The 144179-nt window shown below is 37.9% G+C and overlaps 1 protein-coding gene across 3 annotated transcripts; it reads right to left on the minus strand.

The window, feature by feature from the left end:
• Positions 1-19616: 19616 nt before the first annotated feature.
• On the minus strand, positions 19617-99693 carry IL15 (interleukin 15). 3 transcript variants are annotated; one of them, XM_015073623.3, is made up of 7 exons: positions 99333-99693; positions 33373-33471; positions 32324-32421; positions 30337-30421; positions 25037-25081; positions 22954-23091; positions 19617-20019 (listed from the first exon to the last, which is right to left on the minus strand). In XM_015073623.3, exons 2-7 carry the CDS (start codon positions 33382-33384, stop codon positions 19909-19911), a joined length of 489 nt encoding a protein of 162 aa, XP_014929109.1. In that variant the 5' UTR covers positions 33385-33471; positions 99333-99693; the 3' UTR covers positions 19617-19908. The 3 variants fall into 3 exon arrangements, with proteins under 3 accessions (XP_014929109.1, XP_014929110.1, XP_053072902.1); XM_015073624.3 differs by lacking the exon at positions 99333-99693 and adding an exon at positions 98799-98934; XM_053216927.1 differs by lacking the exon at positions 99333-99693 and adding an exon at positions 69348-71958.
• Between the last annotated feature and the right edge of the window lie 44486 nt (positions 99694-144179).

Genomic DNA, 144179 nt, shown 5'->3' on the forward strand with positions numbered 1-144179 from the left:
TGTGAGATCACCTTTTTTTCTCCCTAATGGCCTCAAAATATTACCACTGTGTGACAAATATCATATGAATCAATATGACTTATGAGTTGTACTGATATCCCTGTTAATGGTGCTATTTGAGCTAATTCTCCTTAAAACAAACAACAAAAACATGCTCTTTAGCAAGATAGATTGCACTATTGACTCACCAGTGAATAGTGTCTCCATAGTCATAAGAGTTAAACCCTTGGTATTAATTTAACCAAAGATTTTGGAATTGCTGTATTGGTACGAGGGGAAGTGTATGGTGGGAAAATGAAACTGAAAAATCATACCTGCCAGAGAAAGGAATTAATAGATGATATCTAGAGTTAAAAATTCTATTCTATTTATATATACCACATTTTCTTTATCCATTCATCAAAGGATGGACGTTTGGGCTCTTTCCATAATTAGGCTACTGTTGATAATGCTGCTATAAACATTGGGGTGCATGTATATACAATGGGATATTACTCAGCCATAAACAAGAGTGAAATTTTGCCATTTGCAACAAAATGGATGGAGCTAGAGTATATTATGCTAAAAGCTAAGTAAGTCAATCAGAGAAAGAAAAATACCACGTGATTTCACTCATATTTGGAATTTAAGAAACAAAACAGAGGAACAAAGGGGAAAGAAAAAAGAGAAAGAATGCGAGGCAAACCATAAAACACAATTGTAACTATGGAAAGAAACTGAGGATTGCTGGAGGGGAGGTGGGTGGGGGATGGGCTAAATGGGTGTTGGGTATTTGGAAGGGCACTTGTGGTGAGCACTGGATATTGCATGTAAGTGATGAATCACTAGATTCTACTCCTGAAACTAATATTACACCTCATGTTGACTAACTGGAACCTAAATAAAATTTTGTACATTAAAGAAAAAATCTATTCTCCTTAGAAATAAAGTATAAACTTAGCATTTAGAAATATGAGAAGAAACATGGAAGTGTTAAAATTATTGACAGCGGATGTGACCTGGGAGCAGGACTCAGGCATGGGGCATGGGACAGCTTTTGTTTCCATCATAACACTTTTCGTGGTATTTGGCTTGTGAAAAAACCATGTCCATGAATTATTTTTATTAAAGAAAGAGAGAGACACACACACATTTAATAGAGTAAAACCTTCAGACATGGTCTTATAGACAAATCTGTATAAAGTTAATTTTTTCTCCCTGATACATTTTTGTGCCACATTATCAAATTTATCAAATTCTAATATTAATGAAATTTTAGTTCTTTCATTTGAAACAAAAACCTGTTCTGTAGGAAAAAAAATGCATCAACAGGCTGAAATGTACTTAATTTTGTAATACCAACTCCCAAGCTTAGATAACCACAAATAACATATCACTCCAGATAAATGGTTTCCTCTTTTGAATACTTTTGAACAGGTGAAAACACAGTAAGGGTAACACTGGAGGAGAGACGAGTCATGACAGTAGCTGGAAAGGCACTCAAGGTAGGAGGGGGTAGTCCAGTCCTCTTTGACTTAATGAGAAAGGAAATTAAACAGTTTGGACAGAATGAGAAAAGAAAGAAGGGATAGTTTGTTAGCTGCTGAGAGACTTTTGCGTGTCTTCTGGAGCTAACTTGTTATAAAGCACCATCCCCTCCCTCCTCAAAGTTTAAGGCCAAGAGAAATACACCATATTTCTTTACCCTCATGACAAATCTTTAAAAATGATTTCTACTTTTATTGGATCACACAGAAAAGAATTTGAGAGAACACAATTACTTTTAGAGCCATCATTTCAAATAGTTTGTCTCAGGAAGAAAAGAAACAGATTTGCAATGAAATTTCGTTTTTTCTTCTCATCTCTTCCTACCTGATGGATGGAAAATTGCTAACCAATTGGATCCACTCATTTGTTTTTCAGATCAAATCCCGAAAAACAAATTGAATAGGATTCTTCTACATATTGTCTCCAACTTTTTTCTTTTGAGTGGTTCACCAATGTTTACTTAAACTTAAGGACTTCTTGAAGTTGATGCAATGCAAGTGGCCATAACCACATATGATTTCTTTGTTTTTTTCCAAAAGGAGTTAACACATTTTTAACTTGAGGATACTTTCTTGGCAGTAAATAATTAATATCTGCGTTTTCTTATTTTAAATCTTTCTTAAAATCTTTTGGGCACCAAAGACCCTGCTCTCTTGCCATTTAAAATGCAAAGATGTGGGAATGAACTGTAATTGATGAACATAAAGAAAGTGTGTTATTAGGTATCTAGATTGTTTGGTTCAGTTAAGACCAGGATTGAGTATTTGATTAGTATTATATAAGTCCTATTAGCTCTGCTTATACAAAATTACTTAGTCGTTATGCTACTTGTATATGTGCAGACCCAAATGTCAATGATGCTAACACAAACAAGCTCACAAGAGGACAACAGTGAAAAAAATTTAGCACAAGATGTATAATTAGCAAAGGACCAGATGCATGCCATCTTTAGGCTAGTACCTCCTCTCTCTGTAGGCAAACCAACAGAAATCCAGCTTTTATTCAGAGATTTGTTCATTGAACAGGACATCAGAGCAAGAGAATAAGGGAAATTCAAATACTTACTGAAGTTCAGGTTCTGAGAGCCTGGTACATGTGTCACTATGAGAGGAGTATAGTTATCTCTGGCAATGATAAGTCAAGTCTTAAACCACAAAACCCTTTTTCCAGGGAATAAAAACATGACCGTTCCCTGCATTTGCTTGTCTCTGTAGCTCTCCTTTATCTTGGTTCCATTTATGGCCAAAACTCCTTATCATGGACACAACCCTCTTCAGTCATATTAACTTTATCCATAAAGTTATATTCCACTCATTACCTCCTTTAAACAAAACTTTGCAAAGCTCTGAATTCACCACTTTGTGCAGAGTAAAACTTGTGTTTGAATTGTCTTAGAAATCTAATCTTTAACGTTATTTTTTCATGTGTTTACTTGTTAATATCGCTAAGACCAGCAGAATGTTACATGGTCAGCTCAAGTAACAAGACTAACAGACAGAGAGGGAAAAAAAGATAGAATCTGGAAAGGGATCTAAGTATACATGTAAAAGAATAATCATATAATAAAATGTGGTAGGTTAACCTTTGGGGGAAATAATGAACTGAGACACCACCCCCCACCCCAGCCTCGCTTCATACGTTATATCAAAATAAAGGGTCAAATTTTTCCAAAACCAAAATGAAACCAAAAACCTACCTGGAGGAAAGATTCATGGACTTTCATTTGGGCTAAAGAAAGACTTTCCAAACAGGGTACCAAGGGCTGAAACCATAAAGAAAGTATTTGATTGATTTGACCATGAGTACATGGACATAAAAACTTTTGTCAAAAACATGACCAGTGTACTTGATAATATGCTCTGAGTCTTTCTCATGGCCACAGCACTTTCTTAAGGAAATAAGCATAGATTTTTTTTATTTCACTACTCACCTATCCTCTGTTTTGGGTTTTACTAATGAGAGAGGATGCACAAAAGAAATGATGGAGAAGTAAAGTACTCTTCCATTTAATATTGGCCAGTGCTTAATACTACCCCTGCCTCGATCCCCTTCACATACACACTGACACATTGGACCAAGCTAGAAACATGGCCAGGAGTCTTAAGACCTCTTATTTCTTAATCCTTAACCTTTGAACCTAACTAACTCTACTTATGCTCCCAACCAAAAGAACCTGGAATCAAGAGAGAGAATTATGGTATCAATTTACCCACCCACTCAGTCACAGAACAAAGTATGGTTGGGCCAGAGAGAGGTAGATAGATGGTCAGGCCCAGACCACAGAACAAGATGCTGGAAGTAGGAGACAAGGCAAGAGGCAAGATGCACTCAAATCTGACTTTTGATTTAAAAATGCTGGGGCGCCTGGGTGGCGCAGTCGGCTAAGCGTCCGACTTCAACCAGGTCACGATCTCGCGGTCCGTGAGTTCGAGCCCCGTGTCAGGCTCTGGGCTGATGGCTCAGAGCCTGGAGCCTGTTTCCGATTCTGTGTCTCCCTCTCTCTCTGCCCCTCCCCCGTTCATGCTCTGTCTCTCTCTGTCCCAAAAATAAATGAACGTTGAAAAAAAAATTAAAAAAAAAAAATGCTAACTGCTAGTGGAAAGAGCCCTTTGATCAATTAGATTAGCCACCCCTCCTCCTGGGAGAGGGTGGAGAATGAGAGGCTGAAATGTCAAATGTATCCTCTATCACACTTTCCTAAATGAATAAGCTGGGGCATGTTAAATCTTTTTTTCTGAGCAGGAGCAGAAATGTGAGAGGGGGAGAAGGGCCCCATTCAACCACATTGCATCCTTAAATTTATCCAGATCCTTTGACAGAGAGGCATATATCCTAAAAGAATAATTTGAAGTATGCAAAAATATTGTCTCAAAGATATTCACTGAAGAGGTGGTTTATAACAATAAGAGTGTAAAGTAACTAATGTCCAACAATAAAAAAAAGGCTTTGAATAAGAAAATATTTTATATTAATACAATAGACTGCTATATAGCCATTAAAATCAGGTTAACAATAAATTTGCTGAAAATTGCTCATAAGAAATTATATATAATATAATCTTATTTTTATATTTAAGAAATATACACACACAAGAATGGCAAGTTAGAAAAATAATTGCTCGTAGTGATTGTCTCTAAGTGGTAGAACCAGGTGTGATTTTAATTATTTCTTTATTAGAACCTGAATTGTCTGATCTTCCCATAGCAAATATGTAATATGAAAATTAATAATGAAGAGTGGATTGGGTCTATCACTATGAAAGACACAGCTGTGTCAGGAATTGGCAAAGAGTATTAACATCTGATTTATGCAAGAACCACTTCTCAACAACTCAATAATTGATCGAAACACTCCATTTTGGGTCTCTTATTAGAAATTGCTATGTGTCTCTTACATGGGTTTCTTCTAAAGTAAATGTCACCTGGTTTTGTCTTGCCTGTTTGACCTTACATTATTCACTCTCACCTGCAGATGAACTAATTTAGAGATCTGCAGGTTCATTCATCTATCTAGTCACACACATTTGCAAGTGGAATGAATGCATGATTTACTAGTGCCCTGGAGATGCAAAAAAGATAATAGTTCCTCCTGAGAGAAACTTTCTGCAAACTTGATGCCTATTCTGGGAAACATATCATACCTGCTTGAAATAACTTGATTACACTCACAAGATAATATGATAACACTGCATGACGCAGAAATTTTCACCGAGGACTGTGAAGAGTTGGACAGATCCAGATGTCCTAGCGCGCCATGGTTAAGGATTCTTGGCGAAGAATCAACTTACCTTGAACCTTAGAGAGTAAATGGGATTTGAATTTGCAGGAGGGAATATTTCATTATTTTAGGGCATCAGAAATGATGAGGTTAGGGGAAGAGGAAGTTTTAGGGAACTAGAGAGATGGGGTTGGAAAACTAAAGTGGACCCATTTGATGGAAAATTCCAAAATCCGGATTAAGGAATTTTTTTAACTCAAAAATTAGATTAAAAAAAAAAAAACTGACCTCCATAATTAAAGTCACTATAATTATTCCCAAATCTGTCTATGGTGCCCATTGTTTGGCCACTTCCAGGCAATAGCATCCCCAACCAACAAGATCCTGTTCAGGATCACTGAAGAATGCTAAGTACCTTTCTCCAGCCACATTGCAACACCTTGTAAACCCTAAGACATAGCAGGATTAGACTTAAAGATGTTATGTTAGACCATTGTGCTAAATAGGACTAGTTACAGGGGAGGGATTAAAGATTTTAGTCTTTTTGTTGGGGTGGGTGTGGAGGGGGTCTTTTTTGGCTTTCCTTTTTCACTAGAGACTCTCCACTTCTTATGGAACCAATAATGTTAACAAGAATTCTATGACTAAGGGTAGCCAGGCTGACTCTCCTCTAAGAATTAAGGAAATGTCCCATTCTTTGTTTTTCCTGATAGTTTATTTTTACTGTCTCAGCCTTGGTGCTGAGCTTTGAGATTCAGGGGATGAGCTTACAGTGTCAAAGGCAAGAGCAACCACCAGGGCCATCACATAGCATAGCTCAAAAAGATTCCATACTGGGACTTGGAATTGCCAAAACAAGATACAAATTGTGTCTATCTTCTCCTTTTGTACATACATCTGTCTCAGAAATCTCTCTGGAAAAGGTGGCACTGGCAGCCAGGATTTGTGTTCTGACACCATGGATTTTAAGATGACCCCATGATATAAAATATAAGTGTCAGGATCTTCCAGTGGTTGTATAATCAAATGGCAGCAGAGATCAGGGAGTTAGTTACACAGATGTAAAAGCCAGGCAGGTATGTGGAGACTGTGTCGAAATAGAGCCTACCCCATTGATAAAAGAAATGTTGGACTAAGCTGAGTATTTTATAAAACTATCAAATGACTTCAAATTGTCACCCAACTCTCTCAGAAATGTCTGAAATGTCAAGGAAAGACACAAAAGAATCTAAGCCAATCTCAAAGATGACTAGAAAAGCCAGAAGTCATGCATTCTTGATAATTCTTTCTAAAATATTACAGCCCCTGTGTTGGGTGAACCACCAGAATTCCCTGGCAATTGTTTAGGACCAGTATCTCTGTAGACCCTGCCTTCTTTCTCAAACACCAATCCTCATTTCAGTTGGATTAATTTTCCTTATGTGATTGCTAGGACATTAAAGCAAGATCATCCCAAGTAACAATTTTGTTCTTAAGTTTTTGGGGAAACAGCTGTACAGAAAAGGTTAAATTATTAGTGTTTGGAGAAAATGATGTGGGGAGAAAATGAAAAATAATTTTGTCTTGTTCTAACAAAGAACAATCTGTGCAGCACTTAAGAACAAAAGATCACAAAAACTTTGCTCTAGTGCATGCTTTCTTCCACTCTTCTGTAAGAGGGAGGAAGACTGAGATGGTCACAGGGGTGGGGAGAAAATATCCAAGAGGTGAAAGTGATGAGAGCACAGTGGTGACAGCAAAAATTCTGAGGTCAAGGTAATGGTATTGGGATGCCCTTGTCCATCCACCTCTTTTGGTCAACTTCTACTCATCTTTTAAATTTTTGATATTACCTCTTTCAAGAGATATGCTTTAACCCCTGTCAGGCTCCTTTCAAGACTCTTGAGTTCCTATAACACTCCCAAGAATATATCTAACGATGCACTTCCATTTAGTACTCTTTTGAGGTACAGATAGAAGTGTGACTCTGCCTCCTTTTGCCTCACCTCATCCTCCTTGAGGTCTGGGCAATTTGCTGTGAAAGGTAGAAAACAGAGTTATGACACCCAAAATTCTGTAGGACATATGATAAAGACAAAGGTAAAATGCTGTGTGGTTTTGCCTTTGCAAAGTATGTCCAATGATAAGTTACCTATTTGTTGGCCGTGCAATAAATTCTAGTAGACAATGATGGTTTCCATAAACTTTATTTACTTCTAGAATAAAGGAATATTCCACTGCCCCAATTCATGGCTAAGAGCAATCATCAGGTTCCTTCTTGTCATCACATGGCATAGTCAACAATTTGTATCCTTGCCTTATCAATGTGATAACTGACTTACTGAAAAATTATATGGTATGTCCATAAGAGTTTTTATTCCTAGCAATTTGTTCTTAAAATTGTTTTTTTTTTTTTTTTGAGGTTCCATCAATAAATTCTACTCTGTTGTTGTTTTTTTTTTTCTAGCTACCAATGGCCAGCCACATACCTGACCTCCAAATATACATTGGGACCAAAACAGAGTTAAAGATATTGGTGCAGAGGGGTGCCTACATGGCTCAGTTGGTTAAGCATCCTACTCTTGGTTTAGGCTCTGGTCATAATCTCACAGTTCATGGGTTCAAGCCCCGAGTTTGGCTCTGCACTGACAATGTGGAGCCTGCTCAGGATTTTTTCTCTCTACCTCTTTTGCTGCCCCTCCCCTGCTCTCTCTTTCTCTCTCAAAATAAATAAATAAACTTAAAAAAAAAAGATATTAATGCAGATCTCTTCAATATATCTGATAGCCAAAGTCACTTGGGAATATCAAAACACTCTGGAAAGGAGAAACAACACCCAGGAATTGGGTAGATAAGTCAAATCCTTTCTTTTTAGACAGAAATGCTAAAATTAAAAAAAAAAAAAGTACTAGAAACAACAAATCCCCCTCCCTCAGGTAAGCACCCAGAACCTCCTTTAGGAAAAGGGAGGAGAACACTCAGACCTATGTCCCAGAAAAAAAGGAAATAAGGAAATTACTTTTTTTTTTTTTAGATGGTATCAATCAACTTAATGGCTACAGCTTCCAGAAAGATCTCAGAGGCAACATGCATCATCACTGATGTGCTTGCTAGCTGAAGAGTCCCCATGGGAAGGGTGTTCATTTTGTAGCTAATGTAAATTACAGTGCCTGTCTTTGTATTTCAGTGATTTGAAGTGACATTCTATTAAAGGTGTTCCTGATATAAACAGGATTAGGTGGTAATGGGAGAATTAAACAAGAATTACGCTTGGCTGGTAACCTTGAGACTAATGGTCTTCAAGAATAACACAAAAGTCTTCCTTTCTCTCTATTTTTTTACACTGTGATTTCTCTTTGTAAGTGGCAACTTCAAGAATTGAAAACTTGTAGATTAAGACCTGTTTTCTACCACATTTGTTGACTACCATCTGCTTAGAGACTTTATCAATAATGAAATTTTGATAGTAGGTCAACCTAATGTAAGTTCCATGTTAATCACGACCTTGATGCTTTGGTAAAAAAAAAAAAAAAAAAAAGTACTGACCAAATTGCCCTGCCTTTGCAGCTTAATGAGAGCATGAAATCATTCATTAGCAAGGCAGCAAACTAAACTACAAGAAAGAGTGACCGTGACCTATTCGAAAGCATTTCAGCCTCAGCTTCACCTGGCACTTGGGAGTTGTGATGCAATGCAACCTAGACATATTTGCTTATTGACAATCTGAGGACAAAAAATAAGAAGATGAGTAACTAAGGTAATATATCAGATAAAAAAATTATACAAATAATGTAAGCAATTACATTCAGCAGCAGTAATAGGGTCAACATTGCAGGTCTTATGTTTGTAAGATAGGTGAAAGCTAGCAGATGAAACAGCTTGAAAATGAGCTGGAAGAGAAGATAAGAATTTTGGAATATCACAATATTCCCTGTAACAGGTGACAATTAACCAATACAATTCAGATAAGTAAGTGTTAAAGTTGAAATAGAGATGGGAGAGGCAATGGTCAAATTAGCTTAAAGGCAGCATTTCCCAGGGCAACCCGTTGCTAAGCCAAAAAGCCTAGCAAATGGACAATTTGTTTTGAGACTTTACTGATGAAATCTGATAGGTAGACAAGACCGGAACTCTAAAAATTCTGCTCAAGTCCAAGAGGTATTAAAATAGAACTCTTTCAAGGAAATTCTGGACATATTTAATACTGTACTTTTTTTATCCTGAGGCTATTCTGTTTTGCTGATTATAACTCCTGAGTAATCGCCTCACTAGAGTAACAGGAAACCACAAAATGCTCAGGGGAGGAGATAGGGAACGCAGTTATCTAGTATTTACTCTGTACGAAGAACTGTAGTCAGCATCTAACTTAATTCACAACAATCCTGTCAGATAATATTGTTACTGCTTTTTTAGAGACAAGAAAATAGGCTCAGAGTGGTTAGGCAACTTGCCCAGCATCAGGTGACGATGAATACTACATCGCGTTCCTTGACTCTGTAGGTGGTGTCAACTCAGTAATGGCTCCTGGAATTGTGGCCCCCTGGAAGACCTCAGAGGCAAAAGCTCTCCTATGTCACATTTTATGAGTATTATACCTTTGTTATTCAAAATGTGGTCCTTGGACCACAACATCGCACTTCCTGGGAGCTAATGAGTCATAATCTGCATTGAAACAAGATCCTGAGATGGCATTAAAGTAGGGTGCAAGTTTTACAAGACCTAGCACTGCCTGACCCTTTGACTTAGTAAGGAGGAAAAAAAGATTCCTAGAGAGGCAATCTTAGCATCTTCTGATTCATGGAACACTCTAAGAGCCTGATGCAAACTTTAGACCTTCTCCTAAAAAACAATATATGCACACTGATAGACACACTTATACTTACTTCTTGAGAGTTAATGACTCCCTGAAACCCATGCAGTACAACCTAGGTATCTAGATGCTAGGTTAAAAATTCCTTTGAGAGGTGATTAAGGTGACAGAGAAATCTACACAGTATACAAAGTTTGGATAGTGAAAAACCATGGCCAAAAGAGAAAAATTTACTCTTTCAATCATCAGCAGTATGATCATATAAGTTGAACCACATACATATTCTTAGAAATTGGCAGAAATTATCAACTTTAACTCATTTACATGGACACAATTGATTTTCCTAGAAGAAAATCAATTTTTGCCTCTATTTCTTTATTTATTCATTCCTTCTCCATGGACTTGATCAGTAGTTATTTGGAGTTTCACTCCCAATGCTAAGATCTTCCATATTGATAAAATGTGTTTTTCAAAGATGATGTTTGAATGTTACATTATTCTGGGGACTTTTGGATATAGCTTCAACCATGATTTCAAAACCTAACTTCAATAATTTTATAATTATGTACTTAGTTATAAACCTGGATATTTCAGCTTTTGTATTATTAACTATAAGTCTGCAGAAAAAAAAAAAACCACAACCAAATATGTATTTTTTATTTTGAATAGACTCTCCAAGTTCTCAACTTTTTCACCATTTTATAAATACTCTTAAAGCTATAAAGTCATCAAATATGGACTTCCTTCTTTACCCTTTTCTCCCTTTCCTTTGGACTTCAGAGAATGGATATTTTTATCCTGAAGAGTTCAGTTCCTTCCTTGCCAGACTTTCACATCATCTGGAACTGGTTCTGGACAAATAGTAATATAGAAATAGATTATCATCCATCCTGTCCTCTTGCATAATGTTTTGGTCTTGTCCAAGCCTTTACTAGTGTCTTGGTCTAGTCTTACTTGGCTTTTGCTAGTGCCTTTCTCTCTTCCATTAAAAAAAAAAAAAAGAAAAAGAAAAAGAAAAGAAAACTCTTGGTTTTGAATTTTGCTAACATTTCTTCTCTTGTCCTCACTGTCCATGCCCCTAGAAGAGAATTCACTGTCAGTGTAATTTCCTGTTGGAATAATTTCCTCACACATATTTCTTTACAAAATCAGAATAATTAGAATTCGTTGTTAACTTTCACAAAAATGCTACAAAAATTTTAAGTTCCTTTAAGTTTATGAAGAAAAAAAACACAACTACTTAATTTTTTAAAATAAATATAAGAGTTCAGACTTTGATTCTGTAGTGACAGTCTGATAAAGTAACATTTTGTATAAATAACTGACCGAGCATCTTTTCACAAGGGGGAAGAGAAGGGGGGAAAATAGTTACAAACAGAGAGGGAGAGAGACAAACCACAATAGACTATTAAATACAGAGAACAAACTAAGGGTGGATGGGGGGGCAGGGGAGAGGGAAAGTGGGTGATGGGCATTGAAGAGGGCACTTGGGATGAGCACTGGGTGTTGTATGTAAGCCAACTTGACAATAAATTATATTCATTAAAATAAATAAGTAAATAAATAAATAAATAAATAAATAACTGACCATAAACTAATCAGTAAATTTTAATGAAATTGAAACATCTGCAAAAGGCACAATTTTGACATTGTCTAAATAAATCATACCACCAATGACACTTTTTGTTTTCTTCCTTTTTGCTTTAGTTTTAAAACAAACACTTAACACCATAACAAGATCAAATTTCAAAGTTAAATATAATTAGTCACATGCAGAAAACTATTTAATGAGTGAATTAAAATCTGAATTTACTAAACTATTACACCTTATGGTTTGGTCGCTTTCTCAGATTGTTAAACACAAATCAAAATTGAAGTAATATTTGATTTCTTAATCTCCACAATCACTATATTATCCTTGTTTATTTCAATCTAAAGAATGTGCAAGACCAGAGCAGTGAGAATACCAACTGTGCTCAAAGCCAGTGTGAACAAGCCTGAACACCTCAGAAGTGGCTGACAATCGAATCCACTAGAGTTGATGGCCAGCCATGTAACTGAGGTCTCCAAGTTAGCTTCCATGTAGAATACAATGTTTATTAAAGGATGAGTAATAAATATGTGCCAATTTGCAGATCACATATATATTATTAAAAACAATGTAACCTGAACAATTGCTTAACACTTGGGACTTCCAAAAATATTTTTCAGGGAAGGGTAGTTTACCATTGACATTGCTTAGAATCACTGGTGATTATAAATATATGTGATCATAAAACCAGACAGACTTTCAGTTTTATTATTGTTTTTAAATTCTCTACAGACAATGCACCCACTTGAAGCCTACACCTGGGCTTCCATGGTCAGCCCTAGGTATACCTCTGCTTGCAAATATTTATTCCTCTGAGCATATTTTATGTTTATTGTTTGAAATAAAATAAAGATGACTAAGAAATGAAATAAATCTTTAGGGACAAGTCAGCTTGCCAGGAAAACACTATGGCCTCGTGGGAAACCAAGTTCCTTAAAACAGGAAAAGTCTGAAGCCCAGATGCCTTGCAGAGTTAGGATCTCATCGTGTTGACAGGAGGTTATACTTCCTCTTATCTCTTCTGGTTCAGGGTTCAAAAGACCTCTCTGTGAGGAGAAAGGGTTCCTCTGCTTTGCAGACCTACCCTGTCTTACCAAAGGAAAAAAAAATCCCTTCTATATTAGCCATATCACCCATCAAAAAAGCCATTCAACTGAAAAGCAGGGAGTAGCATCATGGTGGCCATTTAGATGAAGTCTGTGGCTGCCTGTTAACTTTCTGTTTCCAGGGAGAGTGGCTTTGCTGATTTCCAGATGCTTAACCTGTGAAACACTGAAGAATCAGGGCCAAATGACCAACACAAACAATAACCATTTTAAAAAAGTACTGCCTAACATCTGCAATTTGAATTAAATCCTTCTTCTACAGAAAGTATGATATTTTCTTATGCTGCAGTGAAGAAAGATAACAGGTCTGTGGTTTTCATAAACTCTGGGACACCAAGAGCTTACATTATATTGAAAATAGTGGATTTCTTTTCACATGAGATGTTTAAAGCAATGCTATTAATAATGCTGTGTATAACAGCTGCCTTTATTTATTCATAAATACAGCACAAACATCTTACTTGTCACAAGGAGAGGATTTTCTTTTACTATAAAAAGATAATTAATTCAGGCTGAATAAACTTAATGGTGCATTTGCCATCTGGGCAAAGCAAACAAAACACCAGAATAGAATTGTGTGAAGAAAAAATAATCAAAATATGGAATTAAAATACATGCTTAAGCTCTGTTTTGATTTCTTTAACAACAAATAATTTTCCACCCCAAGTATTATGCTCCTGCTTATTTGAAAGGAAATATAAAAGGCAATAGGGCATTTAAAAATGCAGAACTGAACACGGACAAAAATTTCAGGTGATTTCTTTCTTCCTTTGTTTTTTACACATCAGCAACATAAGCAAAATGTTACACATAAGCGACAAAGCATCTCTTCTCATCTCTACCCATGAGGGACAGAAACTCTTATCGAATACAATCATATAGATACAAGTGTTTTGTGGACTTTAAAAAGCCATAAAAGTAAGGGGATTCATATTATTTCCATCAGCCTGGTGTGCCCTTAGCAGAACTCAGACACACCGAGGGCTTGGACTTTATTAAATCAACTCTCGAAAGTGAACTCCACTGACAGCCATGATCTTTAAAAACTCTGGAGAAGATGGTACCTGTCATGTGGAGCCATCACTGCCCTGACATTCTAGTCTCACCTGTAGGCTTTTAGCTGCTTATTCAGAAATTTGGCTTCTTTCTTATCCTCTCCTTAAACATCTCGGATTCATCTCTTCTCAATCCTTCTGCAGCCTAACCCCCTGATTATATGTGTGTAATTGTGCTTTCAAAGCTTCCCCCCCACCTCCCCCCACCCCCCCAGTCACACCTATCTTGCACCTTTCCATTCCCTGTTTTAACTGTGCCTTGCCACCAGACAGCAGAGCACCATTATTACCTCCTGGTGCCTTCCTCTATCCCAGTTTTCTTGCAGAAGATGGTTGGTTTCCCTTATATCAAATAGTTCTCATTAAAAAGTGATTTTAAAAAGTCCTTTTTTTCCAGAAAGGCTTCCAGGTGTGAAGATTCGGACCACAGATCAATTCTGACTGGCCTCAGAACCCAGCACTGGATTTACGTGTTAATCCTGAGACCTTGGTCTCTCAAGTCATATATACGGCAAACAGGTTGGTTGCACTTGACAGTGAATGAATAATTACTTGCTGAAGTTGGTCTCCATTAAGTGTTGCAAGGAGTCCATTAATGATGACAATAATAAGGCCCGTAGAAGATGATGCTATTAGAAATAATTTTTTATCCTGGGATTTAGCAGTAAGGAGATTTTGACTTCAACTCTTTTCTCAACAGCAGAAACAAAACCTGCTGTATTTTTATACATATCAGAGTAAGAGTCCCTTTCTTTTGGAGTGTAACGCGAAATTTTTACCACCAATATCCTTACTTGGCCTATGAGACCAGTTGATATTTATCTTACCAGCTTCTTTCATTGTTTTCTTTGACCCTAGCCACTCTGGCCTTTCTTCTGCTATTTGAACGTGCTGTAATCCTTCCATACTCAAGGTTTCGGCAGGCTGTTTCCCGGACTGATCCCCCTGCAGCAAGACTTTATAATTCATAGCAGAACTCAGATACCACTGTTTCAAAGAACCTCTGACAGCTGGAATGAATCTGCCCCTTCCTTTATATGCTCACCTCGTGCCCTTCATAGAGCCGATAATAACTGAATCAGCACACGATTAATTTGATAACACGACCCTCCTCCTAGAATGTAAACTCTGTGAGAGCTGAACCTATGGCTGCCTTCTTCAGAGTTGTAACCGCAGCACCTGGCAGAATGCTTGCACACAGTGGGTTTTCAATAAATGGAGTTACAATATGGCCAGAGAAGTGAATTCTTTCATGATAGTGAGGATGATGAAGACAAATCACCTTTAGGCCTTTAGGGTGACACTGGAGTCCCTGATAATGTTCTCAAAGTGTTGACACAGTTTGTAAAAACTAAATGTACGATTTTCAATTTGGCTTCTATGTAACAATTTCCTCTTCAATTCCTCTCGTAGATAACTTCTTTTCAAATCCAGGATTAAAGAGCTAAAATATAGGACTGTCAAAAGTTCAGAAATAACAGAAATAAAACCAGCGAATCACTGAAGTAGTAATTAGTAAAAGCTTATTGTGCACACACCAAAAAGTCTACAAACCAGAAGCGCTCAGACCAAAACATGGAAGGCAGCTCAAGGGGTATATTGTGATAAAGTAGTTCCTGTAGCGAGAAGGCAGACTATTCTTTACAGTGATTGGTTATAATACTAAAATTTTCTTAAATGATAGGGAATTGGTCAATGGTTACCTCATATCCATCTCGAGAAATAGTTTAGATTTTGTTTATGGTTTTCAGAGGCATAAGCAAGAAATGACCCAGTCAGGTCAGCCTTGCAAAATAAGCTAAATTAGGGTTTGTTTGTATGACTAAACTGATTTTGTCTGCTTAGGGGATTTTCAAGGCTGGTCTCCATTTGTTTTTTAACAAGGACAAAATCACAACTCTTTATTAATGATTCATTAGTTTTTTTTTTTCTACGTCGCATCCGATGGATTGTACAATTAGGGGACTTTTCAATGAAGCTAAAGTTTGCCTTGCATAATAAATTCCTTAGCGAAGATAAAATTCAATCATCAGATACATTCAGAAGCATTGAACTAAATCTCTATGGAAATGGGATTTCCTCTGGGCAAAATATTTATACATGACATGCATATGTTAACTGTGACTCATATATGAATGCAGAGAACTTACACTAAGCCTGATCTAACACAGACAGAGGAACAAAAATGCATTTTCTAGTATTTCTGCGTGTGGGTAAAGGGATCAACCACATACTTACTTGGTTTTCATGTTGTGTGTGTTGGTTTGACCTTATGAGCCTTTGAATTTGATGGACAGAAGAAGTAACACATCAAAACACATAATAAGGCTCTCTCACAACAGTAACAGCAGCAAAAGAAATAAGTCCATCGATTCTCTGTTCTGAGGTGAAAAATGAGAGTATGTAAAACTAGGTTTGTGCTTGGGTTTCAAAAATCTCTGGGCTCACAAATTATGTATTGGTTCAGTTTGCATTTCCATGTCCTCTGACTTCTAACCCATTTTTGCTTATTGCAAGAGAGTGTAGAAATGATATTCTCTCATATCTTTTCTTCATCTGAAATTTTTAAAAGATAAGGATATAATCCACAAAAATGATATTGGACTGTAAACCTAATTTTTATTAGGCTTGCCTTTTCTATTTGGAGTTTTAAGTCTATGGATTTGTGCTTGATTAGATGTAGTGTGAGGCCAATGCTTTCAGCATATAGGACAGCAGGTGAGACACAAACACTGTATTCTAGTCTACACAAATAACATTAAGCTGGTTTACTACAGAGGACAGTTTAAGACGGCAAAATTTTGAAACATAAATGAAAAACTGATTTTGTTAAGAATTCAGGCATGAAAAAAAAACACTTAGGGTGTTTTACATGATTAGCTCTTTTCTTAAGTTAGCTAAGAATGTTTTAAGAAGCTTCACATCTATGCCTTGAGTTCCTTAAGATTAACTGAAGTGACTCATACTAAGTAAATAATGTGTGAGGAATTCTGAGTGCTGGAAAATGCCAAATTAAAAAAAATTAATGTTTATTCATTTGTGAGAGACAGAGCATGAGCATGAGCAGGGGGTGGGGCAGAGAGAGAGGGAGACACAGAATCCGAAGCAGGTTCCAGGCTCTGCTCTGTCAGCACAGAGCCCAACGTGGGGCTCAAACTCACCAATGACGAGATCATGACTTGAGCCAAAGTCAGATGCTTAACCAACTGAGCCACCCAGGTGCCCCTGGAAAATGCCAAATTGGACTTGTGTGCTTATATAACAAGAACAGATCATTGGCCACTATAAAATATTGGTGACATGACATTATGATTTTCCTTCCCCATCCCAACAAACACTGTAAGGAGGCTAACTTTTGTCTAAAGGTTGGAATAGCAACTTGCAGTTAAAAATGGTGCACTTTTCTTATTCTCCATCAATAGAAAAGCCAGGAAAAAATAAATAAAATGTAGATTTTAAAAACCCATTTCAGATGAAATTAAAACAAATAAACAAAAAAACTTGCCACAATCTCAATCCCTAAACTTTAAAGTGTGGCTGTAAAATACTATTTGATATCAGGGAACAAACTGATAGCCAACACACGACTCTTTGAAAGTCAAATAGGATATAGATTTCTCCAAAACTATCTTGAAAGAAATGCTTAAGCATACATTGACTAGAGCAATGAAGATACACGAGCATGGGTGGGGTACTGGGGATAAAAGAATGTTTTGACAGATAACTGGTTTGTATTGTGAGATGGAGAGAAAATGAATTTGTAGGAGATCAGTTCCTACCCTGGAGTCTCTCAGTGAAGAACGGACCCACAAATACATGGTCAACTAATCTTCAACAAAGCACGGAAGAGTATACAATAGAAAAAAAGACAGTCTCTTTAGCAAATGGTGCTAGGAGAACCAGACCACAGCATGCAGAAGAATGGAACTGGACCACATTCTTACACCATACACAAAAATAAACTCAAAATGGATGAAACACCTAAATGTGAGACAGGAAACCATCAAAATCTGACAGGAGAAAACAGGCAGCAACCTCTTTGACCTTGGTCACAGCAACTTCTTACTAGACATGTCTCCGGAGGCAAGGGAAATAAAAGCAAAAATGAACTATTGGGACCTCATCAAGATAAAAAGCTTCCGCACAGTGAAGTAAACAATAAACAAAACTAAAAGGCAACCGACAGAATGGGAGAAGATACTTGCAAATGACATATCAGGTAAGGGGTTGGTATCCAAAATCTACAAAGAACTTACCGAACTCCCAAAACACAAATAATCCAGTGAAGAAATGGGCAGAGGACATGAATAGACATTTTTTCCAAAGAAGACATCCAGATGGCAAACAGACATGAGAAGATGCTCAACATTGCTCATCATCAGGGAAATACAAATCAAAACCACACTGAGATACCACCTCACACGTGTCAGAATGGCTGATTTCACAACTCAGGAAACAACAAATGTTGGTGAGGATGTGGAGAAAGGGATGTGCACTGTTGGTGGGAGTGTAGCCACTCTGGAAAACAGTGTGGAGGTTCCTCAAAAAATTAAAAATAGAACTACCCTATGACCCAGCAATTGCACTACTAGGGATTTATCCAAAGGATACAAAAATGCTAATTTGAAGGGGCACATGCACCCCAATGTTTATAGCAGTGCTATCCACAATAGTCAAAGTATGGAAAGAGCCCAAATGTCCATCAACTGATGGGGGAATGGATTAAGAGGATGTGGTATATACTCACAATGGAATACTGCTCAGCGACAAAAAAGAATGAAATCTTGCCATTTGCAACAGTATGGATGGAACCGGAGGGTATTATGCTTAGCGAAATAAGTCAGTCAGAGAAAGACAGAGATCATATGATTTCACTCATATGTGGAATTTGAGAAACTTAACAGATGACCATAGGGGAAGGGAAGGAAAAAGAAGATAAAAACAGAGGAGGCAAACGATAAGAGACTCTTAAATACAGAGAACAAAATGAGGGTTGATAGGGGGTGGGGGAGTGGGTTAAAGGGGTGATGGGCATTAAGGAAGGTACTTGTTGGGATGAGCACTGGGTGTCATATATAAAAGATAAATCACTGGGTTCTATTCCTGAAGCCAAGACTATACCATAAGCTAACTAACTTGAGGAAAAACAAAACAAAAGAAAAAAATGAAAAACAAACAAAAACCCCATAAGTGAACTAGGTGAAAGAAATGGTGATAAGACAAAAATATTTCATTTTAGTCATAGTTTTATTAAAAAAGACTTGCAAATTTCAGACAGCATACTGCAAAAATATACAAACAATTACTTTATGTCAGATAATGCTGGCTCTAATGAACCAGCAAATTTTTTATTATACATGCATGGCAAAAAAAAAAAAAAAAATAAAGTGAAAATAAAATACCTGCACTTGGGAAAGCATGGAATACAAATATCATTACAACCATTAGTTTCCTATACACGATTCTACCTATCTACCTCAGTGGAGCTTTATTATTGTCACTCCCACCTAAGATTTACTGATGCATATTACCTGCCAGGTACATGCACTTTTTGTCTTTTATAACAGGTGCTTTATATATCAATTACAGAGTAAAACACCGGTTTCACACCTATTTCTTCCTTTCTCATTGGTAGTTAATTCTTCCTCCTTGTGCTACACCTAATAGAGAAGTGAAGGCTGGTGGTCAGTGGTCCTATGCTGGCTGGAACATACGGTTTCCCTGCCCCAGGGGTGCTCAGCCCCACAGCTTGTGCAATTTGACTATCGCCCTTGAACGAATGTCCCCTATTTTCTTACAGGAGGTAAACATCAATGCCATTTCGAAGGATAAAGTATATACACAATTTTATTCAATACTTTATATTATGCTACAAATATGTACAATTTCAATAATAAATTAAGAATAAATGAACGAAATAAGTACGAAGACAGTTCATAGACACCACGTTGCTCAATGACATTTTTCTGCCTTCATTTCTAAGAGGTCGTGTGATCCAAGATTCCAGATTGTCCTCTTGTTAAAAAAATTGGGGCAGCATGCATGAAATGAGGAGTTTCACAGCCTCTAAGCCGCAGGAAGATGTTTGCTAACAGTAGAAATGCTGAAGGGGATCAATCACAATCAAGAAGAGTTGATAAACATTTGTACAATATGTACAAAACTCTGCAGAAATTCTTTAATGTTCTTTTCCTCCAGTTCCTCACATTCTTTGCATCCTGTTTCAGTTATATTCTAGTGAATAAGAAGAAAGGATTAGATTGCAAAGACTACTATATCCCTTTCCTGGGAATATCACATCATTTGAACCATACAGTGAGGTCTTGAGACATAAAAACTTTGGCACATTAATGTCATATTTGGAAAAACCACTGGAAAAAACTGGGAGATCTGGTTTAGGCTTATTTTTCCTATAATGGGCTAAGGACATTGGAGAAGTAAGCCATGTCTATCAGACCATGGACTTCCTGCTTAGAGCCCTTCAGTAGTTTCTGATCATCTACCCCATAAAGACTATGCCTCCCTTGCATGGGACACAGGCCCTCCTTAAGGGGTTCCTCACCTGTTTCTTTCACCTGTCCCCACCACCTCCAATGACATACCCTAAGTACAATGAGCTCATGCCTTTACCCCCACGTACACATCATGCTATTAGATGCCCCACTGCCTTTGTTCTTCTCTCTGCATATTCCACACTTGCTATTTTAGCTACCACTACTCAGGCTGAGATTACTCAGGTCCTATCTCCATTAGGAAGGCATTCCTAAACCTAGGAGTTCCCCAGGTTGGGCTAAATGTTCCATCTTTACATTCTCAGAACTCTCCCTCATATATCAATCATATCATATCATATCATATCATACCATATATTGATATTAGGGAGTTTTTTGATTTTTATACCACTAGTCTCTAGGCTTTTCTAAGAGCACAAGGCCATATATTTTTGTTTCCCTAGCCTTTAGCATAAGGCCTAGCACATAGTATTCCCCCAGTCATTGCTGGTTGAACTAAACTATTTAGGTGAATACCACAAATTGTAATTCAAACACCGTTTCATGGATAACTAGAATATTCCAAATGTAGTAATCACAAATAAACTACTTAGAGATCATCCAAACCAGGAAAGCTGTACCAGCAGAAATCAAAATTAGACTTTATGTCCATTAAGCACTTGAAATTCAGATTCACCAACATTTATCAAGCACATACTCTATGCCAGGGACTGTCATATTCTATGTAGCGCTGTCCTATTTGAAAATAATCATGTCAGATAGCAAGGCAGAGATATTACACGATGCATCTCAGTTGACATAACCAGTGAAATGCTCTACATCCAGCTCTTCTGACTGCAATCTTGCCAGCTCCTTCTACTACACGTGCTACACATACCAGGCCATGATGACGGTGACTGTGAACATGCACATTGAATATTCTACCAATAACAGAGAGGTAACCTATCACAAGAGTATTTTAAACATCAGTATAGGCATTTCATAAATATATTAAGTGTCTAGAATATGCCCGGCATTGTTCTGGGAGCCGGGATACAGCTCTAAAACACACACACATATACACAGACACACAGAAATACCTGCCCCTTAAACACTGACATTCTAGTAGGGAAAAGCAGACAAGTAAGTAAAATGTCAGATAGTGAGGCATGCAGAGAAGGGGACAGGGTGTGGGGGTGGATTGCAACTGTGAAGAGGTGACATCACGGAGAAGGAGACATTTAAGCAAAGACCTTAAAGCAACCTGGCATTTTTAGAGCAGTTCAGGGTGTCCAGCCCTACTCGCTCAGAGGGTCTTGGAACATTCAGTTTCCTCTGCCTGTTAAACATACTTCCCCAGATAGGAGGCTCATTCCCTCATGTCTTTCCAAATGTCAGCTTAGCAGGTAAACCTCTAAAATAGAACCCCAGCCCTCTTACCTGCCTTCTTTTTGGCCACTGATTTAATAAATAACTGAGTCATTATTCATTTCCTTTTGCTTGCTTTATTTATGATTTACGTTTTACTTATGTCCCTTAAGAGCAGAGACCATGTGTGTTTTTTCACTTCTGTTATCCTGAAGGCCTACAACACGGCCTCAAAAGTATATGTTAAACTCATGAATTACTGTTATGCCTTCTTTGTTGGTAAAACTTCCTTCTATCCACTCTGGCCACTAGTGTTTTGCCATGAAAACCATCATTCTTTTACTTCAGGGCCTTTGCCCAGCTCACCCTCAGGCCTGCTGTGGGAGTCCCTCGCATTTTCTCTCCTAGAACCATACTTCTCGTGGTGCATGGCAAGGCCCAAATTCTACTTGAATTTTTAATATTTTTATTAGTATCTTCTTGTGGCATTTGTCCTTCCAGTGGATAAGAAGAAGACCTCCCCTGAAGCGAAGCCGCTTGGGTATGAATCCGGCTCCCCATTTTACCAGCTGTGTGGACTGGAGGAAGTGATTCAAGCCCTTGGTGCTCCGATTTCTTCAACCTTAAAACAAAAACAAGGAGGGGCACCTGGGCAGCTCATTTGGTTAAGAGTCTGACTCTTGATCTCGGCTCAGGTCGTGATCTCACAGTTCATGAGTTGGAGCCCCACATCGGGCTCTGTGCTGGCTGTGTGGAGCCTGCTTGGGATTCTGTCTCTCCCTCTTTCTCCCCCTTCCCCTCGTGCATTCTCTCTCTCTCAAAATAAATAAATAAACTTAAAAAAAAAAACAGAAACAAGGGTAACTCACAGATTTATTGTGAGGATGTAATGAATCACCGTTTAAGCCTCAAAGAACAGTGTCTGGCATAGAGTAATTACTGAATAAATGTAAATTGCTATTATTGATGCTAAACACTTAACCATGTAATTAGACCGATGTCTATCCACTGCACCTGGTGATAAACACCTTGGGGCCAACGACCTCACTGGTTCATCACTGTCACTCTAGCACAAAAGGGCCTGCAATCACGCAGTAAATGTTTGTTGAATGAATACACTGATAGACCACTTTAGGATTTTGGACACACGACTGATGGTGCCAGTTCTGAAGGTCACTCCGCTGGCATTAACTCCCTCTCCCGAGTGCCTCTTCGGACAATCTGCTTGTTCATTACATCCAGCTAATGACTTCTCCCAACCAAGACATAAACATCCGATATAGCTCTGTATGACTATTGGGTAACTCACCCTGTTAGAAGATAAACCGCTGTTTGCTAGGATAATAATGTTTTCTACTGTTTGATGAATGGTCTCATTTTTGGACTCAAGCGAAATAACATGTAACTCCAGGAGAAAGCACTTCATCGCTGTTACTTTGCAATTGGGCTAAAAAAAGAGTTACAAAGAATCACTTTGAAAAAAAAATTATCTTTCCATTATGCACTTTTACATAGATGCAATTTTGATTTTTTTAAAAAGTTAATCCAAATATTTTATAAAGAAACACAAAACCCCTAAGAAGTTTTACACAGGAGGCAATTTTTTGCTTTGTTTTGTTTTTAAATCAAAACCAAAACAAACGGACAATAAAACAATCTAAAAAGATGGCAATAGTATACAGAAGAAAGAACACAAAGCTAGAAAACATGGAAATAACAGGCCACTTTTTCTCAATGAGAGCATTTCCTCCTTGTAAAAGGGTAGTAATACCAGCCTGAGACTCTCAAAACATTAGTATAGATAGTCTGCTAAACGAATTTTTAGAATCAGCCTGTACTGTTAATATCTGAAACAGTGACAGCTGCTGGCCATGCTAGTTCCATAAGTCCCAGAGCTCCAGGGGCAGAAGAAATCCGAAGAAATTTATTAGAAAAATCAGGGTAGGGGTACTGCCCATTCACGGGCTGGCCACATCAGAAAGGTACCTTTCAGATACCACAAAAAATATGTTTCCCACAATAGTGACTTTAACAAAATCCCCAACTTAAAAGAAAAGAAGCATTAATGATCATCTGGGGATGTGACCATGGATTGTCTGACTTTAGGTTCTCACTGCCTTGTACAGTGCCTGGGATCCTACAGGCACTTCTAGAATGCTTATGGAATGGATGAAAGGAGGAGGGAACACACCCACATGCCTGGCATTGGCCATATTCCTTATCTCCCACAGCAGCTGCTCAGGATTGCAAGGGTAAATACCATCCCCACAGATAGGTAGGTAGATAAAATAATAAATAAAACTGAGGCTCATAAATGTTCAGTGACTTCTTAGGCAACGCACCTAGGAAGTGGCTGAATCAGAGTTTACATCTAAATTTCAACCTCAGCTTCTTTCTATAAGCCATGAGTTACAAGGTTATCTTCTTGCAAAAAAAAGCAATCTCAGGATGCTGAGTTTGGGTGGTTACCTGACTGCTCTCTACTTTGAAAGAAAAATGGAAAACATACTAAAGCCTAAGGAGGAAGACAATGTCTATGTGTAGCACCACTATCCAAGGGGTTGATGAATATCTGGTTTTTCTAGCTTGTGGTGAAGCCCTCTTCCCAAAGCTGAAAAAGCCTTCACAGGTGCAAATTCTTCCATTTCAGAGAAGTTCTAATTGAGCAATCACAGAGAGTGGACTCACTGTTCTCCTCACACACAACATAGAGTTTGTTTTCCATGAGGTGAAGAAGTTGGGGATTTGTTTCTTGTTTTTTAGTAGCCAACCCAGAGGGAAAGAACAGCAACATAGCTAAAATTATACATACCTTAGGCAATGTCAGTGTATTAATGAAACAAGTTCAAGATCATTTTTTAATTCTGATAGGTTTTATGAGTTGTGTTTATTTCTTTTCTCACATCGAGAGTAACTGGCCAGAATTCTTTTCTGACAATTGTAGAGATTTATGCAAAATGTGGAACATGAGTGCATTTAAGCAATTTGTAGAAAATATAATTAAGCGTGGAAATACACTCCAGGACTGGAAACAAGGGCTATGGCGGACAGCTTTAAATTGAATCCATTAACCTGATTTTTGCACTTAATTGCATCATGATCTAATTGCATCATAAAATATGTAATATATTTTGTTTGACATTGATGGAAAAGGCTGTTTTATATTTTGATTTGGTACCATTATGAAAATAGCATCTATGTAAGCTCTTTGTCCCCGAGTCCCACAACCTCAACAATTACTTACAAAATGCATTGATTGCATGTTGTCAGAACACAACAAAAGTTAGACTTAAAAACTATACATTCTTCAGTAAGTTTATGAAAATATGCTTCTTCAACTTTTGAAAACTGGAAAATATAACAATTTTCAAAAAAAAATAAACTCTACTCACATGAACATCACTTTCAGTATATAAAGTGGCATCGATATGCAAGGACTGAAAGGAAACAAAATTAGATAATATGAAAAATTATGACCTGCTTTAGATATAGTGAAAACAACTTACTGAACATTTTAAACTTTTTAAATTACATTTTTTTTTAATTTTGAGATAATTTCAGTTTCATATGCAATTGTAAGAGAAAGTGTAGAGAGATCCCACAAACCCTTCACCATTCCTCAGTGGGAATATTCTGAATGCCATAGTACAATACCATAACCAGGAAACTGACGCTCATATGATCCACCCACCTTGTTGAGATTTCACCAGTTCCCTGTGTACTGATGTGGCTATGTAGTTCTACTCAGTTTTACCAGATGTGTAAATTCATGTAACCACCTCCACAGTTAAGGCACAGAACAGTTCCATCACCATTAAAATCCTCCTCCCACACTTTCATAGCCCAAACCACCTTTCTCCCTACACATTCCACCCCCCACTTTCTAATCCCTGGCACCCACTTCTCTCTTCTCCATTCCTATATCACTTCAAGAATGTTATGTAAGTGGAATCATATAGTACATAACCTTTTGAGACTGGCTTTTTGAAAAACTTAATAGACTATTCTTTGAGCAGTTGTAGGTTTCTGGAACATGAGAAGAAAGTACAGAAATTTCCCAAACTTCCTTGTCCCCCTGCACAGTTTCTTCTATTATTAGTATCTTGCATTAGCGTGGTACATCTATTACAATTGATGAACCAATACTGATACATCTGTAACAAAAGTTCGTAGATTACATTAGGATTCACTCTTAGTGTTGTATATTCTATGAATTTTAACCATATATAATGACATGTATCCACCATTACAGTATCACACAAAATAGTTTTATTATAAAAATCACCTGTGCTCCATCTATTCATCTCTCCCTTTCCTCTAACACCTGGAAACCACTGATGTTTTTACTATATCCATATGACGTTCTTATCCATTGGATACATTCTGCATCCATTGGATATTCTTATCCATTGGACATTCTTATCAAATGGATACATTCTGTATCCAATCTTGCAGAATGTCATAGAGTTGGAACCACATGTAGCCTTTTTAGATTGGCTTTTTTCACTCAGTGATATATTTTTAAGGTTTCTCCATGTCTTTTCATGTCCAGAAGCTCATTTCTTTTTATTGCTGAATAATATTCTATTGTATGGATGTACCTCTGTTAGCTTATTCAGACTGGCTTTTTTTCACACAGCATAATACTTTAGAGAGCCATCCAACTTGTTGTATCAGTAATTTTTCCTTTTATTTGCTCAGTATTATTCCATGATTAATGTACCACAGTTTATTCATCTGTTCAAGGGCATTTGGGCTGTTTTCAGTTTTTAGCTATTATAGATAAAGGTCTATGAACGTACATGTGCCTGTTTTCCTGTGGAGGTAAGTTTTCATTTCTCTGATATAAATGTTCAAGAGTGCACCTGTTGGATCACATGGCAAATGTGTTTTATATTGGTGGCAAATTTGTTTTATAAAAAACACCCAATCTATTTTAGAGTAGCTATAAAATGTTACATTCTCATCAGACATATGTGTGATCCAGTTTCTCCACATCCTTGCCAGCATTTAGCATTATTACTTTTAATTTAAATATTCTTACAAGAGTATAGTGATATGTCATTGTCGTTTTAATCTGCAACCTCTAAATAATATGCAGCAATTTATGGGCACTTTCTTCCAGAAAAAAGTCTTGGAGTGATTTATAATTTCTTCCTTTCTAATCTGCCCACGTTTAGTTCTTGTTCTTGCCTTGCCAATTTACCTAAAGTTCCAACACTGTTTTGAATAAGAGTAGTGAGAGGTGACATATTTGCCTTGTTTCTAATCTCAGCAGAAAAACATTCAGTCTTTACCCATTATGTATGATGTTAGCTCTAAGTTTTTTGTACATGCTTGGTATCAAGTTGAAAAAGTTACTTCTCTATTTCTGGTTTGCTGAGAAATCTTACTAGGAATAGGTATATTTTAAAATGCTATTTCTCCATCAATTGATCTAATCATATAGTCTACTTTAGCCTGTTGATAACGTGGATTACATTGACTGATTTCCCAATATTAAGCAGGTCTTGCGTATGTGGAAACAATCCCTTTGGTCATGGTGTGTAATTTTTTTTAATACACTGGTGGATTTTATTTGCTAATATTTTATTGAGAATTTTGCATCTAAGTCATTAGAAGTATTTTCTGCTTTCTCTTTTGGTACTGTCTTTGGTTTTAGCATCTGGGTAATACTTGCCTCCTAATATGAGTTAGAAGATGTTCTTCTATTTTTGGAAGTTATTGTAAAATTGGTGTTAATTCTTCTTTAAGTGTTTGGTAGAACACTCCAGTGAAACCAGCTAGGCGTAGGGATTCATTTGGGGGAGTTCTTTTTGGCGAATTCAGTGTCTTTAATACTTATAGTAGTTTGAGGATTGTTTATTTCATCTTTGTTAAATTTTGGTAGTTTGTGTTTTTGAGGAATTGGTCCATTTCTTCCAAATTGTCAAATTTAGAGAATAAAGTTGTTTATAGTTTTTCTTTATTATCCTTTTAATGTCTGCAGATTCTGTAGTGATAGTCTCTAATTTCAGTCCTGATATTAATGGTTTATATCATCTCTCTTTTAATCTTTGTCAGTCCTGCTGGAAGTTTATCAATTTTACTGATTTTTTCCCCTAATAATGAGCATCATGTTTCATCAAGTTTCTCTATTGTTTTCCTGATTTCAATTTCATTATTTTCTGCCCTTATATTTACTTTTTATTTCCTTCTGCTTGTGTTAGGTTTATTTTGCTCTTCTCTCTCCAGTTTTTTGAGGTGGGAACTTGCATAGTTGATCCAAGATCTTTCCTTTTTCCTAATATAATCACTTAGCTTTACAAATTTCCCTCTCAGTAATGCTTTACCTGAATATTACAGATCTTGATATGTTGTATTTTCATTTTCATTCAGTTCTATGTACTTTTTTTATATCCTTTGAGACTTAATCTTTGACCTATGGAATACTTAGAAGTATTATTATTTAATTTTCAAGCGTTTGGAGACTTTCCTGCTATATTTATATAATTGACTTCTACTTTATTCCACTGTGGTCAGAGAACATACTCTGCATGATTGCAATTCTGATGAATTTGTTAAAGTTTGTTTTATGGCCCGTGATATGTTTAGCCTTGGTGAATCGTGCCTGAAAAAAATACTAATTCCCTGTTGGTGGGTGAAAGGTTTCATCTATTGTTGGCTGACTGTGTTGTCCAGTTCTTCTATATCCTTTTTGATTCTCTGTCCAGTGATTCATTTGTTACTTAGGAAGTGGTAAAGTCCTCCACTATAATTGTGAATGTGCTTTTTCTCCTTTCAGTTTGATTCGTTTTTGCTTCTTGCCTTGTCAGGCTCTGTCATTGAGTGTACACATTTAAGATCACATTTTCCTGGTGGATTGATCTCTTACCATTTTGAAATGTACCTCTTGATTCTAGTATTTTTACTTGCTGTGAAGTCTACTTTATCTGATATTAATATAACTACTTCTGATTTTTAAAAATTACTGTGTGCATGTGCATCAGCTTCCTAAAGCTATTGCAATTAAGTATCAAAATGAGAGCTTAAAACAAAAATAATTTATTCTCTTACAGCTTTGGAAGCTAAAGGTCCAAAATCAAGATGTCAGTAGGGCCATGCTCCCTCCAAAGGTTCTAGAACAATCCTTATTTACCTCTCCCAAGTCTCTAGTGGCTCCTGGCAATCTTGGGCCTCCTGTGGCTTATAGCTGCATCATTCTGGCCTTCTTTGGCTTGTAGCTGCCTCCAATTTCACATGGCCTTCTTCCCTGTGAGTCTATGTTCTGACCTCTTCTTGTAAGGACAGCTAGACATTGGAGTTAAGGCCCAACCCACCCCAGTATGACTTCATCTTAACTAATTATATTTGCAAAGACCCTATTTCCAAATAAGTTCACCTTCTGAGTTTTCCAGTAGACATGACTTTTTTATGGGGGGGGAGGGGCACTATTCAAACCATTATAATATGGTATATTTTTTTCTCTTTTCAATTTCAACCTACTTATGCCACTGTGTTTGAAGTAGTATTATTTAATTTCCAGTTGTAGACAGCAAAATAGCAAAATGTGGTTGGTGTTTTGTTATCAATTTGGCCAATCTCCCTCCTTTACTGTATTCTGTTTCTCCTCCCTTTTGAGATGTTAATGATAGGAATGTTGAACCTTTTATTATCCCAAAGATCCCTGAGGCTTTTTTTCCCCCCACAGTCTGTTTTCTATTACTCTATCTTCAAGTTCACTGCCTTTCCTCTGTCACAGTCATCCCGCTCATGAGTTTCTCCAGTTTGTTTTGTATTTCAGTTATTGTATTTTTCAGTTCTGTCATTTTCATTTGGTTCCTTTTACATATTGTATTTCTTTGCTAAGACTTCATTTTATCCAGTTGTTTTCAAGGGTATGTGTAATTGCTTGGTACATTTTTATGATGGCTGCTTTAAAATCCTTGTCAAATAATTCTAACATCTAAACCATCTCCATTTCAAAGTCTATTTCAGAGACTTTTCTCATTCCAGTTGTGTTTTTCCTGCTTCTTGGTACAATGAGCGATTTTCAGCTGTATTCTGATATTTTAGCTTTATGTTAGGAGACCCTGGTTCCATCTAAACCTTCTATTTTAGCATACAGCCACCCTGTTTGGGTTGAGGCTCTGACTTACATATATTTGCTGTGGTTCCCATGACGATTTAGTTTTCAGAATCTTTGCGGTGCTAACTTGAAATGCTCAGTTCACCAGATGCCCCTGGGATGCCCACTGGCCCCTGCTGTGTCACCCAAGGGGTGGAGGACAATTCTCTTGGCCAATTGTCAGTGGGACTCCTGTTTTCCTCCCCCTGCTAGTTCTGCCAGGCCAGCTGGTGTCTCTAGGTGAGAGACGGGGTTCTCTGGCCACAGGACAGAGAGCTCTTCCCTGGGCCAGGCCATCCCCCTTGCAAGTGCCTCCAGGCTGCCAGGTTTCTTTGGTAGGAGAAGGGAGTCTCTGGCCTGTGGTGATAGAGAGCTCTTCATATTGGGCCACTTATAAATTGAGTTTTAAAGATAATTACGATCCGAAAATTGTTAAGTAAAAGCATTGAAGGTTTTACCAGGCTCATGAATTTCTACAAAAATATTGCTTCAAGTGAGATTTCATTAAGACTGACAGCGAAACACAGGGAGAGGCATACTCCACAGCAATCATACCAGATAGCTTATGGAAAAATGAGTACTCACTTGAATAAGCTTGTCAATTATTTTCAAATCACTTATTACATCCTGCCAGTTTGCCTCTGTTTTAGGAAGACCTGCACTGATACAGCTGAAAGCAAAACCAAAGAGCAAAACATTTTGAATAAGCATAATACTGGCTTGATGAATACATAGGCAAAAGAGCAATCAAGATTTTCTTATTCTGATCAGTGAAAAGATAAGTGTTATCCTTGCCTTTGTGCATTCAACAGCTTTGGAGATGAATATAAACGCAGAATATACAGTACAATCCCTTAACACTTTAGATTAATTTAAGGGCTGACCAACTGGGATTGGAGAAAAACCTAATTTGGAAGGATAACTATAAATAACCTGGTGCAATTTATCACAATGGAAAACACACAGCACGTAATGTGTGGTAGTGCTCAGTAAATGTTTTTGAATAAACTGCTGATATTCTTTAAGTAGAAGATCCATCAGACTTTTCATTCTATTAAATTGGTGCAATTCTTTATATATATATATACACACACACATATATATACATATATATTTTTTAATTTTTTTAACATTTATTTATATATATATATACACACACATATATATATACATATATATTTTAATTTTTTTTAACATTTATTTATTTTTGAGGCAGAGAGACAGAGCATGAACAGGGGAGGGTCAGAGAGAGAGGCAGACACAGAATCTGAAACAGGCTCCAGGCTGTGAGCTGTCAGCACAGAGCCCGATGCGGGGCTCGAAATCACAGACCGTGAGATCACGACCTGAGCCGAAGTTGGACGCTTAACTGACTGAGCCACACAGGCGCCCGTACATATTTTTTAATGTTTATTTATTACTGAGAGAGAAAGACACAGGGCACGAGTGTAGGGAGGGGCAGAGAAAGAGAGAGACACAGAATCTGAAGCAGGCTCCAGGCTCTGAACTATCAGCACAGAGCCTGACACTGGGCTTAAACTCACAAACCACCAGATCATGACCTGAGCCCAAGTCAGACGTTTAATGGACTAAGCCACCCAGGTGCCCCAGGTGTGATTCTTAAAATAAGCAATAATCACTTTCATGGAATGACTTTGATAGTAAATATTCTTTACTATAGATTCAACATGCACCTTGCACATTGCTCATGCTACGACTACGCTTGCCCTAGCTTCCTTCATAAATATCACAGACATGAGCCAAATCTAGTCTTGAATGATCATATACTTACTCATTTTGGTAACACTGAAATTTAACATCAGGACAAAAGACTCATCATACATTGACCAAGTGACTGTGGAATGATTCTTCAAACTTCAGGAACCAATAGCTGCTCCCTGATGGATCTTGTACAGAAGCAAGATAGCCAATACTAATTTTTCCTGTGAGCAAAGATGCACTACACACATCCACAGCTCCCCACACCAGGAGGGCATCAGTAAGGGAAAGTGAGCTGGGAGTCATACTACATAACTACAGGTTGGGTACTTTGGGCCAACTGTGTACAGAGTGTTAGCTGCATCTAAGAAAGAAGAAGAAAGTTAATAAAGCACAGAAATGTCTGAATGTTTATGAAGAGGAAAAACAAAAGGCTTAAATAAAGAAATGTTTCCAATTGAGGGAGGATAAGGTTCAAAGGACAGGAGACTTCAGTGCCAGGGATAGATAACAAAGTAACACGAATAAGCCCTCAGTATCTATTTTTTATGTTGTGAAAATCATGTAAGATGTGAATAAGGAATGTACTTCCAAGTTTAGGTAAATATTAAGAGATCCAGTTTATTGGAAGGGTATAACACTTAGCTGGGATATTAGCAGAATGTAGAAATGTTCAAGTGGGTGTTAACCAAACTTCCTCTGAGTGTTCATAATCTGCCCTCTATTGTTCCCATATACTTAGAGCCTAAGGATTTAAGCAAACTGGACATAAACCAATTTAATAGAGAATATGCTGAGTAACAATGATCATGGCCATTAACATGATGATATTTAGGCTGAAAGATAAAATTACCTCAAAATGAAGACAGGAATGCAAGCTTCAGTTAAAAAATGGCTGTTCAGAAGTAAACACAAGTAGCACTGGATGGAAGTACTTCTCAAATATGGTTTCTGAAAAACAGAATCATATGCAAAGCAGTTAAAACATGTTTAGTTAAAAAAATGATATACATTTAAAATGATATTTTATCATGTTGTAGGTTCCAGGAGGTAAATTGATCAAAACTTCAGAATTAATGCTCTCTATTAGAATTAATGAAGCTAGAATTTATCTTTCTTCCTTTCTCCCTCCTGCCACCTCTGTCTCCTATGTCCAAAATTACTTACTATATATTTTTCCAGATGCATTTCAATGACGATAATTTTAAGAAAATTACCATATTACTAATCTATGTATATACTAACATCACTACTTACTTTGTTTCTATTATCCTTATTCTCCTCATATTTTTTTTTCCTTTTTAATAATTCAACATATATTTTTTGTTTGTTTGTTCTTAATTCTCTATGGCATGTTCATTTTTTTTTCTTTGGATGTCATTGAAAATAGTTACAGACCCAACTAAAGATACTCTGTGCCATCCTAACAAGTGATACATAATAATTTTTCTTGGTGATTTAGGGAAATATTCATCTTAGAACTTCTCAGAGTTTTGATATGTTTGCCTGCCTCTTTCACACTGTCAAAGCCTTTACAGTTTCAGAGAGCCCTTGAACCACTAAGAATCTGTTTCATTTAGTCTACATTGAAAGGATGAATAATACCTAGACCTTGGCATCAAAGACTACACTATTCATTGAGTAGATGAAAATTCAAAGAACAAAACAGGGTGAGAAAAGTGAAATGATACATTTACAATGGCATGAAGAGCCCATCAGGGTGTTAGTAGAGTTCAAATACCTATTCCACTTACTTTCAAAATAAGAATAGTCCACACATGAATAGACCCCTGGGACACAACAAGATCTTTGGAGAATTGTCATATAACTTATCATGAAGTATCTGAGACTCAAGTGATCCTTTTGAAAAGTCCATATACTATCTCTACTAATTTTCCTTACCGAAATTCTCATTACTCAATGCCAGAGTAAATCCTTAAGTGTTGAAGAAGAGCTGGCTATGACAGTGGGATTCCAGCAGCCATCCATCCAGAATACTTCCTACAATACAATCGAGGGTAAGGAATTAAAAACATGGTGGACTAGTGAGGAAAAGGACTAGTGAGGAAAAGGAAGGAAGGGAATTAATATTCACTGAGCACTTACTTTTTCATGGGCACTCATCAGTCACTTAATATATACATCACTTTTAAATTATTTTTTAAGTTTATTTATTTATTTTTGAGAAAGGGACAGAAAGAGTGAGCAGCGTGGGGCACAGAGATAGAGAGGGAGACAGAGAATCCCAAGCAGGCTCTGCACTGTCAGCACAGAGCCCAATGTGGGGCTTGAACTCACAAACTGTGAGACCATGACCTAAGCTGAAACCAAGAGTCGGACCTTTACCCCACTGAGCCACCCAAGCGCCTCTATACACATCACCTTTAATCCTCACAACAATCCTACGGGGTGGGGTTACCAGCATTTGGGTAAACTGCCCAGGCCCCAGAGCAAGTCCAAGACCACCAGGATTTGAGACCAGGTCTGTCTGAAGACAAAGCCCAAACACTTTCCACCATAGTATGTTCTTGAATTGGCAAATTCCAAAGTTGCATATTTACTTAGTAACCAGTAGAAGTCACCAAATACCTGGCTTCATATAAACCACTGACTGTTAATTTAATTTACAACAGAAGTATCTACTTCTACAGACATTGAACAGCTGTTTTCAGTCTTTGAAATAAATCACTGTTAATTGAAATGTTATTTGAGAATTTCATAAGTAACAAATTCTATTTTTTCTAATTCAAGGCAATGAAGAATGTGAGGTTTATACAGTCCCATATTCAACTCCATTTTATTAAAGTAAAGATTAAAACTAAGACATATAAAATATAAACAATTATTTTTGCCATCCTTTAAAAATAGTATGTATTTGTTGACCTCTCCACAAAAATCAAAATCTGCTCTGCCCCTGACATAAATATTCATTGCAATTAAGTTTTGTAAACTCAATTAATTAAATTATTTTATTTTTCACATGACTGTTTTATGATATATGATGTATAAATCTTTATTATTTTAATGTTTTATTTATTTTTGACAGAGAGAGTGCACACACACATGCATAAGGGGGGGGTGAAGCAGAGAGAAAGAGAGAGACAGAGGATCCAAAGCAGGCTCCAGGCTCTGTGCTGACAGCAATGAGCCTGACAAGGGGCTTGAACTCATGAACCGTGAGATCATGACCTGAGCCGAAGTCGGACGCTCAACCGACTGAGCCACCCAGGCACCCCCGATGTAAAAAACTTTAAAAGAAAAACTAGTATTTACCTACATGTTAAATAAGACACTATGAGACTACATTCAACAGGAATGCCTCTTTTTCAATAACATATTAAATTGAGTCCTCCTGTTACATATGACCTGAATCGTATGTATGATTTTAATTAAAACAAACTCTCCTTATTCCTCTCAACCAATAATCATTCTCTTTGCCTGTATTATCTCAATGCTTCAAGTTTTTACAAAACTTCACAGTTATCTCATAATTGTCCAAAGCCTCTTAAATTCCTTCCATCTTTTTGAGTTATGGTATCCCAAACTTCACATTGGTCAAATAACAGTATCTATTGACCTGGGACTGAGCGGTACTGAGGGTGACGGAGGTGTGAATAAGGCCTTGGGAAACTACTGCAGTAAGCAATGAGGATTTCACTCCTGGGCTTTTGCGGCAGCTCATCTCCCCACGTGCAGGGTGTCTGACCCTTACCAGTGTGGCAGTGGACTTGCACTGCCCCGCCCAACCACCTCCAACTGGCATAGGTCAAGGAGACTAAGTGCTGTGCTCAGAATGCTCCTACCAAGCATGGTGGAATGCAGCAGAAAACCACATCAAAAGCTTCAAGCAAAATAATGTTAATAGAGACCAATGGAGGGGAAAAGGAAACTTTTACAGCCTTGCCACCAACAAAAGAACTGATGTGGTTTCCTAGGCTAAGAGCAAAAAATCTGGCTTTCAAAGCAGCTTTGGAAGCATTCAACCTGCCACGTACTAGTGCTGTGGACCAGTAATTTTACTAAAATATGTGTGAGTGCAAGCATGCACGTGTGTGGGTCAAAAATCAGTGTGGATCTTAAAAACTGAAAAGGTAGAATACCCTATTCCTTTCTCTTTAGCCAGGACTCAATGTTAACTATTAATATAATTAATATTAATGACGGTAATATTATAATATGTATTGCTTACCTAGTGCTTTCGGTTTATAACATTATTTCCTATACAGTACTACATTCAATCCTGGCAATATCTTATAGCAAAAGACAATTACTCTTATTTTACAGTGACGAAATTGAGGTTCTGAGAGGTTAAATGACTTGCTTCAGGTAAATGTCATGCATGTGGCCATGAAAATCTACCTCACAATCCAAGTTGGGCAGAAGGAGGAGGGATGCAAGAAACTGAGAAGTGTAAGCCCCTTAATATAGGAAGTAGCTGGGGCACCTGGGTGGCTCAGATGGCTGAGCATCTGACTCTTGGTTTTGGCTCAAGTCATGATCTTGGTGGTTTGTGGGTTCAAGCCCCACATCCGGCTCTGCTCTGGCAGCGCAGAGCCTGCTTGGAATTCTCTCTCTCTCTCCTCTCTCTCTGCCCCTTCCCTGCTCTCTCTCTCTATCTCAAAATCAACAAACATTTAAAAATATATACATATGTGAATAATAAAAATATATATGTGAATATATATATATATATATATATATATATATATATATATATAATAAAAAGCCCTGCTCTCTAACAGTTTAAAAACAGGTCTTTAAAATTTCTTGTGTGAAACAGAATTCAAGTTTTTCCACATCCATTATTCCATGTGATTCTCACAAAACACTTGCTAAAAGTGGCTGAAACCAGGTTAATTACTTTCTGAGAAGGCAAATCTAGGTATGAAATAAATTATCCACTTCCCTTTATGTCATATTTTTGGAGAACTGGGAAAGCAGTGTTTAATCCTGGCGTACTAATGGCATATGGTCACGAAATGTCCTCACAATCAGCGTCTTTGGTTTGCCCTTCATTCAACTGGGTGCACGACTCCAGGAAAAAAAGAAGGACTAAATCCCAGCCTACACCCAAGTTGCTCACAAAGTTTGAGCAGGAAATTTTTTTGCGATCTTGTGATTGGGTGTCACTGCAGGGTGGCTGTTGACCTTATGGTGGCACTGCAAAGCTAGCAGGATGTCACTGCCCAGGGGTAAGACATTGGGAAGAGTTGACAAATCAACACAGCTGGGCAGCTCTAAGAGCTCTAATTCCAGAGTGACTTGTGGAAAATAATTGTGCACATCTTGCATTCCATACCAACATTGTAGTCCTTCCCGGTGAGGAAATATAACCTAATGCACTTCCGTTTGGCCTTGTTTTATTCTGTTTCTTTATTTACTCGCCTTGTCACACATTTAAAGTAAATTTAAAAAGGCTTAGCACAAAAGAAGAATTATAAGTATTGGTTAATTTGGTAAACACATTAATCTGTTCACTCAAAAAAAAAAACAAAAAAACTAAAAGTGAGGGCAAACCGACGTTGCGTGCTCCTGGAGAATATAAAGAATGGAAGACAGCATTGCTGCCCCTTATGCATTTAGTAAATATTTACTGAGTACTTACTATGTGCTAGACATTTCTCTATGACCTTGGGATACATCAATCAATGCAGAGGACAGAGAACCTTGATTTTAGGGGGAAAGAGACCATTTGTAACATACATAAACTAGTTAATTATATATTTGATTAGAGAGAGGTAAGTGATATAGGGAAAAGAAAACACAAAGTAAGGCAAGAAGGATGTGGTCGCAATTTTGAATAGGTGACCAGGATAGAGTTCAGCGAGAATAAAATCACATCAGAGATGTAAAGGCAGGAAGGGAATGCACCCTAATACACCCAAGTAAAGAGCATTTGAGGCACCCAGAAGAGCTAGATCAAAGGCACATTGACACCTGCATGTCTGTGAGTCTGAGGATCAGAAAAGAGGCTGAGGGAGCGAACAAGGCAGAGCATAGTCTGAGATGGGGTCAGAAAGGTGGACAGGGAGGGGTGGCTCAGACTGTGCCCTTTCAGCCACTCTACACTCTAAGGATCTGAAGTGAGAAGTCACTGCAGCATTTTGGGCAAATAACTGATACCCTCTGAATGACGTTTTAAGCAATCTGTCTTGGCCCCTGTGTTAAGGACAGGCAAGGATGGAAGCAGAGGTCCTGAGACTACAGGAATGCAGGTGACACACAGTGGTGGCTGCAGTGTGCGGGGTGGCAGTAGAGACAGGGACATGTAGTTGGAGTCAGGAAACATTTATATGACAGAACCAACAGGATTTCCTGACAGACTGGATGTGGGCCATAAGAGAACAAACTACTCCCAAGTCTTTTGCCCTGAGCCCCTGAGATCTGAAGCTGCCGTAAACTGAAACGAGATGGACTGTGGGCCGAACAGATGCTCTGAAAGGAGGGGTCGTATCAGGAGTTTTCATTTTGGACATGTGGAATTTGTGAGAGGCCAAGTGCACAGTCACACAGAAATGTCAAACGGGCCGTTGGATGCAAGAATCTTGAGTTCGGGCAAGTGGTTTGAGCCTGAAATCGATATAGAGCTCATGATGCTGGTGGACTTCACAGAGGGAAAGGTAGAGAAGAGGACCAAACCTGAGCCAAGGTATTTCAATATTAATTAGTTGGCGGGGGGGGGGGGGGCGCAGAGGGGGAGAAGGGCCAGCAAAGAAAATCTCAAAGGGAAGACCAGTGAAAGGGGGGAAAAAGGAGAGAGTGTGATGTTCTAGAAATCAATGAGAATTATATCCCGGACAAGAAATGACAATCACGTCAAAGGTGCTGAGAGTTCAAAGAAGATACAGATTAAGCCCTGACCAGTGAGCTTGTAACCTGGGGGTCATGGGTGACTCCGACAAGAGCACTCTCAGCAGAGTGATGGAGACAGAAGCCTGCCTGAAACGGACTGAGGAGAAAGTAGGAGGAAAGAATTTATGAAATGCTAAGTACAGGCAACGTTTTGCAGAATACTGCTCCAAAAGGGAGAACAAAAGATGGTGGTAATAGGTATTAGAAGGTAGAGATGTGCTGAGGGAAAAATCGAGGATGTTAGTGGGAAAAAGGACCATTGCCAGGACCATTGCCAGATGATGTTCTTGAAAAGTCAGGCAAGGATGAGAAAGGAATTTCATGCACAAGTGGGGCGGTGGCTAGGTCACCTGTTGTCATGGAAGGAAGGCTGAGGGTCAAGGTGGTGCAATAGCTAGGTGGTAGATAACTGTGTTGGTATATGTCCTCCACTACTGCTTCAATATTCTCAATGAATCAGGATAAAAAGTCATTAGCAGCCAGTGAGGACAGGGAAGGTGTTGGGTTGAGGACAGAGGAAAATATATGACAGAGGAGAATGACGAATGTAAGTACGGTATGAGAGCCATGCCTATTGGAAGGAAGTCCATGGCCATGAATGGTCAGAGAGTAAGATTCATCAGCATGTGCGTGTTTTCTGCAGCCACATTAAACTGCAAGGATCAGGCAGGCCTGCCGTAGGTGGAGAACTGGATTTGATCATGGTCATGTATGCCAGCAAGCACAAACAAGAGAGAGGCAAGGAACTTGAGGTTATGTGAGAAAGTACAATGGAGATATGGCCAGAAAATCTAAGTTTTTGTTTTTACTGTAAGACTTCATGGAGGAAGTGTTCCTGGAATCATACCTTAAAGAATGATTAGATTTTAGGGGCGCCTGGGTGGCTCAGTCGGTTGAGTGTCCGACTTCAGCTCAGGTCATGATCTCACAGTCATGAGATGAAGTCCTGCATCAGGCTCTGCACTGGGCATGGACCCTGCTTAAGACTCTCTCCATCTCCCCCTGTCCGTCCCCTGCACATGCTCTCCTTCTCTCTCTCTCAAAAAAAAGGACCTAATAAACATTAAACTCTAAATTAGCACTGTCCAACAGAACTATAATGCAAGTTACACATGTACTTTAAAATTCTCTAGAAACCACATTAAAAAAGTAAAAAAAAAAAAGTGGAATTAATTTTAATTATATGTTTTATTTTATTTACCCCAATATATTAAAAATATAAACATTTCAATATGTAAACAACATAAAAATAATGAGATATTTTATATAAGGTTTCATACTAAGTCTTTGACTCCAGTTCTACACTTACGACATGTCTCGATTCAGACTGGCCACATTTCTAGTACTATCCATAGCTACATGTGGCTAGTGCTGCCATATTGACAGTGCAGCTCTATACTATTCATATCTTCTCACATGTCCTAATTTTTATGAAGTCACGTATATTTTGCATGCACTTTGAACCAGTGTATTCAAACTCTCTAGCATTATTTTCCCCTGAATACTGTAGATATACATGTCACGTGTATTTAGATGTTGCATGCATTACGTATACTTAAATATGTAGGGGCTCCTGGGTGGCTCAGTCGGTTAAGTGTCCGACTTCAGCTCGGGTCATGATCTCGCGGTCCGTGAGTTCGAGCCCCGCATCGGGCTCTGTGCAGACCGCTCAGAGCCTGGAGCCTGTTTCAGATTCTGTGTCTCCCTCTCTCTCTGACCCTCTCCCATTTATGCTCTGTCTCTCTCTGTCTCAAAAATAAATAAATGTTAAAAAAAAATAAAAAAAAAAAAAAGAATGATTAGAGTTTAGATGTGAGTAAAGACAGAGAGACAACATTCTAGGTTAGGTAGAGGAAAGGGCCTGAACAAGGACATACGCACACAAGTGTAGTGTGTATTCAGAGGAAAATGTGTCATTTGATAATAGTGTGAAAGCAGTGATAAGGAAGAATGGACAAAACTGTTGTGAGTATATAAAGCAGGGATTGCCAAACATGTTCTCTAAAGGGACATATGTCAGCCTTTGTCTTACATTCTCAGTCACAACTACTTAAGCCTGCTATGATAGTGGGAAAACAGCCATAGATGATGTATGAATGAATGCATTCAGAACAGACAGTTGGTGAATTTGGCCCACAGGCTATCGTTTACAGACCTCTGACTCCTGGGGATCTCTTAATCAGTCCCAATTGGAATACAGCTGAGAAAGCAGTATGTTTAAACGTCTCAAATTGTCCTACCATTAACGGTACCAGCATTTTTTTCAGTAATTGCTTTTTAGCTGTTTTCAATAGACACTAATATGAAACTTTCAAATATGAAATTACATTAAACACAATCTATGTTCAATATTAAAGCTTTAAAAAACACCCAATTTGGACTATGTTACTGTGGGTTCCTTTTTTTTTTTTTTTGAGAGTGAGAGAGCGAGGGAAAGGGGCAAAGGGACAGAAGGAATCTTAAGCAGGCTCCATACTCAGCACAGAGCCCAATGCAGGGCTCGATGCCACAACCCTGGGATCATGATCTGAGCCAAAATCAAGAGTCAGACGCTCAACTGATGGGGCACCTAGGTGGCTCAGTTAGTTAAGTGGCCGACTCTTGATTTCGGCTCAGGTCATAATCTCACAGTTCCTGAGATCAAGCCCTGCATTGGGCTTTGTGCTTAAAGCGTGGAGCCTGCTTCAGATCCTCTGTCTCCCTCTTTCTGCCCCTACCCCACTCAAGCTCTTGCTCCCTACCCCCCTCTCTCAAAAATAAATAAAATTTAAAAAAATTATTTTTTAAAGTCAGACACCCAACTGAAGGAGCCACCTGGGTGCCCCACATAAGGTCACTACTTTGACTTTTAAAAATTAATTCATATACGATCTGAAGTTGGTATTTAATTCTCTCATAAGGCCACACATCATGTTAACAGAGCCTGTAAATCTCACAATTTATCAAAATAACAAAATAAATGATTAAGATGTTTCTTCTTTTAAAAATACTATTTCATATAAGGTTTACAAAGTACATATTTTCAATATATATTTTCAATTAAACAATGGTTAAGTTTTCGGGAATACTTAAGACAAGACAAATTGCTGGGACGCCTGGGTGGCGCAGTCGGTTAAGCGTCCGACTTCAGCCAGGTCACAGTCTCGCGGTCCGTGAGTTCGAGCCCCGCATCGGGCTCTGGGCTGATGGCTCAGAGCCTGGAGCCTGTTTCCGATTCTGTGTCTCCCTCTCTCTCTGCCCCTCCCCCGTTCATGCTCTGTCTCTCTCTGTCCCAAAAATAAATAAACGTTGAAAAAAAAAAAATTAAAAAAAAAAAACAAAAAAACAAGACAAATTGCTTAATTATAGTGAAAAGCTTCTAAAGCAAATCACAACCATTTACATGCCTATACTGCCAAGGACAAAGGCAGTGATAAAATCTGGACACCTTAGTTACCATGACTACTCAAAAAACATTAATTAAATAGATGGTATAAAAAATGAATATAGAAACACTTCAGGTAGTTTATCATCTAACAAAGACGATGGTACGTAAATGTAGCTGGACGGCATATACGCTCATACCACTCTATGATCATAGTTCCATGTAGCAATATGTTCATGTGCTTTTTTTTTTATTATTTGGTGCAAATGTTCTTGAAAAATGTGTTGTGTGTTTTTGAAAAATGGTAGCTAGTATAATTCTCTAGAGCAGGTATAATGGACAGCTTGCCCAGAATAGCACAGCTATAATATTTAACCTACTGCCTAGGAATAGGTAATGAGATCTGTTCCTCTACCCCACTTTCCAAAAGTACTGCATTCAGAACGCTTGGGAAAGGTGAAGAAATTCTCCCAAACCAGAGCACAAAAGGAAAAATATGGAAATTATGAGCTAGATCTAGAAATTCCAACATAGTACTGAAGCAGAACTCCAGAAAGAGCAAAGAGAATAGAGAGCAAGAATTAATTACAAAATGATTTTTACAAATTCTACAGAGTTGGAAAAGGACTCTAGCTTTTACATTGAAGGGACATAAAAAGCATAGATAAAAAAATGTGGTATTTTTAATTTAAACTCTCTAATTCCAGGATAAAGAAAACCACGCTAATAGTATTCATGGAGCAAAACCAAGCTACTTTAAACACAAGAATCAGAATGAATCTGATTAAATCTGGTACTTAAAAGACAATAGAACCAACCTTCAAACTTTAATGGAAAATGGACTTGAACCTAAGAAGGTATTAAAGAAAGAGGGAAAAAATACTGTTTCATAACAATATCTTAGAAAATGTAAGATCCACAGAATGTGAAAAAATAGTGTGAAAATGTATTTTGGGAAAATAAAAATGTCCAAAAAATAGAAAAAGATGTGGGATGTAAAAATAGGAAGCATAAAACAAATAACATTTATATTTGGGTCTAAATAATGGCACCATTCTTCTGAAGTATGTGGTTTTTTACCTACTTTATTCATTCATTTATTTTGCAAAAATGTGAGATCCTTGGGGCACCTGGGTGGCTCAGTCAGTTAAGCTTCCGACTTCAGCTCAGTTCATGATCTCATGATTATTGGATTCAGGCCGTGCTGGGCTCTGTGCTGACAGCTCAGAGCCTGGAGCCTGCTTCAGATTCTGTGTCTCCCTCTCTTTCTGCCCCTCCCCTGCTTGTGCTCTTTCTCTCTCTCAAAAATAAATATTAAAAAAAGTAAAAATAAAAATAAAATGTGAGATCTTTGTGGTTAAAAACCCTATTTATCTTGTCCATTACGTACCTCCAACACATAAAAGCACACTAGGTACATAATAAGCACATATTCTATGTTTGTTGGATTTGATTTTTCATTTGTTTGCAATTACATTGTTCTTGTCCTCACAACCCTCAACCTCTTCACTGCACTTGCTTCTTCATCCAGATGTCCCAGTTAGTCACTGTAATAGTATGCTAGATGGCATCCTAAATTCCCTCCACGTTTCATCTTTCTGCTATTTTTATTTTGCTAATTTCAAATTACAAGCTACAAAGCACTGCTGGAAAAAATGCACCATTATAACTTCTTGAGAACTTCTGCTGGGCCTTTTCTACATCTAGCCAATAATCTCTCGCTCTCCCTGACATTCTCCACCACTTTTAAAACCCACTTTATTGAGGTATAATTTCAACATAATAAAAAACACCTATTTTAGGTATACAGTATGCAGGATTTTAACAATTGTATACATCTTAAAATCACCATGGCAACCCTAAAACACATAGATAGAAAACATATACATATAATCACACAAATTGCCTTCAAGCCCCTTTACAGTCACTCTATTCCCAACCCCAATACCAGGTAACTATTGACCTAATATGTACTTTCCCAAATAGTGATGCGGAAGGAAAAGTACAGATAATCTCTGTGGGAAAAGAAGAGGAAGTAAACACATGCTAGGATCATTATTTACTTACAGAACATAAAACACATTCATGGTGAGTAACTACAAAACAATCAAGATAAAAGCTTACTACAGAAAAAAAATACCTAAATATATATTATCATTAAAATTTCCAAACCCCGCCCCTCCCCCCAAAAAAAGGAAAATAAGGCAATGAAAACTTGAAGAATCTAACAGAAGACAGCGGAGGCAGAAAAGGAAAAAAAAATAGAGGAAGTATAGTAAAAAATACAGAGTAAAGTGGCAGTAGTACGTCTAAATATACAAGCGTATCCCTCCACACATGCAATGTGATAAAATTGTGATATGTGATAAAAACTACACCTGCTTCCTGAAAGAACAGACACTGAGACTGAGTTTAAAAAGTAGAGAGACAGAAAGACAGATGAATGTTAAAATATGCTATTTATAACAAAAGGAACAAAAATAAAATGGCACAAAAAGCTTGAAAATGAAAGAACAAAAAATGATATGCTTAAGCCAATATGATTATAGTAATAATAAATTATGGAAAAATTAGAATTCAAGTGGCAAGTACTAAGCAACACAAAGGCTGATACACATGGATAAAAGTTATAATCTTCAAAATATATAATAATCATGAACCTTTATGCACCTAATAACATGGTTATAAATTGTATAAAGGAAAAACTAATAGAAAAACAAGGGGTTATTATAGATTTTAGGACATTTTTCAGAAATTTAAATATGAAAATGAGTAGGCCTATGGTCTGTGGTGTGCAAGTAAGCTGGTTCTTTAAAACAAACAAACAAACAAACAAACAAAACACTGATATGTAGCATTTGCCAATTTCTGATGTGGAAAATACCCAATCATTCTGATTTCAAGCCACCAATGGTTTAACAACTAGTTCATTAAATGCCTGACTAGCCGCTCACTTTCACAAGCCAATTAGAACTGTTTTCAGCAAACCATTGCCTATGGTGAAATTTAAAAGCAGAATGAATAATGTTTCATGTTGTACATAGGTCTTTTAGATTAAATAGATATAGATAGATGAAAACATTCTATCCTACAGAATAGCACATAAAATACTCATAAAAGTTGTCCATGACCTAGATCTAAAATGTCCATGTGCCAGACCTAAAACAAAGCCTCAAAAATTATAAAAATCTGAAAGCATATATGCCACATTATATGATCACAAACCAATAAACGTTGGATTACTGAATGGAATCATATTGAATTACAATAATATTAGTAACTTTGAATTAAAATCAATAATAAAAGAAAAGAAAAATTCTAAAATCTGCCCACTAAAAAATGTAAAATGATACTTTTAAATAATGCTAGTATAAAAGATAAAGTCAATATGAAAAGTACACTTCATTAAAAAAAACTGGGGGCACCAAAATCTGATACCAATACTAAATAATAGTATCTCAAAAAAGAAAATTATATGGCAATCTCTTGTGAACACAGATGCAATTTTCCAAAATAAAAAATTAACCAATTCAGGGGTGCCTGGGTGGCTCTGTCAGTTAAGTGTCTGACTGTTGACCTCAGTTCAGGTCTTGATCTCAGTCGTGAGTTCAAGCCTCTCATTGGGCTCCATGATGGGCATGAAGCCTACTTAAAAAAAAAAAAAAAATTAACAAATTCATCAAGCAGTGTTTTAACAGAGTACAATTAAACGACTAAGTAGATTTCATTTTTGAATTGAAAGGATGATTAACATCGGGAAGTTTATCAGTGTACTTGCTATATTAAGACATTAAAGGAGAAAAGTCATGTGGTTGCCTTCATAGACAGGACAAAACTCAGCATAAATTCCTAAAATAAAAAATGTCAAAATATTCTCCAACTGATAAAGACTATTTAATACAAACCCGCAGGATTCCTATCTGGGGCCATTTTCACTGTAGGTACAGAACAAGGAGGCACACAATCAGGGCTGCTAGTCAACACTGATATATGATCACAGCTACGTGGGTTCAAATCCTGGCTCTCTCACTTACTATCTGGGTGACCCTAAGACATGTATATACCTTGGTTATTTTTCTTTCTAAGTCAGTAAAATGGAAGATGAGCTCAGAACATACCTCCTATGATTACTGTGAAGATGAATGCTTTACATGTAAAGCACTTTAGACACTGCATGAAACAGGAAAGAGTCGTAACAATATTTATTAACATTACCTTGGCAATTCATCAAGAACCTTTGAGAAAATATGGCAAGCATCATTATTACAAATTACAAATTTAAAAAGTAAATTACAAATAAAGAAAGTAAAACTCAGAAGTTGAGTAATTTGCCCAACATCACACATGCTAAGAAGGAAGTTTCAGAGTTTAGTCTTGTCTCCTTCATTCACTTATACATTTATCAAATATTTACTGAGCCCCTACTATGTGTCAGTAAGTAATTCTTCCTCTAAGGACACAGCATGGAAAAAGGAAAAAAAAACCAGAAAATGTGTAATTCTAAAGTTTGACTACAATGTCCTCAATTACTATGGAGAACAATAAATGCAGCATGTGTGAAATTAATCTCTGTTTTGTACAGGACGGCAAGAAAGACCTCACCAATAAGATGGCATTGCATTTAAAGAAAGAGGGTTAGCAAACAGTATCTGAGGAAATAGCTTTCCAGGAAGAGGCAACAAGAAATGCAAAGACCTTGTGGGAGAAGTGTGTTAGGAACAGCAAGGAGGCTAACTGAGCCAGAAATTCAACAAGTAAGGTCAGGGTTAGGTAAGGGAGAGTGGCAGGAAGCATATCATCAGGTAAGGACTTGGGTTTAACGGGAAAACTTGTGTGAAGCATCTTGAGCACTGGAAGGATGTGAATTGGCTTAGACTTTAAAGGCCGCACTCTGGTTGCCATATTGAGAAAGACTGTGTGGGCAAGCCTGGGCACAGGGAGACAACTGTAGCACAGGGTTGCTACAATAATCCACAATAATAGTAATAGAGATGCAGAGAGGTATGTGTCCTGATGAACTGGATGTTAGGTATGAAAGAAAGAGAAGTGTCAAGGATGACTCTGAAGGCTTTGACCAGAAATGGCAAGAAGAGTATTACCATTTATTAAAACAAAGGAAGCTGTGAGAGGAACAGGTCAGAGAAAAGAGGAGTTCGGTTTTAAAAAGATTAAGTTTCATGGTTATTAGGTAGTCAACTTTATCAAGACATTGGGAGAAGCTTGATTTCAGCCCGAGATCCCAGAAAGAATTATGGGAATATTGATAATATACCAAATAAGCAATGAATCGGTGAGTGCAAAGGAAACCAGAGGCCTATTGGTCTTTACGATTCAGTTCTTGTACAGCAGACATTTACTGGGTATCCCCTATGTGCCCGGAACTAGGGTTCTAAAGGAGAATAAGCAGAGTCCTTGTTCTTCAAGAAGTTACAAAAACACACATATACTTTCATTATGATATCATAAATACTAAGACAGTTTGGGTATCCAGATTTTTAGCTTGAGAGAAATCCTAGAGGAGATGACAAAAATAGATTCCCTGAGAGAATAAATAAAGTTAGCCAATCCAAGGAAGAAGAGAAGGACTAACCAGGTAGAGGGGAAATAATGGGCGAAGGCAGAGAGGCAGGAAACAATAGGAAGCATGCAGGTAAACCCCAACACTGTGAATTTCCTGGCATATCAAGTTAGAGAAAAGGAATGGTAGTGGTATAGTAAATGATAAACGGGAGCCCTGCCTGACAGGAGAATTTGCTGTTCACTGTGTTCATGAGTGCTGTGGCATGATTAAATCTGCATCAGATATAGATCATCTTGACCACTGGGCAGAGGGTGTACGTAAAGGAAGCAAGACTGAAGGCAGGAAAATTAGTCAATTATTATTACGGTAGTCAACATAAGGACTAAACTGAGGAAGAAGTAATAGGAATTGAAAAGTAATAATAATATTAGTTATCATAGTAATACTTCCCTGCAAAACTGGCAGGTCCTGTTGGCTGTCCTAGAATGTACACTGAGGTGGGGAGGAAGAGTCTAGGATGACTAATGGCTTGTATGCTTTGATGGTAGGGTAGTGGGATCACTAACTGAGATTGGACCCAGGCTGGGCTCATTTGAAGGGAAGGTGGTTCACTCAGTGTTGGAAATGTCAAGTTGGGAAGGCTGGTGGGACACCAAAGAAAATGTTCAGGCACACAGATGAATATGCAAATCAAAGCTGAAGAGATGGCAGGGCTGGAGACAGAAGGCATTGGCTTAAAACCGTGAGTTCGGAGGAGAGCAAGCTAGGAGAACATGTAAAGAGAAAACTACGGTGAGAAAAGAGAGAACAAACATCTTTAACCTTTCTTTAGATAATGGCTTCAGTGAAAGGCTCCTAATTGCTTCAGGTTATTGGTCACAGCTAACGTGATCACACAGCAAGCAATTATAACACTCTCATGGACTCTGATGGCGCATTTCCTTGAATGTAAGAAGCACGTTTTTTCAATGTGAACATTTCTGAAATAGGGTCACATCTTATAAATGATCTCTATCGTCATCTTCAGAAAAGCTGCTCTTAAAAAGATTGTGCTTAAAAAAAATGACGATGTTTCACCACCGGTGCACTGGAAAAAGAGACTATGAGGGATTTATGTGCAGGACGTATATTGAGAAGTGCCTTTAGGATCAGTATCCGTGAGGGAAGAGAAAAATGCTCAATCGGGCAGAGGGAGAAGTAAGGCCATCACCACCTGGGCTTTGTGGAGCTCTAAAGCTGGGATAGCTCTCAGGAGTTGCACCAAGTTGGGGAAAGGAGGGCCTTTATAACACTCCCTCCCAAGAAACACTGGATGCAGGCTGCCCCAGGGGAGTGGGTGTGACCTTGGACAAGGACAGTCTTTCCCAGAGAGAACTGTCCCCTGAGACTCTAGCAAGCAGTACTCCCAGCAGCTAGCATAACAAACTCTTCATTCCTTAAGATGAGTATGCCCACAGCACAGCATCCAATACTAATGATTATTTAGGAATGAAGGAAATGCAGCATTTTTATCTCAGCATGATGTGATCTTACTATGATCATGAAGTATTAAACATAAACTTTCTCTGGCACAACCCATTTCAAAATCAATTTTAGTAAAAATATAGGTCATCTGAAATCCTACCCTGTTTGGGATAAAGTAGAAAAAAGAGCATTATTCCTTTAAAAAAATTATGTAAGGTCAAAAAAGACATCCACTGCAAAATTCCTAGGGATTTCCTCAAAAATATTTGGCAATGAAAGAGTAAAATAATCATGGTAAATGCTAACCTACTGAGCACTTAGAATGAGAGGCAGATTTACCACGAACTCAGTGGTGCTCCCATACCTCTGTCTTGCATTGCCAATGGTGAGGAAGCAACAGTCCTAGCCCTGTAGTGGGACCCCCCGCTTTTGGTCACCTTCTACCTCCTAGAAGTCATACTGGGTTTGTAAGCAGCTACTACCTGCCGGCAGGCTGCCGGAACTTCCTTCAATCCGTTTGGACTCTAATGATAAACTAGCCCCATTGGACCTCATGAAGAATCTGTACCTTATCTGTGACTCTAAGGATGTGAATGCAATGCATCAGGGCCACTATGGGTCCCAGGTTCTCAGCCACTTTATATGCCTTGCCCCCATCTCTCATAGCAAGACCTCATCCACAGGGTAGGGATGGGGAGCCAAGAGGGAACAGTAAGGACCTGGCCAAGCTGTGGAGGCACTGCCTGTCTGAGATCATGTCAAGTGAAACCCAAAAGCTGGATTTCTCCACAGTTTCCCTCCAAACAAGAAGGACCACCTGAGCATGATGCTGTGGAAACAGAAATGCAGTGTCTCTAGTAATGCATTATCAAGGTAAATGAATACTTCCTAAACCATCAATAATAAGAAACAAATTTCTACCCACACTGCTATAGACAAAAATAAATTTTCTATTTGCTTTATAAAAAAAATATTAAAAATCATTATCATATAAAAGAGGAAATCTGAGTGTATGCAGACAAAAATTTGTAGGAAATAAAGTATATAAAGATGAGTTGGGGGGGGGGGGTGTGGGTGGCTCAGTCGGTTAAGCTTCCAACTTCTGCTCAGGTCATGATCTCACTGTTTGTGGGTTGAAGCCCCGCATCAGGTTCTGTGCTGACAGCTTGAAGCCTGGAGCCTGTTTCAGATTCTTTGTCTCCATATCTCTCTTTCTCTCTCTCTCTGCCCCTCCCCCACTTATGCTCTCTCTTCTCTCAAAAATAAACATTAAATTTGTTTTTGAGCTCACATTCTTTAAATTCTATGCTATACTGAAATAATCCATTTATAGATCCTTTTGATGCACTTTGATATGTAGCCTTTCATTTATCATTCAACATTTACTAAGCCCCTTTTTTGGTTAAGGGAATGTGCCAGGTGCTAGAGAGTATCAGGCAGATATTATATAGTTCCTCCCCCCCACAAACCATAAAGACTAATAAGGAGACCCAAAATGCTGCAACAGAAAGCACAATAAAATACACAGGTTTTAAAAAGTGCTACAAATAAATAAAGGAGAAATAGTGAATTAAACATTCTCATCTGCCAGGTGAAAGAGAGTGAGCAATGGTATATGAACATAGGATACGTTTTCCTTTCATTCATGGAATATTGGGGAGCTAATGTGACAATATTTTAGAATTTCAACTCAAGATAGTGGATATATTTGGGTAACAAATTTTTAAAGTTTCATTTTAGGACTAATTAACACATATTTTCTGAGTACCTATGATGTGACTGGCATTCTGATAGGTATTTGGTGATCACATTGGGAAAAAAATTTATATCTGGAAACAGTAACAGAGCTCCTATAATCTACCCTCTTTTGTAATGAGGAAGCTGAGGCCAGAAAGATATGTGGCATATATTACAAGAGTCGTCTTTTTCAGGAAGCCTTTCCCTAAATGATCACAATCAGCTACCATTTTACTTTTTTCTAAACTCAGCACACTTTTATGGCTCTTGTCCTTTAGTTGGGTACTTGTTTTTTATATATGGAGATCATGAGCTTTTTAACTCTTTTTTAAATGATCAATGGTACCTTTAGATACATAGCATCTAAAAACTATACGCTTTTTCCTCAGAAAAATGCACATAAGTACATATCCAAAAACTTAAATAAAATCATCTTAATATTACAAATTCAATCCTCCAGAGGTCTCAGGATCCCAGATTAATAATCTTTCTTCTGGATTGCTGGCTTCATAAAATGATTTTTTTCTTATCTGTGCCCATAATACATGCATAAAATACATTTATCTGTGTATCTCCCATAGTGCTTAAAGTTGCAATCAATATGATAGAAGCTTAATAAATTTCCACCAATTTGAATTATCCAAGAACTAAATTGTAGCCAACTGAAGACACAGAACCAGCCTCAACTGCCTGCCTGGTCATGTCTTACACTATTTCATGATTTCTCTTAAAAACAAAAAACACCTAATCATTGCCATCGTGGGCTCAGTTTTACAATGGAGGGAAAATAAATGTCCAAGTACAAACTCGGTATAAATAAGTGAATAGAATTTGAATAAGAAGGAGGCTAGCCCAACTAATATTGATCCAGCATAAATAATAACACCTGAGTATGAGAAAACCTAAGAGGTGCCATTGAAAAAAAAGGTATCAAAGGAAGTCAAAGGAAATTGTAGAGAAGCAAAATTTATCATCCCAGGACGTGTCTCTTTGGCATGTAGATTATTCTAAGCTGATTATTTTTAAGAAACAGAAGGTTTCAGAAAAATCTTTGGCCTTCCCCCAACTGCCTAAAAGAATTTAGAGGACCCACCCTGGGAAGGGAGCTACCACCAGAGATAACAACAGTATATAACATGAGCTAGGAGTGGTAGACAGGGAGGAATTTAGCAAAATCTGTTTGGTAAAATCCTTCTTTATGCCCCATTGCTTCTGTATGACCTAGCAAATATTTGTTTACCAAACATTTGCTCTTTTTCATCTTCCTGTGAATTGTCTTCCCTCCCATTGAAGTCCCAGACCCCATCCTCTTCTCCTTAGCTCTGGATGGCACATAAGCCTCAAACGCCTGACTGCTTATGGGCCTCATAATCTTATGGAGCCCCCTACATACATAATTCAATTTTGTTTTCTCCTGTTAATTTGTCTCATGTCAACTTAATTCTTAGACCAGCCACCAGAATCTTAAAGGGTACAGGAAAATTTTTCACCAATAAAACACATTTGAATAGTCAGGCTGGTGTAGGATTACATATGACCTACAAAATGAAGCTGAGGGATCTGATTTGATTTTCTAAGCAATGGGATACTATTTTAGATTCTTAGACAGTAATGTTACCTACGAGTTGTCCTTGACAGGAATTAGGAATCAAATGAAAAACTGAAGAGAAAAACGTCACATATCATTTTTTTAACATCAGCTAGTATGAATAGTCAGACTAGCTGTTCATCTATTAAACTATTACCTTAATCTGATAAACAGTCCTTCTACTTTAATAAATACATTTGTGATTCCTGGTAATTGACAGTCATCCCTTTTACAGGAAAAGGGAAGACCTGAGAATTTGTAGTTGATTTAATGTTGAGCCCATGTGTTAATTATTAGCTGAATAAGTACAGGGTTGAGTCATAATTAGTTGGTATCCATATCTATATGAAATTTTCTAGCATCCTCAGCATATATGCCTAATAGGATCTCTCTTCTGGATTGTGACCCTCTTTGGCTACTAATGCTCTTCATTATTCAATCTCTACAAATCCGTTCACGGTATGATTGGGATATAGTCCTTTCTAGAACTCTAACTAGGAAGCCAGCATCCATCTTGCTAATTCAGATGGAAAGATAAACACTAGAGGTCATATCACCCCCAATGCATGGCTGGACCAGGCAAGAACACACATGCTCAAGGGGCAAGAAGGTTTACTTGCCATTCAAAGTAACTATAGGACAAGTAGTTAATCAGCACTAATGAAATCTCTCACATACAGAACAAAATCTCAGGTTCCAAGTCTATTGGGATGGCACAGATGTCCCAAGGACCAGATGGAGTGGCACCAGAAGTTATTAAGTAGCATCTGCTAACATGACCCTCAGGAGCTCCAATCAACAGTGTCCACCTTCTCAGGAGACCCTTGCTTCAAATTTTGCTCTTAAAACCCCTCACCTCCAAGACATCAGAGAGTTTGGGACTTTTGAGCATTAGCTCCCCATTTTCCTGGGTGGTGCCACACCAATACAGTATCTTTGTTCACTGTAAACGCTCAGTGTCAGTTTTTATTGGCTTGCTGTGCACTGAGTGGACAAACTTTCATTTGGTTCAGTTACAAAACTTTGGTGGGAAAATTTTTGTAACATTATTAAAATTAATTCTATTGGTGGAATTCAATTATCAATATTTTCCAAGGTTAGATTCAATAAAGAATATTCACAGTTAATCACTGTTAAGTAAAGTTTTCCTAGTGTTCACATTTTCTCTCAACAAATATGGATTTAAGAGGGAAGTATATATAAGAAGAACAAAGCTGGATATTAACATATTAATAATTTATATGAGAAGCTAATAGTTAAACTTGCCCTTGTTAACTCTGAACAAGGGTTCAGAAAAAAAAAACACAGTTTTTTAGCAAAATAGCAAAAAATAAAATAGCAAAACCTATTTTAAAGGAGGAAAGACACACGAAAAGAACAAAATCTTACAATAACAATCTCTATGGTAGAGTACATGCATTCAAATGTTGTATCTAATGTTGACTCTTCATCAAAAATTTTGCACAATTGTCTAGAAAAATCACTGCTCAGCAGAAGATACTTCAATATGAGCTATAAGTCTGTGAATTTAATTGAAATCCACAGTCTGTATGGTGCCAAAAGAAAATAATGAGTCTTGGCCTCAGGAACAACAAAACGGGTCACTTAATGTCTGGGAGTTACATACAACAAATGGAGAGAATAAGCCTTCTGTACTAACAACCCTTATCAAGCCAATTAATGACTTAAACTGAGCACCGAAGAGATTCTGTGGGCTATTGTCTGAAAAGAAAGAAGGCTTTATAATAGGGTAAAAAGGCCATGCAGAGGAATTGCCTTAGGAAAAAAAAATGTTTTCTCAGTTTCCAGTAGAAATATATGAAACATAAATTATATGGGAATGAGAAATATGTTAAGAATCCTTTTATTTCACTTTGATTCCCTTGGGCACCCATTATCATGCTAGAACTGAATATTTACATAAAATAAACACCATTAGCAGAAAAGAAGATGACAGAAAATTCCTTTCCCACTTAGAGCGTTTCAACATCTGGGTTACCATGGGCCATTAAAGCACAATGAAACAGTCTGCCTGGACTGCCACATACCTTTTTATTTATTTATTTTTAAAGGAAACTGTGAGGAAATATCTGTATAGTTTAGTCTCCCTTTGTATGCTGAGCAACCTGTTTGCAGGCAGAACAAAAGATTACTATGACTTCTATTTCTCTTTAAAAAATGTCTTCTCCCTTTTTACTCAAGTTAATTAAACACACCAACTCATATGAAAAAAAGAGAAGGAAAGAAACCATGTTTCATGGGTTATCTCGTGTTCGAGTTCAGAGCAACAATCTCAAAGTGTTTGGGGGAAAGAAGAAAAATATACAGTAATGGAAAACAGGCAGTCTCTCAGGCTCTCCCTGTTTAGGCAAAACGGGACCACTAATAAGTTACAGAATTACAGGGAGAATTTAGGCATGTACTGACTGGGCTGATTAGCTGATCATGGGTATGATTAGCTGATCATAGATATCAGCTAATAAGAATACGAAGATAGGCTACTGAATAGCTTCTGGCCACAAAACGTAGGTGGAGAACAAGAAATTTTAATACAGAAGAACTGCCATTAAAGAATGCTGCTTTCAATTAAAAAATCTTCCTAAAATCTCCAGTTAATACTCACTGGGGACTCCCATGCGTGAAGCAGTTCTTGGGAGCTATTCCTAGAGTAATAAAAGAGGAAATTACTGAACATCAAGGGTTTTTGGTCTTTGACAATGTAAATATCCAAGGAGGACACCCAGAAAGCTTGGTTCTAATGTACACCACGGGTGAGTCGAACAAGACTATGGAGCCCCTCCAGGAATACTGAAGGGGGGGGGGGTGATGTTTTGGAGAAAGAAAGTGGAAGGATGAAGGGTGTGTCCAAATATACTGGGCAAACACAGCTCTGAGTTAAAACTAACACTCAGGTTCTGAGCTTTTAATAGCACACGGGCGGCAACTATAAACATAACTTCCGATCACATTTTATAGGACTTTCCTTTATAGCCAAGACATAAGCCATCTCCATGAAGGAAGCTTTACAACAAAACTTTCCATCAAGTGTTCAGCAGAAACAGAACCCACTGACAAGTCTCTGATATTCAAAGAACAACAACAACAACAAAATAAAAACAGTAATACAATATCCATTCAGTAGAATGAAGCACATAAAACACAGGAGATAGCTCACTCCTGGACATGGTATTGGTGGCATTAGGCTTCCTGCCTTGAACACTTAGAGTCACACTCTCCCTCCAGCTATAATAAAATATTGCTATCCAGCTAGAAAATCAACACATTGGCTTCCAAAGCACATGGACTCGGTAGTTTTCCTATCAGAATCCTACAGCTTTATGAAGCCACGTACTGATAGAATGGCGGTGTAAAAAGAAAATAAAACCAAAAGAAAAACAGACAAACAGCTGTTTCCCCTTGCACTAAGGCATCACTGCAAACATATAGTAGTATAGGCTCTTACATAGTGAAAACTCTTTTTGTTCTCTACATACTGAATGACAGCATGAATAGTTACGTTCTGTTTTGGTTGCTATTTTCCAAACTTTATTACCAGAAAAATCATTCCCTATGTGCATGTTCCCCATAATATCCTCCCTTCCAGGGAAAGAAGTTATAGCTCAGACCCCGTTTCTAATTTAACTGTTCATTTAATTTTCTTTAACACTTTAAAATATCAACTGGATGCTTTGACTTGTCACAAGTGGGCCATCAACTTGGAAGAGAACCCATAAGAATGACAATACCAGTGTTTCATACAAGATAGTTCACAAAGAAAGGCGCAATCAACTTTACCAAGTTGTCTTTAACAATTCAATGCAAGACAACTCTGGCCATAGTCTGCTATCATGATGTCTGTGCTTTAATATATTGGTATTTTATCCTAGATAGAAGAAATATGAACATCTCATTAAAGGACAATGATGCATAAACTGTGACCAATAACATTCCAAGTAAAAGATTTCTGGTGAAATAAGAGAGACAGGATAAAAATGGAACACTTATTCAAGAAGAACAAAGTGTGCATAAAAGTCAGAACCCAAGAAAGTATTCTTGTGTAAAGAAAGAACAATCCTATAATTTAAGTATGACAAACCCCATATACGTGCCAATGAACTTTACTGTAATACTCACGCAAGTTCAACTGTAAAATTTTTTCATATGTCTTTATGAGATCCAGCAAACAAATTTCTAAGCAGTCAAACCAAAATAAATGAAATATTTCCGGCAACTCAGAAACTAACCAAAATATGTCACAGATGTGTTTAAAATGTAATAGAATTTTAGAACTGCCTATTTCAGAGATGTCTAGTGATCCCAAATTAGTTAGCTATTGAGAAAACCAGGACTGGACTTTGTTTCGCACACAAACTGCACTGTTCCTGATACAGTTGAGGAGGTTATAGTCCATACGGCTCTGCTTGACCTAGTAAATCATGGGGAACAAAGCAGGTGTCTATTAGTGTCTTAATGTGGTGAGGGGGAGGGGCGGTGGAGAAGAAGATTCAAAGCTGCCAATAAAGAAATCAATGGTTCTCTCCAAAATGTTAGCTTCAAGAGCCTAAGAAATATATGATACATAATTGTTTATGTTATTTAAAATCAATAAGATAACACTTATCTGTTTTCCTTTATTGTGGTATACCCCACTTCCAATATTCTGCTTCATAAAAACATGCTTCATGTGGTCTCCAGTCAATGGTAGCCTTGTTTGATCAAGAATGGAATTTTTCTTAATTGACTTATATCTTCTGCAATTAGTTCCTTTATATATTGCTATAGGAATCATACTCAAATTAATTCTTAAAAGTATATAAATAAAAAGAAAAACCATTATTGCACTCAAATTTCCAAAAGAAACAGAAATGAGCCTGACTCTCAGTTAACCAAATATTTAAAGTGTGTTTATAAGATAAACAGTGGGAAGACAGGGTACCAAGTAGAAACCAAAGCTTGAAATCAAATAGGGCAGACTAAACAGACATTAGCACAAATCACAGAAATATGTAGAGCATAACAAAACCTAATTTATGTGATTCTTGACCATCCGCATCTCCCATTTTACAGGACCAGTGTGCATGTAAAGCTTGTGTTGGAACCCTCCAAGGCAGTATTTTTAACAGCAGTCTGTGGCACCAACACAGTCTGGCTATATAGCAGTAAGGCTGGTCTCCATAATGCCTATGGAGAAAATCAAACCCTATGATCAGTGTGATATAGGGACAAAGGTCTGTCATTCAGCCAAAACCCAGGCTTGACCTCCAAATCTGTCAATTACTGTTTTGAGTAATAGGATGTAGCAAGCAGAATTATACATCCCACCCCACCCCCCAAATCCCACCCTAGATGTGCATATGATGAAATACCACTGCTGTGGTTGTGTTACATTATATGGGTATAGTCGACCTTAATAGGGAGATTATTGAAGGCGATGGTGCAGGGGGAGAAACAGTGGCTAATCTAATCACACGAATCTTTAAAAACAGAGAACTCTTTCTGCCTGGCAGAAGAAAGAGAAGTCAGGGAGTCTCAGATCATAAGGTCCACACATGCCTTTGCTGGTCTGAAGATTGAGGGGGCCATGTAAGAGGGAATACTCAGGGCACCTGGGTGGCTCTATTGGTTAAGCATCTGACTTTGACTCAGGTTATTATCTCGCGGCTTGTGAGTTCGAGCCCCACACCAGCTCAGAGCCTGGAGCCTGCTTCAGATTCTGTGTCTCCCTCTCTCTCTGTCCCTCCCTGGCTCATGCTCTATCTCTCAAAAATAAACATTTTTTTTAATTAAATTAAAAAAAGAGGGAATACTGATGGTTTCTAGGTATGGTGCATGACCCCTGCTGACAGCCAGCAAGGAAATAAGGACCTTACTCCTATAACAAAGAACTAAATTCTGCCCACAAGCTGAATGAGCTTGGCATGGATTCTTTCCAGAACCTCCAGATAACAACAGCTCAGTCTGGCAGAAACCTTAATTTCTACCTTGATACTCTGAGTAGAATACCCAGTAGAACTTGTCTGACTTTTAATCCCCAGAACTGTGATATAGTTAATGGGTGTTACTTTAAGTCACTAAGTTTGTAAATATTTATTACACAGCATAGAAAACTAATATATCCCTATATGTTTATTTATTTAACTTCCAGAGCTTCTGAAAAACATAATAATACAAATAATAAATGGTTGTAATGAGAAGTAATGAGGTCCTGCACGCAACGTGCCTAATGCAGTATTTAAGGTGCAGTAAGCATTTAAGATGCAATTACTGTACCTTTAAATACTTTATTTTATGAAACTTCAGAGATTTCTGACACATTTTATAAGTCGACCTTTCTGAAATCCTCTGCAAACTCATTTGGGTAATACTTCTGCCTTCATTCCCCTATACACTGAAGAGACATACAGGTTTGTGAAAGCAGAATGAAGTTTTATAGGAGATATCACAATAAAATAATCAGAGGATTCCACAAAGCACATGTGAAAATCAGTTTCATTAATCTGTATGTGCATCCTATGCATGCTGCATTTCAGTTGACCATTAAAAAAACAACAAAAGGGATTCACATCCTATTAAGTAAACAGAGGTTGGAAGTGCTCTAGGTTGTGGTTTTATACTATAACAAAGAATGCCCGAAAAACTGCCTGAAACCTACACAAATCTAGTGTCAACCAAGCTGGCACCCAAACCGGAAAGACCAAGTGCCATGTGCTGAGTTTCATCTGCTTGTTCAACTGCTCCACATTATTGGGAGCAACAAACAAACAAACAAAATCACTCCCCATCCCCACTCTATGCTCTATAAGCCTTGGTTATGCACTAAGAGGAAAAAAAAAAGTTGAATTAAAATACACTTATCTTTCTGTCGTTGAGGAATAAACGTGACAGCTATTAAGAGACAGCATTTATTTCCTATTGCTAAACCACTGAAGATACGGTAATGATCAACTAAGACTTTAAAACTCTTCAACTAGTAGATTTCCTATAGATGCAAACAGATCCTTCACTCAAGCCACCAGCTAGATGTGGGTGCAAGTTTTCTTTAATTATAAGCAATTACTATGAGCTATAGAGAAGGCCACCATATCTTATCTCATATTATTATTTGCTAGTAATGATTACTGAAGCACAGAAAAAAAATATACAACTGTTAGCCATTGTATATAGAAAAATATTTACATTTTATCGAATGTGGAATGAAGACGCACCACATTACAAATATGGTCTTAAAATTTCGTCCTGTCCCTGTGCTCTTACTTCACCATTCCTCCCATCAAGAGCTGGAATCTATTTCCCCTCCCACTAATGTGAGCTGGTCTTGTCCCTATAACTTTCTATGGCTGAGAGGACGTGGCAGAAACAATGAGTAATCTCCAAGGGTAGGTCCTAGGGGGCCCTGCCACCCTACTGTTGCCATCTTGGAGCTCCTTTTCATATGAAAGAAAATCCAGGGAAATTACTAATGAAGAAGCTACAGGGAGAGAAAAACTCAGACCACAGCCAGTCTCAAGTTCCTAGATATGTGAGTAAGGAGATCATGGATAAGACCGGACAAGACCAGCAGAAAAGCTGCCCAGCCAATAGACAGAATCATGAGAAATAAGTGTTGTGGCTTTAAGCTACTAAATTTTGGATGTTTTGTTATACAGCAACATATAACTGATTCACTATATATAAATTTTTCAATCACGAGATTTAGAAAATATGTTAGTAATTTCTTGTCAACGTAACCCTCAGACTACCACATGAAATCATCTAAGCTTCCCTAGCACTCTGAAGTACCTTCCACACCCTCATTTTTTCCTCATATAACTTATGAGCTAGTTATTGTTATTCAGATTTAAGGAGGAGGAAACAAAGGCTGATTAGTTTACCTAGCTAGTAAGTGTGCCCACAAAACTGAGTCTTCCCACTGGTCTGTGAGCTTCTTTAGGTAGGGGTTATCCTATACATCTTTGTACCTCAAGTATATGCACGGTGACCAAAATAAAGAAGGTTATTTTTAAAAGGTTGGATGGATAAATGGGTGGATAGATAGATGGATGAATGGATGAATGGATTAATCTGCTGCTTCTGCTATTTTAAATATTGGAGAAAAATGATATACATGTAGCCCACCCCCACATCCAGCCCCTTCAAGGTCTTTCTTTTCCATGCTAGCTGTTTTGACTATTTTTCATCTGAGTTAGTACCTAGATATTTTATATTCTCAGTTGACTTCTCCTAAGTCAAATTCTATTTATCAATGTTTCCCTCAAAACTTAGAACCTGAAACTGAACATAATATTGTGCTTATCTAAAATAATTTTTTTTTGTAATCTGAACTCTGAATCTGCGAGAGAGTAATATTCTTCGTAGATTTCAAAAGTTTATCTGAAATAAAGTATCAACTTAAAGAAAACAGAATAATTTCTGGGTTTTAACAGGAAGATATTCAACCTCTCTAGAAATCTGTTGTAAAATGCAAAATGCTTTTGCTAAATTTACGATCAATAAAATTCAGTTAGGAAAATGTACTTACTCCATAGTAATCTACTCGAATTGAGGGAATAAGCAGACTCATTAATTTTGGCTATCTTAGGAATCTTCTTTGGATTGCACCATTGATTTTGGTTAATTTGTATATAATTAAAGAACTCAAGGGGCGCCTGGGTGGCGCAGTCGGTTAAGCGTCCGACTTCAGCCAGGTCACGATCTCGCGGTCCGTGAGTTCGAGCCCCGCGTCGGGCTCTGGGCTGATGGCTCGAAGCCTGGAGCCTGTTTCCGATTCTGTGTCTCCCTCTCTCTCTGCCCCTCCCCCGTTCATGCTCTGTCTCTCTCTGTCCCAAAAATAAATAAACGTTGAAAAAAAAATTAAAAAAAAAAACCTCAAATTGTTTTATTACATTCTTTCCATTATGCATATATTTTGGTCAGTTTTAAAAGAATACTATTCCTTCCAATCCCACAGTTAAAACATAAATAATCCCAATGCCTTGAAGCCAAATGCAGCTAGCTACTATTCTTATGTCCTGTTTCATTCTATAGTTTATCATGATGAGAGCACCATAAACCAAAAGCTTCACTTTTTGTCTCTGTAACACCCAATAAGTCAAACATTATTTTACATCAATTTCTATGGAACTATGAAATTAAGAATTCTCTGAAGCAGTTTAACTCTTAAGGTCTAATCAATATTTTTAAAACATATCTATGTTAATTTTACTGAATATACTTTTGTATATGTTGATAGAGAAGTTTTTACAATGTAACTTTACAGAGCTCACAAAATGTAGAACATAATTTTATAAAATCTATTTCTAGGCAAAAATTTTCTCACTTTAAATATTTATATAATTTTATTTTAACAACAATATTCAATTTGAATTAGAATACTGTATATAGTGTCCATGCTCACTAATGATTTCTCAAATCACATCATGCGAAAGATGAAGAATTCTAAATCTCTGACCCCAACAACTCTGCCAAGGTTCTGTTCTTTTGCAGTAAATTACAGCAGGTGTTGGCAAACTATGTCTTGATGGGGCAAATCAGGTTGCAGCCTGTTTTTGTTCTACAATTTTACCTTTTTTAAAAAATCAAAAGAAGAACTTAAAAAATTTAAAAAGATTACGGAACAGATTCCATATCTGGCCCACAAAGACTAAAATATTTACCATCTTGTCCTTAACACAAAACGTTTGTCAATTCCTGACCAATTGGTATTTCTACCTGAATGGCCTATCACTGTCTCAAAATTAATCTAAAATCAAAATTTTGGGGGAGCCTGGGTGGATCAGTTGGTTAAGTGTCTGACTCTTGATTTCAGCACAGGTCACAATCTCATGGTTCGTGAGATGCAACCGCACATTGGGCTCTGCACTGACACATGGAGCCTGCCTGGGATTCTCTCTCTCCCTCTCTCTCTGTGCTACCTCCCCACCCCCGTCTCTCTCTCTCTCTAAATAAATAAACTTAAAAAAAATAAAAATAAAATAAAAATTTTTCTGCCCAGGCCTACAAAAACTCTTAGAGACTATAGCAGAGAAAGGAATACTTCCCAACATGCCCCCCCACACACAAAATTCTGCCAGACAATACTCTCTTCTGACAAATCTCCATTTATCTGAAATTCAGCAGTGGCCAGAACCTCTGTCCGACCCCAGATGGCCATCTCTGTGTTTTCCTGTATCCCTGCTGCTATTTGTAACAACTTAATCTAGGCCTGTGTGTCCTTAAGGCTGAATTGCCTTGAGTACAATCTCTCTCTCTCACTCTTTGATTCTACTCTTTGTATTCCTTATGGATTCATTTAAAGCAATATTACTGTCACCCATATTTTATCAAATCTTCCTCCTGCTTACTATTATGTCTAAATTCTATGGCACCTTCAAAGTCCTACTTAATCAGGCACCTGCATTTCTAAATTTTCCATTTGGTTGCCAATAAGAAGTTACCTATCTCCCTCCAGTTGGGTCGATCACTTTACCACATTATACTTATGTTCGAATACTTTCAGATATATTAAAGAAGGATAATTTTTGGAATGTGATTAATAATATTAAAATAATAATTGCTAACAAATACCAAATACTATGTATCAGTTACTGTTCTAAGCTATACATATATTTTTAACTAAATTTTTTGTGATGGCAACTTTCTAAGGAAGGTAATTATTATCATCATTTTAAAGGTGAGAAATCTGAGGAACAGAGAAATTACATAACACACCTAAAGTTACACAGCTAGTAAGTAAGTAGCATCACTAGAGCAGGAAACCAAGCAGCCTGGCTTACGTCCCTGTTTTTACCCCTGTGCTATACTCTTCTCAGTTAAGTCAATATTTACTCCTGTTTGGAAGATCCCAACCACCTAGCTTTCTGGAGGCTTCTGCCTTGAAAATGAAACTTGGTCTAGATACAGTTTCTCCCACAGTAAAGAGTGAAAACACTGTCTATGTATAAATGCTAGAAAACAGGTTGCCCTCGGAATCGGAAAGATGTGATGCAAGTAGATGTTTCAGCCAGGAGGGTAAGAAGGCTAAGAGAAACAGAGGTTGAAGAAGACATGTGTGCAATAAATTCTCCAGCCATGGGTGGATACCCTTGGGAAAGTGGGTTGAGAGGGCACTTGGTCCTGCCTCCCTGCTTCGCAATTCCTCATGGATACCAAATGTGATATCCATTCGAGAGGTAGCCGAATGTGATAAAAAAAACACAAAGGATTAGCTAAGCAGAGGAAAGGACTGAAGTAACACAGTCAAGCCTCCTCTCTGGAAGGAATTCAGGCGTGTCTGCCTAAACCCACAAAGAACACAGAAGATGGCTGAGAAAGAGCCAGCAGCTTGCACAGGAGAGGCCGTGGTGAGGTGGCATAAAGGAAGCTGACCCTAGGACAACAGACATGGCTTAAAAGCATGGCCTAGTAACACAGACGGAGGCTCAGAGGATCTGTGGCATCTATCTTTCCAAACGCCTTCCACTTTAAAGAAAATATATCTCCACAAGGATACGCATATATTTTCCGGGAAATGTGGCATTAAGTATTATCTCTATCTCAAAAGCAATCATTTAGCAAATTTTAATAAAATTACAAAGTGGCTTAACCACAATTATAAAATATGTATTAGTAAAAGATAATCATGCATCCTGTGTACTCATTTAATGCACAAATTCCATCTCTGTAAAGTGAGCTTTACTAACAACAAAGACAGCAGACGAAGCTTAATATCCCATAAAATGTTAACGTCGGGTCAGCTTTTCCATCAAATATTTAAGTGATCTATTGCATCAGAAAATTAAAATTTAGATAGTGAATTACATACGCTTACTAGGTGAGGTTAGCAAGTGAGGTTCATGTTAATATACATATATGACCAGCCCTCAGTATATATGTGTATATGGCTACCCCTCAGAGTGTTTTGACAACTTCCTAAATTATGTGCACAATACCAAGACAAAAATAACACATTTCCCAATATCACCCACTATAAGAGAACTAAAAGAAAATAAAAGTGTTTGTAAGGTTAGCATTTGACTTCACTCCACCCTTCCTTCCTATAACTGAATAAACAGAGTCCTGAAAAGTAGAAGACAAACTTGTTTCCTAATCCTGCTGACTGGACAAAGCAAGCACATTTTTTGTTTTTGTTTTTTTTTTAAAGTGAGTGGCATGCTGAGAGTGAAAAAAGGGGTGTGAGTTAAACCACAGGTGCTCAAACACAGGGTGGGTGGATATGTGCTCTGACAAAGACAGGCCACTGCTATCCAAGATTCCAGTCAGACTTGCTTTGCTCAAGTTCATTCACTGTAAGTTATCCCATAGAAAAATCATACCATCACCTCAACAGATGGCAATAATAGTCATTGCTTACTGAGCACCAACTATATTCCAAGGGCAATGAAAAACACATGTAAGGCTTCAGCTCATGTGCCATTTATAGAATGCCTATGAGTCAGGTATGATTTCTATCTGCACTGTATAAATGCTGACACGACTGCATAAGCCGCTAGCCCCAGGTTTCAATGCAATGCTGTACTAACCAGTAGAGCAGGGCTTCAAATTCCAGTCAGTCCAATCTCTTAAATACTGCATCAGTTGTGCCCTAAAAATACCTTTGACAAAATTCACTACCCATTCTTTTTTTAAAAAAATAGTAAATTCTTAGTAATGGGGATAGAATAATTTCTTAATCAAATCTTCCTTAAACTAATACCAACTTCAAACCTACTAGCAAATCACTGTAAGTATCCCCCCTGTATTCAAGAATAAGAATAGATACTCTGATGGCTATTTTTCGGCACTTTCTTGGAATTTCTAATTAATACACATAACGCATAAAAATAAGAAACTACAATTATAATTATATTCAAAAACATAAAACTATTACTTACAGATTACACAATTGTAGTTTTAAGTTTTGTGGTTTTTGTTTTGTTTTTTTTTTTTTTTGAGAGAGAGAGAGAGAGAGAGAGGGAGACAGAAAGTAGCGGAGGGGCACAGAGAGAAAAGGAGAGAGAAAGAGAATCCTAAGCAGGCTCCACACTGTCAGTGGAGAGCCAGATGCAGGGCTCAAACCCATGAACAATGAGATCATGACCTGAGCCCAAACCAAGAGTCAGATGCTTAACCGACTGAGCCATCCAGACACTCCTCTACAATTGTTCTTTTTTATTCTACAATTATTTAATTAACAAAGCTAAGCAAATTACCTGAGATATCATACTGGACTAAAACAGCAAGGTTGTTTTTTTGTTTGTTTTTTTTTAATGTTTATTTTGAGAGAGAAAGAGAGAGAGTGAGCAGGGGAGGGACAGACAGAGAGGGAGAGAGAAAATCCAAAGCAGGCTCCTCACTATCACCCCAGAGCGTGACACAGGGCTTGAACCCAGGAACCATGAGTTCATGACCTGAACCAAAACCAAGAGTCTGACATCTGACTGACTGAGCCCAGGAGCCCCTAAAATCACAAGTTCTATGAGATGGTTTATAAAAAAATGAATGAAAAATAAAAATTAAATAAGTACTTATTTTCATATTCATCATTCTATATCTTAGCAAGATAGAAAATTATCTAATTCACATTACCGACAAAATTATACAATACTCAGGAATGAATAGGATAAGGAATGTACTAGAACTATATAAAAAAATCAATAAAACTAGCTTGAAAAGCAAAAAGGACAATCAAATAAGTTGAAATGCATATTTTATTCCTCGATGGTAACAATGTATATTACAGAGATATCATTTTTCCAAATTATTTCACAAGAAATGAAATTGGAAGTAAAATTGACAAAAAAAATTGACAAAGGAAGTGAAATTGACACTATGATTTTTAAGTTTATGTGGAAAAATACACTGGTAAAAATAATTTTGAAATATAAAAGTAATAAAAAATAACTAGGCCTAGTAGATGTTGAAATTTACTACAAAATGAAAATAAGCTTGTCACTGAAGGATTGATAGCTGTCTCAGTGAAAGAAATCTTAAAGCAGCAGGTAAGAGAATGTTTGCTATTTCACAAAAATTCTATACAGTCACTGGTTAGCTATTTAGGAGAAAAATTATATTCTCATCTCACTTCATATGACAAATTCCAGTTTGTAAAAAAAGACATCTAGAAAACAATATGTAAGTAAGCATCTGACTTCTGGATAGGCTTAAAGCAATTTTTTAAAACCTCAACAAAATAAGATTGATAGATTTGACAAAATAAAAACGATTAATTTCTATAAATTAATGTGCAATGAATAAAATAATAGGATAAACAGACTAAAAATGTGGAAATAAACATCTTAAAATGTACTAGTTCCTTATATATGAAATGATTATAAAATTTTGTAAGAAAAAATCTCTAAATATAAAAAATTTGAACAGATAATTTCAAAGAATAAAAATATAAATAACAAATGAACGCTTTAAAGAATTCAACCTACAGTAATCAACAATGCAAGACAAAATATGATTAAATTTAAAAATTCTCAAAAAATTACATTTTATTTTTTCTGGAAAGGTAAAACACGGTTGAATAACAAAACAATACGAAAAGGTATTCAGTTAGAAATGGTGCCGGGATTCTTTTCCCTGTATATTCTCTCCACATTCTTCTTTTTATTTAAACAACCTTTTGTATTAGCTCCTGTGAATTCTTGAAAGTTTCCTAATGAAATGCAAGCAAATTGAAAAGCATATACTTATATTCCCATATTCCCTAAATAAAATTAAAAAACAACTAAAAATTTGCATGAGGTTGAATATTTTTAACGAATTGAAAGACTATTTCTTGTTACATACACTACTTGTATTTCTTGCAAATTGTCTATTCATTATCATTATCTTTTTCCATTGTTCTATTGTTTTTATTTCTCCCCAACCCCACAGTTTCTAAAATATATTAGAGAAACAACTCTTGTTGATTTCAGAGGTAAATACTTTTTCCCCAGCTTATCATTCTTCTTTAGAATTTCTCCAGAGTTGCTGCTTTTTGATTTTGTTGTCAACCAAAGGATTTAGTGAGTCAGATTTGTCTCTTTTTTTCTCTCTTTTGGATGTTAGAATCGAATCATAATTAGAAATCTTTCCAGTTACATTTTTTGGGGTTTTCTAAGTATTAAGTCATCTACAAATAACAGTTTCTCTTGTTTAGCTTTGTTGATTAATAACTCTGGCATACTATTACAAATAGGTGTGAGAGCTGTGCGCCCTTATCTTGTTTGTCTTTTAGCAGAAATAGCAGAAGTGCCCTAGCATTTTGCCATTAATTATTTTGCTGTCTTTGGGCTGAGTTTGTGTGTGTATGAATGTGTGAGTGCATAAATAGTTTGTCATGGTTACAAAATGTTTAACTCTTACCGTATTGAGTTATCTCTTTTTTCAAAAAAAAAAAAAACATCCAGAATGGCTGTTGAATTTTGTTAAATGAACACTCAGCATCTATAGAGATTAACACATAATTTTTTCCTTAGATTAATTAACATGATGAATTATTTTTAGTAGAGTTCATCATTTTTCATTCCTGGAATGATCTCTCCTTCATCATGATATATTACTCCTTGAATGAGTTGCTGGAGTCTTTCTCCTGATAATTTTCTGAAGAGTTTGCATTCCTATTTATAAATGAAAGCATGAATAGTTTTCTTCTTGTGAAATTTTGACCAACCTCAGGTGTCAATGATATTATGACTTCATGAAAATAATTTAAAGTTTGTATTACTCTGAAAGGGGTTAAATCATACTTCTTTAAAAAATCATCAGAAAGAATATAATACACAAATGAGGAATATCATAATATCTAGTTAATAGTTAATATCTAGAGTACAACTTTAAGAAGATGCATGTTGCTGGGGCGCCTGGGTGACTCAGTCAGTCAAGTGTCCAACTCTTGATTTCAGCTCAGGTCATGATCTCAAGGATCATGAGTTTGAGCCCCACATTGGGCTCTGCACTGACAGCATGCAGGCTGCTTGGGATTCTCTCTCTCCCCCCCTCTGCCCCTCCCCTGCTTTCTCTCTCTCTCTCTCTCTCTCTCTCTCTCTCAAAATAAATAAATAAACTTCAAAAAATTAAAAATTAAAAAGACACACATTGTTATATTTAATGTAACATATAAGAGTAAAATAAGATTAATTAACAAATTAATAGAGGAAAGGGATAATAAAAAGTTGATTAATCCACCCAAAGGCAAGAAAGGAGGAAAAAGCTACATACAGAGATGGGTCAAACAAGAAACCATAGTTGGATGGTAGATATAAACACAACCATATCAGTGATTATTTTAAATGAAAATGGACTAAACACTCTGAAAAAGACTAAGATTGTCAGGTGGAATTCAAAACAAAAATGTAAAACACAGCCACATGTTGTTTATAAGAGATGCACCTGTAACATGAGGACAAAGACATGCTGAAGGTAAATGGAAGGGAAAATATAGATCATGCAAATATATTGGAAAAAGCAGATGTTAAGCCAAATAACTTTATTAGAAAGACAGGAGGGTATTTCATACCCCTGCAAAGCTCCATCTACCAGGGGGATACCACAATCTAAAAGATAACCCTCTAAAAACCATAGCTTTAAATTTTATAAAGAAAATGAATAGAACTAAAGAAAAAACAGGCAGATGTCCCATTACTGTGGGTGATTTTAAAATATCTCTCTTACAAATTAATAGATTGACAATAAAATAAAAATTCAGGAATGATAGGGTAGGTCTGAAAAAAAAAAACAAATAATAATAACTTGATCTACCTGACACGTACCCAACAGTGGCAAAATTCACACTTTTTTTTAAGTTACTACTGGAATATTGGCCAAAATTCACCATATGCTGGGCCATTAAGCAAGTCATTACAAAATTAAAAGGACCAAAATTATTCAATGTTTCTTCTCTGATAGAATTCTGGCTGCAAAATCAATAACAAAAAAGATAACCAGGGAATTTTTAATTGCTTGAAAATCGAGCAGTATGTTTTGTGAGTAACAAGTGAATCAGAGGAGAAATCCCAATGGAAACCAAACAATAAAGAAATGAAATCATCATCAGGCACAGAAGAAGTATTCCATTAAGGAGTGGGATTCCAGGCAAGCAGGAGGAAGTGAAAATGGGAAAAAAGCAGGAGAGGGGAGAAAGCCAGCAAAAGGGCTACTGTGAGGCTGGCCATTTCTAAGTGCGCACAGTGACAAAAACCGCACCATGGTTATTCACAAGTGGAGAAAAGGGCAAGAATTTTAACAAATTCTTTCTTAACAATTTTAACAATTTCTTTCTAACTGCTGAATCACACTAATCAGGATGAGCTACAGAGCCTGTTAATTTGTTCACATTTTCATGTCAGGAGGAAAGTCCAGGCAAGAAGTCCATGACTTGGCCCCACCTGGTGGGATGCACCTTGGGAAGTCCCTCGGAGTTTTTAAGAGGTAGTTCATGCATCTCTTCTGAGCTCCTCAGCTTCGTCACTGGAACCTGCCACCAAGTTACACAGCCCCCCTTCCATCCAATTGCATTCCACTCCTTTTTGAAAGATGTGTTCTGTGAGATCTGCTACCAATGGAACAAAAAATCTTTCTCCATTTCTTACAGCAATGACTTCCTGCTGGAGCTTAGTTCCCACTGGGAACAGGGTTCTTTCCTTGTTGGACTACTTATCCGCCTGTGACTACTGACATTTGCAACAGGGCCCCTCCCATACTGCCATTCCTCTGTGTCACTCGGCAGGGCTTCCTGCACAAATTCTGCTGGCCTCAGTTGCTTTTGCCTACGCTGACACATGTTTTGGATTTTATGGCTTTTCATTGTCTCTGCGGTTTACGATAGACTTAGTTTTGAGTCTCCCTACAATTCCATTCTATATGGTTTCTAGGAGGAAAATTACCTTTGGCCCAAACTACTGCCCTATTCATCGTGGAACCAGGAAGAATTGTTTTAAAACCGTTAAATGTCACTGGTGAGGATGCAGTGTCATTAAGACTCACGAAATGGTGACGAAGGTATAAATTCGTACATATTTCCTGGAATATGTGTTGAGCACCGTTAAAATATTTAAGGTGTCAGACATATTAATTCTCCTCCTAGAAAATTTTTCTTAACACAATTGTCAGAAATCTGGACAGTAATTTATTCAAAAATAAATTCACATAAATATTATTTTGAATAACCACAAATTAACAAAATCATAATGGACTGTGATACATTTTTTGTCATTTTATTTATTTATTTATTTATTTTAATGTTTATTTACTTTTGAAGGAGAGAATGACAGAGTGTGAGTGGGGGGTGGGGCAGAGAGAGAGGGAGACACAGAATCAGAAGCAGGCTCCAGGCTCTGTGCTGACAGCTCAGAGCCTGACGCGGGGCTCAAACCCACAAACCACGAGATCATGACCTGAGCAGAAGTCAGACATTCAACCGACTGAGCCACCCAGGCACCCCTATTTATTTTTTTAATTTAATTTATTTATTTTGTGAGACATAGTGAGCAAGTGAGCATGAGCAGAGGAAGGGCAGAGAGAGAGGGAGAGAGAGAATCCCAAGCAGGTCCTAAGCTGTCAGCACAGACGCTGACATGGGGCTTGATCCGATGAACCATGAGATCATGACCTGAGCTGAACTCAAGAGTACAATGCTTAACAGACTGAGCCACCCAGGCACCCCTTTTTTAAACCTCAGTATTATCCTCACATTAAAATAGTATTAAAAATACTCACAGTATTAACACCTCACAGTATTAAAAATAATACTTACATTACTTATGTAATGTCACAGGGAAATGTCACTGTCTGCTGTTAAAAAACAAAACTACAAGGCAAATGTTCAAACCTTTTTATATCAACTATGTAGAAAAAACAATGCAGCAAGTTGCCGATTAGTAATTGCCTTGCTGATAATATTTTCCCCACTTTACAGTTTTCTGTAGTGTTCACTCTTACTATAATGAGCACATACTACTTTGATAATCAGAAAAATAGTAAGAGAAAAATTTTTAAGCTTGACATAAATTGAATTAAATGATGGTGACTCAAGGCCACCCAAGACTGGAGGTTGCAGCCCTGGACAAAATAAAAAAGGAAGGGGCTTTGAGTGAACGCATGCACAGATGAGAGCCTACATAACCTGGTCTGTACCCAAATTCATCTTCCTAAGTGCATTTTTTTCTCAGAATATAAGAAAGGAAACAAAGATAATAGTAAATACTACAAGTGAGATTCAGTTAGCATAAATGTCAATGCAGCCAAAATCTCTTGAGCATAGTCTAGTATGTTTCCCAACAGATTACCCAAAATAAAAGCTACCTTCAAAGGAGCATCCCATAGAAATAAAACCTTTCTGGATCCTTGTTACAGTAACCCAGGTGCTCATTAAGGAGCATCTTAAAATTGATGGTCTGCTTTTACTATACAAATTGTAAGAGATACATCTTTATTTCTACCTAGCCTGTATTCTTCTCAACCCTCCCTCACATCAGACAAGAACAACTCTCACAGGCCTCCACAAAATACCCACACCAAAACACCTCTGTTTTGAAGTACCCCTTGGAAGCAATAACTAAAAAAATCTAGGAATCAAGGAGAATCAGAAAAACAGAAAGCACATGACACTTGGCTTATGACTTCAAAACAAATGAGGGGAGATTCCTGTTTAGTTTCTTGCATACTGCAAGAATGATTTCATTTAAAGAAAATTCCCCCATTTCTTGCTCTGGCATTGACCATAATGGAATTTTTAAAAATGTGTTTATTCATTTTCATAAATATCTAGAAATGACAAGACATCTAGAAATTCAAAACTATGTCGCTATGGTAAGAATGTCACAAGTTCTACCTCTCAACATCCAAAATGTTCTCCTGCTGCTTCTCTGAGCTCCCAATGGTGGCAACATCTGTTTTGTGTCTACCCTAAGACTATCAGTAGGTTGTTTCTTGAATTTGGGGAATACTTTTTTTTTAATGCTTATTTGTTTTTGAAAGAGAGAGACAGAGCATGATCAGGGGAGGGGCAGAAGAGAGGGAGACACAGAATCCGAAGCAGGCTCCAGGCTCTGAGCTGTCAGCACAGCCCAATGTAGGGCTCAAACCTGTGAACTGCGAGATCATGACCTGAGCTGAGGTGGGATGCTTAACTGACTGAGCCACCCGGCTGCCCCTTGAATTTGGAGAATTCTTAATAATTCTAGGAAATAGAGCGGTTTCAAGGAAGCATATGAAGCATGCTCTTCATACTTTTTCTTTCAGTTTATATTTCCTTTATTTTCTGATGGCAGAAATGACTACACAAGAGAGGAATTAGCTTTTTCCTCCTAGGATTCTTGTAGAGTTTCAATTCTTATAATCATTTTTACTTGCTCTATTGTGTATCCTGATCTGTACACATACCACAGGATTTCTTCTGAAGGAATAAATGTAAATTATAACTGAAAGTAAAAAATGAAAGGTGTGCTTTCACTTTATTCAAAAAGAAGTCAGTTCCTTGAATTTCCATTTCTGTGACATTCTTTTGTTTAATTCCTGAGACTGAATTTGACTTCACATTATTCTCAATATTTTCAAAAGTTTCCATGAGTCATTCAAAATATCTGATCTACATCATTGTCTAATTTCCTTACATTAGTGAAATCATTCAGAAATTGGGTGGTTGGATTACATATAGTGTTTAGTTTTGAGCATCTCAGTTCCTTTAAAATTAACCTAATACTATAGCAGAAGGTGAGATACACATTGTCATCTTCTTATATGCTCAGGGTAGGCAAGTTTTGACCCACAGTCCAAACCTCACCCACCACCGGTTTTGTAAATAAAGTTCTATTGAGACAGAGCCACACCTATTCACGTCTATGGCTGCTTTCCAGGAATAAAGGCAGATTTGAGTAATTTCCACAGATCATTTGGCTCATAAAGGCTAAAATATTTATTATCTGGCTCTCTTCAGAAAAAAAATCTGCCTACCTTTGTAGGTACAGTGCCTCCTGTCCTCAGAAAATGCTTTGAACATTTTATGACAAACAGCATTTTCCTATAAACCAAGATGTTCATGTTTAAAAAACTAAGAATGTGTGTGTGTGTGTGTGTGTATAAAACTTCAACGAGTTTTTCACATCTTCCTTATTATTAGTTACATTATTACATAAAAGAATCTATACTACATGATATAATTCTTAAAAACTTATTTATACAACCTCCTGTGGGCTGGCTGTGTGCTAACATTGATTTCTTTGCTTCTTCTGACAATACCAGTATGGCACATGATGAGATATTGCTTTAAAAAGCCAGATGGCAATATGTAGGAATGCATTCTGTAGGTGTCAAAGGTGGGGATTAAAAGATTTAAAATTACATATTGAATAATACTTTGGATTTATGATTACCTCCATATCTGGTCATACTAGAAAAGACAGGAAGACTCATATGGAGAAAGCCTCAGAAGTCCACTGGAATTTTTATTAATCTTTCCTAAAATCTTCAAACTCCCCCATAATGTAACTCACACCCACACTGACTACAGCTACTTCATGTTGGAAGACAAGTAATCACACACTATTTAAAATAAACTATAATGTTTCATGCAGTTTCTCCTTAAAGTTGTTCAGTTCCCCAAACATAGCACAAAGTACATTGATGTCAAATGTATCTGTGAACTTGATACCAAGTCACTGGCCAACTCCAAGGAAGGTGCTGAGAATAAGTTACAAATAATCTGTTCTACGAGAGGAGTAGCAAAGTCTCCACTGGTACTCTCAGCAGGAAAACACAAAATCATAACATCATATTTTCAAGGGATATGTGATTTTGAAAGGGTTTGAATATGCCAACATATCGCAGCATCAGAAAACCCTAAAGTAGGTATTTCCTATTAAAAAAAAAAGGTAATCAAACTTATATCATTTTTAAAAGTTAAGGAGTGTAATTTCTATATTATAAAATGATAAACATCTTAACCAAAATTCAGTATGGTCCATGATATAATGGATATTTATATATTTATATTTTATACTAATAAAATTATCTCTATAGTCTCATTTTTTACTATTACTGATTTAATAAAAGTTTCACATAATTGTAAGTCAAAAGTATAACCATTTGATATACATTGCCTATATGATGGAACGTTCATATTTAAATATTTTATTTAAAATATTTATTTGGCGGAGCCTGGATGGCTCAGTCGGTTAAGTGTCAGATTCTTGGTTTTGGCTCAGGTCATGATCTCACGGTTCATGAGTTCGAGTCCCGAGTCAGGATCTACGCTGGCAGAGCAGAGCCTGCTTGGGATTCTCTCTCTCCCCTTCTCTGTGCCCCTCTCCCTCTCATGCTGTCCCTGTCTCTCTCAAAATAAATAAACTTAAAAAAATAAATAAAAAATAAAATATTTATTCAAAACTTATCATGTATAAGGACCTAATAACTGGTTTTGATCCTTAAGGAACTCACCAACCAGTGGGGGAAAAAACTGCAAACAACTAATCCTCTTAGTGTTTGAATAAAAGACTAAAGAAAGGCCCATGTTAAAACACAGTGTGAGGTAATTAATTCTAAAGAGGTGAGGAAAATGAGGGATTTGGAAAGACTTCAGTGAGAAGGTGACATCTGAGCTAGCCTTTCAGAATGAGTAATGTTACTCTAGCAAAGGGAGTGATGCCTACAGAGGCTCTGAATTCAAGAAGGCGGGTGAGGAATGGTATTTTAAGGGGATTTTGAATGTGTCTCTACTCTTGCCCTGTAATTGGTGAATAGAACCTAATGTTGGGGGTATAGAAGCATTAAGTTGCCTCCTGTTCTAAAGAAAGTTTTACAGCGAGGTTCAGACACCCATTCCAGTGCTAACTCAGAGGTAGGCAAGCCCTTACTACTTTTACTTTCTCCAAACCACCGACGCCACCCCAACATCCTTCCCAAGTCCATATACAGAAGACCTAAAAAACAGAAAAGAATAGAAAGGCAATGGTTGGAATCACTAGCCAAGGGCATAATGAAAAACACTATGGGACTATACACAGAAGAGACAGTGCTATAGACTGAATTGTTTCCCCCCAAATTCTTATGGTGAAGCCCTAACTTCGGTGTGATGGTGTTTGGAGATCAGGCTTTGGAAATGTAATTAGAGTTAAATGAGGTCATAAGGGTGAGGCCCTCATGATGGAATTAGTGCCCCTATAAGAAGAGACACCAGAGAAATTATCTCCCCCCTTTATCTCTCCACCCTGTAGGACACAGCAAGAAGGCAGCCATCTGCAAGCCAAGAAGAGACCTCACCAGAGAAATGACTCAGCTGCCACCTTGATCTTGGACTTCCCAGCCTTCAGAAGCCAGGCATGGTATTTTGTTATGGCAGACTGAGCTGAGTAAAACAGACTGGCATCTCATTTCCCAGGTATACATATCACCTTAAGGGATTGCAGATTTGCTGTTAAACCTACCTGACCAAAGGTATTACAATTATTATTGTAATAATGGAGAAAAGCATCAGGTTTTATTTCCAGTATTTGATTCAGCAAAGCTGTGGATCCAAGCTGGCCTCTTTGCAAGGGGACCCAGATAATCAGACCTAGTGGGCTATACCACTAGGGGAGGGAGGTGAGAGGGGAGGAAGAGATTAAGCCTAATTATGCTCGGAGGGCCAGGGTAGAGACCACTGTACCTGTGAGGAAGAACTCACACATGTTCCATAGAAATGACCAGCTTTGGAGACCTCCCCCACTTAAGGTATCCATGGTTAGTTACTATCAGCAGGAAGAGAAGCACAACCAACAGAGGATGACCTCAAATCAGAAAATATCTGGCCTTTGTGCCCTAGCCCCCCTCTCAGTCTCAAATTCCATCAGTGAAAACCAGAAGGAAGTTAGAAGGCAAGAAAACATGAACCACACCCTCTTCCCCCAATGGGCCCCACAGGTCTCACTTCAATTGGCAGAACGTAAGATGACACTGGCATTTTACTTTTATTTTTTTTAACAAAATTTTTTTAAGGTTTATTTATTTTTGAAGGAGAGAGACAGAGCATGAGCAGGGGAGGGGCAGAGAGAGAGGGAGACACAGAATCTGAAACAGGCTCTAGGCTCTGAGCTGTCAGCACAGAGCCCAACGCGGGGCTCGAACCTGGGAACAGTGAGATCATGACCTAGGCCGAAGTTGGACTCTTAACCAACTGAGCCACCCAGGCGCCCCTTATTTTTTTTAAGTTTATTTATTTTGAGAGAAAGAGAGCATGTATGCGAGTGGCGGGTGGGGCAGAGAGAGGGAAAGAGAATCCCAAGCAGGCTTAGCCCTGTCAGCACATAGCCCAACCTGGGGCTCAAATATAGGAACCATGAGATCATGATCTGAGCTGAAACCAAGAGTCAGATGCTTAACCAACTGAGCTACCCAGGTGCCCCAGTGACACTGGCATTTAAAATGGGCTCCACAGTTGAATAGTTGGAAGTGACCAGCATGCTATAGGATCTGACACTTTGCAAACAAATCATTGCAAATGGATGATGAGGGCAGTGGTTCCAGAAACATTTCAGAGTTAGCATAAAGAGGTTTTACATACCATCTGTTAGTAGACGAAAAGGAAGGAGTCAATGATTGGTCAGAAAAGATTAATTTGTTTTGGATCTATTTAGGGCAAATTAATATTTCATCATTTCCTCCTACCCCCTAACAATATCTTTTCTAGTTTGTTCCCTTTCAGATTCCCTTTTTAACAATCTTTCACCTGATCCATTACCATAGTAATAATAATCAGCCTAACATAGTAAGCATAACAAGAATTCTTATTAAGCTTTGTGTTGAAAGAACAGATTAAGGTTTTTGAGAAAAGTGTTCAATTTAAAAGTTAATCTTAGACACAGCCATCAATCTTAGCATGTTTTTTTTTTCTTTTCCATCTTCATCTGTACGTGATGTTCATATAACAGCCAACTCCTTACTCCTGATTTTATTTGCCATGTCACTGTCTCCTCCATTATCTTGTAACCACTTCGTTGAGAATTTTGCTTAGAGATTTTTCCATCTTCTCTATGAAGCTCCATCAACTCTATAAGGCACACCTAAGAGAGGTCCATTCCGTGGACCCTCTTCCCTCTCCAATCAAAAACAAGCCCTGACTTCGGTGTGATGGTGTTTGGAGATCAGGCTTTGGAAATGTAATTAGAGTTAAATGAGGTCATAAGGGTGAGGCCCTCATGATGGGATTAGTGCCCCTATAAGAAGAGACACCAGAGAAATTATCTCCCCCCTTTATCTCTTGTGCCACCGCAACTGATGATTCCTGCATAAGGCATGAGAATGAAAGTAGCAAATACGCTAAAAGGCACAGGATGGGCACTCATGTTTCCAGAGAGATGGGGGGATAGCTTCTTCAGGAAACACTTACCAAAAGGTAACAAAAATATTTAAAAAAAACAAAAGAAACTAACTCAGGTCTCATGACATTTTGCCCCAAGAATCTGCTTGAGATTAAGTGACATACTCTTAAAAATGCTATCACAATACATCTTCTCCATAAATGCACAGCAGTGATAGCAGATGATTAGGGCTGACCTAGTCAGGTCGATGGCCTCTATGTGGCCAAATACATGTTAAGGAAAATTAGTCCCATCCCCTGGAGTTTAATTAGTACATATTTAAATGGAATTAGAAGCAAAGAATGTTAGATATTCCAAAGAACTTCCAGTTGGGCATCCATATTTCATAGAGAAAGAAATTGGGTCACCAAGAAATCAAGTGACTTGCTCTGAACATCAAAATTATGAAGGAATTGATACTCATTTCCATAAAGAATGTGAACGTGCTATTCAGAGTTATAGTGAACACTGAAGCACTCATCACCCCAGCTGACAGCTCAGAGCTGAATCTCTTCCCAGAAATGTGCCCCCAGTGGAAGGGAGCCACCTGGGACAAAGTCACAACACCTCCCTGTAAGGGACTGGCCTCCTTCCCTGGAGTTGGAATATCCCTAAAGGGCCATCCCAGCTTGAGAGCACTCACTCTCCATGGACCACTTGGCTGAGACCTCTGTGCAACTGTATCACAGTTCACCTTCTCCCTCTGTCTACCTTACTTCTATCAGCACTCACTTCCATCAAGTGCCATTCCTGAGAACATGCCCCAGTAGGTCTCTTGCATGTATATTTCTAGCTCAGAGTCTGACTCCCAGGGAACTCAACCTACAAAAACAGTCTATTCTACTGCTTGAGAAAAGCGAAGCCTGGGAAACACTTGGATTGCATTGACATAAATTACTGTGGGATTTTCTTTAATTCAACAAGGTGCACTATGGATCCCCAATGAATACCCACAGTTAACCGAAAGTTATTTAGCCAGAGAACCCTCTATTTATATTGAACATCTTCTCAGACTGTTTACGGAATCTCCTCTGGGAAACATGAATGCAATTCACTCTAGCTCACATTAGAATATGATTGCTAAAGTTACTATTGTCAATATGTCCTGTAATAGCAAAAGACTGGGAACGACCTAAAAGTCCACAGAAGACTGCTTAAATAAATTATGATATATACATATAATGGAATATTATGCATCCACAGGAAAAAATGAGAAGGTCTTTAAGTGCTAGTATGAAAAAGCATCCAAGGTGTATTATTTTAAGTGCAAGAAACAAGGCTACTCAACAGTGCATATCTGTTTTTTAAAAAAGAATTAAACACGTTTGTGTTTCCTCGTGTATGCACAAAATATTTATAAAGGTATGAACTAAGAAACGCTACCAGTAGTTGTTTCTATAAAAGGGAATTAAAAGCAGCTTGGTACCCTCTGAATTTCAAACCACAGGAATGGATTACCTTTTGAAAAAAATAAAATATTAAAAATTAAAAACAAAACACTGCCAAGTATTAAATAGCAGGTATTTAAAAACTTTGTCAAAGCATATGAAGAGACTCTCAAAAAAAAATGTATAATATCACTAAAAAGTTACTCAGATTATGAGCTCCTTGAAGACAGGAACTATATCTTTTTATTCATTTATTCATAATGCCCAAAACCTAGCAGAAGGCCTGAAGCAGAGAAGGCAGTCAATAATTTGTTTTTTAATCCTGTTGCTTCCATACAGCAACAGATTTAAAACAGCCTTTTCTTTTCTTTTTTTTTTTAATGTTTATTTATTTTTGAGACAGACAGAGACAGAGCATGAATGGGGGAGGGTCAGAGAGAGGGAGACACAGAATCTGAAACGGGCTCTAGGCTCTCAGCTGTCAACACAGAGCCCGACGCGGGACTCGAACTCACGGACCGCGAGATCATGACCTGAGCCCAAGTCGGCCGCTTAACCGACTGAGCCACCCAGGCGCCCCTCTTTCTTTTTTTAATATTAAACTTTGTTGGGTTTTTTGGGGTTTTTTTTTTTTTTTGGTTTTGTTTTTTAATGTAGGATGCAGGGGGCACCTGGGTGGCTCAGGTCATGATCCCAAGGTTCATGAGTTCAAGCCCTAGTTGGGCTCTGCAGCTGGCAGTGTGGAGTAAGTTTGTGATTCTCTCTCTTCCCCTTTCTCTCTGCCCCTCCCCCGCACATGCTGTCTCTGTCTCTCTCAAAATAAATACACAAATTTTTTAAAAAATGTAGGATCCGGGGAAACTCTACAAATGGGGAAAGAATACCATATTCTTTTACTCCTGCCTTGGTTTTTCTATTAGCCTATAGTCAGCAACACCTAAAAAGTATCTGGAGTTACGCTGTCCAATACAGCAGCCACTAACCATATGTGGCTATTTAAACATAAATGCAAATTTGAAAACATAAAGCTAACAGTTCACTTCCTCAGTGGAGCTGGCCACATTTCAAGTGCTCAAAAGCCACACATGGTTTGTGGTTACCATATTGGACACAGCAGCTAGAGAACACATGCACCACGGCAGAAACCTCGTTTGGATGGCACTGATGCAGGTAGAGCAGACACTTCGGTTTCAGTCCCATCTAGATTGAATTCCAACTCAGCTACTTACTAACAATAAGGTTTGGAGGAGATGAATTCATCTCCAAGGGCCTCAGTTTCTTCATCTGTAGAATGGAGGAAATGATAGTGTCTACCCTCCCCGGGTCATGGTAAGGGTCAAGTGAGCTCATTCACCAAAACCTACATGGAACAGTCTCTGACACACAGGGAGCCCTTGAAAATGTGACCTCTTAGTGATTATCACCCCCATGAATGTGACCCCCCTCACCATGAACCAGTCCTCATATCACTCACAATCAGGCTGTTCCATCCCTCCCATAGGTCCCACAGAGAAAGGAGCCATGAGCACCCTTGCTGTCTAGTTCAGTGTTATTAAAGCACCAGTTTACAGTGAGTACAACTTACACCGATTCCTCCTCCAGGAAAGACTCGTTGTGAAAAACATGTCAGGTGAACGAATGTGTGCTACTGATGGGGTGAAATTACATTCTGGCGCAAGCCCTTTCTTGGGTCAAATCCTGGAGACAAACATGTTCGTACTGTGGATTTCAATGGTCTAGGTGGATAGGTTTTTAAAATTCTCACAAAGAAGACAGCTGTCACACTTTGCCATGAAAAGGGCGACATCTAGTACAGCAAAATTGAAGGGGCAGAGGCAGCTGGGTTAGTCAAGGTGAGGTTTTTATAGCTGACTAATGTGAACTAAGTTTTAGAGAACATAAATCATGAGGAGAGAAGAGATAAGGGAGAAGAATGGCAAAGGAACAATACCAAGAGAAAGGAAAGAGAAAAGAGAGAAGACTTATAGCTTTAGGCCTTCAAAGATAAAGAAATACTTTCCTTTTATCCCAGAGGCCAGGCCATTCCCTTGTTCACTTGTGGCTTCCGACAACAGAAAACCAGACAGACTTGAATCTACTGGTGGCCAGTTTGGGCCTCTTTAGCGCTACCATCTTCATATAATAGAAATATTAAATATATATAATTCTAAACTGAATATATACATATAACTATATATATACACATACCTATATATACATACGTATATATACATACATATATATACATACAAATATACATATATACACATACAAATATACATATAATTACATATATATATATATATATATATATATATATATATATATATATAAGGAAGCTATTGTGGCGACTTTCTGATCCTTCAAACATTTGCAGGTAAAGATAAATGAGCCAAGGGGTGCCTGGGTGGCTCAGTCAGTTAAGCCTCCAATTTCAGCTCAGGTCATGATCTCACGGTCTGTGGGTTCAAGTCCCGTGTTGGGCTCTGTGCTGACAGCCCAAAGCCTGGAGCCTGCTTCAGATTTCTGTGTCTCCTTCTATCTCCTGCCCTTCCCCACTCATGCTCTGTCTCTGTCTCTGTCTCTCTCTCTCTCAAAAATAAATAACATTAAAAAAAAAAAAAGATAAGTGGACCAAAAAAAAAAAAAAAAAGAAAGAAAAAACACCCAAAAAGAGCCCACGTGTGTGTGTTTTAAATGAATGTTCTTGTTTTGAATTCTTCAGGTATTTATATAAAAAGACCTATATAAAAATTAATCTTCATCATAAAAATAAGTCAATTATTACTAACCAATTCTCTAGGACTGTTACTATAGAAAATTGTTTAACTATTAAAGTGTATGTTGTGATTTACAACGGCCATAATGGCACCAGTTTCTACATGATTGTTCAGTGTTGCCACAGAAGACATACCTTATCTGCTGTAGCATGAAATGCCGTATGACAATTTATAATGATGCACACTTCTTCTTACCTGCTGGTAATAACCTATCAGGGAAAACGACAGCTTAATTATATAGCATATCTCCTACTGGCAAATAACTGTATTTGAACATTTCTATGGCTTCTCACAAATCCCTTACAGAAGCCAAGAGGAACGATTACCATGATCCTCAGAAATAACACTAATAATTAAGTAAAAAAAAAAAAAAAAAAAACAACTAAGGCAAAGTGGATCTTTTATTAAATACAGATGAACTTTAGCCCACATAATCCCTCAGTCCTGTCTCCAGACAGCTTTACCAGAGCTGGCTGTCATCCTTCTAATGTTCTATTTTTCTTGCTTATTAGGCTTTTGGTATCTTCCATTCCAAATAGTTGGCTTATTATGAGATGCATCAAGTGATTTACTCAGAGCATTGGATCTCTGAATCAACACAGTGGCCACGAATTGGCTGTTGGAGTCCCAAATGTCTTATTCCTAAAGCACTGCTTGCTGAGCTCCTTCTTGACAAGTAAACTAAACTTCTCAAGTCTCCACAGCAAAGCAGTAGGTGCTTATAAAACTGATGAGAAGCAGACTGTCTCTATTAATAAAAGTTATTTGCGATTGGGAGAGTGCTTGGACTCTTGAGTTCCAGGGTGGTCCATGTCATGGCTGGCCAGAGAACTCGGCTATCTTTTACAGAGATACCGGTTCCCTCCTCTCCACCAGGGCTCAGTGAAATTACCCCGGACATCGTGAACCCAGATTAGGGCATTTCATCAGTTTTAGTTCTTTATCTCTTCTTTCCTTGGTCTCACTAAATATTCTTATTCACATAGTAGTTACCAAACTACTACTACGACTAGATTGCCCTTCCTTTATCCTTTCTAATCTTTGCTTTTCATTCTTCTCTGCTTTTTAGCACTTCTTCCACACTCCTCAGCTTTTGTGCAGAGAAAAATGGGCTATGCAGACATCATCAAACACGTTGTGTGCCCCATTCCTTCTATGGGATTACCCATTTGTTACAGCGTTTAAAATTCTAACCCTTTCTGTTGGGTGTATTTGTACAGAATGCTCCAAATGGCTGTATTTTTGTAGTCTAAAATGTCACATTTATTTTGAGGTTGTTTTTTTCCCCCTCAGAGGTGGTTATGGAAAGGTAAAATAGGCGGCTGGCTTCTGTGACCAGAGCCATTCCTATGACAAAGACTGTCCTATTAACTTAAATGACCAAATTACTAATGAGAAGATTTCTGACAAACGTGGAATGGGAACAAATGAAACTTCAAAGCCTTGTATAACGTATCATCTAGGATAGAAAACAGCACAGAAAATTATCTCCATTCAGTTATAGAACATAGCCCTCCAGGCAACTACCATTAAATGTGTCACTCCATGTGCTGGGACCACGGACATTCATTTCTATAGACATAGAATTTCTCTCTTTGGACTTGTGTAAACAATAGCAGTGGCATTCACCACCTTTTCTTTGACTAGACTCTATGGAGACTACCATGTTTACAAACTATTCATCACTAGAAAATTACAATTTCCAAAACTATGGTTCATGTAACATTGAGACTGAAGGCTCCTTGATAAAATTTGGAGCCTCCCTCATCTTACCAAAACCATGGAATGGACTGAAAGCTTAGAGAATTGAACTCTGGTCCTGGTTGTCTTTAGACAGCATGTGACCTTAGCAAAGCACTTCATGTCTTTTAACCTCAGTTTCTTTATCTTTAAAATAAAGAAACTAGGGGCGCCTGGGTGGCTCAGTCGGTTAAGCGGCCGACTTCGGCTCAGGTCATGATCTCACAGTCCGTGAGTTCGAGCCCCGCGTCGGGCTGTGTGCTGACCGCTCAGAGCCTGGAGCTTGTTTCAGATTCTGTGTCTCCCTCTCTCTCTGACCCTCCCCCGTTCATGCTCTGTCTCTCTCTGTCTCAAAAATAAATAAACGTTAAAAAAAAAATTTTTTTTTTTTTAAATAAAGAAACTAGACTGGAAGGTGTCCAAAGTTCTCCCCAGTGTTGAAGTGCACCTATTAAGGTCACAGGTAGCTTACGAGCATATGGTCAAATTTATCCATATTATGTTAATCGTTTGTACTGTCAGGTTTGATGCCTGAGGGAATTCCTCTGCTCTAATCACCTTAGTTCTCCAGAAGAGAACAAAAGTGCAGAGAAACTAAACATAGTATCCAGGCTTACACAAAGAGGTAAAGTTGGGGTTGACCACGTGTCCTGGATTTCCTGGATTTCATTTGTCATTAGTAGTTCATTCAGCTAACAGGAAGCACAAGGCATGTGCTATCATTGTGCTTCCTCTCCACATTACCTTCAATTTCAAACCAGGTCTTCTTATCCCTAAAATCAAGAGTTATAAAATGCTTGGGGCTCACAATCCCGTATGTCTTGATTACAACTAAAGGGCAGTATTAGCGGAATTTGAATTGTTTTAATTTCATGCCTTAAATCTAATGATCCTGTACCAGCATGACTAGCAAAATGCTGCTATAATCCAATTTACTTCACTCTACTTATTTCCAAATAGCTACTTTCTAGGTCTGAACAACTAAAGTAAACATGTCATCCGTAACAACTCTGTGTCATCTTAACCTACGGTAGCCCAGCTGACATCTACCTTGGAAGAATGGGAAGATGGAAGTTTCATAATCTCCTTTACCCTGTGGCTAAGCCACCACACTCTTGCTTTTACCCTGGGATTCCTGGGATCTTTTCCCAACGTGGTTTGATAATAACAATCATAAGTACCATCATACATTTACATATCTATTTATTGGAAGAATCACTTGGAAAAAGGGAGAGCAATTAATCCTAGGAAGTTCCTAGTTAAATGAAGAACCAACAAGAGCAGCTAGCTTTGTATTTGGAAATACACCCTGGAAGTTCCAGAGAAACAAGATAGTTTGTAGAATGCCAATATATGCTCAGGAGCTAATTCCAAATCTATAAAAATTCCTTGGGAGAGAGAAGGATCTGTTTGGCAGACCAGACTTGGATAGTCGGGGGCCAGAAGTAGAGGATAAGATGAGGAAGAAGGTTGTAGTTGTTGTACCCCCTTCCCTCCTTATCTTCCCTGACAGGTAAGATTAGGTGATCTTGTTTTACTGCACATGTTAAACTTGACTGGCACTTTCTGGTTGGACCTGGATTGTGGGGCACTCAGAACCTAGAAAATCGGCAACATAACTGCATGAACCCATACCCTGGATCCAAGTAATTGTTCTTCCCATCATTGCTACAAGACAGAGGGGGTACCTCAAGTAAGACACTGGGAAAGATCCTTGACAAACAAGGTACTGGAATTGGAGAGTCACGGAACTGTTAAATCCAGAGTGCAACAATATACCTTTCAACCTGGAGAGTACCCCACACCAACGCATTTGGAGGACATAAGCTAGAGCCAAGGGTTTTGTCTCCTGGCTGATGATAATGCTAGCCAGCCGTGATGATCCCAATCTAAGAAAGAGAAGTTCACAGGGAAGAATATATAGTGTGGTCTCTAAAAAAGAGAGATAAAACTTAAAAAAATTTATGCCAGATGGGAAAAGCCTAATGAAACAGATAAAACAAGAATTAAAAAAAAATGCTTTGTAGAATGTAAGAAGGATTTTGGAAATATGAATCGGGAGCAAGAAATATGAAGAAATAACTGGGTATAATAAATATAAAAAAGCCACAAGTCATAAAGTAGAGAATTAAGTAGATAGCCTGAATGTCGGAAACAATACTGCTGGAAAGTGGCAGAATGAGCTACACAGTTAGATCGGGCAATATCCTGGAAGCCATTAGTAAGTAAAAATTAGCTAGGGAAAAAAAAAAAAAAGGAAGAGTGAAGTGTACATGGAGGATGAAAGTAGGAAATTCAACTCTGTGTACTTACAGTCTGAAAAATAAGACAACAAATAAAAAGATAATAATCAAGATTTTTCCAAAATTCTAAACATCAGACCTCAAAATAAAGAAGGTAACAGACTAGCAAAGAAAATAACTTAAAAACACATCCCACTCATAGTTAGGGATATTTTAATAGCATTCACAAAGATTTAAGACCTCCAAAGAAGACACACAAATGGCCAACAGACACATTAAAAGATGCTCAACATCACCGATCATCAGGGAATGCAAATCAAAACCACAATGAGGTATCACCTCACACCTGTCAGAATGGCTAAAATAAAAAATACAACAAACAGCAAGCATTGGCAAGGATGTAGAGAAAAAGGAACTCCCATGTACTGTTGGTGAGAATGCAAACAGGTAGAGCCACTGTGGAAAACAGTACAGAAGTTCTTTAAAAAATTAAAAATAGAATTACCATATGATGCAATAATTCTACTACTGGGTATTTACCCAAATAGCACAAAAACACTAATTTGGAAATATATACGCGCCCCTATGTTTACTGCAGCATTATTTACAATAGCCAAATTATGGAAGCAACCCAAGAGTCCATTTATATAGATGAATGGATAAAGAAGATGTGGTATATTTACAATGGAATATTACTCAGCCGTAAAAAAGAATGAAATCTTCCATTTGCAACAATATGGATGGATCTAGAGAGTATAATGCTAAGTAAAATATGTCAGTCAAAGAAAGATAAATACCATTTGATTTCACTCATAGGTGGAGTTTAAGAAACAAAATAAAGAAAAAAGAGACAAACAAACAAAAAAACAAACTCTTAAGTATAGAGAACAAACAGATGGCTACCAGAGGGGAGGTAGGTGGGGAGATTGGTGAAACAGGCGAAGAGGATTAAGTGTACATTTGCCATGATAAGCACTGAGTCATATATAGAACTATTGAATCATTATACTGTACATTGGAAACTAATACAGCACTGTATATTAACTACACTGGAATTAAAAAAAAAATAAAAAAAAATTCACGCCAAAGAGAAACTTCAACAATATTCATTAGAGTGAAAACAGACAAAGGTCACAGTGACATCAGGCTTCTTGAAAGAAACAACAGATACAAGAAGATAATGGAGCAGAGTCCCCACAATGCTGAAGAAAAATAGGGGTGCCCGAATGGCTCAGTCAGTTAAGTGCCTGACTTTGGCTCATGTCATGATCGCAGGGTTTGTGAGTTCCAGCCCTGCATCAAGTTCTGTGCTGACAGCTCAGAGTCTGGAGCCTGCTTCTCATTCTGTGTCTACCCCTATTTCTGCCCCTCCCCCACTCACAGTCTGTCTCTCTCTGTCTCTCAAAAATGAATAAGCATTAAAAAAAAATTTTTTTAAATGCTGAAGAAAAATAACCTTGTACCTAGAATTAAGTATCTGGGCAAGCCATTATTTACATCTGGGAAAAATTAGTATATTCACAGGTACATAAGACCTCAGAAAAATTCACCCTTTGCAGCCTGTTTGAAGTAATTTTCGGAGGAAGCAAAAAGATATAGGAAGTAAAGGTAAGTAAAAATTTGACATTTACTATTGTTTAAATAAAGCAAAACTTACAAAGCACTTAGAATACTGCTTACACATTAAGTACTCAGTAAAAATAAGCAGCTGTTATCTTTGTTTTTTTATTTACTTTGTTTTTTTTTATTTATTCTATTTACTCTGTTAAATAGTTGCACTCTTACTGACACTGTCATCATTCTCCAAAACTAAAGAAAATGCTTTTTAAGCATAGTTCTGTATTAAGTATGATGTTTACTAGAGATTATTTTGCAAATGTCATTCATTCATTTACCCATTTGGAAGATCCCATTTAATCTTACGAAACTCTTATTCAAAAGTTTGATAAAGCTTTTTCTGCATGCATCCATTAGGATTATATTAGTAGGTTTTCTAATATTGGACCATCCCTACGATCTGTAGGTAAATTCCATTTGATTAAGATAAGAGTGTCTCCTGGCAGGGGCAGTAGCACTGTGTTTTACTCTTACGTTAGCTAATATTTTATTTAATATTAAAAAATGCTGCTGAGGCTTTGTTACTCCGACAGTCTTGATGAACTTGCTTATTAGTTTTCATAGCTGGTTAATTTTCATGGCTTTCATTTATAAATAAAGATAATTTTACCTCCTCCCTTTTAATCTTCATGCCTCTTCTTAGTTCTTCCAGTGAGGTAGCAGACTAGTGAAGGGTACAGGCTCTGGAGAGAGACTTAACTAAGGACCTTGGGCACAGGGTCTTGGTGCCTCTGAGTCATCTGAAGAGTAGCTGGAAAAGCACCTCCAGGAGTTTATGAGGGTTCCACAAGTTAAAGTGCTTGGCACATGGCCAACAATAAATGTTAGCTATTGAAATATTTACTGAATAAAGTTAAGAACAAGAGATACCTAATCCAATCTTGGAAATTTAGGAAAATATCCTCAAAAAAAAACAATACCAAACTGAGACCTCTGGACCAGGTGGGTGAATCAGGAGAAAGGGGAGAGGGAAAAGAATGGATGGAATAATGCACTCTGGAGGGGAGACACACACATCCACATGCTTAGTGATGACAGAAAACATGTTTAGAGAATGGACAGCTGTTTAGTACAACCATACGTGGATGACCCAGCTATTCATATACCAATATTCATTTCTCCAGTAGATAACAAGTTCCTGAAAGGAATCATGTTCAGTTCAGCTTTTTATCCCTCAGAGCACTTGGCATTGAGCCATGCACTGAGAAAATGTTCAATAAATATTTGTATTTTTAGGAAGGTTTATGGTCCATTGTTCATCGGCCTGATTGACAACCATAGCATGGAAGCCAATACTTTATAAACCGCAGAGGCTGAGAGTAATGCATCTTGAATTAAGAAAGGTCAAAGTTTAGAGGAGAAATACCTCAATATCAATCTAAATGAGCCATCATAAAACCACATGTCTGAAGTTTTAGACGTCCTTCACGAAATAATGAAAAGAGGATCTTGCTTCCTAGGAGTAGAGTCTAAAGGTATACGATATAGATCCTTAAAATGTTGCCATTTGGGGTTACTGCAAATTTTCAAGTGACATCATAAAGCTGTTATGACTATATATTTGTTTCCTAGGATTCTTGGGAAAAGGAGCACTAAATAAGTCAAATATTAACCATCCTAATATTTTTACAAAAATTTTCTCATCTTTTTTGTACTTCGAAATCATTTTTTTTTCAAAATACTTGGCAAAAAAAAATTAAGAAAGTTTAAAAATTTTTATTTGAAGAAATTTAGAGAATAGGGTGTATCTTGTTTCATTTCATTTGTTGAAGCATTTGCTTTGCACTTATAAAATTACTCCCTCAATAAAAACGGGCACAAAATATTAAACAGCCCCTCCTTTTCTTTGTTTTAGTTCTAAAAAGGTTCATTCTAATCTATAAAGCTCATAAGCATCATCCTAAAAATGAATGTAAGGATTTTATCAGTAACCTGACCCAAATTAGATCCTTAGGAAATTCTATTTCCCCTCCTGACCTTGACAATAAGGAGTCTGCTGGGAGTGGTTTTCCAACAGCTCTGTGATGATCACTGGTGATGTATTTCTAGTCAAACCTGGTCAAACTCCTTTTCTCAAAAACTTACTATCACTTGACCCCTCAGCAATATGTAATAGATTATTTTTTTTAATTTTTTAATGTTTATTTTTGGGAGAGAGACAGACAGACCATAAGTGGGGGAGGGGCAGAGAGAGAGGGAGACAAAGAATCTGAAGCAGGCTCCAGGTTCTGAGCTGTCAGCACAGAGCCCGACGTGGGGCTGGAACTCACGGACCGTGAGATCATGACCTGAGCCGAAGTCGGACGCTTAACTGACTGAGCCACCCAGGCGCCCCTGTGATAGATTATTGACAAGAAAAATAACATTATTAAAGGTTTACTACGTGCCCATTTTTATTGAGGGAGTAATTTTATAAATACGGTGTTTCCCAAACTCCAGCCCTTCCAACTCCATGATCACAGTTCTTGTCATTCTTTGTCCCATCTTCATCATTTATTCAAGAGGAGAGTCAATATGAACACAAGTCAATAATGATAAAATGTCGCAGATACAATTAGAGAGCTATCCATCGGGAGAGGACAGAACAAAGGAGAAAATGTAGTCAATATTTCCGAGGGGAGGAGGTGGCTAGAGGGGAAGTAATGTTGGGGTTTTGCCTGGAGAATTTCGCAGAGAAAGTGACTCTTTAAAGACTGGTGTATTTACAAAATGAACTCACAGCTACAGAAAATAGATCGGTGGTTGCCAGAAGCAGGGGCTTGGTGGGTGGGTGAAATGAATACAAGGCGTCAAAAGGTACAAGCTTCCAGTTATAAAATAAACATGCCATGGGAATGCAATGTACAGCCTGGTGACTACAGTTAATGACACTATACTGCCTGTCTGAAAGTTTCTAAGAGGGTAAGCCTCTCTTGCATGGAAGTCTGGAAGTAGTTGGGGGGTGGGGGGAGGGAAGGGGGCGGGGACATTCAATTCAGTCCATAACAGTTACCTTTCCAAAAACTGAAAAAAATCTGAACTCCAAACACATCTGACCCTAAGAGTTTGGGATAAAGTACCATAAACCTTAGTTTATAGTTATAGGTACATTGAAAAGAGTTTAAGCACAGTGCTGGTGGGAGTGCCTGCCACAGGAAGTACATGGATTAGGGAAAATCTCACTGCAAATGGGATATTGAACTAAACCAGTGAAGTAAGGGAGTGGGCTATATCTGAGATAACAGCAGTCTAAGAAGGGGAACAGCAAATTCAAAGACTCTTAGATAAGAGCAGTGCAGTACAGGTGCTGGGTAGAAAGACGGTCAGTGTGACTGAAACAGTGAGCTAAAGGAATAATAGTAGAGGAGATAACAGATATACAAATTACTAAGGCCTTACTGACCATTGTAACGGAATTTGGCTTTTAGAGAAGTGAGATGAGAAGGCAATAGTGGTTTTGAATAGAGTAGCATGACCTAATTAATGTTTTAACAGAATCACAACGAGGGTACCTGGGTGGCTCACTAGGTTAAGCATCAGACTTAGGCTCTGGTCATTATCTCATAGTTCTTGAGTTCAGGCCCCATATCGGGCTTTCTGCCGTCAGAACAGAGCCTGTTTCAGATCTTCTGTCTCGTTCTCTCTCGGCACCTCCCCCTCTCATGCTCTCCCTCTCTCAAAAATAAATAGACTTTAAAAATAAAATCACAACGTGCAGCTGATAATCTCCAAAGATGGATGCTGTCATCACTGTCTTCCTTTCGTGAACAAGCATGACAAGTGACCCAGCAAGAGGCAGAGTCTGTGTCCTCTCCCACTGAATCTGGGATGGGCTTCTGACTGTTTCATTCTGACCAATGAAGCAAACATAAAGTCTGGGAATTTTGTTCCCAGGCCTTAAGAGGATTTGCAGCTCCCACTTCCTCTTTTATGGACCCTGGACACTATGGAAGGAGTCTGACAACCCTGAGACCATCATGCCAGAAGAAAGCCCAATCTCGCCATGTGAAAAGGCCAAGTGGAAGAGAATGAAGGAACCCAGCCAACAGCCAGATTCAATGTCTTGAACCATCTCCGATAGTCCTTGGACAAATGGAGTCAAATCAACTGAGACCACAGACATTGTGGAGTAGAGACAAGTCATTGTCACAAATTTCTAACCTCAAAACCTTGAACAAATAAAATGGTTCTAAATTTTGGAGTTTATTGTATAGCAATGAAAAACTGACACTAAAATTGGGATGAGACCGGGTGATGTGTAGACACCTAAAGAGTATCAAGGACACAGTGAAGGCCAGAAAGACATTGATGAACTTCTTCCTGGAGGCCGGACAGAAGCAACTCGTATTACGTAGTGGCAGAATGTTTGGCAACACTGCAACAATATGGAAGAATGAAAACATACCTCATGAGCTTGTGGGCCTACCTAAGGAGATTTCTGAATGTGATAACTGGCTTCATTCAGCTGCCTAGGATTAATTACGGGAAGAGAAAGATGAACTGAAGTGTTCAAGTAGAAGTTAGAGGGAATCATTCAACACAGGACTTGCTAGGTTAGAAAATAAAACTTTTTGGGGCGCCTGGGTGGCCCAGTCGGTTAAGCATCCGACTTCGGCTCAGGTCATGATCTCGCGGTCCGTGAGTTCGAGCCCCGCGTCGGGCTCTGTGTTGACAGCTCAGAGCCTGGAGCCTGTTTCAGATTCTGTGTCTCCCTCTCTCTCTCTGACCCTCCCCCGTTCATGCTATCTCTCCCTGTCTCAAAAATAAATAAATATTTAAAAAAAGAAAATTAAAAAAAAAAAAAAAGAAAATTAAACTTTTTGTCATTCTTGCCTCTCCAGACAGCAGTAGATGCTCAAAGAAAGAAGCAGTCTTAGGACAAAGTTCAAAGCCAAGTATTAGTACAATGTACTCTCAGGTTAAAGATCAAATCAAGCATGTGGCTGGAAGATGCCTCATTAAGACCTCACATTAAGGCAGAGCCTCAGAGACTCAGTCAGTGGGACAAAGGACTTCTTCTTTTTTTTTTTTTTTTTAACATTTATTTTTTATTTTTGTGTGAGACACAGAGATAGAGACAGAGCACAAGGTGGGGGAGGAGCAGAGAGAGATGGAGAGACACAGAATCCGAAGCAGGTTCCAGGCTCTGAGCTGTCAGGACAGAGCCTGACGTGGGGCTCAAACCCACGAACCACAAGATCATGACCTGAGCCAAAGTCTGACGCTTAACTGACTGAGACACCCAGATGCTCTCCAAAGGGTTTCTAAAACAGTAAGGGTCTCTCCTATAGCATTCGGATTTGCAGCCGAAGTAAAGAGGAGCCTGTCATAAAAGTCTTGGGTACATAAGTTTTCCATAATGGAATGAACCTCAATAAAATTTATAGAAAGGCCTCGAGGTTTATGAGAAAATTGTACTAAAATAACTCACCACCAGGTAAACGAAAAGGAGGACACAGAAGATCCCTAGATCCCGAACTCAAAGCTGGAAGCAGTCTACCCAAGTGCTGACAAGAGCTATTTCTCATGGAAAAGGAAGAATGACTCAAAGGAGGGGTCTTTAACTTTCCAGTCAGCCCAGCTGAGGTGCCAGACACAGGAATGAAGAAATCTTCTGGGATGTTTCATCTCCAACAAGCTGAATGTAGCCCAGATTGCAGAATCATGACAAATAACAAATTACTATTTGTCAAGCCAGTGGGTTCTGGGTGTTTCTGTTTATTTATTTTGTGGGTTTGTTTGTTTGTTTAATGCAGGCAGGGCAAATAACAGAAGCATTCTGACTGCTGTGTTGTGTTAAGAACAAGCTGGGGGTGGGGGGAGCAAGTACAGCATCAGGGAGACCAACTCTTGCAATAATACCATAAGGCAGGACAATAGTGGCTTGGACCAAGATGGCAGCTGCAAAGGTGACAAGAAGTCAGATGTGGGATATATTTTGAAAGGACAGTTTAAAGGACTTAGTGGCAGATTAAAATGTGGGGTATGAAAAAAAAAAAAGGAGAACTCCGAGACTGACTAAGAGATTATCCATGCAACTCAAAGAATAGAACGGCCATCAAGTGAGATAAGGGAGACCATGGAAGAAGCAGTTTTGGGGGTTAAGTCAGGAATTCAACGAGTAGGATACATCTACTCAGGAATGCAGACTAGACTGTTTTCTAGATGAGTCTGGAGTTCAGGGGGAGGTCATGACTGGAGACACGAATCACCACTCTCGGAAGGCACTAACAACCACCAGGCAGGATACAGTCAGGGAGTGAGTGTACATAGATAGAGAAAGGATCCAGTGACTGAGCAGCGGACTCCTCTGTTGAAAGGATAGGGAATAGGAACCAGCAAGCTACTGAAATGGATGATGGGGAGGCAGAGGACAATGAAGAGAGGAGGACTGTCTGGAAGCAAAAATGAAGAACTCAGGTCCTGCTGAAAGAGAACCCAGCCCTAACCACGGATTTAACATGGGGGAGGGGGGGGGTCTTGGTATCTCTAATGATACAGTTTTATGGAGCAGTAGGAATGACAGGCTGCCTGGTTCAAGAGAGAATGAGAAGAGAGAAATTGGAGACAGAAAGTAGAATTGACTTTCAGAGCTTTCCTATAAAATGGAGACCTAAAAACCAGGTGGCAGCTGGAGAGAAACACGAAGCCAAAGAGACTTGTTTGTTGTTGCTGTTTATGGGAGAAATTACAGTCATGGGAAAGACCCATTAGAGAGAGACAAAAATTGATGATAGAGAGAAGGAATGAATTGCTATAGCTATGTCCTTTAGCAGATAATAGGAATAAGACTGTACATCTGACGGACTGCCGTGGATTTCTGGCTCATTTCCTTATCTCTAATTATTTTTTCTTCAATAAATCCTACCCCAGACTAATTTTCCCCAAATACTGTTTTTATTATAATACTCCAACATTGTTTTTTTGCTATATTATATTTCCTACCTGTTTTAAATTCCTCTGATTACTTCTTAAATTGTTGAATGATCTCTCACTGAAGTCGATACAAACCAGTCATGTGACCAACCCTTGGCTGGGCTCACACTATTATGTCTTTATTCAAAATATAACTGTAGAGACACATAACAAGATTAATTTACAGAGACAAAAGCTATTACAGCATACAAGGAGAAATATAAGGAGAAAATAATTCTACCTGGGCAGTGGAAGGGGTTTCAGAAACTATGGAGATTGGAGGCTTTGAGCAGGAGGCAGGAAGAATGACAAAAAGTGAGCAGGAATAGCAAGGGCGGTCTAGAGTATAGAGAAGTGTGTCTAGAACTGCATGGAAGAGGAGCCCAGACTGGGAAGGCTATCTAAGACCCCAAGCAGGGCTAGAACCTATTCCTGCCCCCCCAACACTGCTCTCAGTGGGAAGCCTCTGCAGCTGCCAGTTCTTTACCATCCCTCCCCCCCGCACCTCACCCCTCGACAAAAACACACACTATTGCTTAAGCACAATGGGCCATGGCGATCCAGAAACCAAGCAGAGGGGGCAGGCCGGGCAACAGGTTGAACCAGAGCAAACTGAGATCTTCAAAGGGAAGAACAGGCACCCCTGGGGAACCCCATAGCTGTCCAAGGTCTGTAAGGGTATAGAGAGTTCTAAAGGAACCAATTTCCAGATCCACTATTTACAAAGGGACCCCTTTTTATAAGCAATATGCCTGAAATGTGCTGACAGCAAGCATTTTCTGGCAAGTTCTCCTTTCCCACTTCCCCTTTCATAATTACCCCCCACCCATTTTACCAAAGAAAGGCTCATCACTCTCCCATTCAGAATCTTACCATGTGCCTTGCCTCTCCAGGGTGCCAAATAAAGGGGCAATTTGAAAAACTGGTATTAAAGAAACCTGCCTTAATCAAAGCATTGATATCAACACCACCCAGGTCTACATTTATGATACACATCTTATGATACAATATAGTTTTATGCCTCATAATTATCAAAACTCAAATGAATTACTCTGGTTACCTGTGTACTAATAATCTTTACAATAACATAAAAAATAATTTTAACAAAATTATTTTAAAACTTTTAAACATATACTTTTTGTTGTTGATACGTACAAAAGAAAATAAGTGGGGGAAATATACTGTAAAGTTTCTAGCTATAAAATGTTCAGTTAAAGAATAACTGGAGTCAGTGCTAACAGTGCACAAGGAGTATTTATTTCATTTCTCAAGTTTCTATTAGAAGGTACATGAACGAAATGCCCAGTGAGAGTGAAATGATACAAGGGATCATGGCATGTGCCACAGGGCTGCTTTCCTATGTCACTCTGATGAGTAGAGCCTCCCCCCACCAACCTTACAACCGATCATATTTTCTTCTTGTAGGATCATTTTCAGTTTCAATTCCTCTATTTAACAAAATACTGTCGTCACTCTCCTGATCCCCTCTGCACCCTGTTAGCACTTGGAGAAACCTTAGTATTTGGAAAACAATCAACTATGTATTCTTAGAACATGATCAGCTAACAGGCATTCAGACTTTTTTAATCCATATTTATATGGTCTATATACAAAATATACATGGAGATAGATAGATAGATAGATAGATAGATAGATAGAGATAGCAGATCTACATATATTTTGGTCCTTCCAAAGATGACCTGCAAGACACTACTGGACTCTGGAATAAAACACTGAAAAATATATGTATACATATGCCCTGCCTCCAGACATAAAACATATATGAATAACACTGCTGAATTGAAATGAGATCAAACAGCCTCTTATTTATTTTTCATTCCAACACTGAGTGTAACCTGAAAAAAAAGTGAAGTAATAAACAGTAATTAATATAATTAATAATAGTTAATTAGTAAAACTCACCATTAAATAGCTAGTAGTAAATACATCGCAGTACTAGCTAAAACCACACATGTTCTCTCAACGCCCCTATGGAATTTTTCCATTCAATCCATTCAAATTGGAGAGCAGCAAGCACTTAAGCATTGTTCAACCTCAAAAGCCTCACGTGGTAATCTGCAATCACGGGGTAAGTAAATCTAAGAGCTAATACTGAGCTAAGGAAAGAAGCTGGCTTCTTGCCAACTCTCATACCATTGGAGCCTGTGAAAAGGCTTCTTAAATAGTTGACTACACCACCTCGGTTGTGATATAATTGGGAAAGGCTGCTGTTCTGATCTCTCCACGAATCCCACCTTTCTACTTGGATGGATGAATGAATAGCTAGATCGATAGATTCAGACATTGATCAATCCACCTGTACCTATGTCATGCTCTATCAGCAAAAACTGATGCAAATTAAACAAATGTTTTCATTCAGGAACCGTAAGAGAAATTTCTCCAAGGAACCAAACACAAATAAATACTCATGCGAATATTATTTGATCATAAGGCTAATCTTTAAATGTATAATTAATGAAGTCAATCATGCAAGTACTGTATAAGCAGTATTACTTGAAAACCAACCTTCTATCATAAAACTGCATCAAAATGAAGTAGTAGGTAGTTGTCACTGACAAATTGTGGGAAATACTTCTATGGAAATATCATCCTTCATAAACACCAGTGATCTGAAATCTGTCCAGGTTCAAATCCCAGCTCTACCACTTAACTAGCTCTGTGATTTTGGGAAAGTTATTTAATTACCCTATGCTTCCATTTTCTCGGCTATATAACACATCCCGTACCACCACCTAAGTTTATCATGATGATTTTTAAAAATACATACATACTCGGAACAATGTCCGGTACATACTAAGAACTCAACAAGTATTAGCTATGATTCATATTATTTCCCATAATTCAAGTTGCTGGCCAAAAGACAGCACTGTCTGTATTATCATTAACTAACCTTCAAAAGAATAGTTATCTAATGAACAAACTTAACAGTCAACTCTAAGAGCGAAATGAAAAAAAGGACAGTTTTCTAAGTTTTAAAATGTTTTAAAAACTATTTGAGGTCCAAGAGACATTTGAAAACCTAATTAGAGTTGTGGATATTTTCTTCAGAAAAATCCACTTACATACAACATTTCAGGGCTTCATTCACATCCTTCCTGAAATCTACTTAGAGCCAGCAAACCTGAGATGGAGAACCTTCTAGGGTTTAAAAGCCTTCAATTACCAAACTCTATTTCAATAAACGTTAAACCACAGATTTTCCCCATCCTCCAAAAAAGATTATAAACGTGTATTTCATTGACAAATATTGTGTCTTGCAATATAGCTGTTGACATTTATATACAAATCTCATTGATGAAAAGAAAATCATCAAATTGTTCTTCTTAAGTCCCCCAATAATCTGCAGTAAAGTTCCAAACTCCAGGACAACAGCTTCAAACCAGGTTCTAGAGTTGCCACTCCAAATCGGCAGAGAATAGTGAACCAAAGTATGGGAAGGAGCATCTGGCTGGCTCAGTCCACAGAGCATGCGACTCTTGATCTCAAGGATGTGACTGCAAGCCCCACATTGGGTGCAGAGCTTACTTAATATAGAGAGAGAGAGAGAGAGGGAGAGGGAGAGAGAGAGAGAGATGATAGATAGATAGATAGATAGATAGATAGACAGACAGACAGGCAGACAATTAAAAATCAAAGTATAGGAACACTGCCTACTAGAGATTCAGGACCAGTGACTAACCTAACTCCTCTGGGTCACTCTGTCACAGAGCAGATGATACTGCAGGAAAAGGCCATTCTGAGTATGACTAAAATTTTGAGAGGAGGAAACAGAGGGAGAGATGTAAGAATGTGACCTTAAAACACAATCACAACAAACCTTTAGAACTTTCTGAGATATCTTAACTTGATTATGTAAAATTTTAAATTCTTCATCGCTTTTTAAGTCTAAGAAGGCTATTGCTTTTTCTTCAGTTCCTTCTTTTATATATCTTTATATAAACAATGATATATTTATATCTTTTCTGTATCTTTATGCTTTTTCCTTTGTGCCTCCTTCCTCTATCTACCATGCCCACCACACTGCTTTTCAATAAAAGAACAGTAGTTTAAAATTTGATCCATATTGTACCTTGATACTTTCAGTGGAATAGTCCACCACACAGCCACTGCACTGCTGAAGGCCACGATCACCCGGACCTTATCTGTTCATTCAATCAAGTCAATAAAACCTTTTTATTTTAGGCACACTGACAAGATGAGGAAGCCCATCAGTTACAGGTAGATGGCATGCCCCTTGCCGTAACATTAGAAAGTAGTTTTAAAAACATAATGGAAAAATAGCTAGCGAAAACCACTTTACTTCCAGTTCTGAAACTTCTGACGCATCCTGTTTAAGAATCTGTTATAAGCATCGTTTAAGAATCATCTTGCTTTATGGATACGCTGACGTTATCAAAGTCTTCAACGCACGGAATTTCATAGTTCAATTAAAATGAATTGTAAACATTCGCAAAATGCAGTCTCAGTAACACTGGAAAAAAATTAACTGGACTTTCATTTAAATCCATCTTGAATAAGGATTTTACTGCAAGCTTAAGTCTCCTGTATCTCTTCCAAGTTTCTAATACTGCTTTTCTAAGAGATGAGTGGCTTGATCAAGGCTGGAACTAATAACATAGACCCAGGCCTGAGTGCCCATCAGTAACCATTTCTGCAAGTTCCTCTCCCTAGGAGGACAAGTGTCCGTCCTCCTGATCAAAGAAGGGGAGGGTAACTTGATTTTGCAAGCAAAGGGAGAGACCAACCCGCAGGGTCCTAGACACATTTGAGCTGACCCGCAAGGAGTGTGGGAGGGGGCAGGGAAGAAGCGGGGAGCTGCGGTACCTTTCTTCGAACTCTCTGAGCTCGGTTAGGTGCAGAACTCAGCGCTCAGTGCTGCCAGACCGCGTCTTCTCCGAAACGGGCAGCCTGGGGCGGGAGGCAGGCGCACGTCCCTCTCTCTCCGCGGGTCAGCTGCGGAGTTAGCGGAGAGGAGACACCGGCGCCGGGCGCTGCCTCCCGCTGACCCGCTGCCTGCCGCACCGAAAGAGCCAAGCGCACGGAGGAGCCGCGCGGGACCCGCAAGCGGACCAGCAATCTGCGTTCCTCTGGGAGCAGAGGATGGCGAGGAGAGCCCACGGGAGGAATAAAGGGTCAGAAGGGGGAAAACCTCTGCACGTAGTGCAACGGAAAACTGAAGTCGCGGTTAAGTGTTCCCCGTGAGAGGGCGGGCGGTCCGGTCCGCAGCTGGTGGGGGGAAATGGGTAGGTCCGCCCGGAGCTGGGAGAGGCCCGAGGCGTAGACTTTCGGGGAAAATTCCATCGCCCTTTCAACCACCACCACCTTCCCCCACACAGGCGGAGAAGCAGAACTCTGTACCTCCATCGAGTCCCGGCTGTAGGGCTGGGGGGCGGCGAGCGGCGCAGCCGGACGGGAACTGCCACCCGGCTCCCTGCCTTGGCGTTGGGCTTCGACTACAAACAGCGAGTCAGCTGGGGTTCCCCTGGGCGCCCTGAACCCAGGGAGTCCCAACCCTCAGCGAAAAGAAAAGTGAAAGAGAAAAGAGCAAGGAGCAGAGGGCAAGATAAACATCTTCAGAGGAGGCTGGGGGAGGGGCGGCATGGCAGCAGCCCCTGAACGACTGCCCAGCTGTTGCAGCTCCACGCCCCCAGGGCTGGGACGCCCCGCAAGTTTCCGCCACTGCCCAGTCCTGGGGCGCAAAACCTGGAGGGAGAGCTTGGACGAAGGCAGGGAGCGCCTGCCCCCGATTTCGGCCTTTACCTCCTGGGGCACCTGCAGAGAAAGCGAGAAATCTCAGAGACCACCCGCCGCACGCACCCAGCCTAGCTTGGCGCAGGAGGCTTCCCCAGAGAAGCCTGGAGACCTGGGCGCGTGGCGTGCACCCAAGTGGCCCACAGGCGAGGGAAAAAATATGTAGGAGCGAGTTGGGCGACTGTTCCAGACCAGCCCCTCAACCCGCGCGGCGCAGGCTGTAAGAAGATAGCCTCTGAAGTTTTATTAGAACGGAGTAAGACACCTGGATGACTAGGGAGTTAGGGTAAACTGGAAGGAATGAGCCAGCCTGTAAATTACTTTTCCAGTCTAGTCTTACACTGCACATGGCCCCATCAAATAGGACCGTGTGAAATGTTATTATAATATTTTACAGTTGAAGGAAGGGACTAGGTTCTCTGAAGCTGAGTGATCTTTATCTACACAGAGTCATCAGAAAAGACCTCCTGCTCAGTTTTGGAAACACTTTGGAGAAAACCTTGAACACATTTGAATTACCGAAAATCCCTAATAAAAAGTGCTTCCCCAAATTTTCCAGTCATGTCACAGAAAAAAAGGATATGGCTCCTGGAGTTTAATAAACACTTAACCATCTTTCCTTTACAATTGAGTATATGTTTAAAAAAATAGAAATATATTAGAAGTGACTTAAATATTAAATGTGCATAAAATTCCACGTAAAAAAATTTCATTTTTATGAAAAAAGTTCATCTGCAGATAGTCACTATCAACAAAATAAGTGATATATAAACATGTAAAGACCATTTTAACAATTCAAAAATTTACCATAGTTGTAAATGATAGTTAAAGAAATTGAGCATTCTTTTCTGTCCGAGACAATGTAGTGTTGAATTTTCTTGTAATAATGCCAAGGATCTCAAATCTAATCAGACTTTTTCATAGCAATTGCTGAAGCTCTAATTTGCAGAATGGGCATTCATTGTGAAAGCAGGCCTGCGTGGGATTGGATTCTGTAACAAAGATGGTGGCCACAAAAGGCGGACACTGTGTATACACGAATATGCAGATTAGGAATGGAGAAGCGGATCTGTGTCCTACCGTCAACTTGGACTGAAGCAGAGCTTCTTGGGCTCCTGCGAAGTGGGCTCCTGTCATACCTCCTTCAGCACACTTACGGATGCTGTGTACTCTGCAGCTGGGAGCTGCAATAGATGTCCAGACAGTATGACATCTCATGGCCACACAGAGCCAGATATCATTGCTGCCAGAGGACACCTCCCATCTCAGAACTTGCTGTGATCCGGCTGCCCGGGAGCACTGGAGAAAGCTGCTCTTAGCTAGGGCTTACTAGCCTATGGGCTCCAGCTGCCCACAGGGCTAAGGGGCATCTATGTCCGACAGCACACTTTGACCATGTGACCACCATGAGCTACTAGAGAGGTTTTCACAATGCTCTGGAAAACTGATGCGGATTTTCTTCATAAACCTGAGTTTTAAAGTGTAATCTGAGTACATAAGAATAAAACTGGTCTACAAATACTGACCAAACTAATATATATAAGTTCTAAACCAAGATGGGCTGAATGGGATATAAAGCATTTAGTTACGTTGGGGAGATAAAAAACATAAATAACAATAAAGTGAAATTGAAAATGATTACAGCCATGAGATAGGTTTTGCTGTACTATTTGCCTCCTAAATAGATAGGTCAAATTTGTTTTCTTAATTACAGAAAATAAAACTATTTTGAATTAGTTATAGAAGTGCCTGCAATTCAATGATGTTGGGTTTTCAGCACAGTTTGTTTTTGTTGTACTACACTCAAAGAGAAAAGTCTAATATATGCAACCTGTATTTTCAGTTGCCACAGGCTGTTTGGCAAGATATTGAAAATTCCTCACACCAATGAACAAGTAAATTCCACTGTATAAATTAAAAACAAAGACCAAGACTGATGAAATAATTTGAAACTACCATAATTCATAAAATTATAATGTAGAAAGAAGTTAAAATTAACTAAACCTCATAGAAGTGACCATAATAACCTTTCTTTGAATTTAAATAATTAACAATAAAATCATAGTTCAATACATTTTTATTATCTGATTTTTCTTTCCAAAGGCAATGTTTGCCAATTGGCAGTTGTCTTTTTATTTTTTAATTTATATTTAAATTTTAGTTAATATACAGTGAAAGACTGGTTTCAGGAGTAGAATTCAGTGATACATGACTTACATGCAACACCCAGGGCTCCTCACAAGTGCCCTCTTTAATACCCATCACCCGTCTTACCTCCCTCACCCACTTACCTCCATCAACCCTCAGTTTGTTCTTTATCCTTGTTTGTTTGTTTGTTTAATTTTTGGACTTTCTCCATAGTTTAGCTATTGTTGATAATGCTGCTGTAAATATCAGGGTGCACACACCCCTTTGAAACTATATATTTGCATCCTTTGGGTAAATACCAAGTCGTATAATTGCTGAATCATAGGGTAGTTCTATTTTTAATTTTTTGAGGAAACTCCATACTGTTCTCCAGAGTGGCTGCACCAGTTTGCATTCCCATCAGTGGTGCAAGAGGGTCCCCCTTTTCCTGCAACTTCACCAACACCTGTTGTTTCTTGTGTTGTTAAATTTAGCCATTCCAACAAGTGTAAAGTGGTATCTCATTGTGGTTTTGATTTGTAGTTGCCTGATAATGAGTGATACTGAGCATCTTTTCATGTGTCTGTTATGTCTGGATGTCTTCTTTGGCAAAGTGTCTATTAATGTTTTCTGCCCATTTGTTAACTGGGTTATTTGTCTTTAAATTAATTACTAAAAAAATAAATAAATAAAATAAATTACTAGTAAGTGTTTCCTATAGCTTTTGAGACTACATGGCAGTAGTTACCAGTTAGCTCATCTGATTCAGAGTTCAAAGTCCATGACTGTGACCTTATTTATGATCCTAAGAATGAAACACAGGCTAAGAACTAGTTGACCTTTGGGTCTTTCTTTTTTTTTTTCCAATATATGAAATCTATTGTCTAATTGGTTTCCATACAACACCCAGTGCTCATCCCAAAAGGTGCCCTCCTCAATACCCATCACGCACCCTCCCCTCCCTCCCACCCCCCATCAACCCTCAGTTTGTTCTCAGTTTTTAACAGTCTCTTATGCTTTGGCTGTCTCCCACTCTAACCTCTTTTTTTTTTTCCTTCCCCTCCCCCATGGGTTTCTGTTAAGTTTCTCAGGATCCACATAAGAGTGAAACCATATGGTATCTGTCTTTCTCTGTATGGCTTATTTCACTTAGCATCACACTCTCCAGTTCCATCTACCTTGCTACAAAGGGCCATATTTCATTCTTTCTCATTGCCACGTAGTACTGCATTGTGTATATAAACCACAATTTCTTTATCCATTCATCAGCTGATGGACATTTAGGCTTTTTCCACAATTTGGCTATTGTTGAGAGTGCAGCTATAAATATTGGGGTACAAGTGCCCCTATGCATCAGTACTCCTGTATCCCTTGGGTAAATTCCTAGCAGTGCTATTGCTGGGTCATAGGGTAGGTCTATTTTTAATTTTTTGAGGACCCTCCACACTGTTTTCCAGAGTGGCTGTACCAGTTTGCATTCCCACCAACAGTGCAAGAGGGTTCCCGTTTCTCCACATCCTCGCCAGCATCTATAGTCTCCTGATGTGTTCATTTTAGCCACTCTGACTGACATGAGGTGGTATCTGAGTGTGGTTTTGATTTGTATTTCCCTGATGAGGAGCGATGTTGAGCACCTTTTCATGTGCCTGTTGGCCATCTGGATGTCTTCTTTAGAGAAGTGTCTATTCATGTTTTCTGCCCATTTCTTCACTGGGTTATTTGTTTTTTGGGTGTGGAGTTTGGTGAGCTCTTTATAGATTTTGGATACTAGCCCTTTGTCCGATATGTCATTTGCAAATATCTTATCCCATTCCATTGGTTGCCTTCTGTTGGTTGTTTCCTTTGCTGTGCAGAAGCTTTTTATCTTCATAAGGTCCCAGTAGTTCATTTTTGCTTTTAATTCCCTTGCCTTTGGGGATGTGTCAAGTAAGAAATTGCTACAGCTGAGGTCAGAGAGGTCTTTTCCTGCTTTCTCCTCTAGGGTTTTGATGGTTTCCTGTCTCACATTCAGGTCCTTTACCCATTTTGATTTATTTTTGTGAATGGTGTGAGAAAGTGGTCTAGTTTCATTCTTCTGCATGTTGCTGTCCAGTTCTCCCAGCACCATTTGTTAAAGAGACTTTTTTCCATTGGATGTTCTTTCCTGCTTTGTCAAAGATTAGTTGGCCATACGTTTGTGGGTCTAGTTCTGGGGTTTCTATTCTATTCCATTGGTCGATGTGTCTGGTTTTGTGCCAATACCATGCTGTCTTGATGATGACAGCTTTGTAGTAGACGCTAAAGTCAGGGATTGTGATGCCTCCTGCTTTGGTCTTCTTCAAAATTACTTTGGCTATTCGGGGCCTTTTGTGGTTCCATATGAATTTTAGGATTGCTTGTTCTAGTTTCGAGAAGAATGCTGGTGCAATTTTGATTGGGATTGCATTGAATGTGTAGATAGCTTTGGGTAGTATTGACATTTTGACAATATTTATTCTTCCAATTCATGAGCATGGAATGTCTTTCCATTTCTTTATATCCTCTTCAATCACCTTCATAAGCTTTCTATAGTTTTCAGCATACAGATCTTTTACATCTTTGGTTAGATTTATTCCTTGGTATTTTATGCTTCTTGGTGCAATTGTGAATGGGATCAGTTTCTTTATTTGTCTTTCTGTTGCTTCATTGTTAGTGTTTAAGAATGCAACTGATTTCTGTACATTGATTTTGTATCCTGCAACTTTGCTGAATTCATGTATCAGTTCTAGCAGACTTTTGGTGGAGTCTCGCATTTTCCATGTATAGTATCATGTCATCTGCAAAAAGTGAAAGCTTGACTTCATCTTTGCCAATTTTGATGCCTTTGATTTCCTTTTGTTGTCTGATTGCTGATGCTAGAACTTCCAACACTATGTTAAACAACAGCGGTGAGAGTGGACATCCCTGTCGTGTTCCTGATCTCAGGGAGAAAGCTCTCAGTTTTTCCCCATTGAGGATGATGTTAGCTGTGGGCTTTTCATAAATGGCTTTTATGATGTTTAAGTATGTTCCTTCTATCCCGACTTCTCGAGGGTTTTTATTAAGAAAGGATGCTGAGTTTTGTCAAAGGCCTTTTCTGCATTGATTGACAGGATCATATGGTTCTTCCCTTTTCTTTTATTAATGTGATGTATCACGTTGATTGATTTGCGAATGTTGAACCAGCCCTGCATCCCAGGAATGAATCCCACTTGATCATGGTGAATAATTCTTTTTATATGCTGTTGAATTCGATTTGCTAGGATCTTATTGAGAATTTTTGCATCCATATTCATCAGGGATATTGGCCTGTAGTTCTCTTTTTTTACTGCATCTCTGTCTGGTATAGGAATCAAAGTAATACTGGCTTCATAGAATGAGTCTGGAAGTTTTCCTTCCCTTTCTATTTCTTGGAATAGCTTGAGAAGGATAGGTATTATCTCTGCTTTAAACGTCTGGTAGAACTCCCCTGGGAAGTCGTCTGGTCCTGGACTCTTATTTGTTGGGAGATTTTTGATGACTGATTCTATTTCGTCACTGGTTAGGGGTCTGTTCAAGCTTTCTATTTCCTCCTGATTGAGTTTTGGAAGTGTGTGGGTGTTTAGGAATTTGTCCATTTCTTCCAGGTTGTCCAGTTTGTTGGCATATAAGTTTTCATAGTATTCCCTGATAATTGCTTGTATCTCTGAGGGATTGGTTGTAATAATTCCATTTTCATTCATGATTTTATCTATTTGGGTCCTCTCCCTTTTCTTTTTGAGAAGCCTGCCTAGAGGTTTATCAATTTTGTTTATTTTTTCCAAACCAACTCTTGGTTTTGTTGATCTGCTCTACAGTTTTTTTAGATTCTATATTGTTTATTTCTGCTCTGATCTTTATTATTTCTCTTCTTCTGCTGGGCTGAGGCTGTCTTTGCTGTTCTGCTTCTATTTCCTTTAGGTGTGCTGTTAGATTTTGTATTTGGGATTTTTCTTGTTTCTTGAGATAGGCCTGGATTGCAATGTATTTTCCTCTCAGGACTGCCTTCGCTGCATCCCAAAGCATTTGGATTGTTGTATTTTCATTCTTGTTTGTTTCCATATATTTTTTAATTTCTTCTCTAATTGCCTGGTTGACCCACTCATTCTTTAGTAGGGTGTTCTTTAACCTCCATGCTTTTGGAGGTTTTCCAGACTTTTTCCTGTGGTTGATTTCAAGCTTCATAGCATTATGGTCTGAAAGTATGCATGGTATGATTTAAATTCTTGTATACTTATGAAGGGCTGTTTTGTGACCCATTATGTGATCTATCTTGGAGAATGTTCCATATGCACTCAAGAAGAAAGTATATTCCGTTGCTTTGGGATGCAGAGTTCTAAATATATCTGTCAAGTCCATTTGATCCAATGTATCATTCAGGGGCCTTGTTTCTTTGTTGACTGTGTGTCTAGATGATCTATCCATTTCTGTAAGTGGAGTGTTAAAGTCCCCTGCAATTACCACATTCTTATCAATAAGGTTGCTTATGTTTGTAATTGTTTTATATATTTGGGGGCTCCTGTATTCAGCACATAGACATTTATAATTGTTAGCTCTTCCTGATGGATAGACCCTGTAATTATTATATAATGCCCTTCTTCATCTCTTGTTCTAGCCTTTAATTTAAAGTCTAGTTTTTCTAAGTATGGCTACTCCAGCTTTCTTTTTACTTCCAGTGGCATGATAAATAGTTCTCTATCCCCTCACTCTCAATCTGAAGGTGTCCTCAGGTCTAAAATGAGTCTCTTGTAGACAGTAAATAGATGGGTCTTGTTTTTTTATCCATTCTGATACCCTATGTCTTTTGGTTGGAGCATTTAGTCCATTTACATTCAGTGTTATTATAGAAAGATATGGGTTTAGAGTCATTGTGATGTCCATAGGTTTCATGCTTGTAGCAATGTCTCTGGCACTTTGTCTCACAGGATCCCCCTTAGGAACTCTTGTAGGGCTGGTTTAGTGGTGACGAATTCCCTCAGTTTTTGTTTGTTTGGGAAGACCTTTATCTCTCCTTCTATTGTAAATGACAGACTTGCTGGATAAGGGATTCTCGGCTGCATATTTTTTCTGTTCATCACATTGAAGATCTCCTGCCATTCCTTTGTGGCCTGCCAAGTTTCAGTAGAGAGATCGGTCACGAGTCTTATAGGTCTCCCTTTATATGTTAGAGCATGTTTATCCCTACCTGCTTTCAGAATTTTCTCTTTATCCTTGTGTTTTGCCAGTTTCACTATGATATGTCGTGCAGAAGATCGATTCAAGTTACGTCTGAAGGGAGTTCTCTGTGCCTCTTGGATTTCAATGCATTTTTCCTTCCCCAGATCAGGGAAGTTCTCAGCTATCATTTCTTCAAGTACACCTTCAGCACCTTTCCCTCTCTCTTCCTCCTCTGGATTACCAATTATGCGTAGATTATTTCTCTTCAGTGCATCACTTAGTTCTCTAATTTTCCTCTCACACTCCTGGATTTTTTTATCTCTCTTTTTCTCAGCTTCTTCATTTTCCATAATTTTATCTTCTAGTTCACCTATTCTCTCCCCCGCCTCTTCAATCCGAGCCGTGGTTGTCTCCATTTTATTTTGCAGATCATTAATAGCATTTTTTAGCTCCTCCTGGCTGTTCCTTAGTCCCTTGATCTCTGTAGCAAGAGATTCTCTGCTGTCCTTTATACTGTTTTCAAGCCCAGTGATTAATTTTATGACTATTATCCTAAATTCACTTTCTGTTATATTGTTTAAATCATTTTTGATCAGTTCATTAGCTGTTGTTATTTCCTGGATGTTTTTCTGAGGGGAATTCTTCCGTTTCATCATTTTGGATAGTCCCTGGAGTGGTGTGGGACTTCGGGGCACTTCCCCTGTGCTGTCTTGAATAACTTGAGTTGGTGGGTGGGGCCGCAGTCAGACCTGATGTCTGCCCCCAGCCCACCGCTGGCGCCACAGTCAGACTGGTGTGTGCCTTCTCTTCCCCTCTCCTAGGGGCGGGATTCACTGGGCTACTTGCACACTGCCCGCCTGTGGTGCTGGGGATCTGGCGTATTAGCTGTGGTGGATCGGCCAGGTGCATAGGGGCTGGAGGGTCATGCTTAGCTTGCTTTTCCTTTAGAGATCCGCTTTGGGAGGGGCCCTGCGGCACTGGGAGGGAGTCAGACCCCCCGGAGGGATGGATCCGCAGAAGCACAGCGTTCGGTGTTTGCGAGGTGCAAGCAAGTTCCCTGGCAGGAACTGGTTCCCTTTGGGATTTTGGCTGGGGAATGGGCGAGGGAGATGGCGCTGGCAAGCGCCTTTGTTCCCCGCCAAGCTGCACTCTGTCATCCGGGGTTCAACAACTCTCCCTCCTGTTGTCCTCCAGCCCTCCCGTTGTCAGAGCAGATCTGTTAACTTATAACCTTCCATATGTTAAGTCCCGCCTGCTGTCAGAACACACTCCATCCGGCCCCTCTGCTTTTGCAAGTCAGACTCGGGGCGGGGCCTCTGCTTGGCCGGCGGGCCGCCCCTCCACCCCAGCTCCCTCCCGCCAGTCCGTGTAGTGAGCACCACCTCTCCGCCCTTCCTACCCTCTTCCGTGGGCCTCTCGTCTACGCTTGCCTCCGGAGAATCCCTTCTGCTAGACTTCTGGCGATTTTCTGGGTTATTTAGGCAGGTGTGTGTGGAATCTAAGTGATCCGCAGGATGCGGTGAGCTCAGCGTCCTCCTATGCCGCCATCTTCCCAGAAGCCCCAGCCTTTGGGTCTTTAAAAACCTGGCCCAGGACCCCTCCAGTTTCCATTTTGATTAAAACATGCCTGAAATGCAGCTTTACCTGAAGGTTGCTCCCCACCTCTGTTTTGTTTTTTTGGGGTTTTTTGGTGATCATGATAATAGGATAATCTTTCTCTTAAAGATTAGTTAAGTTTCAAGAAGTTGTTATATTGCGTTTTTTTCAGAGGTGTGGCAATACTAGCTAACACTTCTTATAGTTCCTACTGTGTCGCTGAATCTCAAATATTAAATTCTCACAGCAATGCTATGAGATATGAACTATTATTATATCCATTTAACAGATGGAGAAACCAAAACCCAGAGAAATTACACAACTTGACTAAGGTCATATACAACTGACTAGCGAACAAGGATTTGAACTCAGGTGGTCTGGCTTAAGTATACATCCCTACCCTCTGCTGCCTCTAAATTGACAACTACCCTGTGAAGGGAAGGGTTCTTGAGAAAAAACAAAAAAAAAAACAAAAAAAAAACATTGACTTCCAGTCAGTGTCTTTCAGTCTCATCTTGTTTGTTCTGGAGTAATTGTCGCTACCACTAAGAAGGAAACTCACCAGTTCCATGAATGTGTGCTTCCTGATCTCCTTGTATTTCTGTAATGAAATTACTATGGATGTGGAAGCCCCACTAAAAACAGATATCTGAATAAAGTGACTGGCAAAAGGCTAGCAGAGCAGATTAGACACTGCAGAACTGGTTCCTGCTAGAAACAGGTGATTTTGTTTGAATTGAAAGGTCAGATGTACCCATGGTAAAGGAGAAGGGGCACCTACTTTCAAGCTACAGGTGAATTATAAGCAATTAAATAATAACATCCTTAATTCTTCATATATGTAATGTATATGGAATCTTAAATGTTTGGGTACTTATTAAGTGGGAGAGAAGGGGTTTAAGTAGAATTGAGAGATAATTTAATGAACTGACAATACTGTGCTCAGTGGTCTTTTAAGGCTGAACTCACTAATCAAAATTTAGTTCAAAAAACGTTACTTACTTTACTTAGATTTATAGTGAAAGCATATCATAAATGTACACAATATGAATTGTGATGGCATTTATTTCAATGATTAACTGTAAAAGGGATTTTACTTTTCATCACAGGTACTTGGAAAATGCAAATGGAAAATACACATCTTCTTGAATTAACTCTATAATTTAATTTTAGGCACGTTTTACAACATGTAAAAGATGTGATCCAAAGTCAATAGCAATGATATGTGCTGACAAAAAAAAAAAAAATGTCAAACTGACATTGATATTGATATTGATTCTGTGGCTGGCAAATAGACCCTGAGTAAATGTTTGTTGAATTTACTTTGGTGAGAAATAATTTCTTCCTAGAATCAGGGAGGCTGGGTGGCTCAGTCAGTTAAGCGTCTGACTTCAGCTCAAGTCATGATCTGCGCTTCGTGGGTATGAGCCCCGCATCAGGCTCTGTGATGATGGCTCAGACCCTGGAGCTTGCTTCAGATTCTCTGTCTCCTTCTCTCTCTGCCCCTCCCCAACTCGTGCTCTGTCTCTGTGTCTCAAAAATTAATAAACGTTAATTTTTTTAATAAATAAAATTAATTCTGGCTAGAATCAAAATCTGAGAACTTATAGATCTACATGTAGATATGTGTATCTGTATGCACATATATACATATACATACAAATCCATACATCAACACACGTTATATATGTATATGTGTATAAATATACATAATACTTCTTTGCAAGTGTGAAATAATTTGATAATTTAATTCTGTGATCTACATATATATTTTACACTATAATCACTTTTTATTGAGTTTTTCACTAAAATTTATTCAAAACATTTATCAAAATCAATTTTCAGAAGCACTCTTGACAAATATCAAATATGCCAATAAAAGGCTTATAATCATCTACTAAAATACCATTAGTTTTATTATAGTTATTGTTGTATGGGCAATTACCTTGATGAAGCGGTAGCCTCCAATTACTATCCTGGAAGAATCAGAATGAAAAGCCTTTCTGGCCAAATGAAGATAAACAACATGATTTATTAAATCAATCTAAAATTCACAATGAGAAGCAAAAGAAGAGACCCCAGGCACCAGGTTAAGCATACTTAATGATAGAGTACATGGGTGAAAGACCTCACTAACCCAAATCCTGGATAATACAGTGTTCATATAACCTCTTCCTCTGTCTCTTTTTCTCTCTCTCTGCCACATCTTCCTTCTCTGATGATGGTGTAGTGGTGAAGACCGAAATTGAGGTTTGAATAAGGATGGGGTACACCGATGAAAGTTATCTAGGACCAAAACACACGCTTGCTCTATTAGAGACATTGGAGTGAAGATGTGTATTTCCAATTAGCCTCCTAAACAGCTATGGATTTTAACTACGTTTTATGGACACAGAACATGTAACGCTAGAACAGGACTATACTGGATATCACCAATGAATGGCCAATTTAAAGATGATCTATAAAAATGTCTGCTGAGAAAGTCATGATCATAACTATGACTTTCTATCCCTTCTATCTATAAGTAGTATCTTTGTTCTTGTTTATATTTCATTATACTACCCATTTTTAACATGTTTTTCAGGTTACTTACTATCTATTTTTAACACATATTACAAATTTGCCTATGCCTCATAAGCTACTCACTTATGTATTATTTGTATTTAATACACACCCTATGATTTTTGCCCATATCTCAAAAGCTGCTAGACCACTTACTATCTATGATTAACACTTCTTAGTAGCTTTATCCATCTCATTGTTTTCTTGTCCTGTATAGAAGAATGGAGTTTTCTTTAATAATATATATTATAGTAATTCTTTCTGCTAATGTGTTTTATTTATTTGAGACTGGTATGCTTGGAAACTTTTATCACATTTATAAGTATTTATCCTGCATCAGGAATGATGTCCTTAACCAAAGTCCCTCTTGACTTGTAGGATCATGGCTGCTCTGATTCTGAAGCTATATCCTGCACACTTACACCATTCTATCTTGGGTCTCAGTGACTCCATGGAATGAATCCAAACCTACTATATTCCTTTGGGATATATATATATATAATATATATAATATATATATATATATATATATATTATATATATATATATTATATAGATATATATAGATATATAGATATAGATATACATAGATGTATATAATATATATAGATATAGATAGATATCTATCTATAGATAGATATGTCTATATATATATGTATATATATAAGAAGAACAGACATATTCTTAAATGTTTTGGTGCTTAGTAGAGGGGAGAAAGAGTTTAAATAGAGCCAAGAGATGATTTAATGTACTAACAATATTATTCTGAACAGTCTTTAAAGGTTGATCTTATCAAAATCTAGCACATTAATTACCTTACTTAGATTTATAAGTATATTTTATATATCTAATGTAAATATATATATATATATATATATATATATATATATATATATATATATGAGTGTATATGTATATATGACCCACCTCTGGATATTTTCCACCTTGGAAAATATATATACATTCCAAGTATATATATTTTAGATGTAAAAAGTAGTGTTTACCAGTTTCCCAGAGTGTGTTTTCACAATTTACTAAATTAAACAATAAGGTTCTAATTACACCATGGATTAAAGAATAAATCACAGAGGAAATTGTAAGATTCCTTGAACTGAATGATAATGAATACAAAATATACCAAAAATTGAGGAATGCAGCTAACATAGTTCTTAGATAAAAATTTATAATTATCAATACTTATATTGCAAGTAAAAAAGGTAAAATCAATAGAATAAGCTTCTACCTTAAGAATCTAGAAAAAAAGGCAAAACAAAGTTAAGAGAAGGAAGCAAATAATAAAGACAAGAGATGCAATGGAAAACAATATCAATGAGAAAAGTTACAATGAAAAGATCAATAAAATTGTAACTCTCAACCTAATTGGTCAAGAAAAAAGGGAGAAAACAAAAAATTATCAATATCAATATTAAAGGAGGAGCCATCACAATGAATACTGCAGACATAAATGAAAAATAAAGAATATTAAAACAATTTGATGAGGTTTTGGGGTGATGGTGGGAATTCAGATTCGATGGCCAAGAAAGGATTCTTGAAGATGTCTCTGGTGCAAAAAAAGGTGATTTTATTAAAGCACAGGGACAGGACCCATAGGCAGAAAGAGCTGCACTGGGGTTGGGAAGAGAGATTGATTATACACCTTCAAATAGCATAAGTCTCTAAGGAATTTTGGAAGCAAGGTTTCCAGGATCTTGAGGGGCTAGCTGTTGTTAGGAAAACACCATTTATTACTGTTTAGTAAAGCCTCAGTCATGAGACCTTCAGATGTTTAGCAGGGGCATATGGTTGGAGTATAATTGCCAACATATACTTGGGGGTTAAAGATAAAGGAAGTTTGCAAAATAATTATGTGTTTAAGGAAACTCATAGGATCCTGGGGGGGGGGGGGGAGGAGGGCGGGGCGCGGGGAGGAGTCAGGATAACATTAAGCCAAGACTCCCTTTTGCCCACAGCAAAGTCATCAAGGCAGCTGAGCTCCTAGAGGAGGGTCACTATGCCTGTTTCAAGGAATTGTCAATGGGCTAATAGGCAGAAAGGGAATTTAATTTTTCATTTGGCTTTATTTCCCACATCATCTTGTCAAGCACTTAAACCCCCTTACATCCTGATGAGGGTGATATTGGGGCTCCAGGAAATGGAGTCTATAGGTTTCTGAAGATTAGGCTATAGATAAGATTGCTTTTTTCTTGCGATTTACTAAGTTATCTGTAAACTGAAGGAGACTCCTATCCTGCATGACTGTGGTCTCTGTCAGTCAACCATTTGCTTTCTTTCCTTTCCTTTGTTCTTGGGGAGCCAGGAGTGTCCAAGGAATATCACACATATCCCACCTGGGCACAAAGGGGTGCTGTTAGCCTGTACTTTGCCCTCAGCTTACTTTATGCTCCCTCATCAAACTTATGGCAATCAATTTAGCAATTTAAAAGAAAGAGACAAATTCCTTAAAAGCCGTAAGTTAAAAAGGCTGACATACAAAAAAAAAATAATAATAATAAAATGTTTTAATTATATCTATTATAGAAATTTAATTCATAATAAAAATTTTTCCCACAAAGAAAATTCTAGGTCCAAATGGCTTCACTGGAAAATTCTAATAAAAAATTAAGAAAAAATATTGCCAACTTTATACAAGGTTATAAGCAAACCTTTAAGAAAATATAAAAGAAAGAAACACCTCTCAACTTATCTTGTGAAGGCAGAAATATCCTGTCAAAAACAAAGATATTACATGAAGAGAAATCTACACAGAAATATCTTTGAAAGCCAATCAATATAATTCTCCACATTAATTGAATAAAGGGGAAAAAAAGGCATTTATCAAAATTCACCATTTAGCTATAAGAAAACCTCCCAGCAAACCAGAAATAGAAAGAACCCTAAAAAAGGCTAGAGCTAATATCTTTATAATGAAAAATGAATGCTTTACTCCTAAAATCAGCAAATACGCCTGCTCTATTCAATTGGTACTGGAGATCCTAAGCAGGGCTATCAAATAAGAAAAAAAAAAAAAAAAGAAAAAGAAAAAAAAAAGAAAGTCACAAATATCAGAAAAAAATAGATAAACTGCAGACAATAGATTCCTGAGGAACCCATAAAAAATATTTGTAGAACTATAATTGAATTTAGCAGGTCACAGGATACAAGATAAATATAAAAACAAAAAGTATATTTTTGTATACAGCAATGAATAATTGGAAATCTAAAGTTTTTAAATGTAATTTGCAAAAGCATCCAACATAAAATACTTATGCATAATTTTACTGACATGTACTCTGAAAACTACAAAATATTGTTGGGAGAAACTGAAGATGATCTAAATCTGGGGTTGGCAAACTGTGGCTTACAGTGGTGGCCTGCTTTTGTTTTTAGAATATAGTCACACCTATTTGTTTACATGTGGCTAAGACTGCTTTTACAGTTGAGAGGTTGCAGCAGAGATCATAAAATTTAGCAAAACTTAAAAAATTTACGACTTTGCCCTTTACAGAAAAGTTTATCAACACTTCATCTAAATATCTGGAGAGATACCATGCTCATGACTTGGATGATTTGTTAACATTACAATTTTCCCCAAATGTTATCTACAGATTCAATGCAGTTTCAGCAGCCTTTCTTTTACAACTTGGTGAGCTGATTCTAAGATTGATATGCAAATATAGAGGAGCTAAAAGAGGCAAACTCCTCTTGTAAAAATAACAATGTTGGAGGATTTATACTCTCAGATATCAAGATTTACCATGAGGCCATAAAAGCCAAAGCAATGTGGTAATGGCATAACGATTGACAGACAAATCAATGGAACAGAATGAAGAGGTGAGAAGAAAGTCCATATATATGGTCAATTGGACTAGACAGCTGTGCCAAAGTGAAAAAAAATGAAAAGATAACAAACGAAATAGGACCAACTGGGTTTTTTAGGGTTTCAACTGGGTTGAAAAAAAATTATTTACATACATCATTCTTAAAAACCAACATAAAAATGTGCAGAGACCTAAATATAAAAACTAAAACTATAAGCCTTTAAAAGGAAAAAAATAGAATAAAATCTTTGCGATCTTGAGATAAGTTAAGATTTCCTGGACAGAACACAAAAGGTACTAACTCTGAAGGGAAAAAAAAAAAAAAAAAAAAGGTGATATAATTAGATCTCATTAAAATGTAAAATTTTTCTCTCTTTAAGGTCCAAAATGACTACTAATATACTAAAATTTCTGGAAAACCCTGCATTGTTTGACTTCTTTCACAAATTTGTTGGTTTAAGAACCATTTTAAAGTAGAATACCAAGTAATCTTTTACAGAATTTGGTGTGTTGTTTTTTTTTTTTTATCTTTTACAGAATTTATATTCCAAAAAACACACCAGCAAAGTACTATTGAAGACACATTACTTTCTTCTGTAATAAACTTTACTTACAACTTGATTTATTTTTTTATTAAAATTAAGAAGTCCTCATATAAAATTTGGCTGGAGAATTTCAAATTTAAACCTAGGTCACACTTGCTCTGGTTAAAGGAGTCTAAAAAACATCGCCAAGAAGAGGTGTTAATCCTACAAAATTCTAAAAGGAAATTCACTGTATTTCTACTTTACTTTGAGAGAAACTGGGGCATAGAGAAACTAGGTGATTCACATCTAATGATATATCCAAGTAATGGCAGGCCTCAGAACAAATGCCTTGAGAAGTGTTAAGAATATTACTAAAATTCCTCAGCCGTAAGTCTTAAATTAAAAGAGACAATAATGATTATATTCCAAAATATTCCGAATAAGGACCCACCAAACACCAGCATTTGTCCAATGTAAGATAGTATTGTCACAAACACTGCATTAATTACATAAACCACAGAAGCAACCACTCTCATATATATAGCTAAAACAGCATAGCAAATTTTAGATAGGAGTAATATGGTACCTATTTGGATTCCTATCCAATATAGCACACAGAAAATGTGCTATATTCCAAGAAAGCATTTCAAAATTTACTACAGATTACATAAAGTCAGAAATTCATGCAAACATTGAATGCCCATTTTCCTGAAAAATGGCTTTCAAAAGGAAGAGTTGGCTTATTCTGTGTAAAACATGAATAAGAAATGAAGTTATAGATCAGGCAAAGGAAAATTTTACATTCACAAAGTTCACTTTTATGTTCAAAGTGGTGAAAACAGAAGAAGTGCTGGAAATAGTTACACATGATGTCTGCAGGTACTTTCAAGAATAAGTAATTCTGGGTATGTAAATTGTGTTGGGAGCCTTGCCGCCACGTTTGCTTATGTCACCCCAAAAATACACATCCTCTCTTTCAAATTTACATTTGTTTGCATTTATACCTAAGTTTAGTTTGTGAAATCTAAGACTTGTGGATTTGAAATAGACTTTAACGGATCTAAAACTAATGTTACCAAATTATCCCTTCACGAGCATGTGTGGATTAACTGCACTCTGAACCTCCCACACCCCACAGATTATACAGACATAGCATGGTATAGCCCCTCCTTTCCAAAGGGAAAATATAAGCCATAATGGCTACCATTGAGAAGTTTGCAATGTTTTGTGGTTGATCTTGTAGATTAATATAACTGCAAATAGTGGTTTACAGAAAACCCTACATGAAAAACTTTGCTAGAATTTTCTATTACACTTACTTTGAGATAATATTACAGTAGCATTTTTGATTGGCTAGCTTTTTTTTCTGTGATTTCTTAGTGGGAATTTTCATGCTAGATGTGTGCTAATTCTTATGCACTCAAAAATGGAGAGAAAAGGAATTCTGGGATTAAAGTCTCAAACAGATTTAAGCAAGTACCATTAGTCATGCAAACGTATCTCACAGATGTGGACTCACTGAGATAAGATATTGTTTTGTGTTATCAGCTTGATGAAACATGGAAAATATAAAATTGTGAAACAATCTAATGTGGTCGTAGGTGGGTGCTTTATTCATTTGGAAACTGAAAATCAGAGATAAACTTGTTCAGGGTCACATAGAAATTAAATGGTGAATCCAATGTTTGAATCCATCACTATTAGAAAAGCCTCGTCTTCCCTTATGTATTGCAAGCTCATTGAGGATTAGCCATATAATTAACAATTACTCTATTGTTCACTGTCCACCCTATGGCTTGCATACTCTTGTGGTTTAATAGTCAACTAAAGTCAACATGGTAGGAATTATGATCTCCAGTTTATGCATGGCAAAACTTGGGTTCAAAGAGATTCAGTTGTTGCTATAGGAAATATAGCTAGAGAAATAGCATACAATGCCATTTCCTTAATTCTACTTGTGTTTCAATAAAACACACACAGACTTACATATACTTTCTTGGAGACTGAATCAATAAACAACCATGGTTGTGAGGAGACCCGGTCAATTAAAATAGTCTTATGATATTACTTTAAGTATGAAATGAATTTTTTTCTGTCAACCTGTGAGTATTTAGCTTTATAACTGAGACATCTGATTTTTTTGTGTAGCCTGAATTCAATATTCTTTAATATATGGAGAAAAAAATCATGTCTGCACCTACAGTTTCAACAAAAAAGTTTCAAAATAAACGGTAAAACACAGACTTTATTGGGTAGCTTTTTGAATTAACACGGAGAGAAATGGATGATAAAGTGTTCTTTGACTTGCAAAGGAAAAGAAAAGATCAGACACCAACTTTACATACTGATGTCAACCACAGCTGAACCTTAAGGTAATTGCCTATAAAATCAGATACTAACTCCTTAGGCCGTTATTTAAAAAGTCTCTCATTAGCTGTTCTACTGAGTTTCGTTTCTCTTTTTAATCTTGTGTAATTATATTGGCCCTAAAAAAAAAAAAGCATCACTTTGCTGCCGCCTCCTCCTGTCACTTCAAATATATCTCACTAGCTCCTTTTCTGGTGTCTTTAAGCCAAATCCTCTTTCAAAGACCATCTCAAGAGGTTTCTCCTTCAAGGAGACTTTCCATGTTCAATTCATGTTCCAGTTCCTTTAGAATAATTCCTTTGTACTTGAGCACACTTATTTGTGCATCAGTGAGTGTTTGTTCTCAAGCTGTGTCAGGTGTGGTTCTATGTCCTCACAAGATGGTGGTACTTCCAGATGGTTGGCCTTCCAGAAATCAGATAAATAAATGTCTCAGAGCTGGGACTGAAGAGAACACAGAGTTTTTGTTTGTTTAACAATCCCTATTTCGTGGTGCTAGTTTTAGGATTAGAGATGAGGGCCTGGCATATGGGAGGCAGTAAGCTTACTCTGTAAACATGGGGCTTTGGAGAGAGATGGGGGTGCTGTGGGAGGTGAAAGGGAGGGAGAGAGATCTGGGTTCAAATACTGGATTCACTATTCATTTCTGTGTTATCTTGGACAGGTCCATTTTTACCTGCAGTTTCCACATTTATAAAATGATGACAAGCATACCCCAGTTTTTAAGTGTTGTGAGAATTAATTTAAGATACTTTACACGATAAAGTTTTTATTAGCGTGAACAAGCTGAGATTGGGCTGTCCTGAACAGAGGCCAGCTGTTCGGTTGTCAGGAGGCCTCACCATATTAAATTCAACAAATTTAATATGGTCCAGCCGTGTGTTATATGATTTGAATGTTTAATAATATTAGGATTATATAATATCATGTGTCAAGATTCTCAATAGCCTCATCAAATAACTACTATTTTTATCAAGACACTCTTTGTCCTGGAAGGTATATAAATGGGCACCACCGCCAAGTCCCTTCCCATCTGCTCCCATCACCCAGCAACCTTCCCTGTGTTTCTTTCTGAAGGTGTAATTGTGATCAAATGTAGCTCTGGCCTGGGAAACCCCTTTCTCCTTTCTCTCTCTCCCTCTCTCTCTCTCGCTCCCTCCCTCCCTCCTACTTTCTCTCTCTCACATGCATCCTTTCTCCTACTTGAATTGAATATAGAAATACACAGAGACATGAAGATCACTTGTAATCTTCGCACTAAAAGATAATAAATGTTAAGTGTAGCACCAGTCTTTTCCTTGTAGTGAGTATACTGTACATAGAAAATCTTTTTGAAATGTATTTTTAAATTATATTTTTAAGAGTATAAAAATAATATACACCCTTTGCACTTATATTGACATCCCAGGTCATTTGACATCTTTCAAAATCCAAATTTAATGAATGTGTAGAATAATACTTCAATTAAACTTTCTTTAGTTGGACATTTAGAAATATTAAAAATTTTCAATATTACACAATCAGCATCAGGGTAATCATCTTTAAACATATACAATTTTGTACGTGTTTTGGTATTTTTAGTATAGAGTCTTAGCAGTCACCAATCACAAGGCTCTTAATTAAACTGCTAAGTTTCTTTTGAGAACTTACCACCCACGAGCATTCATGGTATATGACAGCCCCATTTCCCTGTGCCATGCCAACAGCATTCCAATTAGTTGAATTAGAAGTTGTTGTTTTTATAATTGGTAATCATACCAATTATCTGCATGTAATCATAACTCTGTACACTTTCCAAAACTACATTTCTTTTTTTTAAACATTTAAAAAAAAATTTTTTTTTAACGTTTTATTTATTTTTGAGACAGAGAGAGAGCATGAACAGGGGAGGGTCAGAGAGAGGGAGACACAGAATCTGAAACAGGCTCCAGGCTCTGAGCAGTCAGCACAGAGCCCGCCGCGGGGCTCAAAGAGATCATGACCTCAGCCGAAGTCGGCCACTTAACTGACTGAGCCACCCAGGCACCCCAAAACTATATTTCTTAATGTTTTTCAATACTTAATGAGTTGGAGTACAATTCCAGAAAAATTTTAAGTAGATATTGGTGCCTTGCTTCTTGACTTTATTGTGAAGGTATTTTAACCTTCCATATAATTTTGGTTGTTGGCTAGAAAAACACTCTTTATCATATAAAACAAGTAAGTATATTCTCATTTAATACGTTATTTTATTATAGAAGTGTTTTAAGGTTATTAAATGCCTTTATGATTCAACTGAGATTGCCTTGTAATTGAATTTCTTTGTTTCATTTAAATGATAAATTACAATACATTTTCTCCTTTGGCATACTTCAGTCATATGTTATATATGCTAAACTATCACGTGGTGTTTATTCTTTTGCACATCTGATGAATTCAATAGTTGTTGATTGGATTTCAGAGATCCACATATGCACTCCTCAAGTATGTTGGTGTCTTTATTCATTCCCTTCTTTGATTTATGTGATACACATGCATATATATAATATTTCTATGGTAGTATAAAGTTTTAATATTGTTAATATTATGTTTAACATTGTTTTATCTCCACCGATGCTTGGTCTATTATGAATACAACAATGACTTTTATCCAAAGGACATTAACTTGAATTCTTTCTTGATATTATTGGAAAAGATAAACAGTTCAAACAGTGAGTAAGAAAAATTGGGGCTCAAATTTCAGCAAGCAACTTCTTTTTGTTGTTGTTTTGTTGTTCATTTATTTTTGAGAGAGAGAGAGGCAGAGACAGAGGGAGAGAGAGAATCCCAAGCACATTCCATGCTATCAGTACAGAACCCCACATGGGGCTCGAACCCATTAACTGTGAAATCATGATCTGAGCCAAAATCAAGAGTTGGGCACTTAACCAACTGAGCTACCCAGGTGCCCCAAGCAACTTCTTTCAGGCTTAATCTCTTCTCCCTGTAATTGGGGGGTAGAAAGCTAACCTCACATGTCCGTAGACTAGTAAGTGACATGACGTGTGCTCAGTATGTATGCTGTGAATTGTTCCTACTGTCCACCTTCCTCCTCAGCACTATCCTTACTTTATAAATTGTATTTCTGGCCTGTGTTTTTCATGTTTATTGTTCTTTCATCAAGCCCTTCACCTTATTATTTTATTTCTTATGTAAGAGAACCTGAAATTTTTCTTCAACACAGAGAGGCAATTTTTTTGCATCAGGTTTTTCAGCAGGGCCCATTCCGCTATTGCTATTTTACTGGTCAGTTGCCCTTCTAACCACCTCCCTTTCCTTCTGAAATTCTTCTTTTTCCATAGCATCTAGTTGTCTCTTTCTCAGCCTGTACTCTACATTTGACCAATTTCATATTTCTCAAGAATGACAATGAGTTGAATCTTTTTGGATAAGCCGTGCAGTTGTCTAAAAGTTTCTTTTGCTTTCTCTTATAAATACTTTTTCCAGAGATTGGATTTTCAGAATTATATGCTCTGCTTTCTTTTATACTATAGTCTTTTCTTTTCTAGAGGGACCATATGATGATGATTTTCATCTACTTTTAAAATTATATACCACTTGGTGCATAAAAGAACATATGTAACATATATAATAAATAATATGCAAGGAAACAGCACATTCCCCAGACTGTTGAAGTTTCCTGTAAACCCTCTCCCATTACCTGTCTTTATGCCCTCCCCTTTTGTTAATACATCTCAGACCCTCCTTCTAGCATCTTTCTCCTTCTTGTGAAAGCATATCCTTCAGATATTCCTTCAGGAGGAATCTGTTGTGGTAGATCACTTTTTACATGAAAACATTTTTAATTTGGCTTTCTTTGAAAGATACTTTGCTGGGCATGATTCTAGGTTTAAATAAACTTTCAGCATGTTGAGGATGTTGTTCTAGTGCCTTCTGGCTTCTGTGAAGAGGTTGTTGAGAAGTGAAATATTAGTCCAGTTACCATTCCTTTGTTCATAACCCATCTTTTTTCTCTGTTTTTTTTTTTTTTTCCTAACACTTGCTATTTTATTTGGTTCTCTGCACCCTTTCTAATTTTATACCTATATATGATCATTTACCTTATTTGGGATTTGTTGGTATTCCTCAGAAAGCGTTCACTAGGTCTCGTGAAATTCTCAGCTATCCTCTATTTAAATGTTGCCTCTTTAGGGCACCTAGGTGGTCAGTCAGTTAAGCATCTCACTTACTTCACCTCAGGTCATGATTTCGTGGTTCACCAGCCTGAGTCCCATGTCGGGCTCTGTGCTGACAGCTCAGAACCTGGAGCCTGCTTTGGATTCTGTCTCCCTCGCTCTCTCTCTGCCCCTCCCCTGCTCATTCCTTCTCTTTCTCTCTCAAAAATAAACATTAAAAAAATTTAAATGTTGCCTCTTCAGTCTATTTTTTTCCCCAGAACTTTGATTAGCTATGTGTTGGACTAGCTTGTACTATCTTCTGTGTCCCTCAAGCTCTCTTTTATGCTTTTTCATCAGTTTCTCTCTGTGAGCACCAATTATATGATTTCTTAATTTATATCTTCTGGTTTGTTAATTCTCTTTTAAACAGTTATTTTGCAAATATGGCTTTAATTTCACTGACTACATTGTTCATTTCTAAAAGCTTAATTTCGCTTTTTGTCAACTATGCCTGCTCATCTTTGATAGATGTTTGATCCTTACTCATGTTTTTAGTCTAGATTTTGTTTACATACATTTATTAGTCGTGCTTACATATTTATATCCCTAATAATTCCAATATCTGTTCTGTTAATCCTGTTATCTCTCACTCACAATTCCTTGTTTTATTTATGGGTTCTGTGAGCTCTGATTCTGAGCATGTGTTTGCTAAAATTCTGTGGGGCTTTGTTGAGGCTTGATGTGAGGATGTGTTCAGCAAGAAAGAGTTTGCCCACTTTCTCTATGTCCCAGAAAGCTACAAACCCAGATCTTCTTTAAGCCAAATTTCTTTAATTGAAAATAACGTGAATTCAAGCTCAAAGCCCATTAAGGAGCAGCCCTACAGACAAAAAATATTTGGGAAAACTATTGCTTCTTATCCCTTTACCCAAAACCAGTCCTAGTCAGAGAAGTCTCCCATTTCATGGCTTCCCTGATTTGGGTCATTACGACGAGTCTGGGCTTTCCATAGGACTCTCTAATCTAATTCCTCACAGCACACTGGCCCTAATCTTTGCCTTGCCCTCTTTTAAGCACAATCATTAAAACCAAAGCTCTAAACTACTAGAGATCATCTCCCCTGGGCCAGTAGCTCCAACTTTCAGTTACCTCTTGGACTTGTGCTCTTGCCTCATTCCTGACTTCAGAGAATTTCCATAAATTTCTTTATATATATATACATATATATATATGTATGTATATATATATATATAAATTTCCCATTTATATATGTGATTGGTATTTTCTAAACTTTTACTCAGCATTTTAAGAGTTTTTTTTTTTTTTTTTTGACATACCTTACAGAATATTTCAGAATTTCTGGGAACTTGTAATGTTGCTTGAAACCAATGACCTCAAGTGAAGATTTTACCATTGGCAGTGTGTTTACCTTGGTCAAGCTGCAAGAGAAATGTCCAGCTCGTTCTGTTCAGTTCTGCCTCGGTCAGGAGTAGAGTTTTCCTTTCGTGGCTTCGTCCCCATCTAAGATACTTCAACGTCAGAGGCCAGTACAAAAGTCTAGGATTGTTGCAAAGGAAGCTGGACACAGACAGTGGATTACAAGGAACGTCTACACAGATAGACTGCTCAATGCTAAGTCTCTAGCTGATGACACCGTCTCATTTACCCCTTACCTCTTGACTGGGTCCTTCCTTTCAGTTCTCTCTGCCTTCTGTCTCCCTAGCCCCAATCACATTTGGTTTCTATAAGCAAGAAGAAAAATATTCTGCAAGGGTACACAGTAATCTTTCTGTGCTAATGGCTCCTCTGAGTCATTATTTTTGTTCCTGTATTATCCATCGTAGAGGTGGGGAAATAGGGAGGGCAAATCTCCCTTAAAGTATCATTGAGAGATCAGAGATCTCAGAGAAAAATGCACAAAAACATGTAGATAAATTCTTCAAGATTTTAGACAGGTTCTTAGTAGGTAGTTTTCTTTTTCTTGGGTCTCATACCAATGATTTCATGCCAATAATGTTATTTTATTCTGGTCCATAGCTATTGTTTTCCAATTTCCTGTGCTCAAGTGTGCAGATTCAGTTCACTCAACCCTACAGCTTATCTTTTGCCTACTGTATTTGAGGTGATCACTTCACTGCAATTGTATAGTCTCTGCCCCACCAGATCAACAGGAATGTTATTACTCAGCACTGCGACTGCTTTAGTGACTGGATCTGTTCCAGGACTTTGATGTTACCTTTATTATGCCATGAAGTCAGAGTTTATAGGAACAATACTGCTCAATAAATGTATGCTTGAAGCTTCTGGTAAATTCATGTGTTGGCCGCAAAAGTACTCAAATGTGATATGAACTCTCCTCCTTCAGGCAGATTTGAAGCTTATCTAGTAATTGTGATTTGAGGATTATTTTTAAGTTACTAATTAAATCAAATCTTCAACCAGAACACAGCTATCACAAATGATTTGCAAACTGATAAGAATGAGAAAAACCAGTATAACAAGTTTTCTCTTTTACTCTTGACTATGTATCTGTCATATTGGCATTTGCTGATTCCTTCTCTCTCTCTGCCTCTATTCCTCCCTCTCTCTCCAAGTTGAGCTCTGCTTTCAGAAGGGAAATGAAAAATGCCACAGTTTTCAAGATCTATTTTGCTCATATTGGAAAACACTTGTTTGACAGGCACAGAGTGAAAAGCTTCAAAAACTTGCAATAAGCTTAAACGGAGAAAAAAGATTCAAGAGATTCTATCTTTTACCCTTTATATTGAGGAATGGAATGCTGTATTAAATATAAATTTTTATTAAAAATTCATATACAAATCATGTAATTAATTTTATTATATGTGTTTTAAAAGTATTATAACCAAGTTACCAATGTCAATAATTTTCTAAGATTCCTATCTTTTAATTCTCTGGCAATCTGAAAAACAGAATAAATATAGTTTTTAGGTTATACTTTTATAAAATAAGTAGAAATTAATGCATACTTACTTTTTAAAAAGTCGATATGCTCTTAAAAAAGAATGTACTCAGAAAAATGATTACTACTTGTTTAAGGTGGCTCATAAATCTTTATTTTTTAATCTCAATCTCCTAATTTATGTATTATTTTTTCATAATATGGATTCTGAGTTTTGAGGATATAAAATAACCTATTAAATTTTTTGGTCCTAACAACTTCCTTACAAAGTAACTATAAGATACTTCTTTTGGTCTAAGGATGTCATGGAAAAATTACTGAGATACTAGCAATGCCATGAACTGAAAAACATTGGGAATTTCTGATCTAGTCTAATATTCCGTACAGTGCATATGGTAGTTCCTGAACAGAGTCAAAGACTTATAGATGAGACAGATCTATAACAAAGACAGAAGTGAACTAGAAAATAAATAATGATGTAGTGATTATAGTGCCTCCAAATCATGCTATTTTTTAAATTATGAAGCACAGAAAACATCAACGCCTTTATGGCTTCTTAAATTTACTCTGCCTATATCTGCTCAGCTCAACATTAGAACATCTTACTATTCTCTTCATATTAAGAAAAATACCCTATTTGTTGGGATCTCTTATTTGGTTCCAAAGCCCATACACAGAGAAGCTTTGGGGAATTCACGGAGACGGGAAAAACATATTTATAAAAACAAAACAAAACAAAACAAAACAAAACAACCTGCAGATTTCCTAAGTGAGTCAATTAAAGTTTATATTTGTTGTTGTTGTCATTGTCATCCATGTAATCTCTAATTACTAAGAGTTTATTGTTCATTTAACACATTTTTCTTGAGTCCACAGTGGACAAGCATCATATTCTACTAGTGTTAAGTGTTCCATAATGACAGACTTTTTATTATGGCATATATGATAATCAGATTCAAACTTGTCCTTTAAAAACATATACTTTAGGGGCGCCTGGGTGGCTCAGTCGGTTAAGCCTCCGACTTCAGCTCAGGTCACGATCTCGAGGTCGGTGAGTTCGAGCCCGGCGTCGGGCTCTGGGCTGATGGCTCAGAGCCTGGAGCCTGCTTCTGATTCTGTGTCTCCCTCTCTCTCTGCCCCTCCCCCGTTCATGCTCTGTCTCTCTCTCTCTGTCTCAAAAATAAATAAAAACATTAAGAAAAAGAATTAAAAAAAAATAAATAAAAACATATTTTACATAAATTGAAAACTAAAATCTTATTTTTCTTTATGTGATTAACTCGGGTTAAGATGTCTTTTAAAATTAGATTACTGGTAACTTGCAGATTAAATGAGAATCATATTTTGTTAAAAATTTAACAAATGAGTGGCAGTAAAAATACTCAAGTTATAATGAATACAGAATAAAGTGTACAAGTCCCATTTAGTATACTTCTTCATCCCCTACCACCCAAATCCCATTTTCTTCAGAAGTCACCTTTACCTACACTATGAGATGTAGATTTTTATTACTTCAGGCATTTAAATACACACACACAAAAATAAAATAAATAAATAAATATATAAAAAATAAATTTGTCCTCATTCATAAGTTTTGAAGCATTATGTTTATATATATCATGTGCAGATATACATTATTTATTTCCCTATTTTTATTGAGACATATTGATATATAATATTAAAGATGCACAAAATAATTATTTGATATAGGTATATATTGTGAAACGATTACAATAAATTTACTTAACGTCTATCAACTCACATAGTAACATATAAATTTATATACATAGGCAAGTTTATATGGACAGAAGATATATATATGTGGGAATACAGAGGACAGGAGGGAGAAAGTAAGGCAAGAGCATGCGTGCTGAACACAGTACACGCTGAACACAGTAGCTGCTCAGCCAAGGAAAAAGCAAGACATGCTGAAAATAGCAGAAGAGTTTTTCCTCAAGATGAAATGCTTAGATTACCAAAGAAGGTTGAGTCCACCCTTACCCCTTCCTTCTCCCAGTGCATTCTTCCTAAGTTTGCTAACATATATGCGCAGGCAGGCACTTAGAGTCATGGTAGATTTCACGTGATTTATTAACTTGTTTTTCTGCTTTCATTTTCACATACTATTGTTCACTCCCCAATAAACACAAGAGAGCTGTCAGGTTGGGGCCACACCCAGCCCTCTCTTGCTTGAGGGAGTTTTTCTTGGTGCAGTCCTCCCTGGCTTCTCTGTTCCACACCATTTGGACTCTGAGTAATCCTTTCAATCTCACTGGCGCTGAGCAGTGGGATATATACGTATATCTTTTTCATGAATTCATACTTTTCCATAGTATGCGTTTACCATGATATAGCCGGCCTCCTGATTGTGATTTAATTAGATCGTTGACAGTTTTTGGTTTTTGTTTGTTTTTAGTTTGTTGGTTTCAGAGAGAGAGAACACAAGAGAAAGAGCACAAGTGGGAGGAGAGGGGCACAGGTAGAGAAAGAGAGAGAGAGAGAGAGAGAGAGAGAGAGAGAGAGAGAATCTTAAGCAGGCTCCATGCCCAGTGCAGGGCTTGATCCCACAACCCTACGATCATTACCCAAGCCAGAATCAAGAGTCAGACACTCAACTGATACAGCCACCCAGGTGCCCCTACAGTTTTTTGCTATTACAATATATATCCTTCTGCACATATTGAGTAATTTTGTCATATATATCCCTGGAGGCAAAGTCCTTTGGGACAAAATATATGTGCATCTGAAATCTTGTTAGCTATGTCCAAATTGCCTTACAAAGTAGTTAGAACCGTTTGTATTACCAACTGTACAGCAGAGTGCTACTTTCCCTGCAAACTTTTAGGGAGAAATGTTTGCAAATTCATTTTTGGCCGATTACATGATCAAATGTGTGACTATTCAATCAACACTAGAAAATGTTTTTAGGTTTAATGTACAATATTATTAACAGAATTTGCCAGGTCATACATACTGATACATTATGTCTGTATTATCTGCCAGTTTTTAAGAGAAATTTATTAGATGACCCGACTATGATTGTCCTTTTGTCAGGTACTTTTAAAATTTCTAACAGTTTTTCCTTTACTTTAAAGGTATTATGTTAGGTGCATTAAAAGATTCATGAGCTAGAACATGTTGGTAGATTGTACCTTATAACAATAATATAAAACTGTCACATTGAATTTCTTTTGTCTGACTGGGAATGCATATTTTCTGATAGTATCATAAAGCATTTCTTTTAGTTAGTTTTTTGCTTGTTACATTATTTTTGGTCCTTTAGCCTTAAACCATTTGGCTTCATATTGTTTTATAGGTGCCTCTTTCAAAGCACTAAGACTAGAATTTTGTTTTAATTTTTCTTAATATTTATTATTTATTATTGAGAGCAAGAGAGAGAGAGAAAGAGAGTATGAGAATGGGAGGGGCAGAGAAAGAGGGAGACACAGAATCTGAAGCAGGCTCCAGGCTCCAAGCTGGTAGCACAGAGCCTGATGCAGGGCTTGAACCCATGAACCCATGAACCCATGAACTGCTGAGCCGAAGTCAATTGCTCAACCAACTGAGCCACCCACGCGCCCCTTTTTAAAAAAAAATTTTTTTAATCTTTATTATTTATTTTTGAGAGAGTAGTACTAATGACTAGAATTTTAACATTTGTTTTTTAAAATTTATTTTATATAGCTTAGTCTGAAAACTTCTGTCTTTTGAAAAGAATTAGCTGTGGTTATTTAAATATTTTGACTATCTGACCATCTATTTTGTTTTATTTTTTTCTTCAGTTTTTTGTTTGTTTTTCTTTAAATATTGAAGTGTAGGGGGCACCTGGGTGGCTCAGTCGACTGAGCTTCGGACTTGGGCTCAGGTCATGATCTCGGGCTTTGGGAGTTTGAGCCCTGCACCTGGCTTTCTGCCATGGTGTGGAGCCTGCTTCGGATACTCTGTTGCTCTTTCTCTCTGCCCCTTCCCCACTTGGCTCTCTCTCTCAAAAATAAACAAACATTAAAAAAATAATGAAGTATACTTAATATGCAATGTTGTATCAGTTTCAGGTGTATAGGTTAGTCAATACCATGATAAGCATAGTCATCTTCTGTCACTAGACACTGTTACCACAATATTACTGACTATATTCCCTATGCTGTTATTCTTCATCTCTGCCACTTATTTGGTTTGTTTTCCATTTACACATATTCTTGTTTTCTTCTTTATTTATTCCTTTCTGTTATACTGGTGGCTTGAATTAGATTTCATTGGTTTGGAAATTTCATATCATGTTTTTATTCATCTAGGGTTGTTTGGTTGTTGTTGTTATTTCTTAAGGTATAATTCACAGTGGTACAAAGACCTTGCATGTACAGTTGGATCAGTTTTTAAAATGCAACTGTAGAAACTACATCCTTGCCAAGATCTCTCTCCTCTAAGAAATTTCCTTCCCAATCTCTGCCACCCAGCAGCAAGCACTGTGCTCATTTCTACAACCACAAATTCATTATGCAAATCCTAGGATTTCATATAAGTGGAGCCACACCGCCCATGCACTTTCATGTCTGCCTTACTTTGGTCAGCATATGTCATAGATTTCCATCCGTGTGGTTGTGCCAACCAGCAAGTCATTCCTTCATTTTGCTAAGTAGTACTCCAATGTATGAAACACCAGAATCTGTTTATCCACTCACCTCTTGTTGGATATTTAGTTTGTTCCCAAATGTGTGCTGTTATGAATAAAGCTACAATAGACATTTTTGTGTAAGATATTTTCTTGGTGGAATGCATGCTAAGGACGGTAAAAAGTCTGCGATTTTACCCTTTATCAAGTTTGCTTCGCACAGTTGTGTAGGTTCTGGCAGAGAAGGCTTGAGATTACTGAGTCAGAGACTAAAGACTTTATCCATCAGGGCACAGCAAACAGCATAAGCAACAGTCTACTTGCATGGGTTGCCCAGGCCTCCAAGTCCTACGGGGTAATATAGGGAGACCCAGCTGGATGTTACGCATGCCGTGGGTTTGTGACACCAAATGGTGATGACATCAAATGCTGAGAAGGATGTGGAGCAACAGGAGTTCTCATTCATTTCTGATGGGAATGCAAAATGGTACAGCCACTTTGGAAGACAGTTTGGCAGCTTCTTATAATACTAAACATATTTTTACCATATGATCCAGCAATCACACTCTTAGGTATTTATCCAAATGAATTGAAAACTTACATCCACACAAAAACCTAGGCATGAATGTTTACACTAACGGTATTCATAATTACCAAAACTTGGAAGCAACCAAGGTGCCCTTCAATAGGGGACCAAACAAGCCACAGTACATCCGTTCGATGGACTATTATCAGTGATGTAAGGAAATGTGCTATCAGGACTGGAGAAGACATGTTGGAACATTAAATAGGTATTACTAAAGAAACCAGTTTGAAAAGGTTGCATACTGTGAATCCAAATATATGACATTCTGGAAAAGGCAAAACCATAGAGAAAGCAAAAAGAACAGTGGTTGTCAAGGGATCATTGGTAAGAGGAGAGGGATGAATAGATGGCACACGGGACATCTTTAAGGCAGTGCAATCATTCTGTACGATACTCAAATGGTGGCTACATGATATTAAACACTTGCCAAAACCCAGAGAATTGTATAACATAAAGAGTAAACCTGAATGTAAACTAAGGTCTTTATTAGTTAATAATATATCAATATTGGTTCATCAATTGTAGCAAATATAGCACACTAGGTCAAGATGTTAATAGAAGGGGAAACCATGAGGTGGGTGTGGTGGTGAAGGCAGGTAGGCAGTATATGGGACTCTCTATATTTGCTGTGCAATTTCTCCATACCCCTCAAACTGCTCTAAAAAATAAAGTCTATTACAAAAAATCCGTAAAAAAAAAATGGTTCAGAATTAAGGATATCAGTGCTTCTGGACACCTTACACAGAGAAACACAAAACCTGAAGGGCCATTTGGGCTGTTTCCATAATTTTGCTATTGTGGATAATGCTTCTATAAACATTGGGTTGCATGGATCCCTCTGAATTAGTATTTTTTTATTCTTTGGGGAAATACCAAGTCATACAATCCTGGATTGTGGGGTAGTTCTATTTTGATGTTTTTGAGGAACCTCCATACTGTTTTCCAGAGTGGCTTGCACGAGTTTGCATTCTCCTCAACAGTGCAGGAGGGTTCCCCTTTCTCCACATCCTTGCCAACAGCTGTTTCTTGTGTTGTTGATTTTAGCCATTCTGACAGGTGTGAGGTGATATCTCAATTGTCCTCACATAAGGAACCTCTGCTTTTTACACCATGTGGCTTCTGGCAAATTTTCTTGTGAGTATACCATCCTGTCAGGTAATCTGACTGACAGAAGTTAGGACAAAATATATTTAGTTGTCTTACACAACATTTAGTAAAGCTACCATCAACAGGACTTTAAACATCAGGGTAGGATCAGCCTACCGTACCCATTGAGTGCCATTACCCATTGTTGACTGGCTTTTGTGATCAAAGGTACATGATTTCCCAATTGCAGATGGCCCAGAAAGTAAGAACCATGACACAGACTATTCTATGGGACACAATAACATGGCTAGAGTTGGCTGATCAGACTATAATGATACTGTAACCTGAAAATGTGTTAATGTAAGTGAGGCAGAACTGATAGCGCTGAAAGGGTTCAAAGGCCTAACATACGCCATCTTCTAGTGACAACAGGGGCAATGCTCTGTGTGATGTAGTGTCCCCAGGGCAAGACAAATTGGTCAATTTTGGATAGGAGTCCTAGGCCTGAGAGTGGTACCCTCTAATCAAAAGCAAGAGTCCTTTACTTTGTGCCGAGTCTCTGACGGTTTATGTGTTGCTACGTCTGGTACTATGGTGAGTCAGACAGCAATGGTGGCATCCGAGTGTAGAAGCCTCCATTACTAGCTTGATTCCAGGCGGTATCATCAGAAAACAAGCCCCTATCATGAGCATCTATTTGTGTGACTCAGACAGTACCATTATTAATCATGATTTTATTTCTATAGTTCATGGCCCCCAAAAGAACTCTCTTTAATTTGCCATCGGTAGTTTTCCAACTGACAAACCAAACAGCCAGTTCATTCACAAATGTTTAAGGGTGAATAAAGTGTAACAAAGTTAGGGAGTGTAGTTTTGTAAAGACCAATGAGAAATGCTTTGAGTCCTGCAACTGACAAGTAACCTTGTCTATTTTTGATCCTGCATAGCTGGGACTGAGGCTGAACTGTGGCTGCAATCCAGTAGACAACATCGGGTTTCAGCTTGGCCAAGCTGTATGTGAAGCAGGCCCAGATATTTAGAGGAGTCTTCTTGAAACAAGAATATCCAGTGGCTAAGCTTCAGGCAGCACAGTAGGGGATAAAGTTTCTCCCAATGAGATAGCTTCTGCTTTTTCCCGTAAAATCAAGAAGCCACTGGAACCAGATCAATTTCATTCTTGAATGCGCCATTTCCATTTGACAAGGACAGCCTTACATAGTCTTCCCACCTTGTCCATTATGGAGTCTGAGTTGAACCACCCCAAAGTGGAAATAGCAGGCCAGAGAGGGCTCCTTGAGTCAGGGATTTATTTTTGAAAAGAACCCCCAAACAAGCTAATAGCTAGATGTGATCGGGTGGTGGTAAATCCAAACCTCAAAGTGTACCTGCCAGGAGGAGCTGCCTCCCTTAGCCAGAGTCTTCAACTGGCAAGATTATTGGTCATAGAGACTCACAGCTCAAACAAGTCTTCACTATAGTAGGCTTTACCATAAACATTATGAATTTCCTTGTTATTCACTCGTGTATTTTATTTTCCTTTGGTCTAGATCCAACTTTATTAAGCCATACTTTCAAAAACAACTTAAGAGGTAAAGTTCTTTGTTCTTCCCCCCTTTCAGTATCATATGGCTATTAATACAGTTTATATAATTTAAGATGTATAATTATTTTTCCTAGAAGATTTAAAAATATAATTAAGGACAAAAAGCATTCAATATTAAATCACAAATCCCAAGAATGTGCTTATGTCAGAGTACTTTTCTGGAAAAGTATAAATAAATATGGAACTCTCGTGTCATTTTTACCTCTCCATACCGTTTAACAAAATAACATTTTGTCAATAAACATTTATTTAATTTTTTCTATGTGTCAGAGATATCCTACAGCACTAGAGATTCAAAGATGAATAGGTAATACCCATCATCAATTCATCTGGAAGTAAAGGGGTGATTGCAATATACAGTAAAGGTGTTTTGTTAGAGATAAATTCAGGATGCAGTGCTTACAAATAGGAGATATGGCAAAACTAGGCTGACTCAATTTCCTAGGGAGGTAGTTGCTTAGCAGAGTCTTGATATAAATAATACTCGGTTCAAAAAAAGAAAGAATGGTCATGTTTGTCCCAGGAAGTGGGAGCTGTAAATTCAAAGACGCAGAACTTAAATGGAACCTGACAGGTTTCTGGGAACCATAAGTACCGCACTTCAGGTAGTATTTGGCATATGCTGTAGACCAGAGATTCAGAAGCAATTTCAGACTCAGATGCCCTTGGAGGCTCACAATTGTTAAGGTGGTCAAATCATCATATACATACTCATACCTGAAGCAACTCAAGAAAGTATGCACACCAGATGTAATTCAAGGAAATCATTTTCAAATACTGAAATAGCTAAAAATAATATTAAGACAGAGTTGTGAACCAAATTTAGCAACAGGTGGTGAATCTAGACTCCCAATTTAGAAAGTAAACACTGTGAAACATTGTGTCAGAATCTTGTGGCTTAACCATGTGACCATGAACAGGTAATTCCATGTCTCTGACACTAATTGTCCTCATCTGGAGTCACTTCCAGTGCTAGATTCTATTCTCACAATGCAGTTTTAAAAATACTGGAAACTTAAACCTAAAGCTACATGATGTCATTGAGGATAGAGACAAAACCACATTCATCTTACTTTACATTACATTTTGATGGCATTCGTTCTATTTTACCTGATATTATATTATTTTTGTGCCACAGTCTCTCCTACTGTAATATAATCTTCAAAAGGCCAGAAACCCATGCTTTTTTTTTTCATCTTGATATGTCCCTCAACATTTCATCAATGTCTCACAAATAGGTAATCATGAATACTGATCAAAGAGAATTTTAAACTTTAAAAAAGAGAAACATTTTTGAAGATGAAGCTGCCTGCATCTTTAGCCAAATAATCTTAAGAAAATGGAATTTTATTAAAAAATGTTTTTTCAACGTTTATTTATTTTTGGGACAGAGAGAGACAGAGCATGAACGGGGGAGGGGCAGAGAGAGAGGAAGACACAGAATCGAAAGCAGGCTCCAGGCTCTGAGCCATCAGCCCAGAGCCTGACGAGGGCTCGAACTCACGGACCGTGAGATCGTGACCTGGCTGAAGTCGGACGCTTAACCGACTGCGCCACCCAGGCGCCCCAAGAAAATGGAATTTTAGAAAGCAATCTTTTATTTATTTTATCTTATTTTTTAACCATAACAACAACAAAAAAGTACCAAACAAGAAACAAACAAACAAACAAAAAAAACTGTTTTATTCTCATGTGACACCAGGTCAAACATCTTGAAAGTAACTGCACTTAATCATAATTTTTAAAACAAATGGATATGGCTGGAATTAGTTAGCTAATATTTTATTTAGGAGCTTTTTAAGCCATGTCTGTTAGTGAAATAAGAGTATACTTTTCTGTTCATTTGTTGTCATCTTGAAGTATTTCCTGGATTTTTCTTCTTTGAAAACTCTAGTTGTTTTTGATAAAGTATTTATGTGGCAAGACTTCTGCATTCGTTTTTACTGCTGTGGAACAATTTACTGTACAGTTAGCAGCTTAAAACAACACAAAACTATTATCTCAGTCTCAGTGCGTTAGGAGTCTGCTTGGAGACCTGGGTCCTCTGCTCAGTGTCTCCCATGGCTGAAAACAAGATGTTGGCCAAGCTGGGTTCTTGTCTGGAGTTCACTGGGGAAAAAAATCCACTTTCAAGTTCACTCTGGTTGTTGGGAGAAGCTAGTTCTTGCTGGCTTGCAGCCAAAAGCCATTTTCAGCTCCTAGAGCCTGCTTGCCATTCCCTGCCACGTCAACCTCTCCAAAATTTGGCAGTCGTTTCTTCATGGCGAGCAAGAGAGCGTCTATTGTTTCAGATCTCTGAGTCTCTGTCTCTGACCTCTAGATCTAGACTTAAAGGGGCTCATGTGTTTGCAAAAGGCCCACCCAGACAATAATCTCTTTCTCCAAGTCAACTGTGCCATCTAACATAATTTCACCACAGAAGTAAAATTCATCACGTTTACAGTCCAGGGGGATTATGTGCATGTGTACACACAATCAGCGATCTTGGGGGGCATTTAGAATTCTGCCCACCAAACTTCTAAGGCAATTATGTTCTTACAGGTGACTGGTAGTTTGGCCAGGTGTAAAATTCTATGAACAAAAATATTTTTATTCAATATCTTACAAGTATTATTCCATTATCTTCTAACTTCCAATGATGCTGTTGAGAAACCAGATGTAACTCTAATTTTTTTTGTAGTTTATCTGTTTCTTGAAGCCTTTAGAACGTATCTTTAATTTTCTTCAGTGTCATTCTAATGTGCATAGATTTTGAGGGTTTTTTTTCTGTGAACCCTTTCGATCAGAGTCTCTCATAATTTTTTTTAATGTTTATTTATTTGAGGGGGGTGCGGTAGAAGGGCAGAGGGAGGGAAGGGGAGAGAGAGAGAAAGAGAGAGAGAGAGAGAGAGAGAGAGAGAGAGAAAGAAAGAGAGAGAGAACCCCAAGCAGTCTCCACACCCAGCCCATCACGTGGCTCGATCTCACAAACTATGAAGATCACAACGTGAGCTGAAATAAGGAGTCAGACACTCAACCAACTGAGCCACCCCGGTGGCCCAGAGTCTCTCATTTTTAATTTTGATGATTATGTCCATTACTTCTTCAGTTATAGCCTCTTTTCAATTTTTTTCTTCTTCTGAGATTCCTATTAGCCAAATATTTAGGCTTTTCTTCCTGCTATCCATATTTTTTACTTTTCTGTTATTACCTGGTGCTTTCTGGGAGAATTCCTCAATGTGTTATTCAACATACTATTTTCGTTTTTAGCTGTTATCCATCTAATTAACCTGATGTATTGTTTTAATAATTTTATTTTTCATAGTTTCTGTTTTCTGTTTTTTATTTTTAAAATACATTTTGATTCTTTTTTATATTGCAAAGTTCTTTCTTTATATCTATTTGGAACATTATCAATGCTATTATAAATAGCATAGAAATCGTCAGTCCATTCCAATATTTCTTTTTCACACTGCGTATTCTATCCACTTTGTTTTCCTCCGTTGTTGAAGTTGTTTTACTTGTCAAGTGCCTAGCTGTTTCAGCTCACGTTGTGTGTGTGTGTGTGTGTGTGTGTGTGTGTGTGTGTGGCAGGGGGTGATATGAGAGAGAGAGAGGAGAGATAAAGAGAGACAGATTCACTGCTTTGGCAATACAATTAGGGAGCTGCCACAGTTGAGTCCTGGTCTATGTCAGTTCCAGCAACGGTTGTAAGAAAAGGGAAGGCATGACTCTCAAGTCAGAGAGGAATCATACCACATGCACCAAAGAATTCAAACTCCTCTTGTCCTCTCCCATTTTCTGCTGCCCCTAAAGAAAAACTCTACTAGTGAAAATTTTATTTTGAAAGCTTTAGAAAGCAGTGTATGTTGAAGTATTCCCTTTGTTTTTCAGCTTGTCAAATGTAATTTTCATTAGGGGGGAAAACTTCCCATAATTTCTTTACAGGGTTCTTGTTGTCCAGGACTGAGTAATAACTCCATGCTCCAACTTCAGGGGAAGCTAGGAAAGCAATTACCTAGAATTATCCAGAATATTCACCCTCTATTATGGGAAGCAGGCTCTTCAAGCCAAGAAATTGAGTGCAAGGGGCCAGAAGTAGGATCCAGGAGTGTTTGCCAAGCAAAGTACTGGCAAGATGATAGGCATATAAGGACTATTATCTTCGCTGTAAGAGGGAAACTAAGACTCAGCATTTATTATACTAAAATGCCATGACTATTAAAAAATAAAGTTCCTTTCAGCCACTGAGCATGAAATCAGGCTGGATATCTCCCAATGGGCCTCACAGGGTCATTTGTGACTTTGGTGAGAGAGTAGAGATTTGGATGTAGTGCCAGCATCCTATTAATAGAACACTCAAACTGATAAAAAGAGCTACTTATTTATTCAGAAAGTGAAATGTAATTTTCACATGGACTGAAGTATCTGTACTTATAGGACCAGTGCATTCTTTCTCTATAGGTACACCTAAAATGAGGAAACCTGTATGAATACATGCATATAGACACGAATCAGAAGATTGTTTTATGTGCACGGAATCAACACAGAGGATTAATTCACCCATCGAATGACTGGGACTGACTTAGCTAACTGACCAGGTAACTTACAGCCTAAACTAGTTGCCTTTAGTTACCAGGTAACTAAAGCTTCTCCCTCTCTGGATAGTGCTTGGATGGGCACTAACAGTGCTGTGCCCCCAGCCTCCATCCCTAGGTCTTAAGAGATACAGACACCTCTTTAAGTTAGAGTTTATACATCCTATCAGGAAATACGCCTTGCGAGTTCTGTGCTTTTAGGTAATGTCAAGATCCTACAGTTTAATGATCAAGAAAGAATCATATTTCTATCATCTCATGTTCTTGGTGGGGAGTTGGCACCTCCGTGTGGCCTCTCAATTCTGAACACTGGTATAGGTATTTTTCAATCACTCATTTTTCCTTTGCCGAATTTCCTATAAGTAATGTGTTTTCAAATTGTCCCTTTTCTCTCTTAATTTTGTTGCTCTTCATTAAGAACACGGGGCAAGCTTCGTGAAATTAAAATAACTATTAAACCTGAATAATATTTTTCTAGTAAAAATAGTACAATAAAAACTTTACTATAATGCTTAATCTTCTCTAAAAGCTCCACTCCAAAATCTGTTCATTTCAAATACATTGTGTCTTATTTCCAAAAAGACCGCTAGATAATAAAAGTTCATATTATTGTATTTATTGCTGTACTTGACCAGATATTCAGAGTTGTTTCGCAGTAAGATGAAAGTATTATTACTTGAAATAGGTATCTACTTTAAACTGGTAGCTCTAATTCTTTACAAAGACAAGTTGTTAATGGCAAATACATTCCAAAGTCTTCATTTAAAGAAATTAATATATGAATAGATGTGTGATACAAGCACATATTCATTTTAAAAAAGAACAGCTTGTCTTTTCCCCCTAAGGAAACATTTATATGATAGTTACACATAAAAAGCCAAGTTTAGAGAAAATATACTTTTGTTGCTATGAGTTGTAGAAGTGAATACTTTACTAGAATTATCTAAAAATTGTCTCAGTGTAGCATTTAACTTCATATTTGGGCCACAGTCTCTATTTTCCAAATTTTATCCATTAATATTAACATGACAGGTACATAATAAAATAGTATACTCAATACACATTGACAACAGAAATACATCGATGTGTCTCCTACCTGTAGGTACCAGGATTCCTTTATTAGCATCTTTGAAGAACATATAACATGCCTTATTTGAAAGAAGGTTTAATGGCTTTTATGACATTGTTATACTAAAGATATCTGACACTGGATTATGAAATGATCTGAAGAATTATATCATTTATAAATGAGTTTATGTAACAATGAAAACAATATCACAATGACATACAGTATGATTGGGATTCTGTCACACTATTCTCAGACATGAGGAAGAAAAAGAGTTTCTTTTTTTTTTTTTTTGATAATTAAACTGTTGTTTTTTATAAGAACTGGGTGGAGGGGTTGGAGTGAGGGTAAAAATATAAAATTTAGTGTCATCTCATAAATTTTCCCCAGCACAAACACTTAAATAGTCAAGTCTTGAGATATTACTCAGTTTTTTGTTTTTTTTTTACGCCATCCCCTTGCCCTATGATTGTTTCTGGGAGTTGACTATGCCCTTGTGGGTTGACCAGCAGATGAAAGGGTATAGGTACTAGCTTAGGATGTAATATCTTTATACTACCCTTGGTTCTTTTGGGATTCCTCAGCAATGCCCTTTCTCCACCTGCTCATTAGATTCTCTGCTCATCTTCTATGTCAAAGTCTGTGACTGGTGATCTTGTGGTCTGCTCTTTGACTCTGGCACCTCTCCTTAGGAACTGACCATCTGTCACTTTCTGACTGGGACCCATTCAGCTCTCATGGTGCCTTAACCCACTGAGGTTTGCTTTGTAATTCCACTTTGTTTCTGATTAAGTGTCATCTGCCTTGCCCCAGGTCCAAGGCCTTTTCTCTCATTACTATCGTGAGTATTTCTGACTAATTTGTCAGCCAAGCTTGTGAGATACCTATCAAGTCTCCACAGGATCATTTCACAGTCTTGAATACGTCATACATGGAAGTCAGGGGGCAGTCAACCTGGAAGCCTCCCTCTACCTAAGTGCACTGCTGAATATATTTCAATTAAAACACCCTGAATTCATGTGCGAGCAAATCCCCAATGTTTCCCACCTGCCAGAGTACTAGTAAGAGGCACAGTAGAAACTCAAGGAGCTCCTTTACTTTTCTGGTGATTTCTAAAACCACTCTCTCTCAACCCCTAGGCTTAACAGGAGAAATGGGAGAAGAAAGAGAATTTTCCTCCTTTACCCCATCTCTTCTCTTCTAAGAAAATGCCTTGAGAACAGAAGATACCAGTTTCTTTTTTGTATAGCATCTTTCAAATTGCTAATCACTACCCAGCAGTCACCAGGACATGGCATTAATTTAAAAGGCAATTGTTAGGGGTGCCCGGGTGTTAGTGGGTTAAGCGTCTGACTTTGGCTCAGGTCATGATCTCACGGTTCATGAGTTTGAACCCCGCGTCAGGCTCTGTGCTGACAGCTCAGAGCCTGGAGCCTGCTTTAGATTCTGTCTGCCCCTTCTCCATTCACACTCTGTCTCTCTCTCTAAAGAATAAACATTAAAAAAAATTTAAAGACAATTGTCATTTTTTTAATGAAAAAGAGTGGAAAATATCAAAATGCATTGCAAAACTAGAAGGGTGCATTGCAAACCAGAAGGGTGCACAAATATTGTTTTGTGATACTTTTCTTGTGTGTGGGGTGTGTGTGTGTATGCATGCATGTGTGCGTATGTGTTGGATATCTAAAGAAAATATGGTTTTTTTGCTGTGACTTAAAACATAAATTTTTTTTTAAGTTAGGGTTAAAAAAAGTTTGAATGCCATGCCTTTTGTGTGGTCTTCTTTCCTAGGTCCAAAGTCAGAGAAGACTGAGGTGTCCATACCCTTACAGTATGGAGGAAACTTCATAATCAGTCCACTGGGCCTAGCGCCTAAACAGGAGCCAAAGGAATTTAGCAAAACTTTCTTTATACAAAAAGGCTGGCTGTGAATGCCTGATGGCTAACTAAAGAAGCCAAGTGTTTTTGTGACCATATTCCCATTTTGCCAGAGATAGTCCTGGATCTCACGTGTTGTATCAATTTACCTCCATTGCATTTTCTTCTCAGATGGCTTTTTTCATTCTTTAGCAAAGTATTATTATTAATCATAGTATCAGAATAATCAGGGGTGAGTTTGGTAGACCTCTACTTTATATTTCCATATTCTACTATGGTCTTGTTTAGAAGTGGTTGACACACACATGGAAGGAATAGAGTTCTGATTTAACTCATGGTTGACTCTGAACGATGACCCGCAATAGCCTACCTCTCTTTACTCAACCTACTTCAGACTGAATGGAATTAAAATTTGTTTTAAAGGACAAAATGTACGGCATGTGTGACAGAATGGTGCTCCAACAAGAGTAGCTAAGACAGCCAACTCAACTTTCTCAACTCAGTAGGCAATGTGAGAGGTTGGGAAGAGTTGTACACAATATTGCGGCCCCAAAGAGCCACTTGGTGTACCACCTAGTTGTGCTGGGCCTGTGCAAAGCCTGTATTATGCCCAAAACCTCCAGCCAGCACACCCCCCAATATGTGTGGTGCTCTTGGGTAGATCAATTTCATTCATACTTTTGGAAGTTGGGATAATAATGCTTATCTTGCCAGACTATTTGTGAAGGTTAGTGGAGAAATGAAAGTATGGTGTCTGAAACACTGAAATATAATAAGTTACAGCAATTACTGACGAATAAACTTTACATGGTTGCCTTTATTGCTGTTTTATATGCCCTCAGTTAACCTTCTCCTTTACTTAAATGAACTCTCAATTTTCTTTTAGTCATTTAGCTGTTTGAGGTGCAAGTTAGGTATTCCTGACTTGCTTCCTTAGAAAGTCAACATTCTCCAGAATCTTCTGTTTTTATATAGGCAGTATTCCATCTCTAGCAGAACTGGCCTTAGAAATTGTATTCTGGTTACATTCTCTGATTTGAACAATACTGAAATGAGTCCTTTCTCTCAGTTGTGGAGAAAAAATTTTCCTATTACCTTCAAGATTCATTTGGATGGTTTAAGAATTAAACTGACATGAGATAGATCAACAGAAGAAAATCAAATTTAATCACATATGACAGAAGCCCTATAAAAATATGAGGCTCACATGCATTCAGGCAAGTGAGGCTTATGTGCCATCCAGAGCTAAGGAGAAGAGGCTAGGGGTCTGGGACTTCAAAGGGAGGGAAGATAATTTACAGGAAGATGAAAAAGAGTAAATTTTTGGTAAACAAATGCTTGCTGGGGTATGCAGAAACAGTGTAACATAGAGAGGAATTTTAACAAACAGATTTTGCTAAGTTCCTGCCCTCCACTACCTCTAGCTCATATTATACTGTAGTTACCTATGGTGGTAGCTCCCTTCCTAGAGCAGGTCCTATACCTAAATTCTTTTAGGCAGTTAAGGGGAAGGTCAAAGCTTCTTCTTGAATCTTCTATCCCTTAAAAATAATAAGCCTAAAATCTACATGTCAAAGAGACACATTTTAGGGTGACAGATTTTGCTCCCCTACATCTCCAAATGTCTCCTTTCCCATTTGCACAGTATTGAAGTTATTCTGCTGCTACAATTGGAATCTTGAATTTAAGTCTTGAAGGTTTTTGGAATTTTAAGAATAACAGGACTATTGGGTTGCAAGGGATTCCCAATAGGCTTTATTGGACAGAAAGGGAAACTGAAATCCAGAAAAGTTAAATAATTTTCCCAAGCTTATACATTTCAATTCTGTTGACTTTATTTTTATAGATAAGGAAATGGAAACCAAAAGAGGTGAAATAACGTAGGTCCTGTATCACAATGTAAACATCCTTGGAACAAACTATGAAATCAAGCAATAAAATCCGCTGCCTGAAGTAAAATCTGGACCTGAAGTTAGAGGTAAATGTAATGGAAGTGTATTTTGTAAATATTAAATGGATGCATTTTTATTTCTTCATTAAATCATGTTCACTGGTAGCCTTAAATTTTCAGAGCTAAGCTCAAGGCTTATTTCTCAAGGGAAGAAGAACAAGGATACTGCCTAAAGCAAAGAAGACAACAATCAACCTTGAAATTTAAACCTGAATTTCTCAGTCTCTCTAGCAATAATTTAGTCATGCAAATCAGATGTTAATAAAGAAACAGATTTCTTAAGCTATTTTATTTCACTCTTTCATAACTAAAGAGGCTTTTTGATGGGCTTGATTATATGATATTGTATAAGGGAGATCTCATCCAGCTCATAACAGGAAAGGAAGGGAGTTGGCTCCTTAGGGCATTAGTGAATGGTGATGAAGTTTCTTGGGGTGATGGTTGTGTTAGGAGCTGATGGCCAAGAAAGAATTCTTGAAGATGTCTTTGGTGTGAAAAGGTGATTGTATTAAAGCACGGGGACAGGACCCATGGGCAGAAAGAGCTGCCCCAGGACCATGAAAAGAGACTGACTATATGTATAGCTAAGGTTGTTTTTCCCTCTAGCAACGCATTAAGACAGTAGGGAGCTCCTAGAGAAATGTTTTACTCTGCCTGCCTAAAGTATTTGTCAATGGGCTCTAGGTTTAAGGAAATTTAATTTTACCTGCCATTTTCTTCTTGCCTTTGTTCCCCATAACACTATGGAGGGGAAGGTGATGTTGGGGTTCCGGGAAACTAAGACTACAAGTTTCTGGAGATTATTAGGATTGCATTTTTCTTGTAATTTACAAAGATATATGTAAACAGATGGAGACTTATGTCCTGTATGACTGTAATCTCTATCAGTTAACCATTTGTTTCCTTTCCTTCGCTTTTAGGCAGCTTTTAGGAGTTTCTGAGGAATATCGCACATATCCCACCCGGAGGGGCAGGGGTAGTGTGCTAGCTTTTACTTTGCCTCAGCCTACCTTATGCTCCCTCATCAAATAATACAAAATTGAGGCGGAGGAAGCAGAATAGGAAAATCAAACACCAGGGCCCTGGTTTGCCCTTGCTCACCTCCAAGTGTGTCTGGTACCAAGACTTGGGAAATAGCATCATTTGACTACATTACTTCAGGTCTCCCTGTCTCTATACCCGTTTGCCATGTAACTCTGTAGTGCCCGTCCCATAGAGAGGGTGACTTGCCTTGCCACTTGATTCTGAACTCAACCACCGACTGGCTTTATCCAACATATTGAAACAGAAGGGGCGGCAAGGCAGTCCTGAGTCTCAACTTCAAGAAGTCTTCCTGTCTCTGTTTGCTTTCTTGTGCCTCAGTCCCCACCATGAGAACATGCCCAGGCTAGTCTATTGGAGGATGAGAAACTAGAGCATAACTGAGTTGCCTTAAACCTATCAGCAGCTTAGAGAAGTGAACACCCAGCCAGCCCCACATAGGTGAGTGAGCCCAACCAAGATCAGTAGACGTGCTTAGCTGATTCCAAACATGTGAGCAATAAAAGTATACCTGTAAGGTATACCTGTATACCTCTGAGGTTTGTTGGTTATTTGTTATGCAGCCTTATTTTTAGCAAAAGCTAACTGGTACGGGGTTTTAAAAACATTAAAATAGGTATGATAGTGGTAGTGGTATGCTTTCCCAGAAACATAGGGAGAGGCTGTTAGGCAGGAGAAGTCATTCAACACAGTTTTTGGGGCAACAGCAGCAGCTGAACACAGTGATACAGACAAGCCTGATTCTGTCCTCCATGTTCCTGATTGCCTGCATGTGAAATGAACACACTGCGATGTGCCCAAATGACATGCTGAGGGCAAGCAGAGGTGCTAA

This window comes from Acinonyx jubatus, chromosome B1 (genome assembly GCF_027475565.1).
Source record: "Acinonyx jubatus isolate Ajub_Pintada_27869175 chromosome B1, VMU_Ajub_asm_v1.0, whole genome shotgun sequence".
Taxonomy (NCBI): Eukaryota; Metazoa; Chordata; class Mammalia; order Carnivora; family Felidae; genus Acinonyx; species Acinonyx jubatus.

What these genes read in the sequence shown, in the direction of transcription:
- IL15 (XM_015073623.3), bottom strand. An exon ending in TAATTGACAAGCTTATTCAA is followed by an intron (nt 25,082 to 30,336) that starts GTGAGTACTCAT and finishes GTTTCCTTTCAG; the next exon opens with TCCTTGCATATCGATGCCAC. An exon ending in ATACTGAAAGTGATGTTCAT is followed by an intron (nt 23,092 to 25,036) that starts GTGAGTAGAGTT and finishes CTCTTTTTTTAG; the next exon opens with CCCAATTGCAAAGTAACAGC.